The 144,179-nt window shown below is 45.7% G+C and overlaps 2 protein-coding genes across 2 annotated transcripts; both read left to right on the top strand.

Moving 5' to 3' along the window:
- Positions 1–6,868: 6,868 nt before the first annotated feature.
- Positions 6,869–11,995, top strand: LOC147961427 (soyasapogenol B glucuronide galactosyltransferase-like). The gene is made up of 3 exons (XM_087533809.1): positions 6,869–6,948; positions 8,438–8,516; positions 11,480–11,995. Exons 1-3 carry the CDS (start codon positions 6,869–6,871, stop codon positions 11,993–11,995), a joined length of 675 nt encoding a protein of 224 aa, XP_087389935.1.
- Positions 11,996–54,134: 42,139 nt separating this feature from the next.
- LOC125519325 (scopoletin glucosyltransferase-like) lies at positions 54,135–135,112 on the top strand. Its single transcript, XM_087533808.1, has 5 exons — positions 54,135–54,214; positions 55,704–55,782; positions 58,744–59,187; positions 63,707–63,714; positions 134,419–135,112. Exons 1-5 carry the CDS (start codon positions 54,135–54,137, stop codon positions 135,110–135,112), a joined length of 1,305 nt encoding a protein of 434 aa, XP_087389934.1.
- Positions 135,113–144,179: the final 9,067 nt, after the last annotated feature.

Raw genomic sequence — 144,179 nt, 5'->3', positions numbered from 1 at the left:
ACCCAATACAATGGTAAATTGTATAGGTGCACTAGTTCGGTGAAGAGAGGGTGATACAAGTGCAATATGGATGGTAGATAAAGGTTTTTGTAATATGAAAATAAAAAACAGCAAGGTAACTAATGGTAAAAGTGAGCGTAAACGGTATTGCAATGCTAGGAAACAAGGCCTAGGGTTCATACTTTCACTAGTGCAAGTTCTCTCAACAATAATAACATAATTGGATCATATAACAATCCCTCAACGTGCAACAAAGAGCCACTCCAAAGTCACTAATAGCTGAGAACAAACGAAGAGATTATTGTAGGGTACGAAACCACCTCAAAGTTATTCTTTCTGATCGATCTATTCAAGAGTCCGTAGTAAAATAACACAAAGCTATTATTTCCATTCAATCTACCATAGAGTTCATACTAGAATAACACCTTAGGACACAAATCAACCAAATCCCTAATGTCACCTAGATACTCCAATGTCACCTCAAGTATCCGTGAATATGATTATACGATATGCATCACACAATCTCAGATTCATCTATTCAACCAACACAAGGAACTTCAAAGAGTGCACCAAAGTTTCTACCGGAGAGTCAAGACGAAAATGTGTGCCAACTCCTATGCATAAGTTCATGAGGTCACAGAACTCGCAAGTTGAGCACCAAAACATACATCAAGTGGATCACGTGATATCCCATTGTCACCACATATAAGCACATGCAAGACATACATCAAGTGTTCTCAAATCCTTAAAGACTCAATCCGATAAGATAACTTCAAAGGGAAAACTCAATTCATCGCAAGAGAGTAGAGGAGGAGAAACATCATAAGATCCAAATATAATAGCAAAGCTCGCGATACATCAAGATCGTGTCGACTCAAGAACACGAGAGAGAGAGAGATCAAACACATAGCTACTGGTACATACCCTCAACCCCGAGGGTGAACTACTCCCTTCTCGTCATGGAGAGCGCCGGGATGATGAAGATGGCCACCGGAGAGGGATTCCCCCCTCCGTTAGGGTGCCGGAACGGGTCTAGATTGGTTTTCGGTGGCTACTGAGGCTTGTCGCGGCGGAACTCCCGATCTAGGTTATTTTCTGGAGGTTTCTATATTTATAGGAATTTTTGGCGTCGGTCTCACGTCAAGAAGGTGCCCGAGTCGTCCATGAGGCAGGCCCACGTGCCTGGGGGGGGGGGGGGGGCGCGCCCCCACCCTCGTGGACGGCCCGGGACTCTTCTGGCCCAACTCTTTCACTCCGGGGTCTTCTTTTGGTCCATAAAAAATCGTCAAAAATTGGAACGTCAATTGGACTCCGTTTGGTATTCCTTTTCTGTAAAACTCAAAAAATAAGGAAAAACAGAAACTGGCACTGGGCTCTAGGTTAATAGGTTAGTCCCAAAAATCATATAAAATAGCATATAAATGCATATAAAACATCCAAGGTTGATAATATAATAGCATGGAACAATCAAAAAATATAGATATGTTGGAGACGTATCAGGGCACCGGAGTCAGGCCATCGCAGTATGCCAATCGATCTGGACGACGAGGAGGATGACGAGATGGTGAATGCTATGGCCGCGCTGGAGGATAACTACAAGGCCAAGGGGCCCCATAGCTCCAAACGCCTCTAGGGTCGCCAGGGCTAGGATTTACTTCTACTGGTTAAGATTAACCACGAATCCCCATTCCCCTTGTATTTAATCTTGATTGGAACCCTAAAATCCATAGCTACTTAGTGCTCCCTTTGTCCCAAAATATAAGAGCATTTTAACACTACACTAGTGTAAAAAACGCTCTTATATTATGGGACGGAGGGAGTACTCATGAAGACGTGTTGATCAATCCTATGGCTATTTACCCTGATTCCCCATTTCCGTAGAATGCGGATCGAATACAAAAATCGTAAGCGAGGAGGTAAAAATAGGTCTTACCACCATTGCCGAAGTTCTACAGGGTATGTTGGTGATGCCGGTGATGGAGGTCGGTGGTCACCTTGTTGTTCTCCGATCCGCTGATTGCCGCCATCGATGTGAGAGTGGAGAGAGAGAGCGGTGAGGGTAATTATTGCCGGCGCTTCGGGAAACAACGCAACATCTTAAGCGTGGCTCCTCGCGTGCAGCCGCCACCACCCACGTTCATCCCCTGGGCCCGAGTATGAAAAAACTGCCAATTCGGCGGTTCCCGGCGGGCCTGGCCCCAAGTTGCTTAAGTTTCGTGCTATGTGGGCCAAATAGTGAATGCAGGTAACCAAATAGGCCAAAAAAATCATGCGGGCCTGATTGGGCTTGCTACCTCTTGAGCACTGCATTGGTTTTCCCTTGAAGAGGAAAGGGTGATGCAACAAAGTAGCGTAAGTATTTTCCTCAGTTTTTGAGAACCAAGGTATCAATCCAGTAGGAGGCCATACGCAAGTCCCTCGTACCTACACAAACAAATAAGAACCTCACAACCAACGCGATAAAGGGGTTGTCAATCCCTTCACGGTCACTTACGAGAGTGGGATCTGATAGAGATGATAAGATAATATTTTTGGTATTTTTATGATAAAGATTGAAAGTAAAGATTGCAAAATAAAATAGATTGAAAACTTATATGATAAAAGATAGACCCGGGGGCCATAGGTTTCACTAGTGGCTTCTCTCAAGATAGTATAAGTATTACGGTGGGTGAACAAATTACTGTCGAACAATTGATAGAAAAGCGAATAATTATGAGAATATCTAGGCATGATCATGTATATAGGCATCACGTCCGTGACAAGTAGACCGACTCCTGCCTGCATCTACTACTATTACTCCACACATCGACCGCTATCCAGCATGCATCTAGAGTATTAAGTTCATAAGAACAGAGTAACACATTAGGTAAGATGACATGATGTAGAGAGATAAAGTCAAGCAATTTGATATAAACCCCATCTTTTTATCCTCGATGGCAACAATACAATACGTGCCTTGCTGCCCCTACTGTCACTGGAAAAGGACACCGCAAGATTGAACCCAAAGCTAAGCACTTTTTCCATTGCAAGAAAGATCAATCTAATAGGCCAAACCAAACTGATAATTCAAAGAGACTTGCAAAGATAAACCAATCATACATAAAAGATTTCAGAGATGAATCAAATATTGTTCATAAATAAACTTGATCATAAACCCACAATTCATCGGATCTCGACAAACACATCGCAAAATGAGTTACATGGAATAGATCTCCAAGAAGATCGAGGAGAACTTTGTATTGAGATCCAAAGAGAGAGAAGAAGCCATCTAGCTAATAACTATGGACCCGAAGGTCTGAAGTAAACTACTCACACATCACCGGAGAGGTCATGGAGTTGATGTAGAGGCCCTCCGTGATCGATGCCCCCTCCGGCAGAGCTCCGAAAAAGGCCCCAAGATGGGATCTCTTGGGTACAGAAGGTTGTGGCGGTGGAAATGGGGTTTTGTGGTGCTCCTGGTTGTTTTCAGGGTATATGAGTATATATAGGAGGAAGAAGTATGTCAGTTGAGCCACGAGGGGCCCTGAGGGGGAGGGCGCGCCCAGGGGGGTAGGCGCGCCCCCTGCCTCGTGGACTCCTTGTTTGTTTCTTGACGTCCACTTCAAGTCCTCTAGATCATGTTTGTTTCAGAAATAACTCTTCCGAAGGTTTCATTCCGTTTGGATTCCGTTTGATATTTCTTTTCTGCGAAACACTGAAATAGGCAAAAAAAACAGCAATTTGCACTGGGCCTTGGGTTAGTAGGTTAGTCCCAAGAATAATATGAAAGTGTAAAATAAAGCCCATTAACATCCAAAACAGATAATATAATAATATGGAAAAATTAAAAATTATAGATACGTTGAAGACATATCAGGACTCTATGCGAGCAACCAAACACGCCCGTAGTGTTTGAACGAATATGATGTAGGAGCGAGCTCCATCAACCGCACCATCGAGGTGACGCTTTCTGGCTACAACTTCGAGCGGCTCAACAAGGAGTACGTGAGCGGGACAACGAACCTGGAGAGCTGTAGCCTATAGAAACCGACTGAGGGTGTCGTGGCTGGCAGGGTCATCGCTGCTCTACCGCATTGTTACACCAGGACAAGGTCTTACTGGCAAGGCCGTCTCTATAAACTTGGGACCCTGAGATGAAACACAAAATGTGGCCATAAAATTTACTTTTAGTATAGCTAAAGAACTAATACAATTAAAGCATAATTTTACCTTGTTATGTAACTTCAAATATGCGTCGTTCCATATAATGTTTAGGAAAATATCAAATATTAACTATATATATGTCCGAATTGCAATGGCTAGCGCTGCAATTTTTTAGTTACTAAATGATATCACACATGTTATTGCAGAAATATTTGCAATATATTTAAATGGGATTCGATTGCATGAAACATTAATATTTGGAGTAATAATGTGAGAAATAAAATTGAAAGTACATATGATTTACTGTGTTTGATTTGATTATTGTATAGTTGTAAATTATTTATTAAATATAAATAGCATAACATAATGAAAATTCTCATGCATGTTTACGTCATTCAATGTTGTGGTGGGCACTTTTTCATGCATGTCGCATATTGAGATGGCATGCTTACATGTTGCAAGAAATATGTTAGTGGAGACTAGAAATTTAGATATCAGTTTGGCTAAAGCACATGTAGATGTGTCATAAGTATTGCACATCTAAGTTCTATGACATTGATCTTACACAAAGACTCGTGTGGACTTTTTTTTTCATTTTTCTTTTTCTCTTTATGCTTGATCACTCACTTAGATATGCAATAACTAGACAAACCCGATATAAAAGATGAATGCCAGAAATCAAAGAGCGCATGTTCGATAGAGTTAGAGTTCGGACCTTGATTTTTGGCAAGCTGTCTACTTTGTTCCCTGTTATTAGAACCATGCCGGTGAAGATACATCAGTTGTGGCAACGATGTCACTCGGACGGCGGAAATGATTCCGGGAAAATTGCACTTCGACTCACTGCATCCACCACAGAAAACAAAATAAATAAATAAATAAATAAATCATGTTGTACAGTTATAGTACATATTACAGTCATTCAGACATGCAGTAATCATCAGGTGTCTCTGAACGCAAAATCACAGCACCCTGTCGATATCTCAAGCATTCATGTGGCGGTTAGCACCGATCTTAAGATTGATTTCAGAGTTGATGATGAAAGGAGGCTCACACCCAACCTAAAACCACGACATCAATAACTGAGAAAGCTACCAACATTAATCACACACAAAGCAACGATATGATGTAGAGTAGATTGATTTGTGTTTTCTTTTTTCTCGAGAAAACACAAAGCCTGCGTTTGAATGAAAGTGTCCTTCTCGGCTCGAGCTCATATGAGCTCGTGTGAACAGTAAAATTCAGAAAGAAAACAAATCAAAACATTCTGAAATATTTTGGTGACAAACTTTGACAAAATTTGCAATTCTTACAATTTTTATCATGAAATGACATTCATGAAAGTCATGGAAAGAAAATGGATACTCCAAAATTCTTTTGAAGCATCGATTTTGTTTTTCTCCCACGTCTTTTATGAATGTCATTCTTTGATGAAACTTTGCAAGCATTCAAAACATTTATCAAAGTTTGTAACAAAAAGAATTCATTTTTGTTCAAATTTAAGTGTTCAGTGTTTACCCAAACTTATATGAACTCGAGCTCAGTTAATCTGCATCCGCTTTTGAATCCTTTGATTGAAAAATGATTTACAACCCAGCAACCCAAAAATAAGCCGAAACAACCAAGCACTCAAGACAAGGCTACGACACACACTACAACAGACACCACCAGTTCAGAGGGACATCGTGTGACTTGGCATCACCGTATTTTGTCCATTGAATCTGACATTGATCCAAAGACCAAGTTGACGCTGCCCTGCCTTTTCTCGGCAGTTACTGAAACTGCTAGCCTGTGCAAAAGTCTTTTAACCAATATGGCATGCAGAAGCACATGGGACGTCGCGCGTACATCTTTATTCGTAATGGAACAGTTGGTAGTTTTCATCGGTTAATTTTCGTTCCATCTATCATGGTTTTTTTTCATCCCACCTTCGTTGGTTTTTTTTCATAGATTTTTTTCGTCCCCTCCCCCCCACTTTATCGGTTTATTTTTGCGTCACCCTCTCACACAACGAAAGAAATCTAAACAGATCAGAACTTTTCATACCGGCGCAAGTTATTTAGTAATGTAGAATCAATCACGAACAATCTCTAAAGATCAAATCTAAATTAATTAAACTTACCTTAAATCACTCAATCAAATTAATTAGAAAACATTTTCTTTCCTAACTGCACCCCGCTTAGTGTGCACATAACAATCCGAAGTAATTAGAGCCACATGATTGAATCCATTTATTTAGAGCCACATGATTGAATCCACTTATTAACAATAAAATCCCCACCAAAAGTGCGTTTAGCAATTTTAGAGGGCAGACCAAAACTCTGCCATCCGCTCGCCCGCGTTTGTTTAGGTACAGGAAAAAATGGCATAATATATGGAAACAACACGACCGGGGCGGCGGCGCAATCTTCGGGGGTAGGGGATCGGAGGAGAAGGATTGGCCTGGCAGCATGATCGGGGTGCTTCCCCGTGGCCACGGTCGTCCTCGCGATGCCACCTACCCGAAATCAATGCTGCTCCCTGCCGTCAGCCGAGGCGACGCCGCCTGCCCTCCTACCCACGGTCCGCTGCCGCGTGGGGCTACGGCGGGAGGAGTAGCAACGGGGCCGAGGTCCTCCATGCGTTCCGGGATGGAGGCCATGATTTCGTCGAGGTCGTTGCTGCCTCCTGCACTCAGGGTGTGTCGCCGAGATCGAGGCGAGCATGAGGAGATGTGGCCACCGCCATGGTCACCCCATCGCAGGGGATGGAGCACGCCGTCGGCCTACAGCTTGTGGAGATCACTGTTGCTCTTCAGGTCGCATGGTGACCGGATCTTGCCGATGCGTCCCTCCCCGACAACCTCCTCTTCGCCCGGTTGGCCGACATGGATCTCGCCACTGCTGCCCTCAACTTCCCTGCCTCGAGCTCGACGGTCAGCCACCATGGATCCCCCAGCTGGAGGGTCACGTGAACCAGCAGTCCTCCCATGCTGCAGCGGCGAGAAGGTGACATGGCTCTCCGTACACGAAGAGTGGAGTTCAGTCAAGTACTTATATACTTGGCCTCTACTGCTGATCCATGTACATGGAGAAGAACAGACAACCGCTCATTCATGCTTCGTTCCACTCCTTTGCGCTACATTACTGGAGGTGACATTTTCCTATCTGTCTATGTTGTAACAAGCCTACTGCCTGCATAGTTAATGGATTTTTTTTTTAAATTTATCGCTGCTTAGTGCTTTGTTGCAATTGTTCACCCAAGATTCTTATATATAATATGAGCGTACGTAGGCATACTTAGCTTTGCTATTCCGTTTTTTCTGGCGCATAGAAATAAGAGTATTGTCCAGGTTAGGTATTCAATTGAGTAAAAAGTGAACAAGTAAAATTTTCTTGCATTTAAATTTTCTTCCGTATCAGTTCTTGCATTAGATTAGATTGTCCATCTTCTCATTTTCATTGCCATGCTATTAAATTTGGATCCGCCTTTTTTTCGTTCCAATTAAAATCAACATCTATGATATTTATATGATAACTGCTTTGTTCTCTATGTTTGATACACTCCACCTTAATTTTCTTTTATTTAGAAAGATGACTAGAGATTATATTCTTCCCATTATGTGCAGTATGGTACCTAACTATTTTTAGTGGAAAATACTCTAAAAATATCATATTGTTTCAATTTTGATTTTTTTTCATACTTGGCATAAATTTAAGTGGTCGGACCCTTCTCCGGACACTGCGCAAGCGGGAGCTACGTGTACCGGACTTTTTATATTTGGCACAAATTTCTTTGGAGCAAAATTTTCTGGACCTCCCAGCATATGGTTGCTTCTAGGTGGAATATGTGATTGCCGGCGATACACAAAGGTGCCCCTGAACACTGATAAAATTTAACGATCTGCATTGAGAAATTTTGAGTTTAGGTGGAATATGTGATTGGGGGCGATACGCTGAACGATGTGGCGGCAGATGGGCTATGCTCTGGTAGTGACTGCAGGGATGGCGTAGGACGAAGTTTGCAACGATGGTAGGAGTTAGTGCTGGGAAAGGGAAGTGGTGTTGGTTGGTTATTGTCCATCATTTTGTGTATTGTCTGTCATTTTTGTTTGAGTAGCTGACATCCTTCTCTCTATTATCTCTCTATTGTTTCTGTCTATGCTCAGGAAAGAAGAAATGTCCGAAGAAGGACCAATGCGGGTTATTACATGATTTGGATGTCTGGTTAATCAATACACATAAATTTGTTAGTTTGTCCCGCTCATGGACACTATTTTATTGATCATTGACTTATGGATTTTTGCTGCATGTAGGTGCAATGTTTTTGAAAATAAAGGTTTCAAGCATGGTTCACTTTTAACTGGCGATAATGCTCTCGATTCATATCCTGATGTGAGATTGATATCTTTTATATTTAACTTCTGTTTCTTTATGAGTTCCCTGTCACCCCTTTTGCATTTGGATGTCAAAGCTTTGTGGGTTGTTCATTTCAGTTTTGCGACTACTTCTCTTATGGATCTTAAGAGAACTCGAGGGATATCGTTTCGGACAAAGTTGGTCACTTGTTTCTCCAGAAATTACGCTGTTGCATAGTATCATACCTGCTGCAAAGGAACGAAAGTAGTATGGTAGTATAAATAAATAAGGTTGTATTGTTTTCCTTTTTATCCGTTTGATAATTATGATAGAATTATTGCATGAAGCTGTGTGCGCATACAATATGTAACCAAATGTGAATTATAATAGATTCAAGCCTTGCTTCTTCACTTGGAAGCAAATCTTCATCTTCTTAAGGGATTATCCGCTACAGTGCCTAGGAAATTCAGAGGACGTTTTAATGGTCTGTTAACTAAAGCGATGGTCATCCAGAAAAAATATTTGAAGTTGATACTAGTCATAATAAGTGCATAACAAGCCTACATGTTCTCTACATTTTTGCAGATCTGGCTATCCTTGTTTAACTCAATGAAATCAGATAATTTAATCGTGTTCCCTAACAAGTCCTTGTAGATGTGCACCTTCCTCCTCTGACCATCTCCTCAGGGTCTCTCTCTCTAATCCTAGAGCCAGGCAACAAGAATGGTTGGTTTTAAGAACAACATGTATCTATTTATTCATTATTGGTTTATTGTTTTCGGGGAATTGTTTTGCCCCTAATCATATCATTGTTACTCTGCTTGCATTAGATTATGAGTATGACAATGATGAATTTTATGTAAATTCTAATGGTTGACTACCACATTACAATGCTCGGCCTGCCTGACTTTTGAGGACCCTTCTACTTTCCGTTCCACGAAGAAAAATAACACATAAATTTATCACACAATAGATACAGTAGATACTGTTCCAACGAGTGCCTGTCCCTGGGTGTGGCGAAATCCTGCCCACGGCACTGCTTCCATGTATCACATTTTGTATTCTACTTTCTTTACCCGAATGATGCACAATTCAAGCAGATTTACCTTAATTGTGTTTAATTTGTTTAATTGCAGATTTATGTATTTATTTAGTCTTGGCCATGTATAATTTTGTGCACGATGTTGGGAATGGTACTTATTGACAACTTCCAGCAACTTTGTTTACTATGTACAATGCCGATTACATGGCACGAATGTTGATTCTCATAACATGTTTTTTGGTGCACTTCTCACGTATACACCGAGAATGAAATTGGAGACAACATCCATGAGAATTGCATAATCTAATTTACGAATTACTGGGATAATTGCTTGTGTCTTCACTCTTTACACTATGCATAGAATGATAAATTATAGCATTTCTTGGACATTTGAATCATAAGTTGATTGGCCCAGGAGCTTTGCCGGCGTATTGAGGACGAAGTCGGATTGCGGATGCTCTCCGGGGCCAAAGCCCAAAGGGTTGGCTGATATCTGGAGATAATTTCATTTCAACTGTATGTGGGTTGTTTTCCTTTCCGTGACATTATGGTTGCCCGCCAGGTGTAGTCGCGTCGTCTTTGTAACCGCGGCATGGCCACCTGACTCTATGTAATGTCTATTTCTTCTTCTAATACATCAGCATGCAAACCTTCTAATACATCTTCTAATAAAAAAAGTTGATTTATGGTATTTGGATTGCTATCAGAATGTCTTTTCTATGCATGTGATTTCTCACATTTGGTTATAATATTTGTGAAGACGTGCATTGCACGTGCACTTGGAAGCGGGTTCGTGGCCTGCGCCGGACGGCGCCGACACTGACCCGGGCCACCTCCTCCGCGTATTCTTGGAGATGTGGCTGGCCGATTTACATGAAATTAATTCCCTCAGTTGTGGTGGCAAATATAATACACATAATCCATATTGTTATGCACTAGCGTGTGTGTGTGAAATAGATGGATTATGGTCCTGTACCCAATAAAATGGATATGTGTGTGTTAGAGAGAGAGAGGGAGAGGGGGAGAGAGAGTGAGGAAGAGGGAGGGAGAGAGAGAGAGTGTGTGTGAGGATTTGATGGTAAAAAAGGTCGCCAATGTCGTAATATTGAACTCTTAAAGTTAATGTGGCCTCGTTGCAACGCACGAGCGTTCTTCTAGTACCTGATGAGTGGCGACTGGCGGCTGATATTTAGCACGACAACTGTTTTGACATTTTTATCACAATTTAGCATGATTTTTTCTTAAGTTGGCACGAACTGACTCTTTTTGGTTACGCCACCTAGCATGGCGTTGGGTTGCACGGGGGACATCAGAGCATCTCCATTCGTTTTCCCCTAGAGGAGGCATTTTTTTAGCCAATTGGGGAGCTGCCCGCGAAAATTTTGGCCGGGGGGGGGGGTGGGAAAATTTTTCCACTCGTTGCGCCCTCCAGGAGCTGGTCTTCGGCGACGACGAAGAGGAGGTTGGTCGCAAGCGCGGCGACATAGACGGGGGCCAGGGCCGCTTGAGGTGGGCGACGGCATCGCGGAGCTCAGCGTGCTTGCGCATCTCGTAGAGCTGGTGCTCACGCGTGGGGCGGGCCTTGAGGAGCTGCTTCGCGAGGTCCCCGCAACGGAGGGGGTGGCCGACGGGGGAGGGTAGTGAGAGGAAGGGGAGGCCGAGGCGGTGAGAGGAGAGCGGCAACGGCAGCGCCGACGGCAGAAGGCGTGGCGAGGGCGGGTGCCAGCGCGGCTTGGTGGAGGGCGGCTAGTCTGTGCAGGGCGTCCAGGATTGCTGGAGAGTAGGGAGGCAGTGCAGAGGCTGGCGTGCTTTGAGTGGATGCATGGGGTAGGTGGAAAGAGAGGAGAGAGAGGGAAAAGGTGGCTGACTGTGAGCCAATTGCATGTGAAAAATAGCGTCGGTTTCCCGAGCCTGCCTGCCATGGGAGCTACTACCATGAGCATGAGCAGTGTCGCAGCACCCCACCTGCCTGCCATGGGAGCCGTTCGAGCGGTTCCTGGCCGACTGCCATGCCGACGTCAACGCCGTGGTCTCCTACGGCTTCTACTACTGGTCCGTGGACGTCGCGGCTGCGTACGGCGTCCCACGTCTCATGTTCCTTGGTATGAGTATGTTCGCCCAGTCCTGCGCCCAGTCCGCGTTGTCGCAGGAGCATAGTCGCAACCCACACGACGACGACGATCCCGATGCTGTGGTGTCGCTGTCGGGTCTACCGCACCGCGTGGAGATGAGGCGGAGCCAGATGATGAAGGAGCCGCACTTCCTGGCCTTCTTCAGGAGCATCTACGTCGCAGGTCGGAGGAGCTACGGCGAGCTGTTCAACAGCTTCGAGGAGCTAGAGCAGGGCAACGTCGAGCACTACCGCATGACGCTCCGCCGCCGCGCGTGGCTCGTCGGGCCGGTCGCTATTAAACATAGGATTTGTGGGAACTGGCTCAACCCTCTAGGGGTGGCCTATCACATATATTTATAAGGTTACACAATATACAGTTTACACAGTTGGGCTACGTTACAAAGTCCAACACCCTCCCTCAATCTCAACTCACTCATGATGCATCTAGGAGGTTGAGATTGCGCCTACAGACCTCGAACATGGGAGAAGGTAGAGGCTTGGTGAAGATGTCGGCAAGTTGATCCTTCGAGGAGATAAACTTGATCTGTAGTAGCTTTTGTGCAACACGTTCCCTCACGAAATGATAGTCAATCTCAATGTGTTTGGTTCATGCATGGAACACCGGGTTTGTCGAAAGAAACGTAGCACCGATGTTGTCACACCAAAGAACCGGAGGATGTGACTGGGAGATCCCTAGCTCTCGAAGCAAAGACTCAATCTAGATAAGCTCAGCAGTCGCATTGGCAACGGCTTTGTACTCGGCTTCTGTGCTGCTGCAAGAAACAATGGCTTGCTTGCGTGCACTCTAGGCGATCAAATTAGGACCCAAAAATATAGCATATCCCCTCGTGGATCGCCTGTCATCCGGACACCTAGCCCAATCGGCATCTGAGAATGCAGATAGAACAGCAGAGGAACTAGGTCACAGATGAAGACCATAGGAGACAGTGAGGCGCACATAACGAAGAATGCGCTTCACAGCAGACCAGTGCACATCAGTAGGGGCATGAAGATACTGACACACCTTGTTAACCGCAAAGGAAAGATCTGGACGTGTGATAGTCAGATACTGCAAGCCACCAACAATACTCCGATACTCCGTAGCATCCGTAGGAGACATAATAGTACCAGCAGTAGCCGAGAGCTTATCAGTAGAGGACATGGGCGTGGGGGATGGCTTACACTTGAGCATACCAGCACAACGCAAGAGGTCAAGGGAGTACTTCTTCTGGGTGAGAGCTAAGCTGCCACGAGACTGATGTGCAACTTCAATGCCCAGGAAGAAGTGTAGCTGTCCCAAATCTTTTACCGCAAAATCTCTGCCAAGTGCAGTCACAAGAGCATCAGCAGCCGTTGCAGAGGAGCTGACCAGAATAATGTCATCCACGTACACAAGCAAATACACAGTCACACTGGGGCGCTGAAATAAGAACAGCGAGCTATCAGCTGTCGACGGAACAAAGCCATGAGTACGAAGAGCCGAAGCAAGGCGAGCATGCCAGGAACGAGGCGCCTGTTTCAGTCCATATAGAGCCTTCGTCAGACGACATAGATGATGAGGCTGAGCATGATCAAGAAACCCTGGTGGCTGTCGCATGTAAACCATTACATATGGAAAGATTGAATTTTTCTGATCAACTTTCATATATAAATCTTTGCATTTGGAGTTACAGATTAAAAGTTATGAATTTTTGAAGTTTGTAATATTTTCTGGAATTTCCTATATAAGGATAATTCCAGTAATTGAATTATTGCGTCAACATTGCGTCAGGGTGACGTCAGTGGTCAACGGGGCTGGTCCAGGTCAAACCTGACCAGTGGGACCCGCGTGTCAATAGTTAATTAACTAACTAAATTTAGTTAGTGCTAATCTAAGTTAATTAGCAGAGCGGTCCCACTTGTCATAGACTCAGGGGGAGTCAACCTGGGCCCACACGGGGTCAACCAGGGTCAAATTCACAGGCGTTTAGCCGCCGGTGAGGCCAGACGCGGCGGAGCGGTGCGGGTTTCGTGCTCTGGCGACCAAAACGACGACGGAGCACATCTACGTGATGCGGGGAGTGAGCCGCATCGAGTGGTGGCAGTGGGTGGGGCTGGGGTGGCCGGAAACATCGCCGGCGACGAGGTGTGTGGTTGCCGGAGCTCGGGTGAGGTCAAACCCGAGGCTACGGGGCACGGCGAGGCGCGTGGGAGGTGCTATGGGCTTCTGCGAGTGCGGTGAGTGCGTTGGTCACGATGGTGTGGCCGGTGGGTGGCGGAGTCACGTCGGCGACGAGCTAGGCGGCGGCGGGTGCGGGTGAACGTGGTGCGGTGCATACGATGCAGGAGAGAGTTAACGGAGAGGGGGAGGACGGAGCTGAGCTCATGGCGGTTGCAGCAAGCGTCGACGCGGGCTCGGGGAAGGCCAGAGCTGAGCGGGGCAATGATGGCGATCTTGGCGGCCGGAGTTGGGGGAGACGTGGTCGGGGGCGACTCCAGAGCGGGCGAGCGCTCGGGGCTCGGCCTGCTCGACGTAGTCGATGACGGCGGAGCGAACGGACACGGTGACGCGGCACGGGGACGACGACGGACACGGTTATCACGGTGGCACGGGCGCGGCAGCGTCGGCCATGGTGGGAGAGGGCGAGGGAGAGAGGCAGAGGAGTGAGCAAGGTGTCTGCGGGGTCGGGGCGGTGATGTGGAGCTCGCCCACGTGTCCAGGGGCGAGGGCGGCAAGCAGCTGACGCGCTGGCGAGCTCACGCACGCCGGCGTCACCTCCCTGCCTGCCTGGCGGGGACGAAGCAGCTGGCTAGCACGGGCCAGCATAGTGCTGGGCCGCCAGGTGGCTTTGCCAGGTAAGTTAGTTTCCCTTTTATTTTTCTGTTTTCTTTATTTATGCAAGTTTGTGGCTTTTCTAAAAATACTTAGGCATTTCCAAAAATCACCAAACTGCACATGCCCACTGTTTAGAACATATCCCTCATGGAACATTTCAGTCTGGGATTATTTGGACATTTAAAATATTTAGTAGCATTTAAATGTCCAAATGCAAATAGCATATGGTTTAATCCAATGACCTTATGATGTCCTAGAAAAGTGTGCACCATTTTTGTCAAAGGTTCTAGACCAAGGCAAAGATGATGAACATTTTAGAAGGGCATTTTAGGTTCACTGAAAAAGATTTTAGTAAACCCTAGTTGGTTTTCAGGGGGGTGCTGGGGGTTCTGTCATCCCCATTTCAGTTTTCTGGAAAAGAAGACATGATGCAACACTCTAATGCATGAACTAGCTAGGGTGTGACAACTCACCCCCACTCAAAAGAATCTCGTCCCAAGATTTAGGATCCGTTGGAAAGAAGGTGGGGTACTCAAGTCGAAGACGATCCTCCCTTTCCCAAGTGGCTTCTTTCTCAGAATGGTGTGACCATTGAACCTTGAGAAACTTGATGTTATGTCGTCGAGTGGTACGCTCGGCTTGATCAAGGATATGAACGGGATATTCCCGATATGTGAGATTATCTTGGAGATCAAGCGTTTCATGGTCCACTCCACGGATAGGATCCGCGAAGCAACGCCTGAGTTGAGAAACGTGGAAGACATCGTGAACTTTGGAAATATGCGGAGGTAGTTCCAATTGGTAGGCAACTTCTCCTCGTTTGGCAAGAATGCGAAAGGGTCCAATGTAACGAGGAGCCAATTTGCCTTTGATACCGAAACGATGGGTTCCCTTTAAAGGAGTAACCCGAAGGTAAGCCTTCTCACCGACTTCATAAGTCATGAGCTTGTGTTTACGGTCATATTGGCTCTTTTGACGAGATTGGGCTGTTTTCAATTTCTCACGAATAACGCGAACCTGCTCTTCTGCTTCCTGAATCATATCCGGGCCAAAGAGTTGTCTTTCCCCGGTTTCTGACCAGTTAAGAGGCGTTCGACATTTTCGTCCATAGAGAACTTCGAAAGGAGCTTTGCCCAAGCTAGCTTGATAACTATTGTTATAAGCGAACTCCGCGAATGGAAGGCATTTCTCCCAATCCATTCCGAATGAGATGACAGAAGCTCGGAGCATATCCTCCAGAATTTGATTTACTCGCTCTACTTGACCACTTGATTGGGTGTGGAAGGCGGTGCTAAAAGAGAGACGAGTTCCCATAGCATTTTGGAAACTCTCCCAAAATCGAGAGGTGAAGAGACTCCCATGGTCTGAGTTAATTTCCAATGGGCCACCATGAAGAGACACTATTCGGGAGATGTATAAGTCAGCTAGCTGGCTAGCGGTAATACTCTCATGAACAGGTAGGAAGTGGGATACTTTGGAAAGACGATCGACAACGACGAAGATAGCATTATTCCCTCTCTTGGTCCTGGGAAACCCAGTAATGAAATCCATACTGATTTTATCCCATTTCCATTCAGGAATAGCCAAAGGTTGAAGGGTGCCAGCAGGCCGTTGATGCTCTGCTTTAACACGACGACAGATGTCGCAACTAGCAATGTATTGAGCAATTTCTCTCTTCATCCTAGTCCACCAAAACCTCTGGCGTAGGTCTTGATACATTTTAGTACTACCGGGATGAATGGTGAGAGGGGATTCATGAGCTTCCTTAAGAATCAACTGACGTAGATGTTGTTTCTTGGGAACCACCAAGAGGTTCTCGAAGAAGACAACACCTCGCTCATCCATGGAAAAACATTTAGGAACTCCGCTAGCGATGTTTTCCTTAATCAGGGATATGCCCTTATCACGCTTCTGGGCAGCTATGATTTGATCCGTAAGGTTAGGCTTCGCCACCAGGGTGGATAGGAATCCTCGAGGAACTATGTGAAGGTTAAGCTTACTAAATTCCTCGTGGAGAAGTGGTTGACTTTGTTGTAACATCAGGTTGTTACAATAAGATTTATGACTTAGCGCATCAGCCATGACATTGGCTTTGCCCGGGGTGTAAGTTATTCCTAGGTCGTAATCCGAGGTCAACTCGACCCAACGTCTTTGCCTGAGATTCAAATCCGGTTGGGTGAAGATATATTTCAAACTTTGGTGATCAGTGAAGATCTTGCAACGATTACCGAGAAGGTAATGTCGCCAAGTTTTAAGTGCATGGACTACAGCTGCAAGCTCTAGATCATGTGTGGGATAATTTTCCTCATGGGGGTGTAATTGCCGTGAAGCATAGGCAATTACCTGTCGATCTTTCATGAGTATGCAACCTAGTCCTTGTCGCGAGGCGTCGCAATAGATAATAAAGTCCTTGGAGAAATCTGGTGGTACCAGTACGGGAGCAGATGTCAGGCATATTTTCAGTTCCTGCAAGCTGAACTCGCATTGTGGGGTCCACTTGAACTTTTTATCTTTCTTGAGGAGTTCAGTTAGAGGTTTAGCAACCTTGGAGAAATTCTCGACGAAGCGGCGACAATAGCTTGCTAAGCCAAGGAAGCTCCGAACTTGCTTGACCGTCTCAGGTGGTGTCCAATCAAGGACGGCTTGAACTCGCTCGGGATTGACAGCAATACCCTTACCAGAGATTACATGGCCTAGATAGGTCACTTCTGGCAACCAAAATTCACACTTGGAGAATTTGGCATAAAGGCGATGCTCTCGAAGTTTCGTCAATACCAGCCTTAGATGTTTGGCATGTTCTTCCTCACTCTTGGAGTAGATGAGTATATCATCGAGATATACCACGACGAATTTATCCAAATACTCCATGAAGACCGAGTTCATTAACCGAGAGGAGGTGGCTGGGGCATTGGTTAAACCGAAGGACATAACAGTGTACTCGTATTGGCCATAACGAGTAACAAAAGCCGTTTTGGGAATGTCCCCGTTTTTGATTTTGATTTTATGGTAGCCCAACCTCAAATCCAATTTGGAGAAGACTGAGGATCCAGCGAGCTGATCATATAGATCGTTGATCCTGGGGAGCGGATACTTGTTCTTGATAGTGACAAAGTTGACAGGTCGGTAATCTACAACCATCCGATCCGTTCCATCCTTCTTGACGAAGAGGACGGGGCAAGCCCAAGGAGAAGAACTAGGACGGATGAAACCCCTTTTCAAGGACTCATTGAGTTGAATCTTAAGCTCGGCTAGTTCTAAGGGTGCCATCTTATAGGGTCTTCTAGAAATTGGGACGGTTCCTCGAACAAGGTCTATCACGAACTTGACATCCTTGTCAGGTGGAACACCTGGCAGTTCTTCTGGAAAGACATCCGGGAAGTCTCGGACTACCAGAATATCTTTAAGGTCTGGAAGGGGGTTGGCATTTAGGGAGTAAAGCTGGCGCTTGGCCACTCGAGTTAAGACATTGACTGTCTTGCCCGATGGGTGAGTAAGTTGAACGGTTCTAGTGGCACAATCAATCTTAGCATAATGAGCTGACATCCAGTCCATACCCAAGATGATGTTTATGTCCGAGGACTTGAGAGCTATTAAGGATGCAAGGAAGACAAGTCTATCGACAAGAATTTCATTCCCATGGCTTACACTAGAAGTTTGCCATTTGGAACCCGGAGTTTGAATTACCATGGAAGTGGGCATGTCACAGAATGTCGTGTTATGCAATCGAGCATAGCTCTCAGATATGAATGAATGAGATGCTCCAGTATCAAAAAGAATAGATGCCGGATGGCAATTAACAAGGAGCGTACCAAGGACGACGTTAGGATCATCATGAGCCTCCTCAGCTGAGACATAGTTGACATGGCCACGTGTAGTGGTGGCTGGCTTGGCGTAGAATGTCTTTCCCGCTGGCTTACCACGGCCAACAGACTTTCCAGACTGGTTGGGGTTGTTGTTCTGGGGACACTCTCGACTGTAGTGACCTGGCTCTCCACACTTGAAACATGTCACAACATTGGGGCGCGGAGCAGCATTAGCAGCGGGGCCACCATAGGTCTTAGGTGGTGCAAACTGCTGGTTGGGGCGAGGCGCCTCAAAGGATGGCCTCAGAGTGAACCTGGGTGGCAGGGCTGTGCTTGGAATCCACACCCGGCGCTTCTGAGATCCAGAGCCAGATGAAGAACCAAAATCACGGGAGTGCTTGCGTGAAGCGTCATAGTCAGTCTGACCTGTCTCATCACTGATGGCCTTATTGACCAACTTCTGGAAGGAGGTGCACTCGTGCAGACGAAGATCGCGGTGAAGCTCGGGGCTAAGTCCCTTACGAAACCTTGCCTGCTTCTTAGCATCGGTGGATACCTCTTCAGGAGCATAACGTGCCAGATTTCCAAACTCACGACTATATGCATCCACAGTCAGTCTGCCTTGGGTGAAATTGCAGAACTCTTCCCTCTTACGATCCATGAGACCTTTCGGGATGTGATGCTCACGGAAAGCCTCACTGAATTCAGCCCAAGTAGTGATTTGGCCGACCGGGCGCATAGCCTCAAAGTTTTCCCACCAAAGGCTAGCAGGGCCTTCCAGGTGATATGCAGCATAGGTAACCTTATCAGCTTCGGCTACGTTGGCAGAACGTAGCTTGTGGGTGATGCTGCGAAGCCAGTCATCCGCGTTGAGGGGCTCGATGGAATGATTAAACTTTGGTGGGTACAACTTGATAAAGTCATTGATTGACACCAAGTCGTTTCGCTGATGACATGCAGTGTTCTGCTCAATCTGCTCCAGCAAGCAGTTAGTCTCACCCTTGTTTCTTTCTGCCTCCAGCATAACTTCGGCCAGAGAAGGCGGGTGAGGCAGATTCTCATCCCTAGCTGCACTGGCTTCCCCCCTGCCCCGGGGCAGCAGGGTTGCTGCGGGTGTTGACCATCCTAGGAAAAACAAGACAGTGGTTTAGACAAGGATGGCACAATCTTGGCAAGGAAGTGCAGAATGTAATGGATAACATGGAATGCTGAGATGTTCATTGCACGACATGGTAATATAGAAACTGCCATATATATACCATTGGTCATACGCACCGTACATAGTTTAGTACAAGCCCAGGCTAGAGTACAACTATGGTGAGAGACATTACATCTCATCGGAGGCATTCCAAGATCCTATACATTATTTTCTACACCTCCGGAGCATGATACACACCAAGTCGTATCCCATGGGTCACGCAGGACTGTGGAGAATACAACTATTACAGTACTAGTGAAACTACTACTAGCTCAGACAGCTCCGTAGTAATCCTCATAAAAGTCACCACCAAAACCTGGAAGCGGAACATGATCATCTGGGAACAGACGGTCCTGTGGAGCTTGCGGTCCATAGGGACTCGGATGTGGCCTTGCTCCCACAAATGGTGGCAGACGGGGACCACGAGGAGGGGTGATGCCTCCTACATCACGCCAGTCCATACAATCTGGCAACCCAAACCGCAAAGGGTACACGTCCCTCATGTCCATGTATCCCACCTGCACAGCAGGTGTAAACCGAGTCAAAGTGGCCCAGTGATCAGAACAAGACTTGAAGAGCTCCATCCGCAAGGCCTGATTTTCGCGGTCCTTGTCCTCGAGCATCTCGGCAGTGGTGTAGAGTAGTGACTCCTCATGTGTAGAGTCATAGTACAAAGCCTGATAGTACCCCTGTGCTCCAGGGAGTGAGGCTGGCATGTAGCGAAATCGATGTTCTGGAGCAAGGCAGTTCTGGCTCGAATGATAGTCATCATTGAGTAAGCCGCGTCCTGCATGGACATCTCAATAGTAACCCCAAGTCCATAAGAGCAGTGGAGGGGTTCAGTGGCTCCAGGATAAGAGGGATATATCCTGACGGTACAAAGGTACCGGCTCTGATTGAAGTCTCGGAACTGCTCCTCGACAGTATACTCAGGATACCATCGATAGCCTGTCTCGACCATCACCCGGACCAGCATGGCCGTGTGACCGGGTACATCGAGGCACCGAGTCAGATGAACCACTTGGTTCTGGGAACGGGTGGCCATCTGAAAGCACAAAATAATGCAAAGGAATTAGAATTTTCAAGGAGAAATCGGACAACATAACGGCTGTAAATGCTCAGAAAAAGATTTGAGACATTCACAACAGTTTGCAAAACCACTCAACAACATCATATCAAGGTTCTGGTTCAACTCACAACATACTAAAAGTAGTAGAAACTGAACTGAGGCTTGTAACAACAATCCTATAAGCTACTACGGATTAGTAACACGTGAACCTGCTAGAGAGAAGAGAGCCTAGTCCTTAACCCACGTAGAAAGAGAAGAGAATGACTCAGACCAGAGGGCATAAGGCAAAGGAGTAAAAGAGCCTTACGTTCCCTCCCACAATCAATTCCCCTACATATAACTAAAGCATTTCTAGACTCGACATCGACCAGTTTGGCTCAACGAACCTACCAGCAGTCCGGCTCTGATGCCAACGCTGTCAGGACCCCGATTCCAAGTCACATCGATCTAGCCGGTAACACCTCATATCACTTTGCAGCCTCACGCACGGTATTCCCACGAGTGTCGCCTTACCATGGCCCAGGACCGTTTGCGCCTTTTAGCTCACGTATATGATAGTGTCGCTAGCATCCATATGACAGAGAACCCGGGCTGACATGGCTAGTCGTGAACCCAAAGCGGCACAAACCTATGGGGACAGGCATACATGAATCACATCGAGCATGTCGGTCAACAGCGTGTGAATCCGGGCTGTAGCACTGGGCTAACAGGACTCCGGGGAACCCGGGCTGTAGCAGGCTAGGAAGGACTCCGGATGTCACCGCGTGACATTTCCCCGAAGGGACAGACACATGAACGAAGTGAAACACATGCCGGCCAGTCAAGTGTCCTGAGCAGTAGTGCTGGGCTAGCATGACTCCGGTGAACCGGGCTGTAGCAGACTACTATGGCTCAAGGAGGCACTAGACTACATTTCCCCATAAGAGAGGCTGCCAAGGATAAACAACTAGATTGTTGGATCCCACACATACCAAGCATTTCAATCATACACACAATATGCTCGATATGTGTAAATACAACATGGCATCACAACAAAACTCTACAACTCAAGTACTTTATTTAAAGGCTCCGGAGAGCCATACATAACATGTTAATACAGGTAGGGGTCACATGACCCGACACTCAAGTCATACAAGCATACAAGCACATGCGGAAGCAAATAAGTCTGAGTACAGATACTAGAAAGAAAGAAGGCTTGACGAAGCCTGTCTGTCTACAAAGGGCCCTCCATGGGCAGAATTATCACCTGGGTGGCACGTCACTCATCAACGTCGAGGTATACATAAAACCCGTCGGAGGGGGCGGTGTTATCGTCTAAAAATAGTAATTAAAGCAACATAAGTACAAAGGTACTCAGCAAGTCTTACACCAGATCCTACTATACATGCTCATTCTCAAGAAGGTGGTGGATTTATTGCAGCAAGCCAGCTTTGACTCTTGGCTAAGCTATCCTACAAGACACCACTAGTAAAATAGTTTTCGCACACGAGTCCACTAATCACCAACACAATACTCCACCGTGGATCCTCCCTCGTCATCCTACGAGAGGGCCATCCTCGGTACTCACACTTATCTTGAGTCTTTTAGTAGTAACCATTAACTTGTCTATGAACTGTATAGGCAACCAAGTAGTCCTTTACCACAGACGCGGCTATTCGAATAGGTTTATACCCTGCAGGGGTGTACTTTCGACCCACATGTTTCCACCACTTAGCGTCTGCACACGACATGTGCTCGGCAGACTTCAAGCGAAAGTCGACGTGGGTGTAGACCATGAACTGACTAACCACACAAGTCTCTAGTCTAGGTTTATCGCCTATTTGGGTTCCATCCGCAAGGAAATCCGGCCGGGGTGTCCTCAACGGCCCCAAACGATGTGTGCAGGGTTCCCGAGACACCAAACGGGCGACTCGGTACACCGTGCCACGGTGTATCTACCGCATCATAGCCCACCCCTGGGGTCAGCGCTATGCACAGCCACCAAAACATAACCTATAAACACCAGAAACTAGTTGAAACTCCTGGACAGAGGACGAGAGGGCCCAGTAAGTCGAGCGGGGTCATATTTCAGGGCCCAATGTGTGGTAGTAGCTGAATCTTAAATCACGCATACAGATCTCAGTTATTAGGGACGACCTCAATGAAACAACCCACCATGTACTCCTACATGGCCTCTCATCGATACCTTTACCAAATCATGTTCAACACATCCCTCACATTACCGACATAATCATTTCACTCTAGCCCATCACCCAGATGAACCAGACCTGACACAACTCTAAGCATAGCAGGCATAGCAACGTAGGAAACACATACATGTCTCAATCAACTCCTACACATGCTAGTGGGTTTCATCTAGTTTCTGTGGCAATGACAGGTCATGCAGAGGATAAGGGTTCAGCTACCGCAGCACACAGCGGTTTGAAACGTTGTTGTTTTAATGCAGTAAATGAGAGCAGGAGCGAGAACATGGGATTGTATCGATATGATCAATGGGGCTGCTTGCCTGATGGAGTAGTAGTAGGGTACTGCCCTTCAGTTGGATACTCGGAAATATCCTCGGAGGCAGAACCTACCACGAAAGACACCACAGAACACAATCATCACATGGCAATATGCAACAATATGATGCATGATATGACATGGCAATATGAGGTGTCCTGGCTAATGCATTGTGAAACAAGTTGGTTTGAGTCCATTTGAATCAAGGATTCAAATGGAAGCTTATGTTCTTAAGCCATATAAGTGCATTAGCTTGTTTCACCTATAAAGTAGGGTTAAAGTGTTTTGTCATGCATGAAACCATTACAGATGGAAAGATTGAATTTTTCTCATCAAATTTCATATATAAATCTTTGCATTTGCAGTTACAAATTAAAAGTTATGAATTTTTGAAGTTTGTAATATTTTCTGGAATTTCCTATATAAGGATAATTCCAGTAATTGAATTATTGCGTCAGCATTGCATTAGGGTGACGTCAGTGGTCAACGGGGCCGGTCCAGGTCAAACCTGACCAGTTGGACCTGCGTGTCAGTAGTTAATTAACTAACTAAATTTAGTTAGTGCTAATCTAAGTTAATTAGCAGAGCGGTCCCACTTGTCATGGACTCAGGGGGAGTCAACCTGGGCCCACACGGGGTCAACCGGGGTCAAACTCGCCGGTGTTTAGCCGCCGGCGAGGCTAGACGCGGCGGAGCGGTACGGGTTTCGTGCTCCGGCGATCAAAACGACGGCGGAGCACATCTACGTGATGCGGGGAGTGAGCCGCGTCGAGTGGTGGCAGTGGGTGGGGCTGGGGTGGCCGGAAACATCGCCGGCGACGAGCTGTGTGGCTGTCGGAGCTCGGGTGAGGTCGAACCCGAGGCTACGGGGCACGGCGAGGCGTGTGGAGAGGTGCTATGGGCTTCTACGAGTGCGGTGAGTGCGTTGGTCACGGTGGTGTGGCCGGTGGGTGGCCGGAGTCACGTCGGCGACGAGCTCGGCGACGGCGGGTGCGGGTGAACGTGGTGCGGTGCATACGATGCAGGAGAGAGTTAATGGAGAGGGGGAGGACGTAGCTGAGCTCACGGCGGTTGCAGCAAGCGTCAAAGCGGGCTCGGGGAAGGCCGGAGCTGAGCGGGGCGACGATGGCGATCTCGGCGGCCAGAGTTGGGGGAGACGGCGTCGGGGCCGACTCCAGAGTGGGCGAGCGCTCGGGGCTCGGCCTGCTCGACGTAGTCGACGACGGCGGAGCGAACGGACACAATGACGCGGCACGGGGACGACGACGGACGCGGTTATCACGGTGGCGCGGGCGCGGCAGCATCGGCCATGGTGGGAGAGGGCGAGGGAGAGAGGCAGAGGAGTGAGCGAGGTGTCTGCGGGGTCGGGGCGGCGATGTGGAGCTCGCCCAGGTGTCCAGGGGCGAGGGCGGCAAGCAGCTGACGCGCTGGCGAGCTCACGCACGCCGGCGTCACCTCCCTGCCTGCTTGGCGGGGACGAAGCAGCTGGCTGGCACGGGCCAGCATAGTGCTGGGCCGCCAGGTGGCTTTGCCAGGTAAGTTAGTTTCCCTTTTATTTTTCTGTTTTCTTTATTTATGCAAGTTTGTGGCTTTTCTAAAAATACTTAGTCATTTCCAAAAATCACCAAACTGCACATGCCCACTATTTAGAACATATCCCACATGGAACATTTCAGTTTGGGATTATTTGGACATTTAAAATATTTAGTAGCATTTAAATGTCCAAATGCAAATAGCATATGGTTTAATCCAATGACCTTATGATGTCCTAGAAAAGTGTGCACCATTTTTGTCAAAGGTTCTAGACCAAGGCAAAGATGATGAACATTTTAGAAGGGCATTTTAGGTTCATTGAAAAAGATTTTAGTAAACCCTAGTTGGTTTCCAGGGGGGGTGCTGGGGGTTCTGTCATCCCCATTTCAGTTTTCTGGAAAAGAAGACATGATGCAACACTCTAATGCATGAACTAGCTAGGGTGTGACATACTAACAACATTGCAATCATGCTCATCATTCAAAGATTTAGTGCCAAACATTCTAATGCATTCTTCCTCTAGGAATTGGGCACAATTATCAGAATCCTTACTTTCATGAAAGATATTAAAAAGATGAAGCATATGAGGTACCCTCAATTCCATTTTTTGTAATTTTCTTTTATAGACTAAACTAGTGATAAAACAAGAAACAAAAAGATTTGATTGCAAGATCTAAAGATATACCTTCAAGCGCTAACCTCCCCGGCAACGGCGCCAGAAAAGAGCTTGACGTCTACTACACAACCTTCTTCTTGTAGACGTTGTTGGGCCTCCAAGCGCAGAGGTTTGTAGGACAGTAGCAAATTTCCCTCAAGTGGATGACCTAAGGTTTATCAATCAGTGGGAGGCGTAGGATGAAGATGGTCTCTCTCAAGCAACCCTGCAACCAAATAACAAAGAAGTCTCTTGTGTCCCTAACACACCCAATACAATGGTAAATTGTATAGGTGCACTAGTTCGGTGAAGAGAGGGTGATACAAGTGCAATATGGATGGTAGATAAAGGTTTTTGTAATATGAAAATAAAAAACAGCAAGGTAACTAATGGTAAAAGTGAGCGTAAACGGTATTGCAATGCTAGGAAACAAGGCCTAGGGTTCATACTTTCACTAGTGCAAGTTCTCTCAACAATAATAACATAATTGGATCATATAACAATCCCTCAACGTGCAACAAAGAGCCACTCCAAAGTCACTAATAGCTGAGAACAAACGAAGAGATTATTGTAGGGTACGAAACCACCTCAAAGTTATTCTTTCTGATCGATCTATTCAAGAGTCCGTAGTAAAATAACACAAAGCTATTATTTCCATTCAATCTACCATAGAGTTCATACTAGAATAACACCTTAGGACACAAATCAACCAAATCCCTAATGTCACCTAGATACTCCAATGTCACCTCAAGTATCCGTGAATATGATTATACGATATGCATCACACAATCTCAGATTCATCTATTCAACCAACACAAGGAACTTCAAAGAGTGCACCAAAGTTTCTACCGGAGAGTCAAGACGAAAATGTGTGCCAACTCCTATGCATAAGTTCATGAGGTCACAGAACTCGCAAGTTGAGCACCAAAACATACATCAAGTGGATCACGTGATATCCCATTGTCACCACATATAAGCACATGCAAGACATACATCAAGTGTTCTCAAATCCTTAAAGACTCAATCCGATAAGATAACTTCAAAGGGAAAACTCAATTCATCACAAGAGAGTAGATGAGGAGAAACATCATAAGATCCAAATATAATAGCAAAGCTCGCGATACATCAAGATCGTGCCGACTCAAGAACACGAGAGAGAGAGAGATCAAACACATAGCTACTGGTACATACCCTCAACCCCGAGGGTGAACTACTCCCTTCTCGTCATGGAGAGCGCCGGGATGATGAAGATGGCCACCGGAGAGGGATTCCCCCCTCCGTTAGGGTGCCGGAACGGGTCTAGATTGGTTTTCGGTGGCTACTGAGGCTTGTCGCGGCGGAACTCCCGATCTAGGTTATTTTCTGGAGGTTTCTATATTTATAGGAATTTTTGGCGTCGGTCTCACGTCAAGAAGGTGCCCGAGTCGTCCACGAGGCAGGCCCACGTGCCTGGGGGGGGGGGGGGTGGGCGCGCCCCCACCCTCGTGGACGGCCCGGGACTCTTCTGGCCCAACTCTTTCACTCCGGGGTCTTCTTTTGGTCCATAAAAAATCGTCAAAAATTGGAACGTCAATTGGACTCCGTTTGGTATTCCTTTTCTGTAAAACTCAAAAAATAAGGAAAAACAGAAACTGGCACTGGGCTCTAGGTTAATAGGTTAGTCCCAAAAATCATATAAAATAGCATATAAATGCATATAAAACATCCAAGGTTGATAATATAATAGCATGGAACAATCAAAAAATATAGATATGTTGGAGACGTATCAGGGCACCGGAGTCAGGCCATCGCAGTATGCCAATCGATCTGGACGACGAGGAGGATGACGAGATGGTGAATGCTATGGCCGCGCTGGAGGATAACTACAAGGCCAAGGGGCCCCATAGCTCCAAACGCCTCTAGGGTCGCCAGGGCTAGGATTTACTTCTACTGGTTAAGATTAACCACGAATCCCCATTCCCCTTGTATTTAATCTTGATTGGAACCCTAAAATCCATAGCTACTTAGTGCTCCCTTTGTCCCAAAATATAAGAGCATTTTAACACTACACTAGTGTAAAAAACGCTCTTATATTATGGGACGGAGGGAGTACTCATGAAGACGTGTTGATCAATCCTATGGCTATTTACCCTGATTCCCCATTTCCGTAGAATGCGGATCGAATACAAAAATCGTAAGCGAGGAGGTAAAAATAGGTCTTACCACCATTGCCGAAGTTCTACAGGGTATGTTGGTGATGCCGGTGATGGAGGTCGGTGGTCACCTTGTTGTTCTCCGATCCGCTGATTGCCGCCATCGATGTGAGAGTGGAGAGAGAGAGCAGTGAGGGTAATTATTGCCGGCGCTTCGGGAAACAACGCAACATCTTAAGCGTGGCTCCTCGCGTGCAGCCGCCACCACCCACGTTCATCCCCTGGGCCCGAGTATGAAAAAACTGCCAATTCGGCGGTTCCCGGCGGGCCTGGCCCCAAGTTGCTTAAGTTTCGTGCTATGTGGGCCAAATAGTGAATGCAGGTAACCAAATAGGCCAAAAAAATCGTGCGGGCATGATTGGGCTTGCTACCTCTTGAGCACTGCATTGGTTTTCCCTTGAAGAGGAAAGGGTGATGCAACAAAGTAGCGTAAGTATTTTCCTCAGTTTTTGAGAACCAAGGTATCAATCCAGTAGGAGGCCATACGCAAGTCCCTCGTACCTACACAAACAAATAAGAACCTCACAACCAACGCGATAAAGGGGTTGTCAATCCCTTCACGGTCACTTACGAGAGTGGGATCTGATAGAGATGATAAGATAATATTTTTGGTATTTTTATGATAAAGATTGAAAGTAAAGATTGCAAAATAAAATAGATTGAAAACTTATATGATAAAAGATAGACCCGGGGGCCATAGGTTTCACTAGTGGCTTCTCTCAAGATAGTATAAGTATTACGGTGGGTGAACAAATTACTGTCGAACAATTGATAGAAAAGCGAATAATTATGAGAATATCTAGGCATGATCATGTATATAGGCATCACGTCCGTGACAAGTAGACCGACTCCTGCCTGCATCTACTACTATTACTCCACACATCGACCGCTATCCAGCATGCATCTAGAGTATTAAGTTCATAAGAACAGAGTAACACATTAGGTAAGATGACATGATGTAGAGAGATAAAGTCAAGCAATTTGATATAAACCCCATCTTTTTATCCTCGATGGCAACAATACAATACGTGCCTTGCTGCCCCTATTGTCACTGGAAAAGGACACCGCAAGATTGAACCCAAAGCTAAGCACTTTTTCCATTGCAAGAAAGATCAATCTAATAGGCCAAACCAAACTGATAATTCAAAGAGACTTGCAAAGATAAACCAATCATACATAAAAGATTTCAGAGATGAATCAAATATTGTTCATAAATAAACTTGATCATAAACCCACAATTCATCGGATCTCGACAAACACATCGCAAAATGAGTTACATGGAATAGATCTCCAAGAAGATCGAGGAGAACTTTGTATTGAGATCCAAAGAGAGAGAAGAAGCCATCTAGCTAATAACTATGGACCCGAAGGTCTGAAGTAAACTACTCACACATCACCGGAGAGGTCATGGAGTTGATGTAGAGGCCCTCCGTGATCGATGCCCCCTCCGGCAGAGCTCCGAAAAAGGCCCCAAGATGGGATCTCTTGGGTACAGAAGGTTGTGGCGGTGGAAATGGGGTTTTGTGGTGCTCCTGGTTGTTTTCAGGGTATATGAGTATATATAGGAGGAAGAAGTATGTCAGTTGAGCCACGAGGGGCCCTGAGGGGGAGGGCGCGCCCAGGGGGGTAGGCGCGCCCCCTGCCTCGTGGACTCCTTGTTTGTTTCTTGACGTCCACTTCAAGTCCTCTAGATCATGTTTGTTTCAGAAATAACTCTTCCGAAGGTTTCATTCCGTTTGGATTCCGTTTGATATTTCTTTTCTGCGAAACACTGAAATAGGCAAAAAAAACAGCAATTTGCACTGGGCCTTGGGTTAGTAGGTTAGTCCCAAGAATAATATGAAAGTGTAAAATAAAGCCCATTAACATCCAAAACAGATAATATAATAATATGGAAAAATTAAAAATTATAGATACGTTGAAGACATATCAGGACTCTATGCGAGCAACCAAACACGCCCGTAGTGTTTGAACGAATATGATGTAGGAGCGAGCTCCATCAACCGCACCATCGAGGTGACGCTTTCTGGCTACAACTTCGAGCGGCTCAACAAGGAGTACGTGAGCGGGACAACGAACCTGGAGAGCTGTAGCCTATAGAAACCGACGGAGGGTGTCGTGGCTGGCAGGGTCATCGCTGCTCTACCGCATTGTTACACCAGGACAAGGTCTTACTGGCAAGGCCGTCTCTATAAACTTGGGACCCTGAGATGAAACACAAAATGTGGCCATAAAATTTACTTTTAGTATAGCTAAAGAACTAATACAATTAAAGCATAATTTTACCTTGTTATGTAACTTCAAATATGCGTCGTTCCATATAATGTTTAGGAAAATATCAAATATTAACTATATATATGTCCGAATTGCAATGGCTAGCGCTGCAATTTTTTAGTTACTAAATGATATCACACATGTTATTGCAGAAATATTTGCAATATATTTAAATGGGATTCGATTGCATGAAACATTAATATTTGGAGTAATAATGTGAGAAATAAAATTGAAAGTACATATGATTTACTGTGTTTGATTTGATTATTGTATAGTTGTAAATTATTTATTAAATATAAATAGCATAACATAATGAAAATTCTCATGCATGTTTACGTCATTCAATGTTGTGGTGGGCACTTTTTCATGCATGTCGCATGTTGAGATGGCATGCTTACATGTTGCAAGAAATATGTTAGTGGAGACTAGAAATTTAGATATCAGTTTGGCTAAAGCACATGTAGATGTGTCATAAGTATTGCACATCTAAGTTCTATGACATTGATCTTACACAAAGACTCGTGTGGACTTTTTTTTTCATTTTTCTTTTTCTCTTTATGCTTGATTCACTCACTTAGATATGCAATAACTAGACAAACCCGATATAAAAGATGAATGCCAGAAATCAAAGAGCGCATGTTCGATAGAGTTAGAGTTCGGACCTTGATTTTTGGCAAGCTGTCTACTTTGTTCCCTGTTATTAGAACCATGCCGGTGAAGATACATCAGTTGTGGCAACGATGTCACTCGGACGGCGGAAATGATTCCGGGAAAATTGCACTTCGACTCACTGCATCCACCACAGAAAACAAAATAAATAAATAAATAAATAAATCATGTTGTACAGTTATAGTACATATTACAGTCATTCAGACATGCAGTAATCATCAGGTGTCTCTGAACGCAAAATCACAGCACCCTGTCGATATCTCAAGCATTCATGTGGCGGTTAGCACCGATCTTAAGATTGATTTCAGAGTTGATGATGAAAGGAGGCTCACACCCAACCTAAAACCACGACATCAATAACTGAGAAAGCTACCAACATTAATCACACACAAAGCAACGATATGATGTAGAGTAGATTGATTTGTGTTTTCTTTTTTCTCGAGAAAACACAAAGCCTGCGTTTGAATGAAAGTGTCCTTCTCGGCTCGAGCTCATATGAGCTCGTGTGAACAGTAAAATTCAGAAAGAAAACAAATCAAAACATTCTGAAATATTTTGGTGACAAACTTTGACAAAATTTGCGATTCTTACAATTTTTATCATGAAATGACATTCATGAAAGTCATGGAAAGAAAATGGATACTCCAAAATTCTTTTGAAGCATCGATTTTGTTTTTCTCCCACGTCTTTTATGAATGTCATTCTTTGATGAAACTTTGCAAGCATTCAAAACATTTATCAAAGTTTGTAACAAAAAGAATTCATTTTTGTTCAAATTTAAGTGTTCAGTGTTTACCCAAACTTATATGAACTCGAGCTCAGTTAATCTGCATCCGCTTTTGAATCCTTTGATTGAAAAATGATTTACAACCCAGCAACCCAAAAATAAGCCGAAACAACCAAGCACTCAAGACAAGGCTACGACACACACTACAACAGACACCACCAGTTCAGAGGGACATCGTGTGACTTGGCATCACCGTATTTTGTCCATTGAATCTGACATTGATCCAAAGACCAAGTTGACGCTGCCCTGCCTTTTCTCGGCAGTTACTGAAACTGCTAGCCTGTGCAAAAGTCTTTTAACCAATATGGCATGCAGAAGCACATGGGACGTCGCGCGTACATCTTTATTCGTAATGGAACAGTTGGTAGTTTTCATCGGTTAATTTTCGTTCCATCTATCATGGTTTTTTTTCATCCCACCTTCGTTGGTTTTTTTTCATAGATTTTTTTCGTCCCCTCCCCCCCCACTTTATCGGTTTATTTTTGCGTCACCCTCTCACACAACGAAAGAAATCTAAACAGATCAGAACTTTTCATACCGGCGCAAGTTATTTAGTAATGTAGAATCAATCACGAACAATCTCTAAAGATCAAATCTAAATTAATTAAACTTACCTTAAATCACTCAATCAAATTAATTAGAAAACATTTTCTTTCCTAACTGCACCCCGCTTAGTGTGCACATAACAATCCGAAGTAATTAGAGCCACATGATTGAATCCATTTATTTAGAGCCACATGATTGAATCCACTTATTAACAATAAAATCCCCACCAAAAGTGCGTTTAGCAATTTTAGAGGGCAGACCAAAACTCTGCCATCCGCTCGCCCGCGTTTGTTTAGGTACAGGAAAAAATGGCATAATATATGGAAACAACACGACCGGGGCGGCGGCGCAATCTTCGGGGGTAGGGGATCGGAGGAGAAGGATTGGCCTGGCAGCATGATCGGGGTGCTTCCCCGTGGCCACGGTCGTCCTCGCGATGCCACCTACCCGAAATCAATGCTGCTCCCTGCCGTCAGCCGAGGCGACGCCGCCTGCCCTCCTACCCACGGTCCGCTGCCGCGTGGGGCTACGGCGGGAGGAGTAGCAACGGGGCCGAGGTCCTCCATGCGTTCCGGGATGGAGGCCATGATTTCGTCGAGGTCGTTGCTGCCTCCTGCACTCAGGGTGTGTCGCCGAGATCGAGGCGAGCATGAGGAGATGTGGCCACCGCCATGGTCACCCCATCGCAGGGGATGGAGCACGCCGTCGGCCTACAGCTTGTGGAGATCACTGTTGCTCTTCAGGTCGCATGGTGACCGGATCTTGCCGATGCGTCCCTCCCCGACAACCTCCTCTTCGCCCGGTTGGCCGACATGGATCTCGCCACTGCTGCCCTCAACTTCCCTGCCTCGAGCTCGACGGTCAGCCACCATGGATCCCCCAGCTGGAGGGTCACGTGAACCAGCAGTCCTCCCATGCTGCAGCGGCGAGAAGGTGACATGGCTCTCCGTACACGAAGAGTGGAGTTCAGTCAAGTACTTATATACTTGGCCTCTACTGCTGATCCATGTACATGGAGAAGAACAGACAACCGCTCATTCATGCTTCGTTCCACTCCTTTGCGCTACATTACTGGAGGTGACATTTTCCTATCTGTCTATGTTGTAACAAGCCTACTGCCTGCATAGTTAATGGATTTTTTTTTTAAATTTATCGCTGCTTAGTGCTTTGTTGCAATTGTTCACCCAAGATTCTTATATATAATATGAGCGTACGTAGGCATACTTAGCTTTGCTATTCCGTTTTTTCTGGCGCATAGAAATAAGAGTATTGTCCAGGTTAGGTATTCAATTGAGTAAAAAGTGAACAAGTAAAATTTTCTTGCATTTAAATTTTCTTCCGTATCAGTTCTTGCATTAGATTAGATTGTCCATCTTCTCATTTTCATTGCCATGCTATTAAATTTGGATCCGCCTTTTTTTCGTTCCAATTAAAATCAACATCTATGATATTTATATGATAACTGCTTTGTTCTCTATGTTTGATACACTCCACCTTAATTTTCTTTTATTTAGAAAGATGACTAGAGATTATATTCTTCCCATTATGTGCAGTATGGTACCTAACTATTTTTAGTGGAAAATACTCTAAAAATATCATATTGTTTCAATTTTGATTTTTTTTCATACTTGGCATAAATTTAAGTGGTCGGACCCTTCTCCGGACACTGCGCAAGCGGGAGCTACGTGTACCGGACTTTTTATATTTGGCACAAATTTCTTTGGAGCAAAATTTTCTGGACCTCCCAGCATATGGTTGCTTCTAGGTGGAATATGTGATTGCCGGCGATACACAAAGGTGCCCCTGAACACTGATAAAATTTAACGATCTGCATTGAGAAATTTTGAGTTTAGGTGGAATATGTGATTGGGGGCGATACGCTGAACGATGTGGCGGCAGATGGGCTATGCTCTGGTAGTGACTGCAGGGATGGCGTAGGACGAAGTTTGCAACGATGGTAGGAGTTAGTGCTGGGAAAGGGAAGTGGTGTTGGTTGGTTATTGTCCATCATTTTGTGTATTGTCTGTCATTTTTGTTTGAGTAGCTGACATCCTTCTCTCTATTATCTCTCTATTGTTTCTGTCTATGCTCAGGAAAGAAGAAATGTCCGAAGAAGGACCAATGCGGGTTATTACATGATTTGGATGTCTGGTTAATCAATACACATAAATTTGTTAGTTTGTCCCGCTCATGGACACTATTTTATTGATCATTGACTTATGGATTTTTGCTGCATGTAGGTGCAATGTTTTTGAAAATAAAGGTTTCAAGCATGGTTCACTTTTAACTGGCGATAATGCTCTCGATTCATATCCTGATGTGAGATTGATATCTTTTATATTTAACTTCTGTTTCTTTATGAGTTCCCTGTCACCCCTTTTGCATTTGGATGTCAAAGCTTTGTGGGTTGTTCATTTCAGTTTTGCGACTACTTCTCTTATGGATCTTAAGAGAACTCGAGGGATATCGTTTCGGACAAAGTTGGTCACTTGTTTCTCCAGAAATTACGCTGTTGCATAGTATCATACCTGCTGCAAAGGAACGAAAGTAGTATGGTAGTATAAATAAATAAGGTTGTATTGTTTTCCTTTTTATCCGTTTGATAATTATGATAGAATTATTGCATGAAGCTGTGTGCGCATACAATATGTAACCAAATGTGAATTATAATAGATTCAAGCCTTGCTTCTTCACTTGGAAGCAAATCTTCATCTTCTTAAGGGATTATCCGCTACAGTGCCTAGGAAATTCAGAGGACGTTTTAATGGTCTGTTAACTAAAGCGATGGTCATCCAGAAAAAATATTTGAAGTTGATACTAGTCATAATAAGTGCATAACAAGCCTACATGTTCTCTACATTTTTGCAGATCTGGCTATCCTTGTTTAACTCAATGAAATCAGATAATTTAATCGTGTTCCCTAACAAGTCCTTGTAGATGTGCACCTTCCTCCTCTGACCATCTCCTCAGGGTCTCTCTCTCTAATCCTAGAGCCAGGCAACAAGAATGGTTGGTTTTAAGAACAACATGTATCTATTTATTCATTATTGGTTTATTGTTTTCGGGGAATTGTTTTGCCCCTAATCATATCATTGTTACTCTGCTTGCATTAGATTATGAGTATGACAATGATGAATTTTATGTAAATTCTAATGGTTGACTACCACATTACAATGCTCGGCCTGCCTGACTTTTGAGGACCCTTCTACTTTCCGTTCCACGAAGAAAAATAACACATAAATTTATCACACAATAGATACAGTAGATACTGTTCCAACGAGTGCCTGTCCCTGGGTGTGGCGAAATCCTGCCCACGGCACTGCTTCCATGTATCACATTTTGTATTCTACTTTCTTTACCCGAATGATGCACAATTCAAGCAGATTTACCTTAATTGTGTTTAATTTGTTTAATTGCAGATTTATGTATTTATTTAGTCTTGGCCATGTATAATTTTGTGCACGATGTTGGGAATGGTACTTATTGACAACTTCCAGCAACTTTGTTTACTATGTACAATGCCGATTACATGGCACGAATGTTGATTCTCATAACATGTTTTTTGGTGCACTTCTCACGTATACACCGAGAATGAAATTGGAGACAACATCCATGAGAATTGCATAATCTAATTTACGAATTACTGGGATAATTGCTTGTGTCTTCACTCTTTACACTATGCATAGAATGATAAATTATAGCATTTCTTGGACATTTGAATCATAAGTTGATTGGCCCAGGAGCTTTGCCGGCGTATTGAGGACGAAGTCGGATTGCGGATGCTCTCCGGGGCCAAAGCCCAAAGGGTTGGCTGATATCTGGAGATAATTTCATTTCAACTGTATGTGGGTTGTTTTCCTTTCCGTGACATTATGGTTGCCCGCCAGGTGTAGTCGCGTCGTCTTTGTAACCGCGGGATGGCCACCTGACTCTATGTAATGTCTATTTCTTCTTCTAATACATCAGCATGCAAACCTTCTAATACATCTTCTAATAAAAAAAGTTGATTTATGGTATTTGGATTGCTAGGCGGCGGCGGGTGCGGGTGAACGTGGTGCGGTGCATACGATGCAGGAGAGAGTTAACGGAGAGGGGGAGGACGGAGCTGAGCTCACGGCGGTTGCAGCAAGCGTCGACGCGGGCTCGGGGAAGGCCAGAGCTGAGCGGGGCAATGATGGCGATCTTGGCGTCCGGAGTTGGGGGAGACGTGGTCGGGGGCGACTCCAGAGCGGGCGAGCGCTCGGGGCTCGGCCTGCTCGACGTAGTCGACGACGGCGGAGCGAACGGACACGGTGACGCGGCACGGGGACGACGACGGACACGGTTATCACGGTGGCACGGGCGCGGCAGCGTCGGCCATGGTGGGAGAGGGCGAGGGAGAGAGGCAGAGGAGTGAGCAAGGTGTCTGCGGGGTCGGGGCGGTGATGTGGAGCTCGCCCACGTGTCCAGGGGCGAGGGCGGCAAGCAGCTGACGCGCTGGCGAGCTCACGCACGCCGGCGTCACCTCCCTGCCTGCCTGGCGGGGACGAAGCAGCTGGCTAGCACGGGCCAGCATAGTGCTGGGCCGCCAGGTGGCTTTGCCAGGTAAGTTAGTTTCCCTTTTATTTTTCTGTTTTCTTTATTTATGCAAGTTTGTGGCTTTTCTAAAAATACTTAGGCATTTCCAAAAATCACCAAACTGCACATGCCCACTGTTTAGAACATATCCCTCATGGAACATTTCAGTCTGGGATTATTTGGACATTTAAAATATTTAGTAGCATTTAAATGTCCAAATGCAAATAGCATATGGTTTAATCCAATGACCTTATGATGTCCTAGAAAAGTGTGCACCATTTTTGTCAAAGGTTCTAGACCAAGGCAAAGATGATGAACATTTTAGAAGGGCATTTTAGGTTCAGTGAAAAAGATTTTAGTAAACCCTAGTTGGTTTTCAGGGGGGTGCTGGGGGTTCTGTCATCCCCATTTCAGTTTTCTGGAAAAGAAGACATGATGCAACACTCTAATGCATGAACTAGCTAGGGTGTGACAACTCACCCCCACTCAAAAGAATCTCGTCCCAAGATTTAGGATCCGTTGGAAAGAAGGTGGGGTACTCAAGTCGAAGACGATCCTCCCTTTCCCAAGTGGCTTCTTTCTCAGAATGGTGTGACCATTGAACCTTGAGAAACTTGATGTTATGTCGTCGAGTGGTACGCTCGGCTTGATCAAGGATATGAACGGGATATTCCCGATATGTGAGATTATCTTGGAGATCAAGCGTTTCATGGTCCACTCCACGGATAGGATCCGCGAAGCAACGCCTGAGTTGAGAAACGTGGAAGACATCGTGAACTTTGGAAATATGCGGAGGTAGTTCCAATTGGTAGGCAACTTCTCCTCGTTTGGCAAGAATGCGGAAGGGTCCAATGTAACGAGGAGCCAATTTGCCTTTGATACCTAAACGATGGGTTCCCTTTAAAGGAGTAACCCGAAGGTAAGCCTTCTCACCGACTTCATAAGTCATGAGCTTGTGTTTACGGTCATATTGGCTCTTTTGACGAGATTGGGCTGTTTTCAATTTCTCACGAATAACGCGAACCTGCTCTTCTGCTTCCTGAATCATATCCGGGCCAAAGAGTTGTCTTTCCCCGGTTTCTGACCAGTTAAGAGGCGTTCGACATTTTCGTCCATAGAGAACTTCGAAAGGAGCTTTGCCCAAGCTAGCTTGATAACTATTGTTATAAGCGAACTCCGCGAATGGAAGGCATTTCTCCCAATCCATTCCAAATGAGATGACAGAAGCTCGGAGCATATCCTCCAGAATTTGATTTACTCGCTCTACTTGACCACTTGATTGGGTGTGGAAGGCGGTGCTAAAAGAGAGACGAGTTCCCATAGCATTTTGGAAACTCTCCCAAAATCGAGAGGTGAAGAGACTCCCATGGTCTGAGTTAATTTCCAATGGGCCACCATGAAGAGACACTATTCGGGAGATGTATAAGTCAGCTAGCTGGCTAGCGGTAATACTCTCATGAATAGGTAGGAAGTGGGATACTTTGGAAAGACGATCGACAACGATGAAGATAGCATTATTCCCTCTCTTGGTCCTGGGAAACCCAGTAATGAAATCCATACTGATTTTATCCCATTTCCATTCAGGAATAGCCAAAGGTTGAAGGGTGCCAGCAGGCCGTTGATGCTCTGCTTTAACACGACGACAGATGTCACAACTAGCAATGTATTGAGCAATTTCTCTCTTCATCCTAGTGCACCAAAACCTCTGGCGTAGGTCTTGATACATTTTAGTACTACCGGGATGAATGGTGAGAGGGGATTCATGAGCTTCCTTAAGAATCAACTGACGTAGATGTTGTTTCTTGGGAACCACCAAGAGGTTCTCGAAGAAGACAACACCTCGCTCATCCATGGAAAAACATTTAGGAACTCCGCTAGCGATGTTTTCCTTAATCAGGGATATGCCCTTATCACGCTTCTGGGCAGCTATGATTTGATCCGTAAGGTTAGGCTTCGCCACCAGGGTGGATAGGAATCCTCGAGGAACTATGTGAAGGTTAAGCTTACTAAATTCCTCGTGGAGAAGTGGTTGACTTTGTTGTAACATCAGGTTGTTACAATAAGATTTATGACTTAGCGCATCAGCCATGACATTGGCTTTGCCCGGGGTGTAAGTTATTCCTAGGTCGTAATCCGAGGTCAACTCGACCCAACGTCTTTGCCTGAGATTCAAATCCGGTTGGGTGAAGATATATTTCAAACTTTGGTGATCAGTGAAGATCTTGCAACGATTACCGAGAAGGTAATGTCGCCAAGTTTTAAGTGCATGGACTACAGCTGCAAGCTCTAGATCATGTGTGGGATAATTTTCCTCATGGGGGTGTAATTGCCGTGAAGCATAGGCAATTACCTGTCGATCTTTCATGAGTATGCAACCTAGTCCTTGTCGCGAGGCGTCGCAATAGATAATAAAGTCCTTGGAGAAATCTGGTGGTACCAGTACGGGAGCAGATGTCAGGCATATTTTCAGTTCCTGCAAGCTGAACTCGCATTGTGGGGTCCACTTGAACTTTTTATCTTTCTTGAGGAGTTCAGTTAGAGGTTTAGCAACCTTGGAGAAATTCTCGACGAAGCGGCGACAATAGCTTGCTAAGCCAAGGAAGCTCCGAACTTGCTTGACCGTCTCAGGTGGTGTCCAATCAAGGACGGCTTGAACTTGCTCGGGATTGACAGCAATACCCTTACCAGAGATTACATGGCCTAGATAGGTCACTTCTGGCAACCAAAATTCACACTTGGAGAATTTGGCATAAAGGCGATGCTCTCGAAGTTTCGTCAATACCAGCCTTAGATGTTTGGCATGTTCTTCCTCACTCTTGGAGTAGATGAGTATATCATCGAGATATACCACGACGAATTTATCCAAATACTCCATGAAGACCGAGTTCATTAACCGAGAGAAGGTGGCTGGGGCATTGGTTAAACCGAAGGACATAACAGTGTACTCGTATTGGCCATAACGAGTAACAAAAGCCGTTTTGGGAATGTCCCCGTTTTTGATTTTGATTTTATGGTAGCCCAACCTCAAATCCAATTTGGAGAAGACTGAGGATCCAGCGAGCTGATCATATAGATCGTTGATCCTGGGGAGCGGATACTTGTTCTTGATAGTGACAAAGTTGACAGGTCGGTAATCTACAACCATCCGATCCGTTCCATCCTTCTTGACGAAGAGGACGGGGCAAGCCCAAGGAGAAGAACTAGGACGGATGAAACCCCTTTTCAAGGACTCATTGAGTTGAATCTTAAGCTCGGCTAGTTCTAAGGGTGCCATCTTATAGGGTCTTCTAGAAATTGGGACGGTTCCTCGAACAAGGTCTATCACGAACTTGACATCCTTGTCAGGTGGAACACCTGGCAGTTCTTCTGGAAAGACATCCGGGAAGTCTCGGACTACCAGAATATCTTTAAGGTCTGGAAGGGGGTTGGCATTTAGGGAGTAAAGCTGGCGCTTGGCCACTCGAGTTAAGACATTGACTATCTTGCCCGATGGGTGAGTAAGTTGAACGGTTCTAGTGGCACAATCAATCTTAGCATAATGAGCTGACATCCAGTCCATACCCAAGATGATGTTTATGTCCGAGGACTTGAGAGCTATTAAGGATGCAAGGAAGACAAGTCTATCGACAAGAATTTCATTCCCATGGCTTACACTAGAAGTTTGCCATTTGGAACCCGGAGATTGAATTACCATGGAAGTGGGCATGTCACAGAATGTCGTGTTATGCAATCGAGCATAGCTCTCAGATATGAATGAATGAGATGCTCCAGCATCAAAAAGAATAGATGCCGGATGGCAATTAACAAGGAGCGTACCAAGGACGACGTTAGGATCATCATGAGCCTCCTCAGCTGAGACATAGTTGACATGGCCACGTGTAGTGGTGGCTGGCTTGGCGTAGAATGTCTTTCCCGCTGGCTTACCACGGCCAACAGACTTTCCAGACTGGTTGGGGTTGTTGTTCTGGGGACACTCTCGACTGTAGTGACCCGGCTCTCCACACTTGAAACATGTCACAACATTGGGGCGCGGAGCAGCATTAGCAGCGGGGCCACCATAGGTCTTAGGTGGTGCAAACTGCTGGTTGGGGCGAGGCGCCTCAAAGGATGGCCTCGGAGTGAACCTGGGTGGCAGGGCTGTGCTTGGAATCCACACCCGGCGCTTCTGAGATCCAGAGCCAGATGAAGAACCAAAATCACGGGAGTGCTTGCGTGAAGCGTCATAGTCAGTCTGACCTGTCTCATCACTGATGGCCTTATTGACCAACTTCTGGAAGGAGGTGCACTCGTGCAGACGAAGATCGCGGTGAAGCTCGGGGCTAAGTCCCTTACGAAACCTTGCCTGCTTCTTAGCATCGGTGGATACCTCTTCAGGAGCATAACGTGCCAGATTTCCAAACTCACGACTATATGCATCCACAGTCAGTCTGCCTTGGGTGAAATTGCAGAACTCTTCCCTCTTACGATCCATGAGACCTTTCGGGATGTGATGCTCACGGAAAGCCTCACTGAATTCAGCCCAAGTAGTGATTTGGCCGACCGGGCGCATAGCCTCAAAGTTTTCCCACCAAAGGCTAGCAGGGCCTTCGAGGTGATATGCAGCATAGGTAACCTTATCAGCTTCAGCTACGTTGGCAGAACGTAGCTTGTGGGTGATGCTGCGAAGCCAGTCATCCGCGTCGAGGGGCTCGATGGAATGATTAAACTTTGGTGGGTACAACTTGATAAAGTCATTGATTGACACCAAGTCGTTTCGCTGATGACATGCAGTGTTCTGCTCAATCTGCTCCAGCAAGCAGTTAGTCTCACGCTTGTTTCTTTCTGCCTCCAGCATAACTTCGGCCAGAGAAGGCGGGTGAGGCAGATTCTCATCCCTAGCTGCACTGGCTTCCCCCCTGCCCCGGGGCAGCAGGGTTGCTGCGGGTGTTGACCATCCTAGGAAAAACAAGACAGTGGTTTAGACAAGGATGGCACAATCTTGGCAAGGAAGTGCAGAATGTAATGGATAACATGGAATGCTGAGATGTTCATTGCACGACATGGTAATATAGAAACTGCCATATATATACCATTGGTCATACGCACCGTACATAGTTTAGTACAAGCCCAGGCTAGAGTACAACTATGGTGAGAGACATTACATCTCATCGGAGGCATTCCAAGATCCTATACATTATTTTCTACACCTCCGGAGCATGATACACACCAAGTCGTATCCCATGGGTCACGCAGGACTGTGGAGAATACAACTATTACAGTACTAGTGAAACTACTACTAGCTCAGACAGCTCCGTAGTAATCCTCATAAAAGTCACCACCAAAACCTGGAAGCGGAACATGATCATCTGGGAACAGACGGTCCTATGGAGCTTGCGGTCCATAGGGACTCGGATGTGGCCTTGCTCCCACAAATGGTGGCAGACGGGGACCACGAGGAGGGGTGATGCCTCCTACATCACGCCAGTCCATACAATCTGGCAACCCAAACCGCAAAGGGTACACGTCCCTCATGTCCATGTATCCCACCTGCACAGCAGGTGCAAACCGAGTCAAAGTGGCCCAGTGATCAGAACAAGACTTGAAGAGCTCCATCCGCAAGGCCTGATTTTCGCGGTCCTTGTCCTCGAGCATCTCGGCAGTGGTGCAGAGTAGTGACTCCTCATGTGTAGAGTCATAGTACAAAGCCTGATAGTACCCCTGTGCTCCAGGGAGTGAGGCTGGCATGTAGCGAAATCGATGTTCTGGAGCAAGGCAGTTCTGGCTCGAATGATAGTCATCATTGAGTAAGCCGCGTCCTGCATGGACATCTCAATAGTAACCCCAAGTCCATAAGAGCAGTGGAGGGGTTCAGTGGCTCCAGGATAAGAGGGATATATCCTGACGGTACAAAGGTACCGGCTCTGATTGAAGTCTCGGAACTGCTCCTCGACAGTATACTCAGGATACCATCGATAGCCTGTCTCGACCATCACCCGGACCAGCATGGCCGTGTGACCGGGTACATCGAGGCACCGAGTCAGATGAACCACTTGGTTCTGGGAACGGGTGGCCATCTGAAAGCACAAAATAATGCAAAGGCATTAGAATTTTCAAGGAGAAATCGGACAACATAACGGCTGTAAATGCTCAGAAAAAGATTTGAGACATTCACAACAGTTTGCAAAACCACTCAACAACATCATATCAAGGTTCTGGTTCAACTCACAACATACTAAAAGTAGTAGAAACTGAACTGAGGCTTGTAACAACAATCCTATAAGCTACTACGGATTAGTAACACGTGAACCTGCTAGAGAGAAGAGAGCCTAGTCCTTAACCCACGTAGAAAGAGAAGAGAATGACTCAGACCAGAGGGCATAAGGCAAAGGAGTAAAAGAGCCTTACGTTCCCTCCCACAATCAATTCCCCTACATATAACTAAAGCATTTCTAGACTCGACATCGACCAGTTTGGCTCAACGAACCTACCAGCAGTCCGGCTCTGATGCCAACGCTGTCAGGACCCCGATTCCAAGTCACATCGATCTAGCCGGTAACACCTCATATCACTTTGCAGCCTCACGCACGGTATTCCCACGAGTGTCGCCTTACCATGGCCCAGGACCGTTTGCGCCTTTTAGCTCACGTATATGATAGTGTCGCTAGCATCCATATGACAGAGAACCCGGGCTGACATGGCTAGTCGTGAACCCAAAGCGGCACAAACCTATGGGGACAGGCATACATGAATCACATCGAGCATGTCGGTCAACAGCGTGTGAATCCGGGCTGTAGCACTGGGCTAACAGGACTCCGGGGAACCCGGGCTGTAGCAGGCTAGGAAGGACTCCGGATGTCACCGCGTGACATTTCCCCGAAGGGACAGACACATGAACGAAGTGAAACACATGCCGGCCAGTCAAGTGTCCTGAGCAGTAGTGCTGGGCTAGCATGACTCCGGTGAACCGGGCTGTAGCAGACTACTATGGCTCAAGGAGGCACTAGACTACATTTCCCCATAAGAGAGGCTGCCAAGGATAAACAACTAGATTGTTGGATCCCACACATACCAAGCATTTCAATCATACACACAATATGCTCGATATGTGTAAATACAACATGGCATCACAACAAAACTCTACAACTCAAGTACTTTATTTAAAGGCTCCGGAGAGCCATACATAACATGTTAATACAGGTAGGGGTCACATGACCCGACACTCAAGTCATACAAGCATACAAGCACATGCGGAAGCAAATAAGTCTGAGTACAGATACTAGAAAGAAAGAAGGCTTGACGAAGCCTGTCTGTCTACAAAGGGCCCTCCATGGGCAGAATTATCACCTGGGTGGCATGTCACTCATCAACGTCGAGGTATACATAAAACCCGTCGGAGGGGGCGGTGTTATCGTCTAAAAATAGTAATTAAAGCAACATAAGTACAAAGGTACTCAGCAAGTCTTACACCAGATCCTACTATACATGCTCATTCTCAAGAAGGTGGTGGATTTATTGCAGCAAGCCAGCTTTGACTCTTGGCTAAGCTATCCTACAAGACACCACTAGTAAAATAGTTTTCGCACACGAGTCCACTAATCACCAACACAATACTCCACCGTGGATCCTCCCTCGTCATCCTACGAGAGGGCCATCCTCGGTACTCACACTTATCTTGAGTCTTTTAGTAGTAACCATTAACTTGTCTATGAACTGTATAGGCAACCAAGTAGTCCTTTACCACAGACGCGGCTATTCGAATAGGTTTATACCCTGCAGGGGTGTACTTTCGACCCACATGTTTCCACCACTTAGCGTCTGCACATGACATGTGCTCGGCAGACTTCAAGCGAAAGTCGACGTGGGTGTAGACCATGACCTGACTAACCACACAAGTCTCTAGTCTAGGTTTATCGCCTATTTGGGTTCCATCCGCAAGGAAATCCGGCCGGGGTGTCCTCAACGGCCCCAAACGATGTGTGCAGGGTTCCCGAGACACCAAACGGGCGACTCGGTACACCGTGCCACGGTGTATCTACCGCATCATAGCCCACCCCTGGGGTCAGCGCTATGCACAGCCACCAAAACATAACCTATAAACACTAGAAACTAGTTGAAACTCCTGGACAGAGGACGAGAGGGCCCAGTAAGTCGAGCGGGGTCATATTTCAGGGCCCAATGTGTGGTAGTAGCTGAATCTTAAATCACGCATACAGATCTCAGTTCTTAGGGACGACCTCAATGAAACAACCCACCATGTACTCCTACATGGCCTCTCATCGATACCTTTACCAAATCATGTTCAACACATCCCTCACATTACCGACATAATCATTTCACTCTAGCCCATCACCCAGATGAACCAGACCTGACACAACTCTAAGCATAGCAGGCATAGCAACGTAGGAAACACATACATGTCTCAATCAACTCCTACACATGCTAGTGGGTTTCATCTAGTTTCTGTGGCAATGACAGGTCATGCAGAGGATAAGGGTTCAGCTACCGCAGCACACAGCGGTTTGAAACGTTGTTGTTTTAATGCAGTAAATGAGAGCAGGAGCGAGAACATGGGATTGTATCGATATGATCAATGGGGCTGCTTGCCTGATGGAGTAGTAGTAGGGTACTGCCCTTCAGTTGGATACTCGGAAATATCCTCGGAGGCAGAACCTACCACGAAAGACACCACAAAACACAATCATCACATGGCAATATGCAACAATATGATGCATGATATGACATGGCAATATGAGGTGTCCTGGCTAATGCATTGTGAAACAAGTTGGTTTGAGTCCATTTGAATCAAGGATTCAAATGGAAGCTTATGTTCTTAAGCCATATAAGTGCATTAGCTTGTTTCACCTATAAAGTAGGGTTAAAGTGTTTTGTCATGCATGAAACCATTACAGATGGAAAGATTGAATTTTTCTCATCAAATTTCATATATAAATCTTTGCATTTGCAGTTACAAATTAAAAGTTATGAATTTTTGAAGTTTGTAATATTTTCTGGAATTTCCTATATAAGGATAATTCCAGTAATTGAATTATTGCGTCAGCATTGCGTTAGGGTGACGTCAGTGGTCAACGGGGCCGGTCCAGGTCAAACCTGACCAGTTGGACCTGCGTGTCAGTAGTTAATTAACTAACTAAATTTAGTTAGTGCTAATCTAAGTTAATTAGCAGAGCGGTCCCACTTGTCATGGACTCAGGGGGAGTCAACCTGGGCCCACACGGGGTCAACCGGGGTCAAACTCGCCGGTGTTTAGCCGCCGGCGAGGCTAGACGCGGCGGAGCGGTACGGGTTTCGTGCTCCGGCGATCAAAACGACGGCGGAGCACATCTACGTGATGCGGGGAGTGAGCCGCGTCGAGTGGTGGCAGTGGGTGGGGCTGGGGTGGCCGGAAACATCGCCGGCGACGAGCTGTGCGGCTGTCGGAGCTCGGGTGAGGTCGAACCCGAGGCTACGGGGCACGGCGAGGCGTGTGGAGAGGTGCTATGGGCTTCTACGAGTGCGGTGAGTGCGTTGGTCACGGTGGTGTGGCCGGTGGGTGGCCGGAGTCACGTCGGCGACGATCTCGGCGACGGCGGGTGCGGGTGAACGTGGTGCGGTGCATACGATGCAGGAGAGAGTTAATGGAGAGGGGGAGGACGTAGCTGAGCTCACGGCGGTTGCAGCAAGCGTCAAAGCGGGCTCGGGGAAGGCCGGAGCTGAGCGGGGCGACGATGGCGATCTCGGCGGCCAGAGTTGGGGGAGACGGCGTCGGGGCCGACTCCAGAGTGGGCGAGCGCTCGGGGCTCGGCCTGCTCGACGTAGTCGACGACGGCGGAGCGAACGGACACAATGACGCGGCACGGGGACGACGACGGACGCGGTTATCACGGTGGCGCGGGCGCGGCAGCATCGGCCATGGTGGGAGAGGGCGAGGGAGAGAGGCAGAGGAGTGAGCGAGGTGTCTGCGGGGTCGGGGCGGCGATGTGGAGCTCGCCCAGGTGTCCAGGGGCGAGGGCGGCAAGCAGCTGACGCGCTGGCGAGCTCACGCACGCCGGCGTCACCTCCCTGCCTGCTTGGCGGGGACGAAGCAGCTGGCTGGCACGGGCCAGCATAGTGCTGGGCCGCCAGGTGGCTTTGCCAGGTAAGTTAGTTTCCCTTTTATTTTTCTGTTTTCTTTATTTATGCAAGTTTGTGGCTTTTCTAAAAATACTTAGTCATTTCCAAAAATCACCAAACTGCACATGCCCACTATTTAGAACATATCCCACATGGAACATTTCAGTTTGGGATTATTTGGACATTTAAAATATTTAGTAGCATTTAAATGTCCAAATGCAAATAGCATATGGTTTAATCCAATGACCTTATGATGTCCTAGAAAAGTGTGCACCATTTTTGTCAAAGGTTCTAGACCAAGGCAAAGATGATGAACATTTTAGAAGGGCATTTTAGGTTCATTGAAAAAGATTTTAGTAAACCCTAGTTGGTTTCCAGGGGGGGTGCTGGGGGTTCTGTCATCCCCATTTCAGTTTTCTGGAAAAGAAGACATGATGAAACACTCTAATGCATGAACTAGCTAGGGTGTGACATACTAACAACATTGCAATCATGCTCATCATTCAAAGATTTAGTGCCAAACATTCTAATGCATTCTTCCTCTAGGAATTGGGCACAATTATCAGAATCCTTACTTTCATGAAAGATATTAAAAAGATGAAGCATATGAGGTACCCTCAATTCCATTTTTTGTAATTTTCTTTTATAGACTAAACTAGTGATAAAACAAGAAACAAAAAGATTTGATTGCAAGATCTAAAGATATACCTTCAAGCGCTAACCTCCCCGGCAACGGCGCCAGAAAAGAGCTTGACGTCTACTACACAACCTTCTTCTTGTAGACGTTGTTGGGCCTCCAAGCGCAGAGGTTTGTAGGACAGTAGCAAATTTCCCTCAAGTGGATGACCTAAGGTTTATCAATCAGTGGGAGGCGTAGGATGAAGATGGTCTCTCTCAAGCAACCCTGCAACCAAATAACAAAAAAGTCTCTTGTGTCCCTAACACACCCAATACAATGGTAAATTGTATAGGTGCACTAGTTCGGTGAAGAGAGGGTGATACAAGTGCAATATGGATGGTAGATAAAGGTTTTTGTAATATGAAAATAAAAAACAGCAAGGTAACTAATGGTAAAAGTGAGCGTAAACGGTATTGCAATGCTAGGAAACAAGGCCTAGGGTTCATACTTTCACTAGTGCAAGTTCTCTCAACAATAATAACATAATTGGATCATATAACAATCCCTCAACGTGCAACAAAGAGCCACTCCAAAGTCACTAATAGCTGAGAACAAACGAAGAGATTATTGTAGGGTACGAAACCACCTCAAAGTTATTCTTTCTGATCGATCTATTCAAGAGTCCGTAGTAAAATAACACAAAGCTATTATTTCCATTCAATCTACCATAGAGTTCATACTAGAATAACACCTTAGGACACAAATCAACCAAATCCCTAATGTCACCTAGATACTCCAATGTCACCTCAAGTATCCGTGAATATGATTATACGATATGCATCACACAATCTCAGATTCATCTATTCAACCAACACAAGGAACTTCAAAGAGTGCACCAAAGTTTCTACCGGAGAGTCAAGACGAAAATGTGTGCCAACTCCTATGCATAAGTTCATGAGGTCACAGAACTCGCAAGTTGAGCACCAAAACATACATCAAGTGGATCACGTGATATCCCATTGTCACCACATATAAGCACATGCAAGACATACATCAAGTGTTCTCAAATCCTTAAAGACTCAATCCGATAAGATAACTTCAAAGGGAAAACTCAATTCATCACAAGAGAGTAGAGGAGGAGAAACATCATAAGATCCAAATATAATAGCAAAGCTCGCGATACATCAAGATCGTGCCGACTCAAGAACACGAGAGAGAGAGAGATCAAACACATAGCTACTGGTACATACCCTCAACCACGAGGGTGAACTACTCCCTTCTCGTCATGGAGAGCGCCGGGATGATGAAGATGGCCACCGGAGAGGGATTCCCCCCTCCGTTAGGGTGCCGGAACGGGTCTAGATTGGTTTTCGATGGCTACTGAGGCTTGTCGCGGCGGAACTCCCGATCTAGGTTATTTTCTGGAGGTTTCTATATTTATAGGAATTTTTGGCGTCGGTCTCACGTCAAGAAGGTGCCCGAGTCGTCCACGAGGCAGGCCCACGTGCCTGGGGGGGGGGGGGGCGCCCCCACCCTCGTGGACGGCCCGGGACTCTTCTGGCCCAACTCTTTCACTCCGGGGTCTTCTTTTGGTCCATAAAAAATCGTCAAAAATTGGAACGTCAATTGGACTCCGTTTGGTATTCCTTTTCTGTAAAACTCAAAAAATAAGGAAAAACAGAAACTGGCACTGGGCTCTAGGTTAATAGGTTAGTCCCAAAAATCATATAAAATAGCATATAAATGCATATAAAACATCCAAGGTTGATAATATAATAGCATGGAACAATCAAAAAATATAGATATGTTGGAGACGTATCAGGGCACCGGAGTCAGGCCATCGCAGTATGCCAATCGATCTGGACGACGAGGAGGATGACGAGATGGTGAATGCTATGGCCGCGCTGGAGGATAACTACAAGGCCAAGGGGCCCCATAGCTCCAAACGCCTCTAGGGTCGCCAGGGCTAGGATTTACTTCTACTGGTTAAGATTAACCACGAATCCCCATTCCCCTTGTATTTAATCTTGATTGGAACCCTAAAATCCATAGCTACTTAGTGCTCCCTTTGTCCCAAAATATAAGAGCATTTTAACACTACACTAGTGTAAAAAACGCTCTTATATTATGGGACGGAGGGAGTACTCATGAAGACGTGTTGATCAATCCTATGGCTATTTACCCTGATTCCCCATTTCCGTAGAATGCGGATCGAATACAAAAATCGTAAGCGAGGAGGTAAAAATAGGTCTTACCACCATTGCCGAAGTTCTACAGGGTATGTTGGTGATGCCGGTGATGGAGGTCGGTGGTCACCTTGTTGTTCTCCGATCCGCTGATTGCCGCCATCGATGTGAGAGTGGAGAGAGAGAGCGGTGAGGGTAATTATTGCCGGCGCTTCGGGAAACAACGCAACATCTTAAGCGTGGCTCCTCGCGTGCAGCCGCCACCACCCACGTTCATCCCCTGGGCCCGAGTATGAAAAAACTGCCAATTCGGCGGTTCCCGGCGGGCCTGGCCCCAAGTTGCTTAAGTTTCGTGCTATGTGGGCCAAATAGTGAATGCAGGTAACCAAATAGGCCAAAAAAATCGTGCGGGCCTGATTGGGCTTGCTACCTCTTGAGCACTGCATTGGTTTTCCCTTGAAGAGGAAAGGGTGATGCAACAAAGTAGCGTAAGTATTTTCCTCAGTTTTTGAGAACCAAGGTATCAATCCAGTAGGAGGCCATACGCAAGTCCCTCGTACCTACACAAACAAATAAGAACCTCACAACCAACGCGATAAAGGGGTTGTCAATCCCTTCACGGTCACTTACGAGAGTGGGATCTGATAGAGATGATAAGATAATATTTTTGGTATTTTTATGATAAAGATTGAAAGTAAAGATTGCAAAATAAAATAGATTGAAAACTTATATGATAAAAGATAGACCCGGGGGCCATAGGTTTCACTAGTGGCTTCTCTCAAGATAGTATAAGTATTACGGTGGGTGAACAAATTACTGTCGAACAATTGATAGAAAAGCGAATAATTATGAGAATATCTAGGCATGATCATGTATATAGGCATCACGTCCGTGACAAGTAGACCGACTCCTGCCTGCATCTACTACTATTACTCCACACATCGACCGCTATCCAGCATGCATCTAGAGTATTAAGTTCATAAGAACAGAGTAACACATTAGGTAAGATGACATGATGTAGAGAGATAAAGTCAAGCAATTTGATATAAACCCCATCTTTTTATCCTCGATGGCAACAATACAATACGTGCCTTGCTGCCCCTACTGTCACTGGAAAAGGACACCGCAAGATTGAACCCAAAGCTAAGCACTTTTTCCATTGCAAGAAAGATCAATCTAATAGGCCAAACCAAACTGATAATTCAAAGAGACTTGCAAAGATAAACCAATCATACATAAAAGATTTCAGAGATGAATCAAATATTGTTCATAAATAAACTTGATCATAAACCCACAATTCATCGGATCTCGACAAACACATCGCAAAATGAGTTACATGGAATAGATCTCCAAGAAGATCGAGGAGAACTTTGTATTGAGATCCAAAGAGAGAGAAGAAGCCATCTAGCTAATAACTATGGATCCGAAGGTCTGAAGTAAACTACTCACACATCACCGGAGAGGTCATGGAGTTGATGTAGAGGCCCTCCGTGATCGATGCCCCCTCCGGCAGAGCTCCGAAAAAGGCCCCAAGATGGGATCTCTTGGGTACAGAAGGTTGTGGCGGTGGAAATGGGGTTTTGTGGTGCTCCTGGTTGTTTTCAGGGTATATGAGTATATATAGGAGGAAGAAGTATGTCAGTTGAGCCACGAGGGGCCCTGAGGGGGAGGGCGCGCCCAGGGGGGTAGGCGCGCCCCCTGCCTCGTGGACTCCTTGTTTGTTTCTTGACGTCCACTTCAAGTCCTCTAGATCATGTTTGTTTCAGAAATAACTCTTCCGAAGGTTTCATTCCGTTTGGATTCCGTTTGATATTTCTTTTCTGCGAAACACTGAAATAGGCAAAAAAACAGCAATTTGCACTGGGCCTTGGGTTAGTAGGTTAGTCCCAAGAATAATATGAAAGTGTAAAATAAAGCCCATTAACATCCAAAACAGATAATATAATAATATGGAAAAATTAAAAATTATAGATACATTGAAGACATATCAGGACTCTGTGCGAGCAACCAAACACGCCCGTAGTGTTTGAACGAATATGATGTAGGAGCGAGCTCCATCAACCGCACCATCGAGGTGACGCTTTCTGGCTACAACTTCGAGCGGCTCAACAAGGAGTACGTGAGCGGGACAACGAACCTGGAGAGCTGTAGCCTATAGAAACCGACTGAGGGTGTCGTGGCTGGCAGGGTCATCGCTGCTCTACCGCATTGTTACACCAGGACAAGGTCTTACTGGCAAGGCCGTCTCTATAAACTTGGGACCCTGAGATGAAACACAAAATGTGGCCATAAAATTTACTTTTAGTATAGCTAAAGAACTAATACAATTAAAGCATAATTTTACCTTGTTATGTAACTTCAAATATGCGTCGTTCCATATAATGTTTAGGAAAATATCAAATATTAACTATATATATGTCCGAATTGCAATGGCTAGCGCTGCAATTTTTTAGTTACTAAATGATATCACACATGTTATTGCAGAAATATTTGCAATATATTTAAATGGGATTCGATTGCATGAAACATTAATATTTGGAGTAATAATGTGAGAAATAAAATTGAAAGTACATATGATTTACTGTGTTTGATTTGATTATTGTATAGTTGGAAATTATTTATTAAATATAAATAGCATAACATAATGAAAATTCTCATGCATGTTTACGTCATTCAATGTTGTGGTGGGCACTTTTTCATGCATGTCGCATGTTGAGATGGCATGCTTACATGTTGCAAGAAATATGTTAGTGGAGACTAGAAATTTAGATATCAGTTTGGCTAAAGCACATGTAGATGTGTCATAAGTATTGCACATCTAAGTTCTATGACATTGATCTTACACAAAGACTCGTGTGGACTTTTTTTTTCATTTTTCTTTTTCTCTTTATGCTTGATTCACTCACTTAGATATGCAATAACTAGACAAACCCGATATAAAAGATGAATGCCAGAAATCAAAGAGCGCATGTTCGATAGAGTTAGAGTTCGGACCTTGATTTTTGGCAAGCTGTCTACTTTGTTCCCTGTTATTAGAACCATGCCGGTGAAGATACATCAGTTGTGGCAACGATGTCACTCGGACGGCGGAAATGATTCCGGGAAAATTGTACTTCGACTCACTGCATCCACCACAGAAAACAAAATAAATAAATAAATAAATAAATCATGTTGTACAGTTATAGTACATATTACAGTCATTCAGACATGCAGTAATCATCAGGTGTCTCTGAACGCAAAATCACAGCACCCTGTCGATATCTCAAGCATTCATGTGGCGGTTAGCACCGATCTTAAGATTGATTTCAGAGTTGATGATGAAAGGAGGCTCACACCCAACCTAAAACCACGACATCAATAACTGAGAAAGCTACCAACATTAATCACACACAAAGCAACGATATGATGTAGAGTAGATTGATTTGTGTTTTCTTTTTTCTCGAGAAAACACAAAGCCTGCGTTTGAATGAAAGTGTCCTTCTCGGCTCGAGCTCATATGAGCTCGTGTGAACAGTAAAATTCAGAAAGAAAACAAATCAAAACATTCTGAAATATTTTGGTGACAAACTTTGACAAAATTTGCGATTCTTACAATTTTTATCATGAAATGACATTCATGAAAGTCATGGAAAGAAAATGGATACTCCAAAATTCTTTTGAAGCATCGATTTTGTTTTTCTCCCACGTCTTTTATGAATGTCATTCTTTGATGAAACTTTGCAAGCATTCAAAACATTTATCAAAGTTTGTAACAAAAAGAATTCATTTTTGTTCAAATTTAAGTGTTCAGTGTTTACCCAAACTTATATGAACTCGAGCTCAGTTAATCTGCATCCGCTTTTGAATCCTTTGATTGAAAAATGATTTACAACCCAGCAACCCAAAAATAAGCCGAAACAACCAAGCACTCAAGACAAGGCTACGACACACACTACAACAGACACCACCAGTTCAGAGGGACATCGTGTGACTTGGCATCACCGTATTTTGTCCATTGAATCTGACATTGATCCAAAGACCAAGTTGACGCTGCCCTGCCTTTTCTCGGCAGTTACTGAAACTGCTAGCCTGTGCAAAAGTCTTTTAACCAATATGGCATGCAGAAGCACATGGGACGTCGCGCGTACATCTTTATTCGTAATGGAACAGTTGGTAGTTTTCATCGGTTAATTTTCGTTCCATCTATCATGGTTTTTTTTCATCCCACCTTCGTTGGTTTTTTTTCATAGATTTTTTTCGTCCCCTCCCCCCCCACTTTATCGGTTTATTTTTGCGTCACCCTCTCACACAACGAAAGAAATCTAAACAGATCAGAACTTTTCATACCGGCGCAAGTTATTTAGTAATGTAGAATCAATCACGAACAATCTCTAAAGATCAAATCTAAATTAATTAAACTTACCTTAAATCACTCAATCAAATTAATTAGAAAACATTTTCTTTCCTAACTGCACCCCGCTTAGTGTGCACATAACAATCCGAAGTAATTAGAGCCACATGATTGAATCCATTTATTTAGAGCCACATGATTGAATCCACTTATTAACAATAAAATCCCCACCAAAAGTGCGTTTAGCAATTTTAGAGGGCAGACCAAAACTCTGCCATCCGCTCGCCCGCGTTTGTTTAGGTACAGGAAAAAATGGCATAATATATGGAAACAACACGACCGGGGCGGCGGCGCAATCTTCGGGGGTAGGGGATCGGAGGAGAAGGATTGGCCTGGCAGCATGATCGGGGTGCTTCCCCGTGGCCACGGTCGTCCTCGCGATGCCACCTACCCGAAATCAATGCTGCTCCCTGCCGTCAGCCGAGGCGACGCCGCCTGCCCTCCTACCCACGGTCCGCTGCCGCGTGGGGCTACGGCGGGAGGAGTAGCAACGGGGCCGAGGTCCTCCATGCGTTCCGGGATGGAGGCCATGATTTCGTCGAGGTCGTTGCTGCCTCCTGCACTCAGGGTGTGTCGCCGAGATCGAGGCGAGCATGAGGAGATGTGGCCACCGCCATGGTCACCCCATCGCAGGGGATGGAGCACGCCGTCGGCCTACAGCTTGTGGAGATCACTGTTGCTCTTCAGGTCGCATGGTGACCGGATCTTGCCGATGCGTCCCTCCCCGACAACCTCCTCTTCGCCCGGTTGGCCGACATGGATCTCGCCACTGCTGCCCTCAACTTCCCTGCCTCGAGCTCGACGGTCAGCCACCATGGATCCCCCAGCTGGAGGGTCACGTGAACCAGCAGTCCTCCCATGCTGCAGCGGCGAGAAGGTGACATGGCTCTCCGTACACGAAGAGTGGAGTTCAGTCAAGTACTTATATACTTGGCCTCTACTGCTGATCCATGTACATGGAGAAGAACAGACAACCGCTCATTCATGCTTCGTTCCACTCCTTTGCGCTACATTACTGGAGGTGACATTTTCCTATCTGTCTATGTTGTAACAAGCCTACTGCCTGCATAGTTAATGGATTTTTTTTTTAAATTTATCGCTGCTTAGTGCTTTGTTGCAATTGTTCACCCAAGATTCTTATATATAATATGAGCGTACGTAGGCATACTTAGCTTTGCTATTCCGTTTTTTCTGGCGCATAGAAATAAGAGTATTGTCCAGGTTAGGTATTCAATTGAGTAAAAAGTGAACAAGTAAAATTTTCTTGCATTTAAATTTTCTTCCGTATCAGTTCTTGCATTAGATTAGATTGTCCATCTTCTCATTTTCATTGCCATGCTATTAAATTTGGATCCGCCTTTTTTTCGTTCCAATTAAAATCAACATCTATGATATTTATATGATAACTGCTTTGTTCTCTATGTTTGATACACTCCACCTTAATTTTCTTTTATTTAGAAAGATGACTAGAGATTATATTCTTCCCATTATGTGCAGTATGGTACCTAACTATTTTTAGTGGAAAATACTCTAAAAATATCATATTGTTTCAATTTTGATTTTTTTTCATACTTGGCATAAATTTAAGTGGTCGGACCCTTCTCCGGACACTGCGCAAGCGGGAGCTACGTGTACCGGACTTTTTATATTTGGCACAAATTTCTTTGGAGCAAAATTTTCTGGACCTCCCAGCATATGGTTGCTTCTAGGTGGAATATGTGATTGCCGGCGATACACAAAGGTGCCCCTGAACACTGATAAAATTTAACGATCTGCATTGAGAAATTTTGAGTTTAGGTGGAATATGTGATTGGGGGCGATACGCTGAACGATGTGGCGGCAGATGGGCTATGCTCTGGTAGTGACTGCAGGGATGGCGTAGGACGAAGTTTGCAACGATGGTAGGAGTTAGTGCTGGGAAAGGGAAGTGGTGTTGGTTGGTTATTGTCCATCATTTTGTGTATTGTCTGTCATTTTTGTTTGAGTAGCTGACATCCTTCTCTCTATTATCTCTCTATTGTTTCTGTCTATGCTCAGGAAAGAAGAAATGTCCGAAGAAGGACCAATGCGGGTTATTACATGATTTGGATGTCTGGTTAATCAATACACATAAATTTGTTAGTTTGTCCCGCTCATGGACACTATTTTATTGATCATTGACTTATGGATTTTTGCTGCATGTAGGTGCAATGTTTTTGAAAATAAAGGTTTCAAGCATGGTTCACTTTTAACTGGCGATAATGCTCTCGATTCATATCCTGATGTGAGATTGATATCTTTTATATTTAACTTCTGTTTCTTTATGAGTTCCCTGTCACCCCTTTTGCATTTGGATGTCAAAGCTTTGTGGGTTGTTCATTTCAGTTTTGCGACTACTTCTCTTATGGATCTTAAGAGAACTCGAGGGATATCGTTTCGGACAAAGTTGGTCACTTGTTTCTCCAGAAATTACGCTGTTGCATAGTATCATACCTGCTGCAAAGGAACGAAAGTAGTATGGTAGTATAAATAAATAAGGTTGTATTGTTTTCCTTTTTATCCGTTTGATAATTATGATAGAATTATTGCATGAAGCTGTGTGCGCATACAATATGTAACCAAATGTGAATTATAATAGATTCAAGCCTTGCTTCTTCACTTGGAAGCAAATCTTCATCTTCTTAAGGGATTATCCGCTACAGTGCCTAGGAAATTCAGAGGACGTTTTAATGGTCTGTTAACTAAAGCGATGGTCATCCAGAAAAAATATTTGAAGTTGATACTAGTCATAATAAGTGCATAACAAGCCTACATGTTCTCTACATTTTTGCAGATCTGGCTATCCTTGTTTAACTCAATGAAATCAGATAATTTAATCGTGTTCCCTAACAAGTCCTTGTAGATGTGCACCTTCCTCCTCTGACCATCTCCTCAGGGTCTCTCTCTCTAATCCTAGAGCCAGGCAACAAGAATGGTTGGTTTTAAGAACAACATGTATCTATTTATTCATTATTGGTTTATTGTTTTCGGGGAATTGTTTTGCCCCTAATCATATCATTGTTACTCTGCTTGCATTAGATTATGAGTATGACAATGATGAATTTTATGTAAATTCTAATGGTTGACTACCACATTACAATGCTCGGCCTGCCTGACTTTTGAGGACCCTTCTACTTTCCGTTCCACGAAGAAAAATAACACATAAATTTATCACACAATAGATACAGTAGATACTGTTCCAACGAGTGCCTGTCCCTGGGTGTGGCGAAATCCTGCCCACGGCACTGCTTCCATGTATCACATTTTGTATTCTACTTTCTTTACCCGAATGATGCACAATTCAAGCAGATTTACCTTAATTGTGTTTAATTTGTTTAATTGCAGATTTATGTATTTATTTAGTCTTGGCCATGTATAATTTTGTGCACGATGTTGGGAATGGTACTTATTGACAACTTCCAGCAACTTTGTTTACTATGTACAATGCCGATTACATGGCACGAATGTTGATTCTCATAACATGTTTTTTGGTGCACTTCTCACGTATACACCGAGAATGAAATTGGAGACAACATCCATGAGAATTGCATAATCTAATTTACGAATTACTGGGATAATTGCTTGTGTCTTCACTCTTTACACTATGCATAGAATGATAAATTATAGCATTTCTTGGACATTTGAATCATAAGTTGATTGGCCCAGGAGCTTTGCCGGCGTATTGAGGACGAAGTCGGATTGCGGATGCTCTCCGGGGCCAAAGCCCAAAGGGTTGGCTGATATCTGGAGATAATTTCATTTCAACTGTATGTGGGTTGTTTTCCTTTCCGTGACATTATGGTTGCCCGCCAGGTGTAGTCGCGTCGTCTTTGTAACCGCGGCATGGCCACCTGACTCTATGTAATGTCTATTTCTTCTTCTAATACATCAGCATGCAAACCTTCTAATACATCTTCTAATAAAAAAAGTTGATTTATGGTATTTGGATTGCTATCAGAATGTCTTTTCTATGCATGTGATTTCTCACATTTGGTTATAATATTTGTGAAGACGTGCATTGCACGTGCACTTGGAAGCGGGTTCGTGGCCTGCGCCGGACGGCGCCGACACTGACCCGGGCCACCTCCTCCGCGTATTCTTGGAGATGTGGCTGGCCGATTTACATGAAATTAATTCCCTCAGTTGTGGTGGCAAATATAATACACATAATCCATATTGTTATGCACTAGCGTGTGTGTGTGAAATAGATGGATTATGGTCCTGTACCCAATAAAATGGATATGTGTGTGTTAGAGAGAGAGAGGGAGAGGGGGAGAGAGAGTGAGGAAGAGGGAGGGAGAGAGAGAGAGTGTGTGTGAGGATTTGATGGTAAAAAAGGTCGCCAATGTCGTAATATTGAACTCTTAAAGTTAATGTGGCCTCGTTGCAACGCACGAGCGTTCTTCTAGTACCTGATGAGTGGCGACTGGCGGCTGATATTTAGCACGACAACTGTTTTGACATTTTTATCACAATTTAGCATGATTTTTTCTTAAGTTGGCACGAACTGACTCTTTTTGGTTACGCCACCTAGCATGGCGTTGGGTTGCACGGGGGACATCAGAGCATCTCCATTCGTTTTCCCCTAGAGGAGGCATTTTTTTAGCCAATTGGGGAGCTGCCCGCGAAAATTTTGGCCGGGGGGGGGTGGGAAAATTTTTCCACTCGTTGCGCCCTCCAGGAGCTGGTCTTCGGCGACGACGAAGAGGAGGTTGGTCGCAAGCGCGGCGGCATAGACGGGGGCCAGGGCCGCTTGAGGTGGGCGACGGCATCGCGGAGCTCAGCGTGCTTGCGCATCTCGTAGAGCTGGTGCTCACGCGCGGGGCGGGCCTTGAGGAGCTGCTTCGCGAGGTCCCCGCAACGGAGGGGGTGGCCGACGGGGGAGGGTAGTGAGAGGAAGGGGAGGCTGAGGCGGTGAGAGGAGAGCGGCAACGGCAGCGCCGACGGCAGAAGGCGTGGCGAGGGCGGGTGCCAGCGCGGCTTGGTGGAGGGCGGCTAGTCTGTGCAGGGCGTCCAGGATTGCTGGAGAGTAGGGAGGCAGTGCAGAGGCTGGCGTGCTTTGAGTGGATGCATGGGGTAGGTGGAAAGAGAGGAGAGAGAGGGAAAAGGTGGCTGACTGTGAGCCAATTGCATGTGAAAAATAGCGTCGGTTTCCCAAGCCTGCCTGCCATGGGAGCTACTACCATGAGCATGAGCAGTGTCGCAGCACCCCACCTGCCTGCCATGGGAGCCGTTCGAGCGGTTCCTGGCCGACTGCCATGCCGACGTCAACGCCGTGGTCTCCTACGGCTTCTACTACTGGTCCGTGGACGTCGCGGCTGCGTACGGCGTCCCACGTCTCATGTTCCTTGGTATGAGTATGTTCGCCCAGTCCTGCGCCCAGTCCGCGTTGTCGCAGGAGCATAGTCGCAACCCACACGACGACGACGATCCCGATGCTGTGGTGTCGCTGTCGGGTCTACCGCACCGCGTGGAGATGAGGCGGAGCCAGATGATGAAGGAGCCGCACTTCCTGGCCTTCTTCAGGAGCATCTACGTCGCAGGTCGGAGGAGCTACGGCGAGCTGTTCAACAGCTTCGAGGAGCTAGAGCAGGGCAACGTCGAGCACTACCGCATGACGCTCCGCCGCCGCGCGTGGCTCGTCGGGCCGGTCGCTATTAAACATAGGATTTGTGGGAACTGGCTCAACCCTCTAGGGGTGGCCTATCACATATATTTATAAGGTTACACAATATACAGTTTACACAGTTGGGCTACGTTACAAAGTCCAACACCCTCCCTCAATCTCAACTCACTCATGATGCATCTAGGAGGTTGAGATTGCGCCTACAGACCTCGAACATGGGAGAAGGTAGAGGCTTGGTGAAGATGTCGGCAAGTTGATCCTTCGAGGAGATAAACTTGATCTGTAGTAGCTTTTGTGCAACACGTTCCCTCACGAAATGATAGTCAATCTCAATGTGTTTGGTTCATGCATGGAACACCGGGTTTGTCGAAAGAAACGTAGCACCGATGTTGTCACACCAAAGAACCGGAGGATGTGACTGGGAGATCCCTAGCTCTCGAAGCAAAGACTCAATCTAGATAAGCTCAGCAGTCGCATTGGCAACGGCTTTGTACTCGGCTTCTGTGCTGCTGCAAGAAACAATGGCTTGCTTGCTTGCACTCTAGGCGATCAAATTAGGACCCAAAAATATAGCATATCCCCTCGTGGATCGCCTGTCATCCGGACACCTAGCCCAATCGGCATCTGAGAATGCAGATAGAACAGCAGAGGAACTAGGTCACAGATGAAGACCATAGGAGACAGTGAGGCGCACATAACGAAGAATGCGCTTCACAGCAGACCAGTGCACATCAGTAGGGGCATGAAGATACTGACACACCTTGTTAACCGCAAAGGAAAGATCTGGACGTGTGATAGTCAGATACTGCAAGCCACCAACAATACTCCGATACTCCGTAGCATCCGTAGGAGACATAATAGTACCAGCAGTAGCCGAGAGCTTATCAGTAGAGGACATGGGCGTGGGGGATGGCTTACACTTGAGCATACCAGCACAACGCAAGAGGTCAAGGGAGTACTTCTTCTGGGTGAGAGCTAAGCTGCCACGAGACTGATGTGCAACTTCAATGCCCAGGAAGAAGTGTAGCTGTCCCAAATCTTTTACCGCAAAATCTCTGCCAAGTGCAGTCACAAGAGCATCAGCAGCCGTTGCAGAGGAGCTGACCAGAATAATGTCATCCACGTACACAAGCAAATACACAGTCACACTGGGGCGCTGAAATAAGAACAGCGAGCTATCAGCTGTCGACGGAACAAAGCCATGAGTACGAAGAGCCGAAGCAAGGCGAGCATGCCAGGAACGAGGCGCCTATTTCAGTCCATATAGAGCCTTCGTCAGACGACATAGATGATGAGGCTGAGCGTGATCAAGAAACCCTGGTGGCTGTCGCATGTAAACCTCCTCTTCAAGCAGCCCATGGAGAAAAGCATTCTGCACATCAAGCTGTCGAAGAGACCAACCACGAGAGACTGCAAGAGACAGGAGAAGCTGAATAGTAGTAGGCTTAACAACCGGGCTGAATGTATCCTCGTAGTCTAGACCCTGACACTTTTTAGACCCTCTAGCCACGAGACGCGCCTTGTAGCGCTCAATAGATCCGTCTGCATGTCTCTTGACTTTGAAACCCACTTCGAATCAATGATGTTGACGCGAGGTGGAGGGGGAACTAGTATCCATGTCTCATTATGCATAAGAGCGTGGTGCTCTTGCTCCATAGCAGCCCGCCAATGAGGAATTCTCATAGCGGCCTCATAGTTGCATGGTTCATCATTGGGATCTACAACAGAATGAGCAAGATGTTGGGGAACGTAGTAATTCCAAAAAATTTCCTACACACACGCAAGATCATGGTGATGCATAGCAATGAGAGGGAAGAGTGTTGTCTATGTACCCTCGTAGACCGGAAGCGGAAGCGTTAGCACAACGCGGTTGATGTAGTCGTACGTCTTCACGGCCCGACTTATCAAGCACCGAAACTACGGCACCTCCGAGTTCTAGCACACGTTCAGCTCGATGACGATCCCCGGACTCCGATCCAGCAAAGTGTCGGGGATGAGTTCCGTCAGCACGACGGCGTGGTGACGATCTTGATGTTCTACCGTCGCAGGGCTTCGCCTAAGCACCGCTACAATATTATCGAGGATTATGGTGGAGGGGGGCACCGCACATGGCTAAGAGATCAATGATCAATTGTTGTGTCTATGGGGTGCCCCCTGCCCCCGTATATAAAGGAGTGGAGGAGGGGGCCGGCCAAGGAGGGTGGTGCGCCCTAAGGAGGAGTCCAACTCCCACAGGGAGTAGGACTCCCTTTTTTCCTATTAGGAGTAGGAGAGGGAAGGAAGAGGAAGGAGGGAGGAAGGAAAGGGGGGCCCGGCCCCCTCCCAATTCGGATTGGGCTTGGGGGGGGGGGCGCCCCCTCTCTTGCTCCTTTCCCCTCCTTTCCACTAAGGCCCAATAAGGCCCATATACCTCCCGGGGGGTTCCGATAACCTCCCGGTGATCCGGTATTGTCCCAATCTCACCCGGAACCTTTCCGGTGTCCAAATTGTTGGGTATTGTCCCAATTTCACCAAGATCCATCTATGAGTTCATCTAGTAGCGAGTGATTGGATGCATCTACATACCTTTGTAGATCGCGAGAGGAAGCGTTCAAAGAACGGGGTTGATGTAGTCGAACACGACGTGATCCAAATCACCGATGACCAAGCGCCGAACGGACGGCACCTCCGCGTTCAACACACGTACGGAGCGGATGACGTCTCCTCCTTTCTTGATCCAGCAAGGGGGGAGGAGAGGTTGATGAAGATCCAGCAGCACGACGGCGTGGTGGTGGATGCAGGGCGTCACAGTAGCAGGGCTTCGCCGTGTACTACGAGGGAGAGATGTAACGGGGGAGAGGGAAGCACCAAAGGCTGAGGTATGAAGTCCTCCCTCTCCTCAACTATATATAGGAGGGCCAAGGGGGGGGGGGTGCGCCAGCCTAGGAGATCCAATCTCCTAGGTGCGGCGGCCAAGGGGTGGTTTCCCTCCCCCCCAAGGCACCTAGAGGTGCCTTCCACCATTGGGACTCTTCCCTTTTGTGGAAACCTAGGCGCATGGGCTTTTGGGGCTGGTGCCCTTGGCCCATGCAGGCCAAGGCGCACCCCCTACAGCCCATGTGGCCCCCCGGGACAGGTGGCCCCACCCGGTGGGCCCCCGGGACCTTTCCGGTGGTCCCGGTACAATATCGATGACCCCGAAACTTGTCCCGATGGCCGAAACTGCACTTCCTATATATAATTCTTTACCTCCGGACCATTCCGGAACTCCTCGTGACGTCCGGGATCTCATCCGGGACTTCGAACAACATTCGGGTTACTGCATATACATATCTTCACAACCCTAGCGTCACCGAACCTTAAGTGTGTAGACCCTACGGGTTCGGGAGACATGCAGACATGACCGGGACGACTCTCCGGTCAATAACCAACAGCGGGATCTGGACACCCATGTTGGCTCCCACATGCTCCACGATGATCTCATCGGATGAACCACGATGTCGAGGATTAAACAACCCCGTATGCAATTCCCTTTGTCAATCGGTATGTTACTTGCCCGAGACTCGATCGTCGGTATCCCAATACCTTGTTCAGTCTCGTTACCGGCAAGTCACTTTACTCGTACCGTAATGCATGATCCCGTGATCAACCACTTGGTCACCTTGAGCTCATAATGATGATGCATTACCAAGTGGGCCCAGTGATACCTCTCCGTTATATGGAGTGACAAATCCCAGTCTCGATCCGTGTCAACCCAACAGACACTTCCGAAAATACCTGTAGTGCACCTTTATAGTCACCCAGTTACGTTGTGACGTTTGATACACCCAAAGCACTCTTACGGTATCCGGGAGTTACACGATCTCATGGTCAAAGGAAAAGATACTTGACATTGGAAAAGCTCTAGCAAACGAACTACACGATCTTTGTGCTATGCTTAGGATTAGGTCTTGTCCATCACATCATTCTCCTAATGATGTGATCCCGTTATCAATGACATCCAATGTCCATAGCCAGGAAACCATGACTATCTGTTGATCAACGAGCTAGTCAACTAGAGGCTTACTAGGGACATATTATGGTCTATGTATTCACACGTGTATTACGATTTCCGGATAATACAGTTATAGCATGAATAAAGACAATTATCATGAACAAAGAAATATAATAATAATGCTTTTATTATTGCCTCTAGGGCATATTTCCAACAGTCTCCCACTTGCACTAGAGTCAATAATCTAGTTACATTGTGATGAATCGAACACCCATGGAATTCTGGTGTTGATCATGTTTTGCCCTAGGGAGAGGTTTAGTCAACGGATCTGCTATATTCAGGTCCGTATGTACTTTACAAATCTCTATGTCTCCATCTTGAACATTTTCACGAATGGAGTTGAAGCGACGCTTGATGTGCCTTGTCTTCTTGTGAAACCTGGGCTCCTTGGCAAGTGCAATAGCCCCAGTGTTGTCACAAAAGAGTTTGATTGTCCCCGACGCATTGGGTATGACTCCTAGGTTGGTGATGAACTCCTTCACCCATATTGCTTCATGTGCTGCCTCCGAGGCTGCCATGTACTCCGCTTCACATGTAGATCCCGCCACGACGCTCTGCTTCCAGCTGCACCAGCTCACTGCTCCACCATTCAACATATACACGTATCCGGTTTGTGACTTAGAGTCATCCAGATCTGTGTCGAAGCTAGCGTCGACGTAACCCTTTACGACGAGCTCTTCGTCACCTCCATAAATGAGAAACATTTCCTTAGTCCTTTTCAGGTACTTCAGGATATTCTTGACCGCTGTCCAGTGTTCCTTGCCGGGATTACTTTGGTACCTTCCTACCAAACTTACTGCAAGGTTTACATCAGGTCTGGTACACAGCATGGCATACATAATAGAACCTATGGCTGAGGCATAGGGGATGACACTCATCTCTTCTATATCTTCTGCCGTGGTCGGGCATTGAGTCGAGCTCAATTTCATACCTTGCAAAACAGGCAAGAACCCTTTCTTGGACTGATCCATTTTGAACTTCTTCAAAATCTTATCAAGGTACGTGCTTTGTGAAAGACCTATGAGGCGTCTCGATCTATCCCTATAGATCTTTATGCCTAATATATAAGCAGCTTCTCCAAGGTCCTTCATTGAAAAACTCTTATTCAAGTAGGCCTTGATGCTGTCCAAGAGTTCTATATCATTTCCCATCAAAAGTATGTCATCTACATATAGTATGAGGAATGCTGCAGAGCTCCCACTCACTTTCTTGTAAACGCAGGCTTCTCCATAAGTCTGCGTAAACCCAAACACTTTGATCATCTCATCAAAGTGAATGTTCCAACTCCGAGATGCTTGCACCAGCCCATAAATCGAGCATTGGAGCTTGCACACCTTGTCAGCATTCTTAGGATCGACAAAACCTTCCGGCTGCATCATATACAACTCTTCCTTAAGGAAACCATTAAGGAATGCCGTTTTGACGTCCATTTGCCATATCTCATAATCATAGAATGCGGCAATTGCTAACATGATTCGGACGGACTTTAGCTTCGCTACCGGTGAGAAAGTCTCATCGTAGTCAATTCCTTGAACTTGTCGATAACCCTTAGCGACAAGCCGAGCTTTATAGATGGTCACATTACCATCCGCGTCTGTCTTCTTCTTAAAGATCCATTTATTTTCTATGGCTCGCCGTTCAATGGGAAAGTCAGTCAAAGTCCATACTTCGTTTTCATACATGGATCCTATCTCGGATTTCATGGCTTCTAGCCATTTGTCGGAATCCGGTCCCGCCATTGCTTCTTCATAGTTCGAAGGTTCACCGTTGTCTAACAACATGATTTCCAAGACAGGGTTGCCGTACCACTCTGGTGCGGAACGTGTTCTTGTGGACCTTCGAATTTCAGTAGGAGCTTGATCAGAAGTATCTTGATCATCATGAATAACTTCCTCTCTAGTCGGTGCAGGCACCTCAGGAACATTTTCTTGAGTTGCGCCATTTACCGGTTCAAGAGGCAATACTTCATCAAGTTCTACTTTCCTCCCACTTACTTCTTTCGAGAGAAACTCTTTCTCTAGAAAGGATCCATTCCTGGCAATAAAGATCTTGCCTTCGGATCTGAGGTAGAAGGTATACCCAGCAGTTTCTTTAGGGTATCCTATGAAGACGCATTTTTCCGACTTGGGTTCGAGCTTTTCAGGTTGAAGTTTCTTGACATAAGCATCGCATCCCCAAAATTTTAGAAATGACAGCTTAGGTTTCTTCCCAAACCATAATTCATACGGTGTCATCTCAACGGATTTCGCGGAGCCCTATTTAAAGTGAATGCGGCAGTCTCTAAAGCATAGCCCCAAAATGATAGCGGTAGATCGGTAAGAGACATCATAGATCGCACCATATCCAATAGAGTGTGATTACGACGTTCGGACACACCATTTCGCTGAGGTGTTCCAGGAGGCGTGAGTTGTGAAACTATTCCACATTTTCTTTAGTGCGTGCCAAATTCGTGACTCAAGTATTCTCCCCCACGATCTGATCGCAAGAACTTGATTTTCCTGTCACGTTGATTCTCAACCTCACTCTGAAATTCCTTGAACTTTTCAAAGGTCTCAGACTTGTGTTTCATTAAGTAGACATACCCATATATACTCAAGTCATCAGTGAGGGTGAGAACATAACGATAGCCACCGCGAGCCTCAACACTCATTGGACCGCACACATCAGTATGTATGATTTCCAATAAGTTGGTTGCTCGGTCCATTGTTCCTGAGAACGAAGTCTTGGTCATTTTACCCATGAGGCATGGTTTGCACGTGTCAAATGATTCGTAATCAAGAGACTCCAAAATTCCATCAGCATGGAGCTTCTTCATGCGTTTGACACCTATGTGACCAAGGCGGCAGTGCCACAAGTATGTGGGACTATCATTATCAACCTTACATCTTTTGGTATTCACACTATGAATATGTGTAACATTACGCTCGAGATTCATTAAGAATAAACCATTCACAAGCGGAGCATGACCATAAAACATATCTCTCATATAAATAGAACAACCATTATTCTCGGATTTAAATGAGTAGCCATCTCGAATTAAACGAGATCCTGATACAATGTTCATGCTCAAAGCTGGCACTAAATAACAATTATTGAGGCTTAAAACTAATCCCGTAGGTAAATGTAGAGGTAGCGTGCCGACGGCGATCTCATCGACCTTGGAACCATTCCCGACGCGCATCGTCACCTCGTCCTTCGCCAGTCTCCGTTTATTCCGCAGCTCCTGCTGTGAGTTACAAATGTGAGCAACGGCACCGGTATCAAATACCCAGGAGTTACTACGAGTACTGGTAAGGTACACATCAATTACATGTATATCAAATATACCTTTGGTGTTACCGGCCTTCTTGTCCGCTAAGTATTTGGGGCAGTTCCGCTTCCAGTGACCCTTCCCTTTGCAATAAAAGCACTCTGTCTCAGGCTTGGGTCCATTCTTTGACTTCTTCCCGACAGCTTGCTTGCCGGGCGCAGCAACTTCCTTGCCGTCCTTCTTAAAGTTCTTTTTACCCTTGCCCTTCTTGAACTTAGTGGTTTTATTCATCATCAACACTTGGTGTTCCTTCTTGACTTCTACCTCTGCTGATTTCAGCATAGCAAATACTTCAGGAATGGTCTTTACCATCCCCTGCATATTGAAGTTCATCACAAAGCTCTTGTAGCTTGGTGGAAGCGACTGGAGGATTCTGTCAATGACCGCGTCATCCGGGAGATTAACTCCCAGCTGAGTCAAGCGGTTATGTAACCCAGACATAGTGAGTATGTGCTCACTGACAGAACTATTTTCCTCCATCTTCCAGCTGAAGAACTTATCGGAGACTTCATATCTCTCGATCCGGGCATGAGCTTGAAAAACCATTTTTAGCTCTTCGAACATCTCATATGCTCCATGTCTCTCAAAACGCTTTTGGAGCCCCGGCTCTAAGCTGTAAAGCATGCCGCACTGAACGAGGGAGTAGTCATCAGTACGTGTCTGCCAAGCGTTCATAGCGTCTTGGTTCTGTGGGACGGGTGGATCACCTAGCGGTGCTTGTAGGACATAATCTTTCTTGGCAGCTATGAGGATGATCCTCAGGTTCCGGACCCAGTCCGTATAGTTGCTGCCATCGTCTTTCAGCTTGGTTTTCTCTAGGAACGCGTTGAAATTGAATACAACGTTGGCCATTTGATCTACAAGACATATTGTAAAGATTTTAGACTAAGTTCATGATAATTAAGTTCATCTAATCAAATTATTAATGAACTCCCACTCAGATTAGACATCCCTCTAGTCATCTAAGTGTTACACGATCCGAGTTGACTAGGCCGTGTCCGATTAACACGTGAGACGGACTAGTCATCGCCGGTGAACATCTTCATGTTGATCGTATCTTCCATACGACTCGTGTTCGACCTTTCGGTCTCTGTGTTCCGAGGCCATGTCTGTACATGCTAGGCTCGTCAAGTTAACCCTAAGTGTTTTTGCATGTGTAAAACTGTCTTACACCCGTTGTATGTGAACGTAAGGATCTATCACACCCGATTAACACGTGGTGCTTCGAAACGACGAACTGTAGCAACGGTGCACAGTTAGGGGAGAACACTTCTTGAAATTGTTGTAAGGGATCATCTTATTTACTACCGTCATTCTAAGTAAACAAGATGCAAAACATGATAAACATCGCATGCAATCAAATAATAAATGTGACATGATATGGCCATTATCACATAGCTCCTTTGATCTCTATCTTGGGGCTCCATGATCATCTTGTCACCGGCTTGACACCATGATCTCCATCATCATGATCTCCATCATCATGATCTCCATCATCGTGTCTCCATGAAGTTGCTCGCCAACTATTACTTCCACTACTATGGCTAACGCATTTAGCAATAAAGTAAAGTAATTTACATGGCGTTTCTCAATGACACGCAGGTCATACAAAAAATAAAGACAACTCCTATGGCTCCTGCCGGTTGTCATACTCATCGACATGCAAGTCGTGATTCCTATTACAATAGCATGAACAACTCATACATCATATATATAGATCATTCATCATTCATCACAACTTTGGCCATATCATATCACAAAGCACTTGCTGCAAAAACAAGTTAGACGTCCTCTAATTGTTGTCGCAAGTTTTACGTGGCTGAATTAGGGTTCTAGCAAGAACGTCTTCTTACCTACGTTAAAGCCACAACGTGATTTGTCAACTTCTATTTACCCTTCATAAGGACCCTGTTCATCGAATCCGCTCCAACTAAAGTAGGAGAGACAGACACCCACCAGCCACCTTATGCATCTAGTGCATGTTAGTCGGTGGAACCGGTCTCACGTAAGCATACGTGTAAGGTTGGTCCGGGCCGCTTCATCCCACAATACCGTTGAAGCAAGATAAGACTAGTAGCGGCAAGTAAGTTGACAACATCTACGCCCACAACAAATTGTGTTCTACTCGCGCAAGAAGAACTACGCATAGACCTAGCTCATGATGCCACTGTTGGGTAACGTTGCAGAAAACAAAAATTTTCCTACGGTTTCACCAAGATCCATCTATGAGTTCATCTAGCAGCGAGTGATTGGATGGATCTACATACCTTTGTAGATCGCGAGAGGAAGCGTTCAAAGAACGGGGTTGATGTAGTCGAACACGACGTGATCCAAATCACCGATGACCAAGCGCCGAACGGACGGCACCTCCGTGTTCAACACACGTACGGAGCGGATGACGTCTCCTCCTTTCTTGATCCAGCAAGGGGGGAGGAGAGGTTGATGAAGATCCAGCAGCACGACGGCGTGGTGGTGGATGCAGGGCGTCACAGTAGCAGGGCTTCGCCGTGTACTACGAGGGAGAGATGTAACAGGGGAGAGGGAAGCACCAAAGGCTGAGGTATGAAGTCCTCCCTCTCCTCAACTATATATAGGAGGGCCAAGGGGGGGGGGTGCGCCAGCCTTGGAGATCCAATCTCCTAGGTGCGGCGGCCAAGGGGAGGTTTCCCTCCCCCCAAGGCACCTAGAGGTGCCTTCCACCATTGGGACTCTTCCCTTTTGTGGAAACCTAGGCGCATGGGCTTTTGGGGCTGGTGCCCTTGGCCCATGCAGGCCAAGGCGCACCCCCTACAGCCCATGTGGCCCCCCGGGACAGGTGGCCCCACCCGGTGGGCCCCCGGGACCTTTCCGGTGGTCCCGGTACAATACCGATGACCCCGAAACTTGTCCCGATGGCCGAAACTGCACTTCCTATATATAATTCTTTACCTCCGGACCATTCCGGAACTCCTCGTGACGTCCGGGATCTCATCCGGGACTCCGAACAACATTCGGGTTATTGCATATACATATCTTCACAACCCTAGCGTCACCGAACCTTAAGTGTGTAGACCCTACGGGTTCGGGAGACATGCAGACATGACCGGGACGACTCTCCGGTCAATAACCAACAGCGGGATCTGGATACCCATGTTGGCTCCCACATGCTCCACGATGATCTCATCGGATGAACCACGATGTCGAGGATTAAACAACCCCGTATGCAATTCCCTTTGTCAATCGGTATGTTACTTGCCCGAGACTCGATCGTCGGTATCCCAATACCTTGTTCAGTCTCGTTACCGGCAAGTCACTTTACTCGTACCATAATGCATGATCCCATGATGAACCACTTGGTCACCTTGAGCTCATAATTATGATGCATTACCGAGTGGGCCTAGTGATACCTCTCCGTTATATGGAGTGACAAATCCCAGTCTCGATCCGTGTCAACCCAACAGACACTTTCGGAAATACCTGTAGTGCACCTTTATAGTCACCCAGTTACGTTGTGACGTTTGATACACCCAAAGCACTCTTACGGTATCCGGGAGTTACACGATCTCATGGTCAAAGGAAAAGATACTTGACATTGGAAAAGCTCTAGCAAACGAACTACACGATCTTTGTGCTATGCTTAGGATTAGATCCCGTTATCAATGACATCCAATGTCCATAGCCAGGAAACCATGACTATCTGTTGATCAACGAGCTAGTCAACTAGAGGCTTACTAGGGACATATTATGGTCTATGTATTCACACATGTATTACGATTTCCGGATAACACAGTTATAGCATGAATAAAGACAATTATCATGAACAAAGAAATATAATAATAATGCTTTTATTACTGCCTCTAGGGCATATTTCCAACACAAATATAGTCGTCCAATATATCGATCTTTATGTCTCGACCATTTTGAGACTCCTCGTCAAGTCCGTGATCACATCCGGGACTCCGAACAACCTTCGGTACATCAAAATATATAAACTCATAATGAAACTGTCATCGTAACGTTAAGCGTGCGGACCCTACGGGTTCGAGAACTATGTAGACATGACCAAGACACGTCTCCGGTCAAGAACCAATAGCGGAACCTGGATGCTCATATTGTCTCCTACATATTCTACGAAGATCTTTATCGGTTAGACCAATTAACAACATACGTTTGTTCCCTTTGTCATCGGTATGTTACTTGCCCGAGATTCGATCGTCGGTATCTCAATACCTAGTTCAATCTCGTTACCGGCAAGTCTCTTTACTCATTCTATAATACATCATCTTGCAACTAACTTATTAGTTGCATTGCTTGCAAGGCTTAAGTGATGTGCATTACCGAGAGGGCCCAGAGATACCTCTCCGACAATCGGAGTGACAAATCCTAATCTCGAAATACGCCAACCCAACATGTACCTTTGGAGACACCTGTAGAGCACCTTTATAATCATCCAGTTACGTTGTGACGTTTGGTAGCACACAAAGTGTTCCTCCGGTAAACGGGAGTTGCATAATCTCATAGTCATAGGAACATGTATAAGTCATGAAGAAAGCAATAGCAACATACTAAACGATCGGGTGCTAAGCTAATGGAATGGGTCATGTCAATTGCATCATTCTCCTAATGATGTGATCTCATTAATCAAATGACAACTCATGTCTATGGTTAGGAAACATAACCATCTTCGATTAACGAGCTAGTCAAGTAGAGGCATACTAGTGACACTTTGTTTGTTTATGTATTCACACAAGTATTATGTTTCCGGTTAATACAATTATAGCATGAATAATAAACATTTATCATGATATAAGGAAATAAATAATAACTTTATTATTGCGTCTAGGGCATATTTCCTTCAGTCTCCCTCTTGCACTAGAGTCAATAATCTAGATTACACAATAATGATTCTAACACCCATGGAGCCTTGGTGCTGATCATGTTTTTCTCGTGGAAGAGGCTTAGTCAATGGGTCTGCTACATTCAGATCCGTATGTATCTTGCAAATCTCTATGTCTCCCACCTGGACTAGATCCCGGATGGAATTGAAGTGTCTCTTGATGTGCTTGGTTCTCTTGTGAAATCTAGATTCCTTTGCCAAGGCAATTGCACCAATATTGTCAGAAAAGATTTTCATTGGACCCGATGCACTAGGTATGACACCTAGATCGGATATGAACTCCTTCATCCAGACTCCTTCGTTTGCTGCTTCCGAAGCAGCTATGTACTCCGCTTCACATGTAGATCCCGCCACGACGCTTTGTTTAGAACTGCACCAACTGACAGCTCCACCGTTTAATGTAAATACGTATCCGGTTTGCGATTTAGAATCGTCTGTATCAGTGTCAAAGCTTGTATCAACGTAACCATTTATGATGAGCTCTTTGTCACCTCCATATACGAGAAACATATCCTTAGTCCTTTTCAGGTATTTCAGGATGTTCTTGACCGCTGTCAAGTGATCCACTCCTGGATTACTTTGGTACCTCCCTGCTAGATTTATAGCAAGGCGCACATCAGGTCTGGTACACAACATTGCATACATGATAGAGCCTATGGCTGAAGCATAGGGAACATCTTTCATTTTCTCTCTATCTTCTGCAGTGGTCGGGCATTGAGTCTTACTCAACTTTACACCTTGTAACACAGGCAAGAATCCTTTCTTTGCTTGATCCATTTTGAACTTCTTCAAAACTTTGTCAAGGTATGTGCTTTGTGAAAGTCCAATTAAGCGTCTTGATCTATCTCTATAGATCTTAATGCCCAATATGTAAGCAGCTTCACCGAGGTCTTTCATTGAAAAACTCTTATTCAAGTATCCCTTTATGCTATCCAGAAATTCTATATCATTTCCGATTAGTAATATGTCATCCACATATAATATCAGAAATGCTACAGAGCTCCCACTCACTTTCTTGTAAATACAGGCTTCTCCAAAATTCTGTATAAAACCAAATGCTTTGATCACACTATAAAGCGTTTATTCCAACTCCGAGATGCTTGCACCAATCCATAAATGGATCGTTGGAGCTTGCACACTTTGTTATCTCCCTTTGGATCGACAAAACCTTCCAGTTGCATCATATACAACTCTTCTTCCAGAAATCCATTAGGAATGCAGTTTTGACATCCATCTGCCAAATTTCATAATCATAAAATGCGGCAATTGCTAACATGATTCAGACAGACTTAAGCATCGCTACGGGTGAGAAGGTCTCATCGTAGTCAATCCCTTGAACTTGTCGAAAACCTTTTGCAACAAGTCGAGCTTTGTAGACAGTAACATTACCGTCAGCGTCAGTCTTCTTCTTGAAGATCCATTTATTCTCAATTGCTTGCCGATCATTGGGCAAGTCAACCAAAGTCCACACTTTGTTCTCATACATGGATCCCATCTCAGATTTCATGGCTTCAAGCCATTTTGCGGAATCTGGGCTCACCATCGCTTCTTCATAGTTCGTAGGTTCATCATGATCTAGTAGCATGACTTCTAGAACAGGATTACCGTACCACTCTGGTGCGGATCTTACTCTAGTTGATCTACGAGATTCAGTAGTAACTTGTTCTGAAGTTTCATGATCATCATCATTAGCTTCGTCACTAATTGGTGTAGGTGTCACAGAAACTGGTTTCTGTGATGTACTACTTTCCAATAAGGGAGTAGGTACAATTACCTCATTAAGTTCTACTTTCCTCCCACTCACTTCTTTCGAGAGAAACTCCTTCTCCAGAAAGGATCCATTCTTAACAACAAATGTCTTGCCTTCGGATCTGTGATAGAAGGTGTACCCAACAGTCTCCTTTGGGTATCCTATGAAGACACATTTCTCCGATTTGGGTTTGAGCTTATCAGGTTGAAGCTTTTTCACATAAGCATCACAGCCCCATACATTCAGAAACGACAACTCTGGTTTCTTGCCAAACCATAGTTCATAAGGTGTCGTCTCAACGGATTTTGATGGTGCCCTATTTAACGTGAATGCGGCCGTCTCTAAAGCATAACCGCAAAATGATAGCGGTAAATCTGTAAGAGACATCATAGATCGCACCATATCAAGTAAAGTACGATTACGACGTTCGGACACACCATTACGCTGTGGTGTTCCGGGTGGCGTGAGTTGCGAAACTATTCCGCATTGTTTCAAATGTAAACCAAACTCATAACTCAAATACTCTCCTCCACGATCAGATTGTAGAAACTTTATTTTCTTGTTACGATGATTTTCAACTTCACTCTGAAATTCTTTGAACTTATCAAATGTTTCAGACTTATGTTTCATTAAGTAGATATACCCATATCTACTTAAATCATCTGTGAAGGTGATAAAATAACGATATCCGCCACGAGCTTCAACATTCATTGGACCAAATACATCTGTATGTATGATTTCCAACAAATCTGTTGCTCTCTCCATAGTACCGGAGAACGACATTTTAGTCATCTTGCCCATGAGGCACGGTTCGCAAGTACCAAGTGATTCATAATCAAGTGGTTCCAAAAGTCCATCAGTATGGAGTTTCTTCATGCGCTTTACACCGATATGACCTAAACAGTAGTGCCACAAATAAGTTGCACTATCATTATCAACTCTACATCTTTTGGCTTCAACATTATGAATATGTGTATTACTACTATCGAGATTCATAAAAAATAGACCACTCTTCAAGGGTGCATGACAATAAAAGATATTACTCATATAAATAGAACAACCATTATTCTCTGATTTAAATGAATAACCGTCTCGCATCAAACAAGATCCAGATATAATGTTCATGCTCAACGCTGGCACCAAATAACAATTATTTAGGTCTAATACTAATCCCGATGGTAGATGTAGAGGTAGCGTGCCGACCGCGATCACATCGACTTTGGAACCATTTCCCACGCGCATCATCACCTCGTCCTTCGCCAGTGTTCGCTTAATCCGTAGTCCCTGTTTCGAGTTGCAAATATTAGCAACAGAACCAGTATCAAATACCCAGGTGCTACTGCGAGCTCTAGTAAGGTGCACATCAATAACATGTATATCACATATACCTTTGTTCACCTTGCCATCCTTCTTATCTGCCAAATACTTGGGGCAGTTCCGCTTCCAGTGACCAGTCTGCTTGCAGTAGAAGCACTCAGTTTCAGGCTTAGGTCCAGACTTGGGTTTCTTCTCCTGAGCAGCAACTTGCTTGCTGTTCTTCTTGAAGTTCCCCTTCTTCTTCCCCTTGCCCTTTTTCTTGAAACTAGTGGTCTTGTTGACCATCAACACTTGATGCTCCTTCTTGATTTCTACCTCTGCAACTTTTAGCATTGCGAAGAGCTCGGGAATTGTCTTATTCATCCCTTGCATATTATAGTTCATCACGAAGCTCTTGTAGCTAGGTGGAAGTGATTGGAGAATTCTGTCAATGACGCAATCATCCGAAAGATTAACTCCCAGTTGAATTAAGTGATTATTATACCCAGACATTTTGAGTATATGCTCACTGACAGAACTGTTCTCCTCCATCTTGCACCTATAGAACTTATTGGAGACTTCATATCTCTCAATCCGGGCATTTGCTTGAAATATTAACTTCAACTCCTGGAACATCTCATATGCTCCATGACGTTCAAAACGTCGTTGAAGTCCCGATTCTAAGCCGTAAAGCATGGCACACTGAACTATTGAGTAGTCATCAGCTTTGCTCTGCCAGACGTTCATAACATCTGGTGTTGCTCCAGCAGCAGGCCTGGCACCCAGCGGTGCTTCCAGGACGTAATTCTTCTGTGCAGTAATGAGGATAATCCTCAAGTTACGGACCCAGTCCGTATAATTGCTACCATCATCTTTTAACTTTGCTTTCTCAAGGAACGCATTAAAATTTAACAGAACAACAACACGGGCCATCTATCTACAATCAAACACAAACAAGCAAGATACTATCAGGTACTAAGTTCATGATAAATTTAAGTTCAATTAATCATATTACTTAAGAACTCCCACATAGAAAGACATCCCTCTAATCTTCTAAGTGATCACGTGATCCAAATCAACTAAACCATAACCGATCATCACGTGAAATGGAGTAGTTTTCAATGGTGAACATCACTATGTTGATCATATCTACTATATGATTCACGCTTGACCTTTCGGTCTTAGTGTTCCGAGGCCATATCTGCATATGCTAGGCTCGTCAAGTTTAACCTGAGTATTCTGCATGTGCAAAACTGGCTTGCACCCGTTGTAGATGGACGTAGAGCTTATCACACCCGATCATCACATGGTGTCTGGGCACAACGAACTTTGGCAATGGTGCATACTCAGGGAGAACACTTTTATCTTGAAATTTAGTGAGAGATCATCTTATAATGCTACCGTCAATCAAAGCAAGATAAGATGCATAAAAGATAAACATCACATGCAATCAATATAAGTGATATGATATGGCCATCATCATCTTGTGCTTGTGATCTCCATCTCCGAAGCATCGTCATGATCACCATCGTCACCGGCGAGACACCTTGGTCTCCATCATAGCATCGTTGTCGTCTCGCCAATCTTATGCTTCCACGACTATCGCTACCGTTTAGTGATAAAGTAATGCATTACAACGCGATTGCATTGCATACAATAAAGTGAAAACCATATGGCTCCCGCCAGTTGCCGATAACTCGGTCATGATCGTCTCATACAATAAAATTTAGCATCATGTCTTGACCATATCACATCACAACATGCCCTGCAAAAACAACTTAGACGTCCTCTACTTTGTTGTTGCAAGTTTTACATGGCTGCTACGGGCTTAGCAAGAACCGTTCTTACCTACGCATCAAAACCACAATGATAGTTTGTCAAGTTTGTGCTATTTTAACCTTCGCAAGGACCGGGCGTAGCCACACTCGGTTCAACTAAAGTTGGAGAAACTGACACCCGCCAGCCACCTGTGTGCAAAGCACGTCGGTAGAACCAGTCTCGCGTAAGCGTACGCGTAATGTCGGTCTGGGCCGCTTCATCCAACAATACCGCCGAACCAAAGTATGACATGCTGGTAAGCAGTATGACTTATATCGCCCACAACTCACTTGTGTTCTACTCGTGCATAACATCAACGCATAAAACCTAGGCTCGGATGCCACTATTGGGGAACGTTGTAATTTCAAAAAAATTCCTACGCACACGCAAGATCATGGTGATGCATAGAAATGAGAGGGAAGAGTGTTGTCTACGTACCCTCATAGACCGGAAGCGGAAGCATTAGCACAACGCGGTTGATGTAGTCGTACGTCTTCACGGCCCGACTGATCAAGCACCAAAACTACGGCACCTCCGAGTTCTAGCACACGTTCAGCTCGATGACGATCCCCGGACTCCGATCCAGCAAAGTGTCGGGGATGAGTTCCGTCAGCACGACGGCGTGGTGATGATCTTGATGTTCTACCGTCGCAGGGCTTCCTAAGCACCGCTACAATATTATCGAGGATTATGGTGGAGGGGGGCACCGCACACGGCTAAGAGATCAATGATCAATTGTTGTGTCTATGGGGTGCCCCCTGCCCCCGTATATAAAGGAGTGGAGGAGGGGGACGGCCAAGGAGGGTGGAGTGCCCTAAGGAGGAGTCCAACTCCCACAGGGAGTAGGACTCCCTTTTTTCCTATTAGGAGTAGGAGAGGGAAGGAAGAGGAAGGAGGGAGGAAGGGAAGGGGGGCCGGCCCCCTCCCAATTCGGATTGGGCTTGGGGGGGGCGCCCCCTCTCTTGCTCCTTTGCCCTCCTTTCCACTAAGGCCCAATAAGGCCCATATACCTCCGGGGGGGTTCCGATAACCTCCCGGTGATCCGGTATTGTCCCAATCTCACCCGGAACCTTTCCGGTGTCCAAATATAGTCGTCCAATATATCGATCTTTATGTCTCGACCATTTCAAGACTCCTCGTTAAGTCCGTGATCACATCCGGGACTCCGAACAACCTTTGGTACATCAAAATATATAAACTCATAATGAAACTGTCATCGTAACGTTAAGCGTGCGGACCCTACGGGTTCGAGAACAATGTCGACATGACCGAGACACCTCTCCGGTCAATAACCAATAGGGGAACCTGGATGCTCATATTGGCTCCTACATATTCTACGAAGATCTTTATCGGTCAGACCGCATAACAACATACGTTTGTTCCCTTTGTCATCGGTATGTTACTTGCCCGAGATTCAATCGTCGGTATCTCAATACCTAGTTCAATCTCATTACCGGCAAGTCTCTTTACTTGTTCTATAATACATCATCTTGCAACTAACTTATTAGTTGCATTGCTTGCAAGGCTTAAGTGATGTGCATTACCGAGAGGGCCCAAAGATACCTCTCCGACAATCGGAGTGACAAATCCTAATCTCGAAATACGGCAACACAACATGTACCTTTGGAGACACCTGTAGAGCACCTTTATAATCACCCAGTTACGTTGTGACGTTTGGTAGCACACAAAGTGTTCCTCCGGTAAACGGGAGTTGCATAATCTCATAGTCATAACATGTATAAGTCATGAAGAAAGCAATAGCAACATACTAAATGATCGGGTGCTAAGCTAATGGAATGGGTCATGTCAATCACATCATTCTCCTAATGATGTGATCTCGTTAATCAAATGACAACTCATGTCTATGGTTAGGAAACATAACCATCTTCGATTAACGAGCTAGTCAAGTAGAGGCATACTAGTGACACTTTGTTTGTTTATGTATTCACACAAGTATTATGTTTCCGGTTAATACAATTCTAGCATGAATAGTAAACATTTATCATGATATAAGGAAATAAATAATAACTTTATTATTGCCTCTAGGGCATATTTCCTTCACAAGACAAGCAGCCAAATATGTGATAGTACCATCATGACGCTGCTTGGGTTGAACAATACCGCTGCAGCTGCGAGTATGCGGTCGTTGCGGTGCAACGGAAACAAGAGCCGGCGACATCAATACTGGAGACGACGGCAGGTCGGGCGACGGGGGCCTAGACGAGGACCCAGGCGAGAGCTCAGGCTGTTGGAAATATGCCCTAGAGGCAATAATAAAATGGTTATTATTATATTTCTTTGTTCATGATAATTGTCTATTGTTCATGCTATAATTGTGTTATCCAGAAATTGTAATACATGTGTGAATACATAGACCACAACATGTCCCTAGTGAGCCTCTAGTTGACTAGCTCATTGATCAAAAGATAGTCATGGTTTCCTGATTATGGACATTGGATGTCATTGATAATGGGATCACATCATTAGGAGAATGATGTGATGGACAAGACCCAATCCTAAGCATAGCTCAAAGATCGTGTAATTCATTTGCTATAGCTTTTCCGAATGTCAAGTATCATTTCCTTAGACCATGAGATTATGCAACTCCCGGATACCATAGGAGTGCTTTGGGTGTGCCAAACGTCACAACGTAACTGGGTGACTATAAAGGTACACTATAGGTATCTCCGAAAGTGTCTGTTGGGTTGGCACGGATCGAGACTGGGATTTGTCACTCCTTCTGACGGAGAGGTATCTCTAGGCCCACTCGGTAATGCATCATCATAATGAGCTCAATGTGACCAAGTGGTTGATCACGGGATCATGCATTACGGTACGAGTAAAGTGACTTGCCGGTAACGAGATTGAACGAGGTATTGGGATACCGACGATCGAGTCTCGGGCAAGTAACGTACCGATTGACAAAGGGAATTGTATATGGATTGATTGAATCCTTGATGAGGGAGTCCTGGATTAGGGGGTGTCCGGATGGCCGGACTATACCTTCAGCCGGACTCCTTGACTATGAAGATACAAGATTGAAGACTTCATCCCGTGTCCGAAAGGGACTTTCCTTGGCGTGGAAGGCAAGCTTGGCGATACGGATATGTAGATCTCCTACCATTGTAACCGACTTTGTGTAACCCTAACCCTCTCCGGTGTCTATATAAACCGGAGGATTTTAGTTCGTAGGACAACATACAGAACAACAATCATACCATAGGCTAGCTTCTAGGGTTTAGCCTCTCCGATCTCGTGGTAGATCTACTCTTGTACTACCCATATCATCAATATTAATCAAGCAGGAAGTAGGGTTTTACCTCCATCAAGAGGGCCCGAACCTGGGTAAAACTTCGTGTCCCCTGCCTCCTGTTACCATCTAGCCTAGACGCACAGTTCGGGAGCCCCTACCCGAGATCCGCCGGTTTTGACACCGACATTGGTGCTTTCATTGAGAGTTCCTCTGTGTCGTCGCCGTCAGGCTCGATGGCTCCTACGATCACCAATAACGATGCAGTCCAGGGTGAGACCTTCCTCCCCGGACAGATCTTCGTCTTCGGCGGCTTCGCACTACAGGCCAATTCACTTGGCCATCTGGAGCAGATCGAAAGCTACGCCCCTGGCTGTCAGGTCAGATTTCGAAGTTTAAACTACACGGCTGACATCCGCGGGGACTTGATCTTCGACGGATTCGAGCCACTGCCGAGCGCGTCGCACTGTCTCGACAAGCATGATCTAGCTCTGCCGCCGAACAGTGCCCTGGAGGCCGCACCTGCATCGGCTTCGACCCTTAATTCGGAGCCAACTGCGCCGATCGAGGATGGGCGGTTGGACGCCGCCTCGGGGGCTGCGATCGAATCCGATTGGGCGCCGATCATGAAGTCTACTGCTGCGGACATCTTTCAGCACTCGCCCTTTGGCGATATTATAAAATCACTAAAGTCTCTCTCTTTATCAGGAGAGCCCTGGCCGGACTACGGTTAGCGATATTGGGATACAGACGATGAAGAAATTCAAAGCCTACCCACCACCCACTTTGTAGCCACTGTCGACGATTTAACCGACATGCTCGACTTCGACTCCGAAGACATCGACGGTATGGACACTGATGAAGGAGATGATGAAGAACCAGCGCCTATTGGGCCCTGGAATGCCACCTCGTCATATGACGTATACATGGTGGACGCACCAAAAGATGACGACGAGGAGCGGAAGGACGCACCGAAGGCTTGTTCCCTCGAAAAGCAGTCAAAGCGGCGACACAAGCGCCGCCCCAAATCCCACCTCGACAGAAATAGCGATGACACAGACCGAACGCTGGAGCAGGGCGAACCGCTGCTGGACAACGGCAATCCGTATAATCAAACCGAACAAACAAATCCTATCAAGGATAATGGTCCGGACGACATAACACCGGACAGACACCCGGAGCAGCAGACTGCCCGTAAAAGGCTTGTTGCCACCGTGAGGAGTCTGAAAAAGCAGAAGCAAAGGCTCAAGGCTGCGCAAGACACACTCCACATCCGATGGAGTAAAATACTCAACACAGCAGCGATGTACGGCGACAATCGCCCCTCCAAGAGCTACCCAAAGCGGAAGCTGCTACTTGAATTTGATGAGGAGGCCTCAGACCCCCCACAACCAAATATCAAAGCAGCCACCTGGTTGGATAGACAACTCCTCTATCAACACAGAGCGGCATATAACGCCACTCACAATACAACACGCGACCCATGTGAGGGCTCGCACCCAAAGGATGGCGCAACAAGATCCATCTATGGACCACGCAAGCGCGCCCCAGCATACAATGCAACACAACAAACATCCGAACAACGCGGTACACCCAGCTATAGGGGTGCCGCACACCCCTATGTTTCACCGATGAGGTCCTGGACCATGAATTTCCAGAGGTATTCAAGCCCGTAAACATAGAGGCATACGACGGAACAACAGACCCCGGGGTCTGGATTGAGGACTATATCCTTCATATCCATATGGCTCGAGGAGATGATCTCCACGCCATCAAGTACTTACCCCTCAAGCTCAAAGGGCCAGCTCGTCACTGGCTCAAAGGCCTCCCTGAAAGCTCCATTGGAAGTTGGGAAGAGCTCAAAGACGCCTTTCGGGCAAATTTTCAAGGGACTTATGTCCGACCTCCGGACGCGGACGATTTGAGCCATATAACTCAACAGCCCGGAGAGTTAGCCCGAAAGCTTTGGAACATGTTTCTTACTAAAAAGAACCAGATTGTCGACTATCTGGACGCCGAAGCCTTGGCGGCTTTCAGGCATAGTGTCCGTGACGAATGGCTCGCCAGACACCTCGGCCAAAATAAGCCGAGAACGATGGCCGCATTAACAAACCTCATGACCCGCTTTTGCGCGGGTGAGGACAACTGGCTAGCCAGATGCAGCACCAGCGACCCCAGTACATTTGAAGTTAGAGATGGAAACGGGAAATCACGGCGCAACAGGAATAACAAACGCCGGAATAAAGAAGACAACACGAAGGGCACGACAGTAAATGCCGGATTCAAAAGCTCTCGACTAGGTCAAAAGCCACCCCCTAAAGGCACCAGGGATGAACTGTCCAGCCTCAACAAAATTCTGGACCAAGTATGTCAGATCCATAGTACCCCTGGTAAACCTGCTAATCATACCCACAGAGAATGTTGGGTCTTCAAGCAGTCCGGCAAGCTCAACGCCGTACACAAGGGGGAGGATACACCAAGTGAAGACGAGGACGAGCCTCCCAAGCAAGACATGGGGGAACAAAATAAATTTCCACCAGAAGTCAAAATAGTAAACGTGTTACACGTGATCAAGGGAAAAAACAACACGGCACTCCCAGGAAAATATACCCAAGTGCTTGTCACCGCGAAGTCCTGCCACTGGTCATCTCAACCGATCACTTTCGACCATCGCGATTACTCAGCAAGTATCCGACACGCAGGATGGGCTGCCCTGGTATTAGACCCAGTAATTGGCGGATATCACTTCACATGAGTCTTGATGGACGGCGACAGCAGCCTAAACCTAATATATCAGGATACAATCCGCAGGATGGGGTTAGACCCAACACAAATTCGCCATAGCAATACTACCTTTAAAGGAGTAATGCCAGGCCCAGGGGCTCATTGTACGGGCTCCCTCCTACTACAGGTTATATTCGGCTCCCCCGATAACTTCCGTTGCGAGCATTTAACCTTCCACATCGCTCCGTTTCAAAGTGGCTATCAAGCACTGCTCGGACGCGAAGCTTTCGCTCGCTTTAATGCAATACCACACTACACCTCCCTCACACTCAAGATGCCCGGTCCACGTGGCATCATTTCAGTGCACGGAAATATCAAGCTATCTCTGCGCGCCGAAGAGATTGAGGCTGCCTTGGCAGCCGCACACTAAAGGCGCCCGGACCAGCGAAAGCATCCAATAGGTCGTCAAGACCTCAGACACAACTAATCGAGTCCGACACTGCTACTTATACCGAATAAATGGTCACACCCCTATTTGTCAATACAAGGGGCTCAACGCTCGCAGACAAGTGGCAATTTCTCCTCATCTTGAATTATACATGGTTTCCTTAAAAAACTATCTTTTTGCACGGCAACTTTTTCACCTAAATTCCTCTATTTTACAGACGATCATCGTGCTACACCCGTCTAGGATACGGCATAACGGAGACACAGGCGCAGACGTGCAGCAGGGACCCGCTCCAAGGATTCCTTCTAGATTAAGACCCTGCATAAACCTTTTTACTGTCTCTTGTTGATACATATCCACCGTTGAGAAGGATGCTGACGTCTTGGCATGTGGCCACGCCAGAACAATGCACGTACCTGGACACAAGGGGCTGCTTACAAAGGCCATTATTTAGGCCCGGTTTATACCACTAAGACCGAATACCTTAGGGAGTGTTCGGCGTCGCGAGTTTGGCCTTATATGCATCAGCTCCGAATCATTGTCTTTGGTCAAATGTTGGGTTTGCCCGACTCCTGTGTTTTGGAGCCTTACGTTCCGCTTTACCGGCTAAGGTAGCACCAGGAGAACTACTGCGATTGTGCCCTGGTTCATCCGGACGAGCACCTCAGTAGAGAAAGCCAAAAATTGACTGTCATGATATAGCGTGAGACTGGTCAACCACTCAATGACCTGTTGGAATGTTAGAATTCCTCCGCCTTAACAAAGGGCCGTTTTCCAGCCAGGCATGTACGCACCCCGGGATCAGGAAAGTGCAGAGCCACCAGGGGCTATTTAGTAGCCCCATTGTCAAACTCCTATGGCTAAGTGAAAGTGCTAAAGCATTATAGTCCGGTTGCCTCGCTCGCTCCGCTATCACCTCCTTAATAGGACCAAGACGTTGGGTTAAGTGTGAATGCATGTTTTTGCGAGCACCTCCGCATTATATGCGTGAGGGTTGAAGCCGACGGCTGCAATCTTTCAGGTTATACACATGTATACATAAACGGCTGCCGAGGAGGCATCATATTACTTTCAGGCAAAAGTATAAAAATAGCCTTATAAAAATTTATAAAAGCATTTCGCTTACAATGAGATTACATATCACTCAAACATAATATTTTTTGAGCACTGGGTCTCTATCAAACGAGCACCCTCAAGAACTTCTTCAAAGTAGTGCTCAGCAGCCCTTCGACCTATGGCCGAATCCCGCGCTGCAATAGTGGTAGCATCCATCTCCGCCCAGTATGCTTTAACACGGGCAAAAGCCATCCGTGCGCCCTCTATGCACGCCGACCTCTTCATCGCATTAATGCGCGGCACCACGTCAAGGAACTGCTGCACCAAGCTGAAATAGCTATTCGGTTTTGACCTTTCCGGCCATAGCTGATCCACAACAGACCTCATGGAGAGTCCGGACAACCTATTTAGTTCGGCCCATTCGGCTAATTGGCCAGTCAATGAAAGCGGACGCTCGGGAGAATGGAATTATCTCCAAAATAGCTGGTCTACTTCACGGTCCGTCTGACCCTGGAAATACTTGGCCGCATCGGCAGCGCTCGCCGCCAAATCCATATATACATCCTCCGAACTCCACAGCCGATCTAGAGGGGCATACCGTGGATCTCCGAACTTCCTCCGCAACATAAAGGATTTCCCAGCTACAATATCCCCGGCTTCCCGCAGCTCCTCCTTCTTTGCCCTCATAGCAGAGCGGAGGTCCTTTCTCGTCGCAGCAGCCTTCTCAAGGTCCGATGCCTTTGCTTGGTTTTCCTTTTCAAGAACCCGGCAACGGTCGGCAGCGGCTTTTAATTCTATGGCCATCTTGGCCATCTTGTCTCGGCTCTCGCCATGCGCGGCCTTCTCGGCTTGCAACTCTTCGTCCGCCTTCAAAGCAGCCGCATTACCCAACCTCGCTTGTTCCTTGGCTCGGCCAAGTTCGGCCCGCAAGGCTTCAACAGTGGCAGCTCCATCTGCAGTCACAACATATTAAAGATACTGGCATCATGCTGCTCTTCCTATGTGGCATTTACTAGATAATGACACTTACCCTGTGCCTCGTCAATCCTTTTGTTAACAAGCTCGATGTTGGCGTCTGCCGCATCCAACTGCCGTTCTAAATGGGCAAACTCGCTAGTCCGGCTAGCCACCGGAGCTTCCATCACCTGCACATAGAGGCAGTATGGTTATTACCTAGGAATATGATCCTCTGTTCATCGTTGTTTCCGACGACAACCAGAGTCTCAGGGGCTACTATCTACACAGGGCACACCTAGCATGTGCAGGACTATCATACATTCTTTTACGTACCTTAAAGCCTGTCAGTAGACTCATAAAAGCTTCATGCAATCCGCTTTCGGCGGACGATATTTCTCCATCACCGTATTCATCAGCACACGGTGTTCATCTGAGATGGCCGCTCGCCCCATCAACTCCCTCAGAACATCCGATCGCACACTAGACGGTGCCAGACTCTTTTGTGTGCTCTCTTCGGGAGCCGGGCATTGGGAGCTTTGGGGGTCAATGGGATTATCTTCCGGCCTCACCGGACTCGGAGAGGCCCTCCGCGACGGCACTTCAGGGTCGCCCGCTTCCGGAGCGGAGGAGTCCGAAGGAGGCGTTTCGCTCTCCATCATCTCTGGAGGAAGATCCCCGAAGACGAGCTCATTTGAGAGGGGCTAAGGCCCGAACTGCAAAGATATATGCGGTGGTTATTTTCTCAGAAGAAAAAGATGGCATATTTGTACTATTAAAGTATTTCAGGTCACTTACAACTCGCGGGAGAATTGATCTCCCCGCGGACTTTGTGCAGCAACAGCGCCCCCCAAGGTAGGACCCTCTGTGGGAGACTTCTTCTCCCGTTTGGAAGCTTCGGCTTCCGAATCCCCGGGCGCAGTCCTTTTCCTCTTTTGGTCATCTTCCTTCATGGAGACGCTCGCTCCCTCGGTTAGAATGGGCAGCGTTGGGGGCCCGCGTCCGCCCGTATTATCCTCCACAGTATCTTCCTTCAAGGGCTCCGGGCAAGGTGCGGTCTGGAACATCTTTTCCAATACCGGATTTTCCAAACCCTCAGGGAGGGGGGCCGAACACCGAATCAACTTCGCCTTTGTTAGCCAGTCCTGGTCAAAAAGCGAACTCTCAGAAATAACTTTGTAACAAAGGAGAGATAGTATGTTCGGCCGGAAGATGCCTTACCTGTTCGGCAGCGCGGTTACTACTCAGGCCCACATGCTCAATGATTTCCAGACACTCCACCCGAGGTCCGAAGAATGACTTGTACATCTCCTCATGTGTCAGGCCGAGAAAATTTTGAATGGCACGCGGTCCCTTGGGATTGAACTCCCACAGGCGAAGAGGCCGACGTTTGCAAGGCTGGACTTGACGAACCAGCATAACTTGTATTACCGCAACCAAACTGAAATCTCCATTGAAGAGATCTCGAATGCGGCTTTGCAGTATAGGTACGTCCTTGGCTGGACCCCAGCTCAGACCTCTGCTGATCCATAACATCAGTTGTGGTGGAGGGCCCGAGCGGAAAACAGGGGCGGCCGCCCACTTGGCACTTCTAGGAGCCGTGATGTAGAACCACTCCTATTGCCACAATTCAGACACCTCTGGGATGGAACCTTTGGGCCACGGAGCTCCCCTCATCTTGCGTATTGAGGCACCTCCACATGCTGCATGTTGCCCCTCAATCATCTTCGGCTTTACTTCAAAGGTCTTGAGCCATAGGCCAAAGTGAGGGGTAACCCGGAGGAAGGCCTCGCACACGACAATAAATGTCGTGATATGAAGAAAGGAGTCCGGAGCTAGATCATGGAAGTCTAGCCCGTAATAAAACATCAAACCCCTGACGAAAGGATCCAGAGCAAGGCCTAGACCTCGGAGGAAGTGGGAAACGAACATGACATTTTCGTTGGGTTCGGGGGTGGGGACGGCCTGCCCTTGAGGAGGCAGCCGATGCAAGATCTCGGCGGTCAGATATCTGGCCTCCCTCAACTTTTTGATGTCTTCTTCCATGATGGAGGAAGGCACCCATCGGCCTTGAAGGCTAGATCCGGACATGACTGAAGGTTCGGAGCACCTGACCTGAGCTTTGGGCGTTTGAGCTTGAGGTGGGGGAAGGATTCGATTGAGCACGGGAGGGAAAAATAAAAGCCTTGTCCCTTTATAAAGAGGGTGAATATCAAGCGTCCTCTCTGTGTCCGTTTGGACTTGCCTATAATCTAGGAGTCCTAGAAGCGGTTGGGTTACCCACGCCCGTATTGATGAGAATCCCGGAATAAGGGGACACGATCTCTGCTTAACAAGACGTGCCAAGGAAACCGCCTCGCATGACGCGCTGAGGTGGGATAATGAAACGACTCGGATAAAGGCTTGGCCGTGGTGTGTCACACTACGGAGTACGTTAGCAGATTAGATTTGTGTAAATATTCTTCTCTCTATGGCAATATGTGGAAACTTATTTTGCAGAGCCGGACACTATATTTGTGTTCAAAATCTTCTATAAAGTACTTGGAGGAGGAACCCGCCTTGCAATGCCGAAGACAATCTGCGCGCCAGACTCATTGTCATTGAAGCCTGGTTCAGGGGCTACTGTGGGAGTCCTGGATTAGGGGGTGTCCGGATGGCTGGACTATACCTTCAGCCGGACTCATGGACTATGAAGATACAAGATTGAAGACTTCGTCCCGTGTCCGGAAGGGACTTTCCTTGGCGTGGAAGGCAAGCTTGGCGATACGGATATGTAGATCTCCTACCATTGTAACCGACTTTGTGTAACCCTAACCCTCTCCGGTGTCTATATAAACCGGAGGATTTTAGTCCGTAGGACAACATACAGAACAACAATCATACCACAGGCTAGCTTCGAGGGTTTAGCCTCTCTGATCTCGTGGTAGATGTACTCTTGTACTACCCATATCATCAATATTAATCAAGCAGGGCGTAGGGTTTTACCTCCATCAAGAGGGCCCGAACCTGGGTAAAACTTCGTGTCCCCTGCCTCCTGTTACCATCCGGCCTAGACGCACAGTTCGGGACCCCCTACCCAAGATCCGCCGGTTTTGACACTGACACTCGACATCGTGGTTCATCCGATGAGATCATCGAGGAGCATGTGGGAGCCAACATGGGTATCCAGATCCCGCTGTTGGTTATTGACCGGATAGTCGTCTCGGTCATGTCTGCGTGTCTCCCGAACCCGTAGGGTCTACACACTTAGGTTCGGTGACGCTAGGGTTGTTGAGATATTAGTATACGGTAACCCGAAAGTTGTTCGGAGTCCCGGATGAGATCCCGGACGTCACGAGGAGTTCCGGAATGGTCCGGAGGTGAAGATTTATATATAGGAAGTCAAGTTTCGGCCATCGGGAAAGTTTCGGGGGCACTCGGTATTGTACCGGGACCACCGGAAGGGTCCCGGGGGTCCACCGGGTGGGGCCGCCTATCCCGGAGGGCCCCATGGGCTGAAGTGGGAGGGGAACCAGCCCTAGTGGGCTGATGCGCCCCCCTTGGGCCTTCCCCTGCGCCTAGGGTTGGAAACCCTAGGGGTGGGGGGCGCCCCACTTGGCTTGGGGGGCAAGCCACCCCCTTGGCCGCCGCCCCCTTGGAGATTGGATCTCCTAGGGCCGGCGCCCCTCCTAGGGACCCTATATATAGTGGGGGGGAGGGAGGGCAGCCGCACCCTAGCCCCTGGCCTCTCCCTCTCCCTCCCGTGACACTCCTCCCTCTCCCTGTGCTTGGCGAAGCCCTGCCGAGATCACCTTTGCTTCCACCACCACGCCATCGTGCTGCTGGATCTTCATCAACCTCTCCTTCCCCTTGCTGGATCAAGTTGGAGGAGACGTCTTCCCAACCGTACGTGTGTTGAACGCTTAGGTGCCGTCCGTTCGGCGCTAGGTCATCGGTGATTTGGATCACGACGAGTACGACTCCATCAACCCCGTTCTCTTGAACGCTTCCGCGCGCGATCTAGAAGGGTATGTAGATGCACTCCCCTCTCCCTCGTTGCTAGATGACTCCATAGATTGATCTTGGTGATGCGTAGAAAATTTTAAAATTTTGCTACATTCCCTAATAGTGGCATCATGAGCTAGGTCTATGCGTAGTTTCTATGCACGAGTAGAACACAAAGCAGTTGTGGGCGTCGATATTGTAAATTTGCCTGCCGTTACTAGTCTTATCTTGATTCGGCGGCATCGTGGGATGAAGCGGCCCGGACCGACCTTACACGTATGCTTACGTGAGACTGGTTCCACCGATTGACATGCACTAGTTGCATAAGGTGGCTGGCGGGTGTCTGTCTCTCCCACTTTAGTCGGATCGGATTCGATGAAAAGGGTCCTTATGAAGGGTAAATAGAAATTGGCATATCACATTGTGGTTTTGGCGTAGGTAAGAAACGTTCTTGCTAGAAACCTATAGCAGCCACGTAAAAACTTGCAACAACAATTAGAGGACGTCTAACTTGTTTTTGCAGCATGTGCCGTGTCATGTGATATGGCCAAAAGGATGTGATGAATGATATATGTGATGTATGAGATTGATCATGTTCTTGTAATAGAAATCACGACTTGCATGTCAATGAGTATGACAACTGGCAGGAGCCATAGGAGTTGTCTTAATTTATTTATGACTTGCGTGTCATCATAAACGTCATGTAATTACTTCACTTTATTACTAAAGCGTTAGCGTTAGCCGTAGTAGTAGAAGTAATAGATGACGAGAAAACTTCAAGAAGACACGATGATGGATATCATGATGATGGAGATCATGGTGTCATGCCGGTGACAACGATGATCATGAAGCCCCGAAGATGGAGATCAAAAGGAGCAAACGATATTGGCCATATCATGTCACTATTTGATTGCATGTGATGTTTATCATGTTTTACATCTTATTTGCTTAGAACGACGGTAGCTTAAATAAGATGATCCCTCGTAATAATTTCAAGAAAGTGTTCCCCCTAACTGTGCACCGTTGCGAAGGTTCGTTGTTTCGAAGCACCAAGTGATGATCGGGTGTGATAGATTCTAACGTTCGAATACAACGGGTGTAAGCCAGATTTACACACGCAATACACTTAGGTTGACTTGACGAGCCTAGCATGTATAGACATGGCCTCGAAACACAGAAGACCGAAAGGTCGAGCATGAGTCGTATAGAAGATACGATCAACATGAAGATGTTCACCGATGTTGACTAGTCCGTCTCACGTGATGATCGGACACGGCCTAGTTGACTCGGATCATGTTTCACTTAGATGACTAGAGGGATGTCTATCTGAGTGGGAGTTCATTGAATAATTTGATTAGATGAACTTAATTATCATGAACTTAGTCTAAAATCTTTACACTATGTCTTGTAGATCAAATGGCCCATGCTAATGTTGCCCTCAACTTCAAGGCGTTCCTAGAGAAAACCAAGCTGAAAGATGATGGCAGCAACTATACAGACTGGGTCCGGAACCTAATGATCATCCTCATAGATGCCAAGAAAGATTATGTCCTAGAAGCACCGCTAGGTGACGCACCCATCCCAGAGAACCAAGACGTTATGAAGGCTTGGCAGTCACCTGCTGATGATTACTCCCTCGCGTTTTGAGAGACACGGAGCATATGAGATGTTCGAAGAGCTGAAAATGGTTTTCCAAGCTCATGCCCGGGTCGAGAGATATGAAGTCTCCGACAAGTTCTTCAGCTATAAGATGGAGGAAAATAGTTCTGTCAGTGAGCACATACTCAAAATGTCTGGGTTGCATAACCGCTTGACTCAGCTGGGAGTTAATCTCCCGGATGACGCGGTCATTGACAGAATCCTTCAGTCGCTTCCACCGAGCTACAAGAGCTTTGTGATGAACTTCAATATGCAGGGGATGGAAAAGACCATTCCTGAGGTATATTCAATGCTGAAATCAGCGGAGGTGGAAATCAAAAAGGAACATCAAGTGTTGATGGTGAATAAAACCACTAAGTTCAAGAAAGGCAAGGGTAAGAAGAACTTCAAGAAGGACGTCAAGGGAGTTGCCGCACCCGGTAAGCAAGCTGCCGGGAAGAAGCCAAAGAATGGACCCAAGCCTGAGACTGAGTGTTTTTATTGCAAGGGAAGTGGTCACTGGAAGCGGAACTGCCCCAAATACTTAGCGGACAAGAAGGCCGGCAACACTAAAGGTATATGTGATATACATGTAATTGATGTGTACCTTACCAGTACTCATAGTAGCTCCTGGGTATTTGATACCGGTGCGGTTGCTCACATTTGTAACTCAAAGCAGGAGCTGCGGAATAAGCGGAGACTAGCGAAGGGCGAGGTGACGATGCGCGTTGGGAATGGTTCCAAGGTCGATGCGATCGCCGTCGGCACGCTACCTCTACATTTACCTACGGGATTAGTTTTAAGCCTCAATAATTTTTATTTAGTGCCAGCTTTGAGCATGAACATTGTATCAGGATCTCGTTTAATTCGAGATGGCTACTCATTTAAATCCGAGAATAATGGTTGTTCTATTTATATGAGAGATATGTTTTATGGCCATGCTCCGCTTGTGAATGGTTTATTCTTAATGAATCTCGAGCATAATGTTACACATATTCATAGTGTGAATACCAAAAGATGTAAGGTTGATAATGATAGTCCCACATACTTGTGGCACTGCCGCCTTGGTCACATAGGTGTCAAACGCATGAAGAAGCTCCATGCTGATGGAATTTTGGAGTCTCTTGATTACGAATCATTTGACACGTGCGAACCATGCCTCATGGGTAAAATGACCAAGACTTCGTTCTCAGGAACAATGGACCGAGCTACCAACTTATTGGAAATCATACATACTGATGTGTGCGGTCCAATGAGTGTTGAGGCTCGCGGTGGCTATCGTTATGTTCTCACCCTCACTGATGACTTGAGTAGATATGGGTATGTCTACTTAATGAAACACAAGTCTGAGACCTTTGAAAAGTTCAAGGAATTTCAGAGTGAGGTTGAGAATCAACGTGACAGGAAAATCAAGTTCTTGCGATCAGATCGTGGGGGAGAATACTTGAGTCACGAATTTGGCACGCACTTAAGAAAATGTGGAATAGTTTCACAACTCACGCCTCCTGGAACACCTCAGCGAAATGGTGTGTCTGAATGTCGTAATCACACTCTATTGGATATGGTGCGATCTATGATGTCTCTTACCGATCTACCGCTGTCATTTTGGGGCTATGCTTTAGAGACTGCCGCATTCACTTTAAATAGGGCTCCGCGAAATCCGTTGAGACGACACCGTATGAATTATGGTTTGGGAAGAAACCTAAGCTGTCATTTCTAAAAGTTTGGGGATGCGATGCTTATGTCAAGAAACTTCAACCTGAAAAGCTCGAACCCAAATCGGAAAAATGCGTCTTCATAGGATACCCTAAAGAAACTATTGGGTATACCTTCTACCTCAGATCTGAAGGCAAGATCTTTGTTGCCAAGAAAGGGTCCTTTCTAGAGAAAGAGTTTCTCTTGTAAGAAATAAGTGGGAGGAAAGTAGAACTTGATGAAGTATTACCTCTTGAACCGGTAAGTGGCGCAGCTCAAGAAAATGTTCGTGAGGTGCCTGCACCGACTAGAGAGGAAGTTAATGATGATGATCATGAAACTTCAGATCAAGTTGCTACTGAACTTCGTAGGTCCAGAGGACACGTTCCGCACCAGAGTGGTACGGCAACCCTATCTTGGAAATCATGTTGTTAGACAACGGTGAACCTTCGAACTATGAAGAAGCGATGGCACGCCCGGATTCCGACAAATGGCTGGAAGCCATGAAATCTGAGATAGGATCCATGTATGAAAACGAAGTATGGACTTTGACTGACTTTCCCGTTGATCGACGAGCCATAGAAAATAAATGGACTACTACACCAATCTGTTCCTGTGACTACTACACCAATCAGTGAGGAAGCTAATGATGATGATCATGTAACTTCAGATCAAGTTACTACCGAACCTCATAGGTAAACTAGAGTGAGATCCGCACCAGAGTGGTACAGTAATCCTGTTCTGGAGGTCATGTTACTTGACCATGATGAGCCTACGAACTATGAGGAAGCGATGATGAGCCCAGATTCCGCGAAATGGCTTGAGGCCATGAAATCTGAGATGAGATCCATGTATGAGAACAAAGTATGGACTTTGATTGACTTGCCCATTGATCGGCGAGCCATTGAGATTAAATGGATCTTCAAGAGGAAGACAGACGCTGATAATAGTGTTACTATCTACAAAGCTAGAATTGTCGCAAAAAGGTTTTTGACAAGTTCAAGGTGTTGACTACGATGAGAGTTTCTCAATCGTATCTATGCTTAAGTCTGTCCGAATCATGTTAGCAATTGCCACATTTTATGAAATCTGGCAAATGGATAAACAAAACTACATTCCTTAATGGATTTATTAAAGAAGAGTTGTATATGATGCAACAAGAAAGTTTTGTCAATCCTAAAGGTGCTAACAAAGTATGCAAGCTCCAGCGATCCATCTATGGACTGGTGCAAGCATCTCGGAGTTGGAATATACGCTTTGATAAGTTGATCAAAGCTTATATTTTTATACAGACTTGCGGTGAAGCCTGTATTTACAAGAAAGTGAGTGGGAGCACTACAACATTTCTAATAAGTATATGTGAAAGATATATTGTTGATCGGAGATAATGTAGAATTATTTTGCAAAGCATAAAGGAATATTTGAAAGGAGTTTTTCAAAGAAAGACCTCGGTGAAGCTGCTTACACATTGAGCATCAAGATCTATAGAGATATGTCAAGATGCTTGATAAGTTTTTCAAAAAGTACATACCTTGACAAGATTTTGAAGTAGTTCAAAATGGAACAGTAAATAAGAAGTTCTTGTCTGTGTTACAAGGTGTGAAGTTGAGTAAGACTCAAAACCCGACCACGGCAGAAGATAGAGAGAGAATGAAAGTCATTCCCTATGCCTTAGCCATAGGTTCTATAAAGTATGCCATGCTGTGTATCAGACCTATTGTATACCCTGCCCTGACTTTGGCAAGGGAGTACAATAGTGATCTAGGAGTAGATCACTGGACATTGGTCAAAATTATCCTTAGTGGAATAAGGATATGTTTCTCGATTATGGAGGTGACAAAAGGTTCGTCGTAAAGGGTTACATCGATGCAAATTTTGACACTGATCCAGATGACTCTAAGTCTCAATCTGGATACATATTGAAAGTGGGAGCAATTAGCTAGAGTAGCTCCATGCAGAGCATTGTTGACATAGAAATTTGCAAAATACTTACGGATCTTAATGTGGCAGACCCGTTGACTAAACTTCTCTCACAAGCAAAACATGATCACACCTCAGTACTCTTTGGGTGTTAATCACATAGCGATGTGAACTAGATTATAGACTCTAGTAAACCCTTTGGGTGTTGGTCACATCTCGATGTGAACTATGGGTGTTAATCACATGGTGATGTGAACTATTGATGTTAAATCACATGGCGATGTGAACTAGATTATGGACTCTAGTGCAAGTGGGAGACTGAAGGAAATGTGCCCTAGAGGCAATAATAAAGTTATTATTTTATTTCCTTATATCATGATAAATGTTTATTATTCATGCTAGAATTGTATTAACCAGAAACATAATACTTGTGTGAATACATAGACAAACTAAACGTCACTAGTATGCCTCTACTTGACTAGCTCGTTAATCGAAGATGGTTATGTTTCCTAACCATAGACATGTGTTATCATTTGATTAACGGGATCACATCATTAGGAGAATGATGTGATTGACATGACCCATTCCATTAGCTTAGCACCCGATCATTTAGTATGTTGCTATTGCTTTCTTCATGACTTATACATGTTCCTATGACTATGAAATTATGCAACTCCCGTTTGCCGGAGGAACACTTTGTGTGCTACCAAACATCACAACATAACTGAGTGATTATAAAGGAGCTCTACAGGTGTCTCCAAAGGTACATGATGGGTTGGCGTATTTCGAGATTAGGATTTGTCACTCCGATTGTCGGAGGGGTATCTCTGGGCCCTCTCGGTAATGCACATCACATAAGCCTGGCAAGCATTGCAACTAATGATTTAGTTGCGAGATGATGTATTACGAAACGAGTAAAGAGACTTGCCGGTAACAAGATTGAACTAGGTATAGATACCGACGATCGAATCTCGGGCAAGTAACATACCGATGACAAAGGGAACAACGTATGTTGTTATGCGGTCTGACCGATAAAGATCTTCGTAGAATATGTGGGAGCCAATATGAGCATCCAGGTTCCGCTATTGGTTATTGACCGGAGACATGTCTTGGTCATGTCTACATTGTTCTCGAACCCATAGGGTCCGCACGCTTAATGTTACGATGACAGTTTCATTATGAGTTTATATATTTTGATGTACCGAAGTTTGTTCGGAGTCCCGGATGTCATCACGGACATGATGAGGAGTCTCGAAATGGTCGAGACATAAAGATTGATATATTGGAAGCCTATGTTTGGACATCGGAAGTGTTCGGGGTGAAATCGGCATTTTACTGGAGTAGCGGGAGGTTACCGGAACCCCCCGGTAACCTAATGGGCCTTAATGGGCCTAGTGGAGGAAGAGGAGAGGAGGCCTAGGGGCTGCCGCGCGCCCCTTCGCCCCCAAGTCCGAATTGGACAAGGAGGGGGGGGGGGGGCGGGGCCCCCCCTTTCCTTTCTTCCCTCTCCTCCTTGCCCCCAAGTCCTAACCCAACTAGGGAAAGGGGGGAGTCCTACTCCCAGTAGGAGTAGGACTTCTCCTCCGCGCCTCCTCCTAGGGCCGGCCGCACCCCCCCTTCCTTCTTTATATACGGGGGCAGGGGGCACCTCTAGACACACAAGTTGATCTTCAAGATCATTCTCTTAGCCGTGTGCGGTGCACCTCTAGACACACAATTTTGGTAGGAAGGTACAAAGTAATCCTGGCATGGAACACTGGACAGCGGTCAAGAATATCCTGAAGTACCTGAAAAGGACTAAGGATATGTTTCTCGTTTATGGAGGTGACGAAGAGCTCATCGTAAAGGGTTACGTCGATGCTAGCTTCGACACAGATCTGGATGACTCTAAGTCACAAACCGGATACATGTATATTTTGAATGGTGGGGCAGTAAGCTGGTGCAGTTGCAAGCGAAGCGTTGTGGCGGGATCTACATGTGAAGCGGAGTACATGGCAGCCTCGGAGGCAGCACAAGAGGCAATCTGGGTGAAGGAGTTCATTACCAACCTAGGAGTCATACCCAATGCGTCGGGCCCGATGACTCTCTTTTGTGACAACACTGGAGCTATTGCCCTTGCCAAGGAGCCCAGGTTTCACAGGAAGACCAGGCATATCAAGCGTCGCTTCAACTCCATTCGTGAAAGTGTTCAAAATGGAGACATAGATATTAGTACAGTACATACGGACCTGAATGTGGCAGATCCGTTGACTAAACCTCTCCCTAGAGCAAAACATGATCAACACCAGAACTGCATGGGTGTTCAATTCATCACAATGTAACTAGACTATTGACTCTAGTGCAAGTGGGAGACTGTTGGAAATATGCCCTAGAGGCAATAATAAAATGGTTATTATTATATTTCTTTGTTCATGATAATTGTCTATTGTTCATGCTATAATTGTGTTATCCGAAAATCATAATACATGTGTGAATACATAGACCACAACACGTCCCTAGTGAGCCTCTAGTTGACTAGCTCGTTGATCAAAAGATAGTCATGGTTTCCTGACTATGGACATTGGATGTCATTGATAATGGGATCACATCATTAGGATAATGATGTGATGGACAAGACCCAATCCTAAGCATAGCTCAAAGATCGTGTAGTTCGTTTGCTATAGCTTTTCTGAATGTCAAGTATCATTTCCTTAGACCATGAGATTGTGCAACTCCCGGATACCGTAGGAGTGCTTTGGGTGTGCCAAATGTCACAACGTAACTGGGTGACTATAAAGGTACACTACAGGTATCTCCGAAAGTCCTTGTTGGGTTGGCACGAATCGAGACTGGGATTTGTCACTCTCTATGACGGAGAGGTATCTCTGGGCCCACTCGGTAATGCATCATCATAATGAGCTCAATGTGACCAAGTGGTTGATCACGGGATCATGCATTACGGTACGAGTAAAGTGACTTGCCGGTAACGAGATTGAACGAGGTATTGGGATACCGACGATCGAGTCTCGGGCAAGTAACGTACCGATTGACAAAGGGAATTGTATACGGATTGATTGAATCCTCGACATCGTGTTTCATCCGATGAGATCATCGAGGAGCATGTGGGAGCCAACATGGGTATCCAGATCCCGCTGTTGGTTATTGGCCGGATAGTCGTCTCGGTCATGTCTGCGTGTCTCCCGAACCCGTAGGGTCTACACACTTACGGTTTGGTGACGCTAGGGTTGTTGAGATATTAGTATACGGTAACCCGAAAGTTGTTCGGAGTCCTGGATGAGATCCCGGACGTCACGAGGAGTTCCGGAAAGGTCCGAAGGTGAAGATTTATATATAGGAAGTCAAGTTTCGGCCATCGGGAAAGTTTCGGGGCACTCGGTATTGTACCAGGACCACCGGAAGGGTCCCGGGGGTCCACCGGGTGGGGCCACCTATCCCGGAGGGCCCCATGGGCTGAAGTGGGAGGGGAACCAGCCCTAGTGGGCTGGTGCGCCCCCCTTGGGCCTTCCCCTGCGCCTAGGGTTGGAAACCCTAGGGGTGGGGGGCGCCCCACTTTGCTTGGGGGGCAAGCCACCCCCTTGGCCGGCGCCCCCCCTTGGAGATTGGATCTCCTAGGGCCGGCGCCCCCCCTAGGGACCCTATATATAGTGGGGGGGGGGGGAGGGAGGGAAGCCGCACCCTAGCCCCTGGCCTCTCCCTCTCCCTCCCGTGACACTCCTCCCTCTCCCTGTGCTTGGCGAAGCCCTGCCGAGATCACCGTTGCTTCCACCACCACGCCGTCGTGCTGCTGGATCTTCATCAACCTCTCCTTCCCCCTTGCTGGATCAAGTTGGAGGAGACATCTTCCCAACCGTACGTGTGTTGAACGCGAAGGTGCCGTCCGTTCGGCGCTAGGTCATCCGTGATTTGGATCATGACGAGTACAACTCCATCAACCCCGTTCTCTTGAACGCTTCCGCACGCGATCTACAAGGGTATGTAGATGCACTCCCCTCTCCCTCGTTGCTAGATGACTCCATAGATTGATCTTGGTGATGCGTAGAAAATTTTAAAATTCTTTTATGTTCCCCAACACAGGCGAGAGTTCAGGCGAGGCCATGGTAGGCCCGGCCGACCCAGGTGAGAGGGGCGGCAGGGACATACGGGCGGGCGACGGAGGCGATGACGGAGGCGAGGCCGGGCGTGGAGACGATGACAAGGACTGCTCGAGCCGCCCAGGTGAGACCGTCGGAGACGTGGGCCATGCCTCGTCTGGTGTGGGCCGGGCCTCGGCTGACACCGGTCCAGGTACGGAGGCCAGCGCCGGTCCAGTTGCATGGGCGGGCGTGGCTCCAGAGACGGGGTCGACGACGGGAGTCGGTGCATGCACGTGCACCGACCGATCAACGTGCGTCACATGAGTTGCATCCAGAAGTAGTTCCAGGCGAGCACCACGTCCAATACCTGCACCATGGTTAGGTAACAACACAGGCGAATATGCAACATCTTCAAATTGGCCAAGCATAATAGGAGATGAATGCATAGATGGAGGTGTGGCGGGTTGCTGCGGCATGGCGGAAAAGGGGAAGACGTTCTCATCAAAGACAACATCTTGGGATATGTAGAAACGATTTGTTGGCACATGAAGGCACTTGTAGCCTTTATGAAGAGAACTATAACCCAGAAACACACATTTCTTAGACCGAAATTCAAGCTTTCTATGATTATATGGATGAAGATGGGGCCAACATGCACACCCAAACACCTTAAAGAAGCTATAGTCAGGAGTTTCATGTAAAAGGAGCTCAATAGGAATTTTCATATTAAGGACATGCGTAGGTAGTCGGTTAATAAGAAAACATGTTGTAGCAAAGGCATCGCTCCAAAAGCGAAAGGGTACAGAAGCGTGAGCTAGGAGTGTGAGTCCGGTCTCAACTACATGTGATGCTTGCGCTCAACAGTGTCGTTCTACTGATGTGTATGAGGACATGATAAACGATGAGAGATGCCAAGCTTATTAAAGAAAGTGTTGAGGTTGTGATATTTGCCCCCCCCAATCAGACTGAACATGGATAATTTTATGCTTGAGAAGATGTTCTACATGCACTTGAAACTGAATGAATATATCAAACACATCAGATTTTCGCTTAAGAAGATAAAGCCAGGTAAAGTGACTATAGGCATCAATAAAGCTACCATAATAGTTGTGACCACTCACAGATGTTTGGGCGGGACCCCATACATCAGAAAACACAAGTTCAAGAGGACTCGTTACTTGACGAGTAGAAGAATAAAATGGTAACTGATGACTCTTGCCTTGTTGACAGGCATCACACACGGACATCTCCTTATTGCTAGACTCGATAGGCAGCTCATGGAGGTGAAGTATATGGCGAACTATGGGAGTGGTAGGGTGACCAAGGCGAGAGTGCCACTGGGATGGCGACACACGAACACCACTGAAGACGCGCGGGGCGGATGGATCCTCCAAGCGGTATAGGCCATGGCTGAGGCGACCACTAAGCAGAATTTCCCGGGTGGCTCGGTCCTTAACAAAAAGATCAAACGGGTGAAATTCACATAGGACATTGTTATCAAGAGTGAGCTTTGGAACAGATAACAGACTAAGAGTCACCGAGGGGACCCGTAAAACATTACGAAGATGAAGTTGCCTAGATGGATGAATAGTTAAGAGAGATGTTTGACCAATGTGAGAGATGGGCATACCTAAACCGTTGGCGGTGTGAACCTTGTCGTGACCATAGTATGGCTGGTGGGTGGACAACTTGTCGATCTCGTTCGTCATATGATTCGTGGCACCGGTGTCCATATACCACGCATGATCAATCGGGAATGACGGTGTAAAGCCATGTTCGACACGTGTATCCTTGCCCTTGGCGGCAACATGAGCAGCAGGAGGGCCAAAATCCGCCATGGCAAATTGACGCTCATTATCTTTTCCATCATTATCAATACCCAGGAAGCTCCGTTGAAACCGCTTGTGGCACTTAGAGGTGAGATGCCTCTCACGCCCGCAGAGCTGGCACCGCACGGGGCCTCCGCCCGAGGATGGCGCCGGGGGTTGGCGACCCGGGCAGGCGATGAAGGTGCAAGGGGGCGTGATACGTCTCCAACGTATCTATAATTTTTTGATTGCTCCATGCTATATTATCTACTGTTTTGGACTATATTGGGCTTTATTTTCCACTTTTATATTATTTTTGGGACTAACCTATTAACCGGAGGCCCAGCCCAGAATTGTTGTTTTTTTGTCTATTTCAGTATTTCGAAGAAACAGAATATCAAACAGAGTCCAAACGGAATAAAACCTTCGGGAATGTGATTTTCTCACCGAACGTGATCCAGGAGACTTGGACCCTACTCCAAGGAGTCAAAGAGGCGGTCACGAGGGTGGGGGGCGCGCCCCCCTGCCTCGTGGGCCCCTCGGTGCTCCACCGACGTACTCCTTCCTCCCATATATACCTACATACCCCCAAACGATCAGAAGAGGAGCCAAAAACCTAATTCCACCGCCGCAACTTTCTGTCTCCACGAGATCCCATCTTGGGGCCTGTTCCGGAGCTCCGCCGGAGAGGGCCGTCATCACGGAGGGCTTCTACATCATCATAGCCTCTCCGATGAAGTGTGAGTAGTTTACCTCAGACCTTCGGGTCCATAGTTAGTAGCTAGATGGCTTCTTCTCTCTTTTTGGATCTCAATACAAAGTTCTCCCCCTCTCTTGTGTAGATCTATTCGATGTAATCTTCTTCTTTTTGCGGTGTGTTTGTTGAGACCGATGAATTGTGGGTTTATGATCAAGTCTATCTATGAATAATATTTGAATCTTCTCTGAATTCTTTTATGTATGATTGGTTATCTTTGCAAGTCTCTTCGAATTATCCGTTTGGTTTGGCCAACTAGATTGGTAGTTCTTGCCATGGGAGAAGTGCTTAGCTTTGGGTTCGATCTTGTGGTGTCCTTTCCCAGTGACAGAAGGGGCAGCAAGGCACATATTGTATCGTTGCCATCGAGGATAACAAGATGGGGTTTATTTCATATTGCATGAATTTATCTCTCTACATCATGTCATCTTGCTTAAAGCGTTACTCTGTTTTTAACTTAATACTCTAGATGCATGCTGGATAGCGGTCGATGAGTGGAGTAATAGTAGTAGATGCAGAATCGTTTCGGTCTACTTGTCACGGACGTGATGCCTATATACATGATCATGCCTAGATATTCTCATAACTATGCTCAATTCTGTCAATTGCTCAACAGTAATTTGTTCACCCACCGTAGAATACTTATGCACTTGAGAGAAGCCACTAGTGAAACCTATGCCCCCCGAGTCTATTCTTATCTTATCAATCTCCATCACTTTAATCTTGCTTTGCTTTTTTACTTTGCCTTTACTTTTTACTTTGCATCTCTATACCAAAAATACCAAAAATATTATATCTATCAGATCTCACTCTCGTAAGTGACTGTGAAGGGATTGACAACCCCTAATCGCGTTGGTTGCCAGTAGCTATCGTTTTGTGCAGGTACGAGGGACTTGAGCGTGGCCTCGTACTGGATTGATACCTTGGTTCTCAAAAACTGAGGGAAATACTTATGCTACTCTGCTGCATCATCCCTTCCTCTTCGGGGAAATCCAACGCAAGCTCAAGAGGTAGCAAGAAGAATTTCTGGCGCTGTTGCCGGGGAGTCTACGCAAAAGTCAACATACCAAGTACCCATCACAATCCCTATCTCTCGCATTACATTATTTGCCATTTGCCTCTCGTTTTCCTCTCGCGCACTTCACCCTTGCCGTTTTATTCGCCCTCTCTTTCCCAATCTCCTTCTCCTTCTCTTTCTCCTTTTGCCTTTTTCTCGCTTGCTTGTCGTCATGGCTAGTCTCATATCTTCTCCGTTGTCTCCCGAGAATGAAGTTCTAAATTTTAAACAAAGGGAGGGAGAAAATCTAAAGGATGCTTGGTATAGAATTTGCAATGCTCAAAATAGATCTACCAGGAAGCAATCTACTTCAGTTCTTCTCCGCAATTTTTATGTAGGTGTTAATCCTTGGTATAGATATATCCTCGATACCATTACTGGAGGGAACTTCTTGGGTAGCCATACTTTTGATTCTTATAATGCTATGTTAGATTTATTTGGCTCACCACCTCTTTTAGTTAATGGAACCATGTTAACTTTGGAGCATGTTATGCAAAGACTTGAAATTATTGAAAATAAAGTTGCTACTATTGAATTAATTGAAAATCTAGATAAAAAGATCCACAATCAAATTACCCAATATGGATCTAAGGTAGGAATGACTTTGAAAAATATTAAGGAAAAGGAACCCATAGTTAATGAGAAGATAAACTTAGATTCTACTAGAATTGATAAACTTGAGGGTATCATTACAAACTTGGGAACCGCTTTTTCTTCCATAAAGAATACTCCAAGTCCTCCTACTAAAATTGCCAAGCTTATGTATGTTCCTAAAAATAAGGGTGAATCATCTAGTAAAGAAACTGCTGATCTTAAATCTATTAAGTATTCATCCCAATCTTTTTTGCTATCATTAAGGAACCAATTGCTGCAAATGAATTTTTCGATCTTGTGCCTAAAAGTTTGATAATCACTAGAAAGAAAGAAATTCCTAAGGGAAATAGATGCCTCATCGAAGAATTGCCTACCAAAGATGGCAATACCTAGATCTATCCTCGCTTTTATGCCTAGCTAGGGGCGTTAAACGATAGCGCTTGTTGGGAGGCAACCCAATTTTATTTTCATTCCTTGCTTTATGCTCCTGTTTACTAATAAGTAATTTATTTAGCCTCTGTTTTGGTTTTGTTTTTGTGTTTAATTAGTGTTTGTGCCAAGTAGAACCGTTGGGAAGACTTGGGGAAAGTCTTGTTGAACTTGCTGTAAAAAACAGAAACTTTAGCGCTCACGAGAACTGCTGTAATTTTTATTTGAAGAGTGCTATTTAGTTAATTATTTTGGCAGATGATTAATAGATAAATTCCTCACGTCCAGAAATTTATTTTAGAATTTTTGGGGTTCCATATCTTGCGCTAGCTACAGATTACTACAGACTGTTCTGTTTTTGACAGATTCTGTTTTTCGTGTGTTGTTCGCTTATTTTGATGAATCTATGGCTAGTAAAATAGTTTATAATCCATAGAGAAGTTGGAATACAGTAGGTTTAACACCAATATAAATAAAGAATGAGTTCATTACAGTACCTTGAAGTGTTTTTTTTGTTTTCTTTCGCTAACGGAGCTCATGAGTTTTCTACTTTAAGTTTTGTGTTGTGAAGTTTTCAAGTTTTGGGTGAATTCTTTTGATGGATTATGGAACAAGGAGTGGCAAGAGCCTAAGCTTGGGGATGCCCATGGCACCCCCAAGATAATCCAAGGACACCAAAAAGTCAAAGCTTGGGGATGCCCCGGAAGGCATCCCCTCTCTCGTCCACTTCCATCGGTAATTTACTTGGAGCTATATTTTTATTCACCAACATGATATGTGTTTTGCTTGGAGCATCTTATACTTTTTTTGTCTTTGTGTTTTAGTATGCCACAATCATCCTTGCTGTACACACCTTTTGAGAGAGCCATACATGAATTAAAATTTGATAGAATACTCTATGTGCTTCACTTATATCTTTTGAGCTATGTAGTTTTGCTCTATGTGCTTCACTTATATCTTTTGAGCGTTATAATTTTACTCTATGTGCTTCACTTATATGTTTTGAGTTATGTAGTTTTGCTCTATGTGCTTCACTTAGATCTTTTAGAGCACGGTGGTGGATTCGTTTTAAAGAAACTATTGATCTCTCATGCTTCACTTAAATTATTTTGAGAGTCTCTTAATAGCATGGTAATTTGCTTAATAATAATATGCTTGGTATTCAAGATTTGTGAAACTTTCTTTTGAGTGTGTTGAATACTAAGAAAAGATTGAACCATGATAATTGTTTTGAGATATGGAGGTGATAATATTAGAGTCATGCTAGTTGAGTAGTTGTGAATTTAAAGAATACTTGTGTTAAAGTTTGTGATTCCCGTAGCATGCACGTATGGTGAACCGTTATGTGATGAAGTCGGAGCATGATTTATTTATTGATTGCTTTCCTTATGAGTGGCGGTCGGGGACGAGCGATGGTCTTTTCCTACCAATCTATCCCCCTAGGAGCATGCGCGTAATACTTTGCTTTGATAACTTCTAGATTTTTGCAATAAGTATATGAGTTTTTTATGACTAATGTTGAGTCCATGGATTATACGCACTCTCACCCTTCCACCTTTGCTAGCCTCTCTAATACCACGCACCTTTCGCCGGTATCATACACCCACCATATACCTTCCTCAAAACAGCCACCATACCTACCTATTATGGCATTTCCATAGCCATTCTGAGATATATTGCCATGCAACTTTCCACCGTTCCGTTTATCATGACACATTCATCATTGTCATACTGCATATCCCGGTACACCGCCGGAGGCATTCATATAGAGTCATATTTTGTTCTAAGTATCGAGTTGTAATTGTTGAGTTGTAAGAAAAATAAAAGTGTGATGATCATCATTTTTAGAGCATTGTCCCAAGTGAGGAAAGAATGATGGAGACTATGATTCCCCCATAAGTCGGGATGAGACTCTGGACGAAAAATAAATAAAAGAGGCCAAAGAAGCCCAAATAAAAAGAGAAATAAAAGAGGCCATAAAAAAAGAGAAAAGGCCCGAATAAAAAAATGAGAGAAAAAGAGAGAAGGGACAATGTTACTATCCTTTTAACACAGTTGTGCTTCAAAGTAGCACCATGATCTTCATAGTAGAGAGTCTCTCATGTTATCACTTTCATATACTAGTGGGAATCTTTCATTATAGAACTTGGCTTGTATATTCCAATGATGGGGTTCCTCAAATTGCCCTAGGTCTTCATGAGCAAGCAAGTTGGATGCACACCCACTTAGTTTCTTTTTGAGCTTTCATATACTTATAGCTCTAGTGCATCCGTTGCATGGCAATCCCTACTCACTCACATTGATATCTATTGATGGACATCTCCATAGCCCGTTGATACGCCTAGTTGATGTGAGACTATCTTCTCCTTTTTGTCTTCTCCACAACCGCCGTTCTATTCCACCTATAGTGCTATATCCATGGCTCACGCTCATGTATTGCGTGAAGATTGAAAAAGTTTTGAAAAAGTTAGAGTATGAAACAATTGCTTGGCTTGTCATCGGGGTTGTGCATGATTTAAATACTTTGTTGAAGGAAATATGCCCTAGAGGCAATAATAAGGTTATTATTTTATTTCCTTATATCATGATAAATGTTTATTATTCATGCTAGAATTGTATTAACCGGAAACATAATACTTGTGTGAATACATAGACAAACTAAACGTCACTAGTATGCCTCTACTTGACTAGCTCGTTAATCGAAGATGGTTATGTTTCCTAACCATAGACATGTGTTATCATTTGATTAACGGGATCACATCATTAGGAATATGATGTGATTGACATGACCCATTCCATTAGCTTAGCACCCGATTGTTTAGTATGTTGTTATTGCTTTCTTCACGACTTATACATGTTCCTATGACTATGAGATTATGCAACTCCCGTTTGCCGGAGGAACACTTTGTGTGCTACCAAATGTCACCACGTAACTGAGTGATTATAAAGGAGCTCTACAGGTGTCTCCAAAGGTACATGTTGGTTTGGCATATTTCGAGATTAGGATTTGTCACTCCGATTGTCGGAGAGGTATCTCTGTGCCCTCTCGGTAATGCACATCACATAAGCCTTGCAAGCATTGCAACTAATGAGTTAGTTGCGAGATGATGTATTACGAAATGAGTAAAGAGACTTGCCGGTAACGAGATTGAACTAGGTATAGATATACCGACAATCGAATCTCGGGAAAGTAACATACCAATGACAAAGGGAACAACGTATGTTGTTATGCGGTCTGACCGATAAAGATCTTCGTAGAATATGTGGGAGCCAATATGAGCATCCAGGTTCCGCTATTGGTTATTGACCGGAGACATGTCTTGGTCATGTCTACATTGTTCTCGAACCCATAGGGTCCGCACGCTTAATGTTACGATGACAGTTTCATTATGAGTTTATATATTTTGATATACCAAAGTTTGTTCGGAGTCCCGGATGTGATCACGGACATGACGAGGAGTCTCGAAATGGTCGAGACATAAAGATTGATATATTGGAAGCCTATGTTTGGACATCGGAAGTGTTCTGGGTGAAATCGGCATTTTACCGGAGTACTAGGAGGTTACCGGAACCCCCCGGTAACCTAATGGGCCTTAATGGGCCTAGTGGAGGAAGAGGAGAGGAGGCCTAGGGGCTTCCGCGCGCCCCTTCCCCCCCAAGTCCGAATTGGACAAGGAGGGGGGCGGCACCCCCCCTTTCGTTTCTTCCCTCTCCTCCTTCCCCCCAAGTCCTAATCCAACTAGGGAAAGGGGGGAGTCCTACTCCCGGTAGGAGTAGGACTCCTCCTGCGCGCCTCCTCCTAGGGCCGGCCGCACCCCCCTTGCTTCTTTATATACGGGGGCAGGGGGGCACCTCTAGACACACAAGTTGATCTTCAAGATCGTTCTCTTAGCCGTGTGCGGTACCCCCCTCCACCATAGTCCTTGATAATATTGTAGTGGTGCTTAGGCGAAGCCCTGTGACAGTAGAACATCAAGATCGTCACCACGCCGTCGTGCTGATGGAACTCTTCCCCGACACTTCGCTGGATCGGAGTCCAGGGATCGTCATCGAGCTGAACTTGTGCTAGAACTCGGAGGTGCCGTAGTTTCGGTGCTTGATCGGTCGGGCCGTGAAGACGTACGACTACATCAACCGCGTTGTCATCACGCTTCCGCTGTCGGTCTACGAGGGTACGTAGACAACACTCTCCCCTCTCGTTGCTATGCATCACCATGATCTTGCGTGTGCGTAGGAAATTTTTGAAATTACTACATTCCCCAACAGTGGCATCAGAGCCTAGGTTTTATGCGTTGATGTTGTGCACGAGTAGAACACAAGTGAGTTGTGGGCGATATAAGTCATACTGCTTACCAGCATGTCACACTATGGTTTGGCGGTATTGTTGGATGAAGCGGCCCGGACCGACATTACACGTACGCTTACGCGAGACTGGTTCTACAGACGTGCTTTGCACACAGGTGGCTGGCGGGTGTCAGTTTCTCCAACTTTAGTTGAACCGAGTGTGGCTACGCCCAGTCCTTGCGAAGGTTAAAACAACACCATCTTGACAAACTATTGTTGTGGTTTTGATGCGTAGGTAAGAACGGTTCTTGCTCAGCCCGTAGCAGCCACGTAAAACTTGCAACAACAAAGTAGAGGACGTCTAACTTGTTTTTGCAGGGCATGTTGTGATGTGATATGGTCAAGACGTGATGAGATATAAGTTATTGTATGAGATGATCATGTTTTGTTGAAGTTACTGGCAACAGGCAAAAGCCTTATGGTTATCTCTCTATTGCATAAGATGCAAGCACCAAATAATTGCTTTACTTTATCGCTATGCGATAGCAATAGTTGCAAGAGAAATTGTTGGCGAGACAACCATGTGACGACACATTGATATAGATCAAGATGATGGAGATCATGGTGTCATGCCGGTGATGATGGAAATCATGACGATACTTTGGAGATGGAGATCAAAGGCACAAGATGATGATGGCCATATCATGTCACATATTTTGATTGCATGTGATGTTTATCTTTTATACATCTTATTTTGCTTAGTTCGACGGTAGCTTTATAAGATGATCTCTCACTAATTATCAAGGTACAAGTGTTCTCCCTGAGTATGCACCGTTGCGAAAGTTCTTCGTGCTGAGACACCACGTGATTATCGGGTGTGATAGGCTCTACGTTTAAATACAACGGGTGCAAAACAGTTGCACACACGGAATACTCAGGTTAAACTTGACGAGCCTAGAATATAACAGATATGGCCTCGGAACACGGAGACCGAAAGGTCGAGCGCAAATCATATAGTAGATATGATCAACATAGTGATGTTCACCATTGAAACTACTCCATCTCACGTGATGATCGGACATGGTTTAGTTGATTTGGATCACATGATCACTTGGAGGATTAGAGGGATGTCTATCTAAGTGGGAGTTCTTAAGTAATATGATTAATTGAACTTTAATTTATCATGAACTTAGTCCTGGTAGTATTAGCATATCTATGTTGTAGATCAATAGCTCGCGTTTAGCTCCCCTGTTTTATTTTTGATATGTTCCTAGAGAAAACTAAGTTGAAAGATGTTAGTAGCAATGATGCGGATTGGATCCGTGATTTGAGGTTTATCCTCATTGCTGCACAGAAAAATTATGTCTTTGATGCACCGCTAGGTGACAAACCTATTGCAGGAGCAGATGCAGATGTTATGAACATTTGGCTAGCTCAATATGATGACTACTTGATAGTTTAGTGCACCATGCTTAAACGGCTTAGAATCGGGACTTCAAAGACGTTTTGAACGTCATGGACCATATGAGATGTTCCAGGAGTTGAAGTTAATATTTCAAGCAAATACCCGAGTTGAGAGATATGAAGTCTCCAACAAGTTCTATAGCTAAAAGATGGAGGAGAATAGCTCAAGCAGTGAGCATGTACTCAGATTGTCTGGGTACTAAAATCGCTTGAATCAAGTGGGAGTTAATCTTCCAGATAAAATAGTGATTGACAGAATTCTCTAGTCACCATCACCAAGTTAGTAGAACTTCGTGATGAACTATGATATGCAAAGGATAACGGAAACGATCCCCAAGCTCTTCGTAATGCTGAAATTGACGAAGGTAGAAATCAAGAAAAATATCAAGTGTTGATGGTAGACAAGACCACTAGTTTCAAGAAAAGGGCAAATGGAAGAAGGGGAACTTCAAGAAGAACGGCAAACAAGTTGCTGCTCAAGTGAAGAAGCCCAAGTCTGGTCCTAAGCCTGAGACTAAGTGCTTCTACTGCAAAGGGACTGGTCACTGGAAGCGGAACTGCCCCAAGTATTTGGCGGATAAGAAGGATGGCAAAGTGAACAAAGGTATATTTGATATACAGATTATTGATGTGTATTTTACTAGTGTTCGTAGCAACCCCTCGGTATTTGATACTGGTTCAGTTGCTAAGAGTAGTAACTCGAAACAGGAGTTGCAGAATGAACATAGACTAGTTAAGGGTGAAGTGACGATGTGTGTTGGAAGTGGTTCCAAGATTGATATGATCATCATCGCACACTCCCTATACTTTTGGCATTAGTGTTGAACCTAAATAAGTGTTATTTGGTGTTTGCATTATGCGTGAATATGATTTGATCATGTTTATTGCAATACGGTTATTCATTTAATTAAGGGAATAAATTGTTGTTCTGTTTACATGAATAAAACCTTATATGGTTACACAACCAATGAAAATGGTTCGTTGGATCTCGACCGTAGTGATACACATATTCATAATATTGAAACCAAAAGATGCAAAGTTAATAATGATGGTGCAACTTATTTGTGGCATTGCCGTTTAGGTCATATTGGTGTAAAGCGCATGAAGAAAATCCATGCTGATGGGCTTTTGGAATCACTTGATTATGAATCAGTTGATGCTTGTGAACCATGCCTCATGGGAAAGATGACTAAGACTCCGTTCTCCGGAACAATGGAGCGAGCAACAAATTTGTTGGAAATCATACATACTGATGTATGTGGTCCGATGAATATTGAGGCTCATGGCAGGTATCATTATTTTCTGATCTTCACAGATGATTTGAGGAGATATGAGTATATCTACTTGATGAAACACAAGTCTGAAACATTTGAAAAGTTCAAAGAATTTCAAAGTGAAGTGGAGAATCATTGTAACAAAAATAAAAGTTTCTACGATATGATCGCAGAAGTAAAATATTTGAGTTACGAGTTTGGCCTTCGGTTAAAAACAATGTGAAATAGTTTCACTACTCACGCCACCTGGAACACCAAAGTGTAATGGTGTGTCCGAACGTCATAACCGTACTTTATTAGATATGGTGCGATCTATGATGTCTCTTACCGATCTACCACTATCATTTTGGGGTTATACATTAGAGACAACTGCGTTCACGTTAAATAGGGCACCATCTAAATCCGTTGAGACGACACCGTATGAACTATGGTTTGGCAAGAAACCCAAGCTGTCGTTTCTTAAAGTTTGAGGTTGCAATGCTTATGTGAAAAAGTTTCAACCTGATAAGCTCAAACCCAAATCGGAGAAGTGCGTCTTCATAGGATACGCAAAAGAAAATGTTGGGTACACCTTCTATCACAGATCCGAAGGCAAGATATTCGTTGCTTTGAATGGATCCTTTCTAGAGAAGGAGTTCTCTTGAAAGAAGTGAGTGGGAGGAAAGTAGAACTTGATGAGGTAACTGTACCTGCTCCCTTATTGGAAAGTAGTTCATCACACAAATCTGTTCCTGTGACTAGTACACCAATCAGTGAGGAAGCTAATGATGATGATCATGTAACTTCAGATCAAGTTACTACCGAACCTCATAGGTAAACCAGAGTGAGATCCGCACCAGAGTGGTACAGTAATCCTGTTCTGGAGGTCATGTTACTTGACCATGATGAGCCTATGAACTATGAGGAAGCGATGATGAGCCCAGATTCTGCGAAATGGCTTGAGGCCATGAAATCTGAGATGAGATCCATGTATGAGAACAAAGTATGGACTTTGATTGACTTGCCCATTGATCGGCGAGCCATTGAGATTAAATGAATCTTCAAGAGGAAGACAGACGCTGATAGTAGTGTTACTATCTACAAAGCTAGAATTGTCGCAAAAAGGTTTTCGACAAGTTCAAGGTGTTGACTACGATGAGAGTTTCTCAATCGTATCTATGCTTAAGTCTGTCCGAATCATGTTAGCAATTGCCACATTTTATGAAATCTGGCAAATGGATAAACAAAACTACATTCCTTAATGGATTTATTAAAGAAGAGTTGTATATGATGCAACAAGAAAGTTTTGTCAATCCTAAAGGTGCTAACAAAGTATGCAAGCTCCAGCGATCCATCTATGGACTGGTGCAAGCATCTCGGAGTTGGAATATACGCTTTGATAAGTTGATCAAAGCTTATAGTTTTATACAGACTTGCGGTGAAGCCTGTATTTACAAGAAAGTGAGTGGGAGCACTACAACATTTCTAATAAGTATATGTGAAAGATATATTGTTGATCGGAGATAATGTAGAATTATTTTGCAAAGCATAAAGGAATATTTGAAAGGAGTTTTTCAAAGAAAGACCTCGGTGAAGCTGCTTACACATTGAGCATCAAGATCTATAGAGATATGTCAAGATGCTTGATAAGTTTTTCAACAAGTACATACCTTGACAAGATTTTGAAGTAGTTCAAAATGGAACAGTCAAATAAGAAGTTCTTGTCTGTGTTACAAGGTGTGAAGTTGAGTAAGACTCAAAACCCGACCACGGCAGAAGATAGAGAGAGAATGAAAGTCATTCCCTATGCCTTAGCCATAGGTTCTATAAAGTATGCCATGCTGTGTATCAGACCTATTGTATACCCTGCCCTGACTTTGGCAAGGGAGTACAATAGTGATCTAGGAGTAGATCACTGGACATTGGTCAAAATTATCCTTAGTGGAAGAAGGATATGTTTCTCGATTATGGAGGTGACAAAAGGTTCGTCGTAAAGGGTTACGTCGATGCAAATTTTGACACTGATCCAGATGACTCTAAGTCTCAATCTGGATACATATTGAAAGTGGGAGCAATTAGCTAGAGTAGCTCCCTGCAGAGCATTGTTGACATAGAAATTTGCAAAATACTTACGGATCTTAATGTGGCAGACCCGTTGACTAAACTTCTCTCACAAGCAAAACATGATCACACCTCAGTACTCTTTGGGTGTTAATCACATAGCGATGTGAACTAGATTATAGACTCTAGTAAACCCTTTGGGTGTTGGTCACATCTCGATGTGAACTATGGGTGTTAATCACATGGTGATGTGAACTATTGATGTTAAATCACATGGCGATGTGAACTAGATTATGGACTCTAGTGCAAGTGGGAGACTGAAGGAAATGTGCCCTAGAGGCAATAATAAAGTTATTATTTTATTTCCTTATATCATGATAAATGTTTATTATTCATGCTAGAATTGTATTAACCAGAAACATAATACTTGTGTGAATACATAGACAAACTAAACGTCACTAGTATGCCTCTACTTGACTAGCTCGTTAATCGAAGATGGTTATGTTTCCTAACCATAGACATGTGTTATCATTTGATTAACGGGATCACATCATTAGGAGAATGATGTGATTGACATGACCCATTCCATTAGCTTAGCACCCGATCGTTTAGTATGTTGCTATTGCTTTCTTCATGACTTATACATGTTCCTATGACTATGAAATTATGCAACTCCCGTTTGCCGGAGGAACACTTTGTGTGCTACCAAACATCACAACATAACTGAGTGATTATAAAGGAGCTCTACAGGTGTCTCCAAAGGTACATGATGGGTTGGCGTATTTCGAGATTAGGATTTGTCACTCCGATTGTCGGAGGGGTATCTCTGGGCCCTCTCGGTAATGCACATCACATAAGCCTGGCAAGCATTGCAACTAATGATTTAGTTGCGAGATGATGTATTACGAAACGAGTAAAGAGACTTGCCGGTAACAAGATTGAACTAGGTATAGATACCGACGATCGAATCTCGGGCAAGTAACATACCGATGACAAAGGGAACAACGTATGTTGTTATGCGGTCTGACCGATAAAGATCTTCGTAGAATATGTGGGAGCCAATATGAGCATCCAGGTTCCGCTATTGGTTATTGACCGGAGACATGTCTTGGTCATGTCTACATTGTTCTCGAACCCATAGGGTCCGCACGCTTAATGTTACGATGACAGTTTCATTATGAGTTTATATATTTTGATGTACCGAAGTTTGTTCGGAGTCCCGGATGTGATCACGGACATGACGAGGAGTCTCGAAATGGTCGAGACATAAAGATTGATATATTGGAAGCCTATGTTTGGACATCGGAAGTGTTCCGGGTGAAATCGGCATTTTACCGGAGTAGCGGGAGGTTACCGGAACCCCCCGGTAACCTAATGGGCCTTAATGGGCCTAGTGGAGGAAGAGGAGAGGAGGCCTAGGGGCTGCCGCGCGCCCCTTCCCCCCCAAGTCCGAATTGGACAAGGGGGGGGGGCGGGCCCCCCCTTTCCTTTCTTCCCTCTCCTCCTTCCCCCCAAGTCCTAACCCAACTAGGGAAAGGGGGGAGTCCTACTCCCAGTAGGAGTAGGACTTCTCCTGCGCGCCTCCTCCTAGGGCCGGCCGGACCCCCCCTTGCTTCTTTATATACGGGGGCAGGGGGCACCTCTAGACACACAAGTTGATCTTCAAGATCATTCTCTTAGCCGTGTGCGGTGCACCTCTAGACACACAATTTTGGTAGGAAGGTACAAAGTAATCCTAGCATGGAACACTGGACAGCGGTCAAGAATATCCTGAAGTACCTGAAAAGGACTAAGGATATGTTTCTCGTTTATGGAGGTGACGAAGAGCTCATCGTAAAGGGTTACGTCGATGCTAGCTTCGACACAGATCTGGATGACTCTAAGTCACAAACCGGATACATGTATATTTTGAATGGTGGGGCAGTAAGCTGGTGCAGTTGCAAGCGAAGCGTTGTGGCGGGATCTACATGTGAAGAGGAGTACATGGCAGCCTCGGAGGCAGCACAAGAGGCAATCTGGGTGAAGGAGTTCATTACCAACCTAGGAGTCATACCCAATGCGTCGGGCCCGATGACTCTCTTTTGTGACAACACTGGAGCTATTGCCCTTGCCAAGGAGCCCAGGTTTCACAGGAAGACCAGGCATATCAAGCGTCGCTTCAACTCCATTCGTGAAAGTGTTCAAAATGGAGACATAGATATTAGTACAGTACATACGGACCTGAATGTGGCAGATCCGTTGACTAAACCTCTCCCTAGAGCAAAACATGATCAACACCAGAACTGCATGGGTGTTCAATTCATCACAATGTAACTAGACTATTGACTCTAGTGCAAGTGGGAGACTGTTGGAAATATGCCCTAGAGGCAATAATAAAATGGTTACTATTATATTTCTTTGTTCATGATAATTGTCTATTGTTCATGCTATAATTGTGTTATCCGAAAATCATAATACATGTGTGAATACATAGACCACAACACGTCCCTAGTGAGCCTCTAGTTGACTAGCTCGTTGATCAAAAGATAGTCATGGTTTCCTGACTATGGACATTGGATGTCATTGATAATGGGATCACATCATTAGGATAATGATGTGATGGACAAGACCCAATCCTAAGCATAGCTCAAAGATCGTGTAGTTCATTTGCTATAGCTTTTCCGAATGTCAAGTATCATTTCCTTAGACCATGAGATTGTGCAACTCCCGGATACCGTAGGAGTGCTTTGGGTGTGCCAAATGTCACAACGTAACTGGGTGACTATAAAGGTACACTACAGGTATCTCCGAAAGTCTTTGTTGGGTTGGCACGAACCGAGACTGGGATTTGTCACTCTGTATGACGGAGAGGTATCTCTGGGCCCACTCGGTAATGCATCATCATAATGAGCTCAATGTGACCAAGTGGTTGATCACGGGATCATGCATTACGGTACGAGTAAAGTGACTTGCCGGTAACGAGATTGAACGAGGTATTGGGATACCGACGATCGAGTCTCGGGCAAGTAACGTACCGATTGACAAAGGGAATTGTATACGGATTGATTGAATCCTCGACATCGTGTTTCATCCGATGAGATCATCGAGGAGCATGTGGGAGCCAACATGGGTATCCAGATCCCGCTGTTGGTTATTGGCCGGATAGTCGTCTCGGTCATGTCTGCGTGTCTCCCGAACCCGTAGGGTCTACACACTTACGGTTTGGTGACGCTAGGGTTGTTGAGATATTAGTATACGGTAACCCGAAAGTTGTTCGGAGTCCTGGATGAGATCCCGGACGTCACGAGGAGTTCCGGAAAGGTCCGAAGGTGAAGATTTATATATAGGAAGTCAAGTTTCGGCCATCGGGAAAGTTTCGGGGCACTCGGTATTGTACCGGGACCACCGGAAGGGTCCCGGGGGTCCACCGGGTGGGGCCACCTATCCCGGAGGGCCCCATGGGCTGAAGTGGGAGGGGAACCAGCCCTAGTGGGCTGGTGCGCCCCCCTTGGGCCTTCCCCTGCGCCTAGGGTTGGAAACCCTAGGGGTGGGGGGCGCCCCACTTTGCTTGGGGGGCAAGCCACCCCCTTGGCCGGCGCCCCCCCTTGGAGATTGGATCTCCTAGGGCCGGCGCCCCCCCTAGGGACCCTATATATAGTGGGGGGGGGGGGAGGGAGGGAAGCCGCACCCTAGCCCCTGGCCTCTCCCTCTCCCTCCCGTGACACTCCTCCCTCTCCCTGTGCTTGGCGAAGCCCTGCCGAGATCACCGTTGCTTCCACCACCACGCCGTCGTGCTGCCGGATCTTCATCAACCTCTCCTCCCCCCTTGCTGGATGAAGTTGGAGGAGACATCTTCCCAACCGTACGTGTGTTGAACACGAAGGTGCCGTCCGTTCGGCGCTAGGTCATCGGTGATTTGGATCATGACGAGTACAACTCCATCAACCCCGTTCTCTTGAACGCTTCCGCACGCGATCTACAAGGGTATGTAGATGCACTCCCCTCTCCCTCGTTGCTAGATGACTCCATAGATTGATCTTGGTGATGCGTAGAAAATTTTAAAATTCTTTTATGTTCCCCAACATAGGCGAGAGTTCAGGCGAGGCCATGGTAGGCCCGGCCGACCCAGGTGAGAGGGGCGGCAGGGACATACGGGCGGGCGACGGAGGCGATGACGGAGGCGAGGCCGGGCGTGGAGAGGATGACAAGGACTGCTCGAGCCGCCCAGGTGAGACCGTCGGAGACGTGGGCCATGCCTCGTCTGGTGTGGGCCGGGCCTCGGCTGACACCGGTCCAGGTACGGAGGCCAGCGCCGGTCCAGTTGCATGGGCGGGCGTGGCTCCAGAGACGGGGTCGACGATGGGAGTCGGTGCATGCACGTGCACCGACCGATCAACGTGCGTCACATGAGTTGCATCCAGAAGTAGTTCCAGGCGAGCACCACGTCCAATACCTGCACCATGGTTAGGTAAAAACACAGGCGAATATGCAACATCTTCAAATTGGCCAAGCATAATAGGAGATGAATGCATAGATGGAGGTGTGGCGGGTTGGTGCAGCATGGAGGAAAAGGGGAAGACGTTCTCATCAAAGACAACATCTTGGGATATGTAGACACGATTTGTTGGCACATGAAGGCACTTGTAGCCTTTATGAAGAGAACTATAACCCAGAAACACACATTTCTTAGACCGAAATTCAAGCTTTCTATGATTATATGGATGAAGATGGGGCCAACATGCACACCCAAACACCTTAAAGAAGCTATAGTCAGGAGTTTCATGTAAAAGGAGCTCAATAGGAGTTTTCATATTAAGGACATGCGTAGGTAGTCGGTTAATAAGAAAACATGTTGTAGCAAAGGCATCGCTCCAAAAGCGAAAGGGTACAGAAGCGTGAGCTAGGAGTGTGAGTCCGGTCTCAACTACATGTCGATGCTTGCGCTCAACAGTGTCGTTCTACTGATGTGTATGAGGACATGATAAACGATGAGAGATGCCAAGCTTATTAAAGAAAGTGTTGAGGTTGTGATATTTGCCCCCCCCCCCAATCAGACTGAACATGGATAATTTTATGCTTGAGAAGATGTTCTACATGCACTTGAAACTGAATGAATATATCAAAAACATCAGATTTTCGCTTAAGAAGATAAAGCCAGGTAAAGTGACTATAGGCATCAATAAAGCTACCATAATAGTTGTGATCACTCACAGATGTTTGGGCGGGACCCCATACATCAGAAAACACAAGTTCAAGAGGACTCGTTACTTGACGAGTAGAAGAATAAAATGGTAACTGATGATTCTTGCCTTGTTGACAGGCATCACACACGGACATCTCCTTATTGCTAGACTCGATAGGCAGCTCATGGCGGTGAAGTATATGGCGAACTATGGGAGTGGTAGGGTGACCAAGGCGAGAGTGCCACTGGGATGGCGACACACGAACACCACTGAAGACGCGCGGGGCGGATGGATCCTCCAAGCGGTATAGGCCATGGCTGAGGCGACCACTAAGCAGAATTTCCCGGGTGGCTCGGTCCTTAACAAAAAGATCAAACGGGTGAAATTCACATAGGACATTGTTATCAAGAGTGAGCTTTGGAACAGATAACAGACTAAGAGTCACCGAGGGGACCCGTAAAACATTACGAAGATGAAGTTGCCTAGATGGATGACTAGTTAAGAGAGATGTTTGACCAATGTGAGAGATGGGCATACCTACACCGTTGGCGGTGTGAACCTTGTCGTGACCATAGTATGGCTGGTGGGTGGACAACTTGTCGATCTCGTTCGTCATATGATTCGTGGCACCGGTGTCCATATACCACGCATGATCAATCGGGAATGACAGTGTAAAGCCGTGTTCGACACGTGTATCCTTGCCCTTGGCGGCAATATGAGCAGCAGGAGGGCCAAAATCCGCCATGGCAAATTGACGCTCATTACCTTTTCCATCATTATCAATACCCAGGAAGCTCCGTTGAAACCGCTTGTGGCACTTAGAGGTGAGATGCCTCTCAAGCCCGCAGAGCTGGCACCGCACGGGGCCTCCGCCCGAGGATGGCGCCGGGGGTTGGCGACCCGGGCAGGCGACGAAGGTGCAAGGGGGCGTGATACGTCTCCAACGTATCTATAATTTTTTGATTGCTCCATGCTATATTATCTACTGTTTTGGACTATATTGGGCTTTATTTTCCACTTTTATATTATTTTTGGGACTAACCTATTAACCGGAGGCCCAGCCCAGAATTGCTGTTTTTTTGTCTATTTCAGTATTTCGGAGAAACAGAATATCAAACAGAGTCCAAACGGAATAAAACCTTCGGGAATGTGATTTTCTCACCGAACGTGATCCAGGAGACTTGGACCCTACTCCAAGGAGTCAAAGAGGCGGTCACGAGGGTGGGGGGCGCGCCCCCCTGCCTCGTAGGCCCCTCGGTGCTCCACCGACGTACTCCTTCCTCCCATATATACCTACATACCCCCAAACGATCAGAAGAGGAGCCAAAAACCTAATTCCACCGCCGCAACTTTCTGTATCCACGAGATCCCATCTTGGGGCCTGTTCCGGAGCTCCGCCGGAGAGGGCCGTCATCACGGAGGGCTTCTACATCATCATAGCCTCTCCGATGAAGTGTGAGTAGTTTACCTCAGACCTTCGGGTCCATAGTTAGTAGCTAGATGGCTTCTTCTCTCTTTTTGGATCTCAATACAAAGTTCTCCCCCTCTCTTGTGGAGATCTATTCGATGTAATCTTCTTCTTTTTGCGGTGTGTTTGTTGAGACCGATGAATTGTGGGTTTATGATCAAGTCTATCTATGAATAATATTTGAATCTTCTCTGAATTCTTTTATGTATGATTGGTTATCTTTGCAAGTCTCTTCGAATTATCCGTTTGGTTTGGCCAACTAGATTGGTAGTTCTTGCCATGGGAGAAGTGCTTAGCTTTGGGTTCGATCTTGTGGTGTCCTTTCCCAGTGACAGAAGGGGCAGCAAGGCACATATTGTATCATTGCCATCGAGGATAACAAGATGGGGTTTATTTCATATTGCATGAATTTATCTCTCTACATCATGTCATCTTGCTTAAAGCGTTACTCTGTTTTTAACTTAATACTCTAGATGCATGCTGGATAGCGGTCGATGAGTGGAGTAATAGTAGTAGATGCAGAATCGTTTCGGTCTACTTGTCACGGACGTGATGCCTATATACATGATCATGCCTAGATATTCTCATAACTATGCTCAATTCTGTCAATTGCTCAACAGTAATTTGTTCACCCACCGTAGAATACTTATGCACTTGAGAGAAGCCACTAGTGAAACCTATGCCCCCCGAGTCTATTCTTATCTTATCAATCTCCATCACTTTAATCTTGCTTTGCTTTTTTACTTTGCCTTTACTTTTTACTTTGCATCTCTATACCAAAAATACCAAAAATATTATATCTATCAGATCTCACTCTCGTAAGTGACTGTGAAGGGATTGACAACCCCTAATCGCGTTGGTTGCCAGTAGCTATCGTTTTGTGCAGGTACGAGGGACTTGAGCGTGGCCTCGTACTGGATTGATACCTTGGTTCTCAAAAACTGAGGGAAATACTTATGCTACTCTGCTGCATCATCCCTTCCTCTTCGGGGAAATCCAACGCAAGCTCAAGAGATAGCAAGAAGAATTTCTGGCGCTGTTGCCGGGGAGTCTACGCAAAAGTCAACATACCAAGTACCCATCACAATCCCTATTTCTCGCATTACATTATTTGCCATTTGCCTCTCGTTTTCCTCTCGCGCACTTCACCCTTGCCGTTTTATTCGCCCTCTCTTTCCCAATCTCCTTCTCCTTCTCTTTCTCCTTTTGCCTTTTTCTCGCTTGCTTGTCGTCATCGCTAGTCTCATATCTTCTCCGTTGTCTCCCGAGAATGAAGTTCTAAATTTTAAACAAAGGGAGGGAGAAAATCTAAAGGATGCTTGGTATAGAATTTGCAATGCTCAAAATAGATCTACCAGGAAGCAATCTACTTCAGTTCTTCTCCGCAATTTTTATGTAGGTGTTAATCCTTGGTATAGATATATCCTCGATACCATTACTGGAGGGAACTTCTTGGGTAGCCATACTTTTGATTCTTATAATGCTATGTTAGATTTATTTGGCTCACCACCTCTTTTAGTTAATGGAACCATGTTAACTTTGGAGCATGTTATGCAAAGACTTGAAATTATTGAAAATAAAGTTGCTACTATTGAATTAATTGAAAATCTAGATAAAAAGATCCACAATCAAATTACCCAATATGGATCTAAGGTAGGAATGACTTTGAAAAATATTAAGGAAAAGGAACCCATAGTTAATGAGAAGATAAACTTAGATTCTACTAGAATTGATAAACTTGAGGGTATCATTACAAACTTGGGAACCGCTTTTTCTTCCATAAAGAATACTCCAAGTCCTCCTACTAAAATTGCCAAGCTTATGTATGTTCCTAAAAATAAGGGTGAATCATCTAGTAAAGAAACTGCTGATCTTAAATCTATTAAGTATTCATCCCAATCTTTTTTGCTATCATGAAGGAACCAATTGCTACAAATGAATTTTTCGATCTTGTGCCTAAAAGTTTGATAATCACTAGAAAGAAAGAAATTCCTAAGGGAAATAGATGCCTCATCGAAGAATTGCCTACCAAAGATGGCAATACCTAGATCTATCCTCGCTTTTATGCCTAGCTAGGGGCGTTAAACGATAGCGCTTGTTGGGAGGCAACCCAATTTTATTTTCATTCCTTGCTTTATGCTCCTGTTTACTAATAAGTAATTTATTTAGCCTCTGTTTTGGTTTTGTTTTTGTGTTTAATTAGTGTTTGTGCCAAGTAGAACCGTTGGGAAGACTTGGGGAAAGTCTTGTTGAACTTGCTGTAAAAAACAGAAACTTTAGCGCTCACGAGAACTGCTGTCATTTTTATTTGAAGAGTGCTATTTAGTTAATTATTTTGGCAGATGATTAATAGATAAATTCCTCACGTCCATAAATTTATTTTAGAATTTTTGGGGTTCCATATCTTGCGCTAGCTACAGATTACTACAGACTGTTCTGTTTTTGACAGATTCTGTTTTTCGTGTGTTGTTCGCTTATTTTGATGAATCTATGGCTAGTAAAATAGTTTATAATCCATAGAGAAGTTGGAATACAGTAGGTTTAACACCAATATAAATAAAGAATGAGTTCATTACAGTACCTTGAAGTGTTTTTTTTTGTTTTCTTTCGCTAACGGAGCTCATGAGTTTTCTACTTTAAGTTTTGTGTTGTGAAGTTTTCAAGTTTTGGGTGAATTCTTTTGATGGATTATGGAACAAGGAGTGGCAAGAGCCTAAGCTTGGGGATGCCCATGGCACCCCCAAGATAATCCAAGGACACCAAAAATTCAAAGCTTGGGGATGCCCCGGAAGGCATCCCCTCTCTCGTCCACTTCCATCGGTAATTTACTTGGAGCTATATTTTTATTCACCAACATGATATGTGTTTTGCTTGGAGCGTCTTATACTTTTTTTGTCTTTGTGTTTTAGTATGCCACAATCATCCTTGCTGTACACACCTTTTGAGAGAGCCATACATGAATTAAAATTTGATAGAATACTCTATGTGCTTCACTTATATCTTTTGAGCTATGTAGTTTTGCTCTATGTGCTTCACTTATATCTTTTGAGCGTTATAATTTTACTCTATGTGCTTCACTTATATGTTTTGAGTTATGTAGTTTTGCTCTATGTGCTTCACTTAGATCTTTTAGAGCATGGTGGTGGATTCGTTTTAAAGAAACTATTGATCTCTCATGCTTCACTTAAATTATTTTGAGAGTCTCTTAATAGCATGGTAATTTGCTTAATAATAATATGCTTGGTATTCAAGATTTGTGAAACTTTCTTTTGAGTGTGTTGAATACTAAGAAAAGATTGAACCATGATAATTGTTTTGAGATATGGAGGTGATAATATTAGAGTCATGCTAGTTGAGTAGTTGTGAATTTAAAGAATACTTGTGTTAAAGTTTGTGATTCCCGTAGCATGCACGTATGGTGAACCGTTATGTGATGAAGTCGGAGCATGATTTATTTATTGATTGCTTTCCTTATGAGTGGCGGTCGGGGACGAGCGATGGTCTTTTCCTACCAATCTATCCCCCTAGGAGCATGCGCGTAATACTTTGCTTTGATAACTTCTAGATTTTTGCAATAAGTATATGAGTTTTTTATGACTAATGTTGAGTCCATGGATTATACGCACTCTCACCCTTCCACCTTTGCTAGCCTCTCTAATACCGCGCACCTTTCGCCGGTATCATACACCCACCATATACCTTCCTCAAAACAGCCACCATACCTACCTATTATGGCATTTCCATAGCCATTCTGAGATATATTGCCATGCAACTTTCCACCGTTCCGTTTATCATGACACATTCATCATTGTCATACTGCATATCCCGGTACACCGCCGGAGGCATTCATATAGAGTCATATTTTGTTCTAAGTATCGAGTTGTAATTGTTGAGTTGTAAGAAAAATAAAAGTGTGATGATCATCATTTTTAGAGCATTGTCCCAAGTGAGGAAAGAATGATGGAGACTATGATTCCCCCATAAGTCGGGATGAGACTCTGGACGAAAAATAAATAAAAGAGGCCAAAGAAGCCCAAATAAAAAGAGAAATAAAAGAGGCCATAAAAAAAGAGAAAAGGCCCGAATAAAAAAATGAGAGAAAAAGAGAGAAGGGACAATGTTACTATCCTTTTAACACAGTTGTGCTTCAAAGTAGCACCATGATCTTCATAGTAGAGAGTCTCTCATGTTATCACTTTCATATACTAGTGGGAATCTTTCATTATAGAACTTGGCTTGTATATTCCAATGATGGGGTTCCTCAAATTGCCCTAGGTCTTCATGAGCAAGCAAGTTGGATGCACACCCACTTAGTTTCTTTTTGAGCTTTCATATACTTATAGCTCTAGTGCATCCGTTGCATGGCAATCCCTACTCACTCACATTGATATCTATTGATGGACATCTCCATAGCCCGTTGATACGCGTAGTTGATGTGAGACTATCTTCTCCTTTTTGTCTTCTCCACAACCGCCGTTCTATTCCACCTATAGTGCTATATCCATGGCTCACGCTCATGTATTGCGTGAAGATTGAAAAAGTTTTGAAAAAGTTAGAGTATGAAACAATTGCTTGGCTTGTCATCGGGGTTGTGCATGATTTAAATACTTTGTTGAAGGAAATATGCCCTAGAGGCAATAATAAAGTTATTATTTTATTTCCTTATATCATGATAAATGTTTATTATTCATGCTAGAATTGTATTAACCGGAAACATAATACTTGTGTGAATACATAGACAAACTAAACGTCACTAGTATGCCTCTACTTGACTAGCTCGTTAATCGAAGATGGTTATGTTTCCTAACCATAGACATGTGTTATCATTTGATTAACGGGATCACATCATTAGGAATATGATGTGATTGACATGACCCATTCCATTAGCTTAGCACCCGATTGTTTAGTATGTTGTTATTGCTTTCTTCACGACTTATACATGTTCCTATGACTATGAGATTATGCAACTCCCGTTTGCCGGAGGAACACTTTGTGTGCTACCAAATGTCACCACGTAACTGAGTGATTATAAAGGAGCTCTACAGGTGTCTCCAAAGGTACATGTTGGTTTGGCGTATTTCGAGATTAGGATTTGTCACTCCGATTGTCGGAGAGGTATCTCTGGGCCCTCTCGGTAATGCACATCACATAAGCCTTGCAAGCATTGCAACTAATGAGTTAGTTGCGAGATGATGTATTACGAAACGAGTAAAGAGACTTGCCGGTAACGAGATTGAACTAGGTATAGATATACCGACAATCGAATCTCGGGAAAGTAACATACCAATGACAAAGGGAACAACGTATGTTGTTATGCGGTCTGACCGATAAAGATCTTCGTAGAATATGTGGGAGCCAATATGAGCATCCAGGTTCCGCTATTGGTTATTGACCGGAGACATGTCTTGGTCATGTCTACATTGTTCTCGAACCCATAGGGTCCGCATGCTTAATGTTACGATGACAGTTTCATTATGAGTTTATATATTTTGATATACCAAAGTTTGTTCGGAGTCCCGGATGTGATCACGGACATGACGAGGAGTCTCGAAATGGTCGAGACATAAAGATTGATATATTGGAAGCCTATGTTTGGACATCGGAAGTGTTCTGGGTGAAATCGGCATTTTACCGGAGTACCAGGAGGTTACCGGAACCCCCCGGTAACCTAATGGGCCTTAATGGGCCTAGTGGAGGAAGAGGAGAGGAGGCCTAGGGGCTTCCGCGCGCCCCTTCCCCCCCAAGTCCGAATTGGACAAGGAGGGGGGCGGCACCCCCCCTTTCGTTTCTTCCCTCTCCTCCTCCCCCCCCAAGTCCTAATCCAACTAGGGAAAGGGGGGAGTCCTACTCCCGGTAGGAGTAGGACTCCTCCTGCGCGCCTCCTCCTAGGGCCGGCCGCACCCCCCTTGCTTCTTTATATACGGGGGCAGGGGGGCACCTCTAGACACACAAGTTGATCTTCAAGATCGTTCTCTTAGCCATGTGCGGTACCCCCCTCCACCATAGTCCTTGATAATATTGTAGTGGTGCTTAGGCGAAGCCCTGCGACAGTAGAACATCAAGATCGTCACCACGCCATCGTGCTGATGGAACTCTTCCCCGACACTTCGCTGGATCGGAGTCCAGGGATCGTCATCGAGCTGAACTTGTGCTAGAACTCGGAGGTGCCATAGTTTCGGTGCTTGATCGGTCGGGCCGTGAAGACGTACGACTACGTCAACCGCGTTGTCATAACGCTTCCGCTGTCGGTCTACGAGGGTACGTAGACAACACTCTCCCCTCTCGTTGCTATGCATCACCATGATCTTGCATGTGCGTAGGAAATTTTTGAAATTACTACATTCCCCAACAGTGGCATCAGAGCCTAGGTTTTATGCGTTGATGTTGTGCATGAGTAGAACACAAGTGAGTTGTGGGCGATATAAGTCATACTGCTTACCAGCATGTCACACTATGGTTTGGCGGTATTGTTGGATGAAGCGGCCCGGACCGACATTACACGTACGCTTACGCAAGACTGGTTCTACAGACGTGCTTTGCACACAGGTGGCTGGCGGGTGTCAGTTTCTCCAACTTTAGTTGAACCGAGTGTGGCTACGCCCGGTCCTTGCGAAGGTTAAAACAACACCAACTTGACAAAGTATTGTTGTGGTTTTGATGCGTAGGTAAGAACGGTTCTTGCTCAGCCCGTAGCAGCCACGTAAAACTTGCAACAACAAAGTAGAGGACGTCTAACTTGTTTTTGCAGGGCATGTTGTGATGTGATATGGTCAAGACATGATGAGATATAAGTTATTGTATGAGATGATCATGTTTTGTTGAAGTTACTGGCAACAGGCAAAAGCCTTATGGTTATCTCTCTATTGCATAAGATGCAAGCACCAAATAATTGCTTTACTTTATCGCTATGCGATAGCAATAGTTGCAAGAGAAATTGTTGGCGAGACAACCATGTGACGACACATTGATATAGATCAAGATGATGGAGATCATGGTGTCATGCCGGTGATGATGGAAATCATGACGATACTTTGGAGATGGAGATCAAAGGCACAAGATGATGATGGCCATATCATGTCACATATTTTGATTGCATGTGATGTTTATCTTTTATACATCTTATTTTGCTTAGTTCGACGGTAGCTTTATAAGATGATCTCTCACTAATTATCAAGGTACAAGTGTTCTCCCTGAGTATGCACCGTTGCGAAAGTTCTTCGTGCTGAGACACCACGTGATGATCGGGTGTGATAGGCTCTACGTTTAAATACAATGGGTGCAAAACAGTTGCACACACGGAATAGTCAGGTTAAACTTGACAAGCCTAGCATATAACAGATATGGCCTCGGAACACGGAGACCGAAAGGTCGAGCGCGAATCATATAGTAGATATGATCAACATAGTGATGTTCACCATTGAGACTACTCCATCTCACGTGATGATCGGACATGGTTTAGTTGATTTGGATCACATGATCACTTGGAGGATTAGAGGGATGTCTATCTAAGTGGGAGTTCTTAAGTAATATGATTAATTGAACTTTAATTTATCATGAACTTAGTCCTGGTAGTATTAGCATATCTATGTTGTAGATCAATAGCTCGCGTTTAGATCCCCTGTTTTATTTTTGATATGTTCCTAGAGAAAACTAAGTTGAAAGATGTTAGTAGCAATGATGCGGATTGGATCCGTGATTTGAGGTTTATCCTCATTGCTGCACAGAAAAATTATGTCTTTGATGCACCGCTAGGTGACAAACCTATTGCAGGAGCAGATGCAGATGTTATGAACATTTGGCTAGCTCAATATGATGACTACTTGATAGTTTAGTGCACCATGCTTAAACGGCTTAGAATCGGGACTTCAAAGACGTTTTGAACGTCATGGACCATATGAGATGTTCCAGGAGTTGAATTTAATATTTCAAGCAAATACCCGAGTTGAGAGATATGAAGTCTCCAACAAGTTCTATAGCTAAAAGATGGAGGAGAATAGCTCAAGCAGTGAGCATGTACTCAGATTGTCTGGGTACTAAAATCGCTTGAATCAAGTGGGAGTTAATCTTCCAGATAAAATAGTGATTGACAGAATTCTCTAGTCACCATCACCAAGTTAGTAGAACTTCGTGATGAACTATGATATGCAAAGGATAACGGAAACGATCCCCAAGCTCTTCGTAATGCTGAAATTGACGAAGGTAGAAATCAAGAAAAATATCAAGTGATGATGGTAGACAAGACCACTAGTTTCAAGAAAAGGGCAAATGGAAGAAGGGGAACTTCAAGAAGAACGGCAAACAAGTTGCTGCTCAAGTGAAGAAGCCCAAGTCTGGTCCTAAGCCTGAGACTAAGTGCTTCTACTGCAAAGGGACTGGTCACTGGAAGCGGAACTGCCCCAAGTATTTGGCGGATAAGAAGGATGGCAAAGTGAACAAAGGTATATTTGATATACAGATTATTGATGTGTATTTTACTAGTGTTCGTAGCAACCCCTCGGTATTTGATACTGGTTCAGTTGCTAAGAGTAGTAACTCGAAACAGGAGTTGCAGAATGAACATAGACTAGTTAAGGGTGAAGTGACGATGTGTGTTGGAAGTGGTTCCAAGATTGATATGATCATCATCGCACACTCCCTATACTTTTGGCATTAGTGTTGAACCTAAATAAGTGTTATTTGGTGTTTGCATTATGCGTGAATATGATTTGATCATGTTTATTGCAATACGGTTATTCATTTAAGTAAGGGAATAAATTGTTGTTCTGTTTACATGAATAAAACCTTATATGGTTACACACCCAATGAAAATGGTTCGTTGGATCTCGACCGTAGTGATACACATATTCATAATATTGAAACCAAAAGATGCAAAGTTAATAATGATGGTGCAACTTATTTGTGGCACTGCCGTTTAGGTCATATTGGTGTAAAGCGCATGAAGAAAATCCATGCTGATGGGCTTTTGGAATCACTTGATTATGAATCAGTTGATGCTTGTGAACCATGCCTCATGGGAAAGATGACTAAGACTCCGTTCTCCGGAACAATGGAGCGAGCAACAAATTTGTTGGAAATCATACATACTGATGTATGTGGTCCGATGAATATTGAGGCTCATGGCAGGTATCATTATTTTCTGATCTTCACAGATGATTTGAGCAGATATGAGTATATCTACTTGATGAAACACAAGTCTGAAACATTTGAAAAGTTCAAAGAATTTCAGAGTGAAGTGGAGAATCATTGTAACAAAAAGAAAAGTTTCTACGATATGATCGCAGAAGTAAAATATTTGAGTTACGAGTTTGGCCTTCGGTTAAAAACAATGTGAAATAGTTTCACTACTCACGCCACCTGGAACACCAAAGTGTAATGGTGTGTCCGAACGTCATAACCGTACTTTATTAGATATGGTGCAATCTATGATGTCTCTTACCGATCTACCACTATCATTTTGGGGTTATACATTAGAGACAACTGCATTCACGTTAAATAGGGCATCATCTAAATCCGTTGAGACGACACCGTATGAACTATGGTTTGGCAAGAAACCCAAGCTGTCGTTTCTTAAAGTTTGAGGTTGCAATGCTTATGTGAAAAAGTTTCAACCTGATAAGCTCAAACCCAAATCGGAGAAGTGCGTCTTCATAGGATACACAAAAGAAAATGTTGGGTACACCTTCTATCACAGATCCGAAGGCAAGATATTCGTTGCTTTGAATGGATCCTTTCTAGAGAAGGAGTTCTCTTGAAAGAAGTGAGTGGGAGGAAAGTAGAACTTGATGAGGTAACTGTACCTGCTCCCTTATTGGAAAGTAGTTCAGCACACAAATCTGTTCCTGTGACTACTACACCAATCAGTGAGGAAGCTAATGATGATGATCATGTAACTTCAGATCAAGTTACTACCGAACCTCATAAGTAAACCAGAGTGAGATCCGCACCAGAGTGGTACAGTAATCCTGTTCTGGAGGTCATGTTACTTGACCATGATGAGCCTACGAACTATGAGGAAGCGATGATGAGCCCAGATTCTGCGAAATGTCTTGAGGCCATGAAATCTGAGATGAGATCCATGTATGAGAACAAAGTATGGACTTTGATTGACTTGCCCATTGATCGGCGAGCCATTGAGATTAAATGGATCTTCAAGAGGAAGACAGACGCTGATAGTAGTGTTACTATCTACAAAGCTAGAATTGTCGCAAAAAGGTTTTCGACAAGTTCAAGGTGTTGACTACGATGAGAGTTTCTCAATCGTATCTATGCTTAAGTCTGTCCGAATCATGTTAGCAATTGCCACATTTTATGAAATCTGGCAAATGGATAAACAAAACTACATTCCTTAATGGATTTATTAAAGAAGAGTTGTATATGATGCAACAAGAAAGTTTTGTCAATCCTAAAGGTGCTAACAAAGTATGCAAGCTCCAGCGATCCATCTATGGACTGGTGCAAGCATCTCGGAGTTGGAATATACGCTTTGATAAGTTGATCAAAGCTTATAGTTTTATACAGACTTGCGGTGAAGCCTGTATTTACAAGAAAGTGAGTGGGAGCACTACAACATTTCTAATAAGTATATGTGAAAGATATATTGTTGATCGGAGATAATGTAGAATTATTTTGCAAAGCATAAAGGAATATTTGAAAGGAGTTTTTCAAAGAAAGACCTCGGTGAAGCTGCTTACACATTGAGCATCAAGATCTATAGAGATATGTCAAGATGCTTGATAAGTTTTTCAACAAGTACATACCTTGACAAGATTTTGAAGTAGTTCAAAATGGAACAGTCAAATAAGAAGTTCTTGTCTGTGTTACAAGGTGTGAAGTTGAGTAAGACTCAAAACCCGACCACGGCAGAAGATAGAGAGAGAATGAAAGTCATTCCCTATGCCTTAGCCATAGGTTCTATAAAGTATGCCATGCTGTGTATCAGACCTATTGTATACCCTGCCCTGACTTTGGCAAGGGAGTACAATAGTGATCTAGGAGTAGATCACTGGACATTGGTCAAAATTATCCTTAGTGGAATAAGGATATGTTTCTCGATTATGGAGGTGACAAAAGGTTCGTCGTAAAGGGTTACGTCGATGCAAATTTTGACACTGATCCAGATGACTCTAAGTCTCAATCTGGATACATATTGAAAGTGGGAGCAATTAGCTAGAGTAGCTCCATGCAGAGCATTGTTGACATAGAAATTTGCAAAATACTTACGGATCTTAATGTGGCAGACCCGTTGACTAAACTTCTCTCACAAGCAAAACATGATCACACCTCAGTACTCTTTGGGTGTTAATCACATAGCGATGTGAACTAGATTATAGACTCTAGTAAACCCTTTGGGTGTTGGTCACATCTCGATGTGAACTATGGGTGTTAATCACATGGTGATGTGAACTATTGATGTTAAATCACATGGCGATGTGAACTAGATTATGGACTCTAGTGCAAGTGGGAGACTGAAGGAAATGTGCCCTAGAGGCAATAATAAAGTTATTATTTTATTTCCTTATATCATGATAAATGTTTATTATTCATGCTAGAATTGTATTAACCAGAAACATAATACTTGTGTGAATACATAGACAAACTAAACGTCACTAGTATGCCTCTACTTGACTAGCTCGTTAATCGAAGATGGTTATGTTTCCTAACCATAGACATGTGTTATCATTTGATTAACGGGATCACATCATTAGGAGAATGATGTGATTGACATGACCCATTCCATTAGCTTAGCACCCGATCGTTTAGTATGTTGCTATTGCTTTCTTCATGACTTATACATGTTCCTATGACTATGAAATTATGCAACTCCCGTTTGCCGGAGGAACACTTTGTGTGCTACCAAACGTCACAACATAACTGAGTGATTATAAAGGAGCTCTACAGGTGTCTCCAAAGGTACATGATGGGTTGGCGTATTTTGAGATTAGGATTTGTCACTCCGATTGTCGGAGAGGTATCTCTGGGCCCTCTCGGTAATGCACATCACATAAGCCTTGCAAGCATTGCAACTAATGAGTTAGTTGCGAGATGATGTATTACGAAACGAGTAAAGAGACTTGCCGGTAACAAGATTGAACTAGGTATAGAGATACCGACGATCGAATCTCGGGCAAGTAACATACCGATGACAAAGGGAACAACGTATGTTGTTATGCGGTCTGACCGATAAAGATCTTCGTAGAATATGTGGGAGCCAATATGAGCATCCAGGTTCCGCTATTGGTTATTGACCGGAGACATGTCTTGGTCATGTCTACATTGTTCTCGAACCCATAGGGTCCTCACGCTTAATGTTACGATGACAGTTTCATTATGAGTTTATATATTTTGATGTACCGAAGTTTGTTCGGAGTCCCGGATGTGATCACGGACATGAAGAGGAGTCTCGAAATGGTTGAGACATAAAGATTGATATATTGGAAGCCTATGTTTGGACATCGGAAGTGTTCCGGGTGAAATCGGCATTTTACCGGAGTAGCGGGAGGTTACCGGAACCCCCCGGTAACCTAATGGGCCTTAATGGGCCTAGTGGAGGAAGAGGAGAGGAGGCCTAGGGGCTGCCGCGCGCCCCTTCCCCCCCAAGTCCGAATTGGACAAGGAGGGGGGGGGGGCGGGGCCCCCCCTTTCCTTTCTTCCCTCTCCTCCTTCCCCCCAAGTCCTAACCCAACTAGGGAAAGGGGGGAGTCCTACTCCCAGTAGGAGTAGGACTTCTCCTGCGCGCCTCCTCCTAGGGCCGGCCGTACCCCCCCTTGCTTCTTTATATACGGGGCAGGGGGCACCTCTAGACACACAAGTTGATCTTCAAGATCATTCTCTTAGCCGTGTGCGGTGCCCCCCTCCACCATAGTCCCCGATAATATTGTAGTGGTGCTTAGGCGAAGCCCTGCGACAGTATAACATCAAGATCGTCACCACGCCGTCGTGCCAACGGAACTCTTCCCCGACACTTTGCTGGATGGGAGTCCGGGGATCGTCATCGAGCTGAACATGTGCTAGAACTCGGAGGTGCCGTAGTTTCGGTGCTTGATCGGTCGGGCCGTGAAGACGTACGACTACATCAACCGCGTTGTCATAACGCTTCCGCTGTCGGTCTACGAGGGTACGTAGACAACACTCTCCCCTCTCGTTGCTATGCATCACCATGATCTTGCGTGTGCGTAGGAAATTTTTGAAATTACTACATTCCCCAACATTTGTGTGGTGAAGATAGAGCATAGCCAGACTATATGATTTTTTAGGGATAACTTTCTTTGGCCATGATATTTTGAGAAGACATAATTGCTTTGTTAGTATGCTTGAAGTATTATTATTTTTATGTCAATATAAACTTTTGTCTTGAATCTTTCGAATCTGAATATTCATATCAAAATTAAGAAGATTTGCATTGAAATTATGCCAAGTAGCACTCCGCATCAAAAATTCCCTTTTTATCATTTACCTACTCGAGGACGAGCAGGAATTAAGCTTGGGGATGCCTGATATGTCTCCAACGTTTCTATAATTTTTGATTGCTCCATGCTATATTATCTACTGTTTTGGACTATATTGGGCTTTATTTTCCACTTTTATGTTATTTTTGGGACTAACCTATTAACCGGAGGCCCAGCCCAGAATTGCTGTTTTTTTGCCTATTTCAGTATTTCGGAGAAACAGAATATCAAACGGAGTCCAAACGGAATAAAACCTTCGGGAACGTGATTTTCTCACCGAACGTGATCCAGGAGACTTGGATCCTACTCCAAGGAGTCAAAGAGGTGATCACGAGGGTGGGGGGCACCCCCCTAGGGCGCGCCCCCTGCCTCGTGGGCCCCTCGGTGCTCCACCGACGTACTCCTTCCTCCTATATATACCTACGTACCACCAAACAACCAGAAGAGGAGCCAAAAACCTAATTCCACCGCCGCAACTTTCTGTATCCACGAGATCCCATCTTGTGGCCTGTTCCGGAGCTCCGCCGGAGAGGGCCGTCATCACGGAGGGCTTCTACATCATCATAGCCTCTCCGATGAAGTGTGAGTAGTTTACCTCAGACCTTCGGGTCCATAGTTAGTAGCTAGATGGCTTCTTCTCTCTTTTTGGATCTCAATACAAAGTTCTCCCCCTCTCTTGTGGAGATCTATTCGATGTAATCTTCTTCTTTTTGCGGTGTGTTTGTTGAGACCGATGAATTGTGGGTTTATGATCAAGTCTATCTATGCATAATATTTGAATCTTCTCTGAATTCTTTTATGTATGATTGGTTATCTTTGAAAGTCTCTTCGAATTATCTCTCTACATCATGTCATCTTGCTTAAAGCGTTACTCTGTTTTTAACTTAATACTCTAGATGCATGCTGGATAGCGGTCGATGAGTGGAGTAATAGTAGTAGATGCAGAATCGTTTCGGTCTACTTGTCACGGACGTGATGCCTATATACATGATCATGCCTAGATATTCTCATAACTATGCTCAATTCTGTCAATTTCTCAACAGTAATTTGTTCACCCACCGTAGAATACTTATGCGCTTGAGAGAAGCCACTAGTGAAACCTATGGCCCCCGGGTCTATTCTTATCATATCAATCTCCATCACTTTAATCTTGCTTTGCTTTTTTACTTTGTCTTTACTTTTTAATTTGCATCTCTATACCAAAAATACCAAAAATATTATATCTATCAGATCTCACTCTCGTAAGTGACCGTGAAGGGATTGACAACCCCTAATCGCGTTAGTTGTGAGTAGCTATCGTTTTGTGCAGGTACGAGGGACTTGAGCATGGCCTCCTACTGGATTGATACCTTGGTTCTCAAAAACTGAGGGAAATACTTACGCTACTCTGCTGCATCATCCCTTCCTCTTCGGGGAAATCCAATGCAAGCTCAAGAGATAGCAGGGCGCTGGCCACGCGATGCCCAAAAGGCCACTGGCTGGTCAGCGATGGTGGCAACGGAGCGGCGTGCTTCGATGTGTTGCTCGGTGAAGAGCAGGCGGGAGAAGAGCTCGTGCGGAGGAAGTGGCGGCTTGGCGTTGTGGACGGCCTCGGCAAGGTTGTCGTAGTCGGCATCGAGACCCTTAATAACGTAGCTGGCGAACTCCTCATCACTCAGCGGTCGACCAATGGAGGTCAATGTATCCGCCAAGACCTTGATTTTGTTGAAGTACGTTGTGGCAGATGAGTCCAGTTTCTTGATATCATCAAGCTTGCTGCGAAGAGCCATCGAGTGGGCGGTGTAGGTCTATGCAAACGCATGCTCTACAGTCGTCCACGCATCCAAGGAGGAGGCAGCGAAGAGGCAAAGGCTAGCAAACCCGTTTCCGAGGGAACCCTGGATGGCGGAGAGGATTGCTTGGTCTTGCTGCACCCAGACACGGTGCGCCGGGTTAATGGCTAGGCCGTGGACGGTGTGGATAACCTGCGGCGGACACGGGAGGGAGCCATCGACATAGCCAAGGAGGGAGCGGCTGCGGAGCAGCGGTAGAACCTTGGCACGCCAAAACAAATAGTTGTTCGGCATGAGACGAGTCGTGATTAGGTTGTCGAAGTGGAACGGTCCGGAGATCATGGCGACGTCGATGGTAGCAACAGCAGAGAGCGCAGGGGCTTCGGGTGCCACACCCGCAGGCTGATCAGTGGAGGCCCCCGAGGCCGCCGGCATGATGGCGAGTGTCGGGGACGAGCCAACAGTGGCTGCAGGTGGTGCCATCATCGTGGCGGCGGAGGCCGCCACCGTCGATGGCGCGGGAGACGGCGGGATTGGAGTCGAGAATAAAGAACCAACGGCGGTGGTGCCGAAGACTTGGGGCCGCGGTGATGCACCAGCGTGGGTGGGAAGATTGAGAAGAGCGGCCAGCGTCACGGGGATGGCCCCGGAGCTGGCAGAACTGGAGGCAGAAGCGGTCATGGCAGCAGCGGCGGCGGCGGCTGAGGTGGAGGTGGAGTAGGTCCTAGGTTTAGTCTGATACCATGTTAAACGTAGGATTTATGGGAACTGTCTCAACCCTCTAGGGGTGGCCTATCACATATATTTATAAGGTTACACAATATACAGTTTACACAGTTGGACTACGTTACAAAGTCTAACAGTCGCGCTCGCCAGCGGCAGCAAGGACGTGGCGTCAAGAGGTGCAGACGTGCTCTCCCCGGTGGCGGCCGGCTGCCTCCGTTGGCTCGACGCCAAGCCGGCCGGCTCGGTTGCGTACGTCGCATTTGGCACCCAGACTAGCTTCTCGCCGGAGCAGCTACGGGAGCTCGCCCGCGGCCTCGACCTCTCAGGAAAGAACTTTGTGTGGGCCTCGACCTCTCCGACATCATCAGACCTATGGATGCCGGAAGGCTTCCCGACAGCTTTGTGTGGGCACATCATCTGTGGCTGGGCGCCACAGGTGCTCATCCTAAACCACCCAACCGTGGGCTGCTTTGTGATGCACTGCGGGTGGAACTCGATACTGGAGGCCGTGAGCGCCGGCGTGCCAATGGTGACTTGGCCACGATATGCTGACCGGTTCTACAACGAGAAGCTCGTCGTGGAGGTGCTTGAGCTGGGCGTCAGCGTGGGTGCCAAGGACTATGCGTCATCTGCGGAGCCGGAGGCCCACCGGGTGATCGGAGGCGGCGTAATTGCCGAGTCTGTCAGGAGATTGATGGAGGTTCGGGGTGAGGCAATACAGAAGACGGCTCAAGATCTCGGTGCCAAGGCAAGAAATGCGGTGGAGAAGGGTGGATCGTCATACGGTGACATTGGACAACTGGTGAACGAGCTCATGGTCCGCCGGAGTGCACAACGTGATTGACCCGAAGGCGCCGGCGTGTCTCGTTCATTTTTTTCCCAATAAAAGTGAGATTCAGTCTATCAGCGTCCCGCCGGTCCTGAAAGCAATGTAGGCCATTGTGCTGCGGCGTAAAATGCACGGGTGAAAAGTGAAAACATCTAAGGAATTATCATCGCATGAACGTTTCTCATGCTCTTTTTTCTCAAAAGACATCAGATCTACAGTAAAACTTCACCGGAAATACAAAGAATCTCAAACATAATAAAAATTTAGATCGAGATACCGACGCAACCGAACAACCACCACTGTCGCTGCTGCCCTACCGAAGCCGGCTCTACTTTGTCGATGACAGGAAGTCTTCGTTTATGTACCCCTAAAGACCAGCAACCTAGACACACAGTCATCGCCCTTGAACCCTTGCATAGATCTGAAGCACCTGGCACCAAATTTTACGACATAATGAGAAACCCTAACCTTACACTACTAGGAAAAGGCATGCTAGTGGCGCACCGAATTTGCCTTCTAATGGCGCACTACCGGTGCGCCACTAGCATCACGCCATTAGAATTAAATTCTAATGGCGCACCACCGGTGCGCCATTAGTATCTGGTGTTCTAATGGCGCATCACGTAGTGCGCCATTAGTATAGCCTGCAGTGCGCCATTAGAATGCCTCCCAGGGAGCCATATGTACCCATGTGCTTTGGCATTCTAATGGCGCACCAGCAGTTAATGCGCCATTAGTGTGATGATCACAGTGCGCCATTAGTGTCTTGTGTGGTGCGCCATTAGTATGAATATTAAGTTTTATTTTTTTTTGCTTTTCTGATTTTTGCACAGGTTACAAAATATATTATTGGACAGAATATAGACAGCAGCACACAGCAACATCAGATTCATCGAATACAATAGAAGATTAGTCTCCGAATACAATTCATCATATTAGTCTCCGAATTCAAAAGACCGAACAAAGATAAAACATTACAAGTCTCAAGACCGTGAGTATCGAGTTTGCCTTCACATTACAAGTCGATATCGATCATCTAAACTACCATCACATAGAAGAGAGCTGTGGTCATCACGATGAGCATCATCGTGATCAAACTGGTCTTCATCCGGTTCCTCCAACGCTCCCTCCTCTCTCCCTCTAGATAGCGGGAGTATCTACATTCGGCCTCCGCCCTAGTGGTGTACCCTTTGTAACTGTTACCGCTGAAATGGTGAACCTGTCTCTGACACTCCTCCCAGTCGTCGTAGACTCCGGGAACCTTACCCTTGTACACGACATACGACGGCATCTCTATGCACAAGCCAAACAACAGACAATACATAAGCAATATGTAAGTATGCAACAAAAGGATCGGACGAGAAATGCAAGACATTAATAGCACGATTCATGGTCCTACTAATAAATAGCATCGATTACATCTAAGTTGAACGACTGTCCAAACCAAAGAGACATACGAATTCATTAAAGTATAATTACAACATGAGCCAATCAATGTTTCAGAACTACACATCACTACTTTCGACTCGACTCATCGGACAGGAACGTGAATGAAGCCGCCGTCTGTCGTGATGGTCATGAAATCACGGTCGTTGTCACCCTGCATTTGTAGCATTTCATCTATCTCACTGTTGGACGGTTGATATCTGAGGAAGAACTGCCCCGAGGTATGAAGGACATCTTGATGGATGATGTCCGCAAACTCTGACTGGATGCGAAAGAATTCTTGTCTGAGGTCCGCGTCCTGGACTGCCGACAAGCTCGCGGCCCAATCTTTGAGATTATCTGGTAGCAGAAGTTGATGATGGTCCCTTACGATCGCCCGCATGTGATGGAGGGCGTAGTAGGCATCCTTCTGACCGCCAGGCGGCTGCTTGACGCAGAAGAACTTCCTATTGTGTGAGAACATGTGCTTGCCGTACTTACGAACTGCCCTGGTGAAGGTGCCTCCAGATTTGGCGTAGGCGGGGAGAACATCATCAAGAACTTTCTTGACATTTGTGTAGTCTATCTTGGACTTACGGTTCGGGTCTAAATACGTGGCCGTGGAATATTTCGGGCTTAAGAGGATGAGTGCGCAATGTGTGTCACTGCACAGAACACGGAATGTTAAAGAAAGAACGATTGAAATCTAAGAAATCATATGTTACGGGGCGGTTAAGGGATGACTTACTCGGGAAAGTAAGCCACAAGGAAGTTATCCTTATCTGGGTTTGCCAGAATGATGCCTTCGAGGTGTGAACTCGCAACTTGGCGGTCCCCAGCGCTGCTCAAGTGCTTGGCACGCATGTAGAAGGGGTCGACTATCATGATGTCCGGGGTCCTGTCTCTAATGATCCGCATCTCCATACTCAGCGAAAACAGCCGAACGAAGGTGTAGTGTAGCGGATGAAGGTTAAACATAGCAAAGATGTCATCAAACCGCAGGACGATAGTACCCCCGATGTTGCCATCCACAAAGCCCTTGCCCTCTAGCACCTTGGCCACGAAAATCGGGTATGCCACATCCTTCTCTTTGAGACACCGCTTCTCCAAAGAAAGAACACTGTCGTGCAGACTCCGCATAGCACCGGTTGCAGCATTCAGCATATTTGGCGGTAGCATCGCCCTACCCGCCACATGCACCCTCCTCGAGATATCCTTAGGTGAAGGTGGCCCATCCTGAGCACGGATCGAACTCGGTGCCGGCTGGCTCGCACCGGCGCCCTTGTTAGTCTTTCGTTTCCGTCCCTTCTTCTTGATCTCCTGTAATGGGACCGAGTTTTGCTCACAGACCGCCTTCTTGAGCATGTTGGGGCTGATAATATTTCGCACCTCAGCTATCTGAGGCTCGATGAAGGCGGGAGCTGGAGGCGTGTCCTGAGAACTGAACACCAGACGACGCCTGTTGCAATTGGATTTCTCCGCCATACCAGCTAGATCGCGGTCGTCTTGGTTGGGTTCTTGAGAAAGAGGCCCGCAGAACTCGTCAGCATACCCATGTTCGGCAAAGTACTTATCAACTTTGGTAAATGTACCGTCGTCGTTGTCGTCACCGTCCAGATCCTGTGCCATAGGGCTGTCCGGATCCTGTGCCATAGGGATGTCCGACAGGTCCGGTAGCGTTGCGGCATTCTTGCCATGGCTTGGCGCCGGCACGACTGGCGGTCTTGTCTGTGGGGTGGTGTCCCCCGCCCCCAAATGAATCTGGCTCTTCGGCCAAAGCAGGGGCCAGTTTACGCAGGTGCTGAGGGTGATCTCATCTTCTTCGTCGGCCCCAGCGGGTCGAATCGGAGGTAACAGCTCGTCGCAGCCTGGCAGCACCCGAACCACTTCAACCCTATACATTGTGGGTGGCATCGGATTACCGTGGAACATGGGGTTGCCTGGTTGAACGATTCTGCCCTTGGCGACATCGACCAACTCGGCGCCCACGAAGTGCAGAAGAGTGCAAGGAACGTCGGCGGTGCCCTGCGAAAACATGTACAGGGCGTCAGGGATGCCCAGTCAAAGGCAAGGAGATGAAGTCATCGTCCGAGAGGCTTAGTTACCATGATTCCGTCGAGCTCGGCTAATGTCGAGGCACCGCCAACGGCGGGCGTGCAACTGACGGAGGGGGCGCTTGCTAGCGAGGTGCCGGTCGGTGTACACCCGGGTGAATTAAGCTCCAATGCCCGTGCCGGCGCCGGAGACACGAATACCGCCTCCGCCGGAGACACCAATGGCGCCGCCGCCGGAGACACCAATGGCGCCGCCGGAGACACCAATGGAGCCGCCTGCGCGCTGTGCGAGTTGCTGGCCGTGAAGCTGGGAACCGGGGGAGGCCCCTGTAGGCCGCCCGCAATCCACGTCGTCAGCCCATGAATTAACGTAGGCACCATGGCGTTGAGCGTCGTTCCAAGTTGTTGTTGCACTTGCTCTTGGACAAGCTCCGGAATCCGCGCCACTTGTGCCTTGAGTTCTTCAACCTCGCGCATCTGGCTTTCCGAGATGGTCTTTTTCTCCTTCCGCACACCAGCGGTATAGTATGACCCCCATTTTGTGGACAAGCCTTTGCCGGCCACACGACCAGCTGACGTCGGCTTAGTGAGCTTATCCTTGTTTTTCATTACGTTCAATGCCCTATTTAAAGGGGTGTCGAAAGGGGAGCTCTTAGACGACCCCGCGCTACTGCTTTCAGTGTCATGCGAAAGGAACGTGAACCATTTAGAAATATTGGGGATTAATTAGAGTGCAACCATATGGAGCTAATTATGCGGGGGTGTATTCCTTACTAGAAGAAGCTCAAGCGCCCTGGTCTTCAGATCCGTGGTAAGCTCCTTTGTTATCGGGTCCTCCTTGTACCGGGCCCTGACATAGTTCCTGGTCTGCTTGTCACCGCTGTATTTCTCGAAGCGGGGCGGTAGGCCTTGCTCGGCACGCTCCGCGTCCTCCTTGTCCCATATAGGCTCCGCCACTCTGTAACCGCCGGGACCGAGTTTGTGTTCCCCTAAGTTCAACTCCCGCATTTCTTTCCCCCACTGACTTGATTCGGAGGTTGCACTGCTCTCGCACTTGATCTTGAACTCCTTGTACTCATCTTCGCTCATCAAAGGATATTTCGCCTTGATCTTCTCATAACTATCACCTTTATCAATCATTCTCTTCACCGCGCTTTTCCATGTAGACAGGGCCGTGCTCACCTTCGTGAGGGCGGCACTGTTCACTTTATTCCCTGAGAGGCGTGCGTTTTCAAATTTGGGGGGGGGGCACTTGTATCGTTCGTGCAGCTTCGTGAAGAGGAGGTTGCGCAAATTCCCTCGGTCCTTATGCCTAAGGTTCTCGGTGTTGATCGAGACGGTGCTCCGGAGAAGGCACCCGAGCTGAACCGAGTACCCCTTGACTATATGTTTGGGCTCCGTTGGATTCCCGTCGAAGTCCACTTGAGTGAATTCCTCCTTGAGGGTGCGGAGCACATTCGGGCGCCGGTCCTTCCTTTGCTTCTTCGGTTGGCTGCCATCTGTGTGTGCGCCGCCATCATCTGTGGTGGCATCCTCAGCGGCACCATCAGTGGTGTCATCCCCGACGCCACTAGGGGTTGTGTAGTCAGGATCGGTGTCTTCCGCGGCGTCCTCATAGCGGTGAGGTTCCTCCTCCATCTCCTGGGACAGCTCCCAGAATTGCTTGCCGCCTGAACCGCCGGCCTCATCGTTGTGGGCCATGTTTCGCTCTAAATAGGAAAAAAGTTTGGTCAAAAAGTTGGTTATTGTCAAGGAACAAGATCATGGTCTCATCATTTAGGGTTTGTCGACACCGAGGCAGTCTAGGAAAAAATAAATCCGCAAGTCGATATATCAGGACCCATCACATCTTCATAGACTCGATGGGGCCTCAAATGCCCTTCCTCATCTACAACTAGTTGTCCGCCTCAATCGATGGGTTTTCTCACATTTTTCTGATTCAAACTAGATTTCGATGGCTGTTAGGTTATTCGGAAGCAGTAGCAACTTGTAGAGGGTGCAAACTAGCCAGCATTGGGAAGTTCCAGTCTACTAGTAGAGGGAAAAACGTGAGGAGCAGCTTGTAGGTTTGCTTGCTCCGGTGGGACGGGATGGAGGATATAGCTATAGCACCCCTATATCGTACATAGATTTTTTTTGCCCTGTTGCTCTTACTAGTTTTAGCTTATCAAAGTGGATGTATGTATCACATGTTTCTGAAACTAAATTTGTATTGCTGGTAGGTTATTTTGTGTATGTGATCTAAAATAAATACAAAAATTATTTTTTGCCCTGCTTCTCTTACTAGTTTTAGCTTATCAATGTGGATGTATGTATCATATTCTTCTGGTGCATGAGAGAGTGAGGGGTAAACCACAAGCTAGACAAGTGAAGGTGGTGGAGTGGTGCTGCATCCCCATCCATCCATCTATCCATCCATCTGCATCATCTCTTTTGACTTGACCACATTGGCTCATAGCTAATCTAGCCAAGCTACCTAGATCCACCTGCTTGCTTGTTGCACATTGTGTGGAGGGAGCAGATCTCGCCACTGCTTAAGTGTAAAGCTAGATAGTGTGTGTGTGAGAGTCCACTTAGCTGAAAATATTGGGAGACATGATTTATCTGTTCAGTCACCATCACACACACTCAGATTAACATTCAACACCTGAACTAGAGTTAACAAATTGGGCATCTTCTAGGTCAAACTATAAATGTTGATTAATTTTTGTTTCGGTTGAGAATCGGGCACCTTCTAGGTCAAGAAAATTGGGCATGACCTTTGCTAATTTTCTTGACCTAGGAGTGCCCCATTCTCAACCAAAACGGAAATTAATCAACATTTCAGGAGAAAGGGGTCATTTCAGAAGATCACAAGTAGCAGCAGCATCACAAGTGGACAAAATCACAAGTAGCAGTAGCATCACAAGTAGTGCAGCAGCAGCATCACAAGTAGTACATCAGCAGCAGTGAATAAAATTTAGCCAAGTAGCAGCAGCATCACAAGTAGTGCAGCAGCAGCAGCATCACAAGTAGTACATCAGCAGCAGTGAATAAATTTTTTATATGAAGTTTCTGAAATTTATGGAAGTTTCTAGTACACTAAAGGAGAGAAAGGAGAGGAAGTACCCTAGCAATCTATGAAAGTGTCCAGTACACTAAACTCCAACTCCGGTACCAGAGGAAATGGGCAGTAGATGGGCAGCACTAGACCACCTACAACAGATGCAACAAATTACTCCAGTTAAGTTAAATTACTCCAACTCCTATTTGCAAGATCACAAGTACAACAAGCAGTACTCTACTTCTATTTGCAACATCACCAATTATACTAGCAGATTACTCAATCACACAATTATACTAGCAGATTACTCAATCATAAAGCAAGATTTTGATGACAGTTATTTCTCATAGCATAAAGATGGAGTAGAAGCAGTAGAGAGTGGCAGCAAGAAGGATTTAGAGAAGTGGAGTAGCAGCACTAGGGGCGAGGGGAGAGGAGCAGCAAGGACGAGGAAAGGAGGCGGCGATAGCAGCATGTAGAGCAGCAACCATGACAGAGCAGCGGCAGCAGGGTCGCGCGGGTGGGGTCGGGGCTCAGCCGGCGGTAGGCCGAGCACGATGCGCGGGGCGAGAGCAGAGGCGGGGGCCGGTGCAGGCGGGGTGAGGGCGGGCAGCAGCAGGGCAGGTGCTCATCCAGTGCAGAAATCAGAGGGGATTTTGAGCAGGCATAGGATGCAATAGGGAAGGAGGGAGGGGGAGGGAGGAGGAAGGAGGGGTGGTGGCTACCTGCCTATGGACCGCTCGCCGACGTAGCTTCGGCGGCGGCATTCCTGGGCGGGGGCGGCTGCTCCGGGGACAGGGAGGGAGGCGCTGCGGTGCCGGAGTCGGGGCCGCGGAGGCTGGGCGCGTGTGGCTGCCCGGCTCGGGGAGGCAGGGCGACGACGGTGGAGCCCGAGGAGGCAGGGCGGCGACGGTGGAGCGGGCGGTGGAAGGAGGGGGTGCGCGTGAGGGTGTGGCGAGGGGGGAAGTGGATCTGGCGAGGGGGGAAGTGGATCTGGCTAGGGGGGACATTACTAATGGCGCACCCCCTGGCGGTGCGCCATTAGAATGTTTTTTTGATAGCAATGGCGCACCCCCGAGCGGTGCGCCATAAGTAATCTTTTTTTTTGCAATGCAATGGCGCACCAGCCAGCGGTGCGCCATAAGTAATTTTTTTATTATTTTTTGTTGCATCTAATAATTTTTTAGAAAGTGCATATGAATATGAAACGGTAATAATTTTTTATAAAACAGTAATAATTTTTAAAAAAATATCATCAAATTTGTTATTTGAAAATATCATCAAATTTGTTATTTGAAAATATAATCAAATTTGTTTTTTTGGATTTTTAGTTGCATTCATTTGTGACGGTGGAGCGGGGGATGGTGCGGGTGGGATCGAGATGGAGGGGGATCGAGATCGAGATGGAGGGGGGATCGAGATCGAGATGGAGGGGGATCGAGATCAAGTGTCCTCATGAATTCAAAAAGTGCCCATGAAATTTAAAAATATTCATGATATCAAAAAGTGCCCATGAAATACAATAGAGAAATGAAGACTACGATTTAAATACAATCGATCTTAGCTAGCTATCTGTTCACAATCTTCTTGCCCTTCTTTTTCTCAAATGGAGTTCTTCTGTGGAACGGACGTCCTTTAGGTAGGGTGGTCCTGCTTCTTCTTGTGGTGTGTGCTGCTACTTCATCGTCGTCATCATGTTCGATCTTTGGGTCGCCGTACTTGTCGAAGTCTTGCTCATTGGCTACTCCATCCATTCCGATGATCTTCCTTTTGCCTCTCCTCACGACAACACGACTGGGCTTTGACGGGTCGGTAATGAAGAAGCATTGGTCCACTTGGGAAGCCAGTACACATGGCTCATTTTTCGCGGTGACGTTTGCGCCCGCGGTCTTGGATTTGGCTTCGGGTATAACCATGGTGGTGAAATACCGGTCTTCTTTTAGGACGCTCTTAGCCCATCTGACACGGAACATCGGGACCTTCTCTCTAGCGTAGCTTAGCTCCCAGATCTCTTCGATCCTTCCGTAGTATCTGTCCTTGTCGTTACCGGTGTAGGATTCCATCGTTACCCCGGAGTTCTGATAACCATCACTCTTCATGTCCTTGTTCTCGGTGTAGAATGTGTAGCCGTTCATATCGTACACCCAATAGGTCATCAGGTTGTGCTCGGCGCCCTGTGACAAGGCGAATATGAGTTGTTCTTCCGCGGAAGAATCCTCATGTAAAGGGTACGACAGAAGCTTCTGCTTGAACCAACGCGTGAATCATGAGTTGTGCACTTTGAGTATATCTCCGCCCGTCCTCTATTGGCCTCGGTCATTGTACATCTTCTCAATAAAGGTTTTGTGCTCTACCACCCAAGGACCGACCACGTCTATGTGTTGTAGCGCGACTAGGTTTGCTCTTTCAAAGTCGGCGAGTCGACCCTCGAAGTCGACATGCATTTTGCGGCGACCCTCACGGTGACCCCATCCAGCGAGCCTGCCGAGGTGCCTGTTGATGGGCAGACCAACGTGGTTCTCAATGCCTAGATAATTCGTGCAGTAGGAGATGCACTCTT

This window comes from Triticum urartu, chromosome 7A (assembly GCF_056163025.1).
Source record: "Triticum urartu cultivar PI428250 chromosome 7A, HENAU_Tu73, whole genome shotgun sequence".
Lineage (NCBI taxonomy): Eukaryota > Viridiplantae > Streptophyta > Magnoliopsida > Poales > Poaceae > Triticum > Triticum urartu.
The sequence above is the reverse complement of the archived record's forward strand: the minus strand, read 5'-3'. Positions and strand labels throughout refer to the sequence as shown.

Bases quoted from the DNA above. Each gene is read 5' to 3' on its own strand.
- LOC147961427 (XM_087533809.1), top strand. From the start codon at position 6,869: ATGGTCACCCCATCGCAGGGGATGGAGCACGCCGTCGGCCTACAGCTT. The intron at 6,949-8,437 runs GTGACCGGATCT...TGCTGCATGTAG, and splicing joins GTTGCTCTTCAGGTCGCATG to GTGCAATGTTTTTGAAAATA. The intron at 8,517-11,479 runs GTGAGATTGATA...GCAGTGTCGCAG, and splicing joins CTCTCGATTCATATCCTGAT to CACCCCACCTGCCTGCCATG.
- LOC125519325 (XM_087533808.1), top strand. From the start codon at position 54,135: ATGGTCACCCCATCGCAGGGGATGGAGCACGCCGTCGGCCTACAGCTT. The intron at 54,215-55,703 runs GTGACCGGATCT...TGCTGCATGTAG, and splicing joins GTTGCTCTTCAGGTCGCATG to GTGCAATGTTTTTGAAAATA. The intron at 55,783-58,743 runs GTGAGATTGATA...GCAGTGTCGCAG, and splicing joins CTCTCGATTCATATCCTGAT to CACCCCACCTGCCTGCCATG.